General features: G+C 42.7%; 1 protein-coding gene across 2 annotated transcripts; it reads left to right on the top strand.

The window, feature by feature from the left end:
- The first annotated feature begins 23,949 nt into the window (after positions 1–23,949).
- On the top strand, positions 23,950–141,039 carry MICAL3 (microtubule associated monooxygenase, calponin and LIM domain containing 3). 2 transcript variants are annotated; one of them, XM_054386390.1, is made up of 43 exons: positions 23,950–24,213; positions 30,049–30,256; positions 31,561–31,677; positions 32,361–32,462; positions 33,293–33,448; positions 34,270–34,370; positions 35,375–35,632; positions 36,410–36,525; positions 38,444–38,570; positions 39,228–39,321; positions 40,985–41,132; positions 42,635–42,831; positions 43,817–43,929; positions 44,393–44,455; positions 45,797–45,970; positions 47,075–47,167; positions 52,335–52,430; positions 54,974–55,030; positions 57,014–57,118; positions 60,141–60,248; positions 62,875–62,982; positions 63,645–63,831; positions 67,364–67,452; positions 68,351–68,438; positions 90,494–90,689; positions 97,096–97,322; positions 98,438–98,527; positions 101,688–101,825; positions 103,933–103,995; positions 107,677–107,781; positions 108,394–108,525; positions 109,083–109,168; positions 111,314–113,189; positions 114,094–114,188; positions 115,842–115,889; positions 117,704–117,754; positions 119,537–119,644; positions 120,375–120,468; positions 124,868–124,918; positions 136,469–136,534; positions 138,820–138,919; positions 140,681–140,754; positions 140,839–141,039. In XM_054386390.1, the coding sequence occupies exons 1-43, from the start codon at positions 23,950–23,952 to the stop codon at positions 141,021–141,023; spliced, it is 6,954 nt and encodes a 2,317-aa protein (XP_054242365.1). In that variant the 3' UTR covers positions 141,024–141,039. The 2 variants fall into 2 exon arrangements, with proteins under 2 accessions (XP_054242365.1, XP_054242366.1); XM_054386391.1 differs by lacking the exon at positions 115,842–115,889.
- Positions 141,040–143,632: the final 2,593 nt, after the last annotated feature.

The following is a 143,632-nucleotide window of genomic DNA, read 5'->3' as shown; positions in this document are numbered from 1 at the left end:
TGGCTCTACCACCTCCCTGGGCAGCACATTCCAATGCCTGACCACTCTTTCCATGAAATTTTTTTTCCTACTGTCCAGTCTAGCCCTGTCCTGTTGCAGCTTGAGCCCATCCCCTCTTGTTTTATCACTAATTACCTGTGAGAAGAGATCAGCACCAACTGGTCAGGAAGAAAGGGAAACAAATACTTTTCAGTGCTAATGTGAAATGAATATCCTGAATAAACACATTAAAGCAAAGCATGTGTCTGTGTGCATGGGCATCCTGGGTGCATCTACTGTCAGTTATTGCCTCTAACTATGCATTAACAGGAAGGTTGTGTGGCTAGGTTTCTGACCACAGAAGTGGTGGTGTTCCTTGCTGCAGTATCTTTAAGTACTTAATAACATGGAGTGATATGGTTTAATAAGCCCAGCAAAACCACAGGACTGGAAGAGAAAGCTGTAAAATGCAGGAACTGGTTCTAATGAACCAGCATCTTGTCTTTGACCTTTTTGAAAGCAGAAATGTCTGCTGGCACTTCTGTTTTGGGTGCAGATACTGAATTTTCTCTTTATCATATTTGACTTTTTAAGTGCTCAGTTGTAAGAAATGTGCACTTCGGTGATCTGAATAGATTTTGCAAATCAGAATGAAAGTATATAAAAATATTTTAAAAATGCTTAACAGACTGTGTTCCTTGTTCTAGCCTTGCACTGCTATAAATGTAGGAAAAGCATAACATTTGGCTTTTCATAGATACATTTACAGGGTTCAGCATAGCTCACTTGCTGGTGATGGGTAACAGAGCTTTCACTCTGGACTCTCTAGTGTCATTCCAGTGCAGTTATTGGTGACAGAAATAGTCTGTGAAGAGTGTCCTCAAATTTACAAAGCTAGCAGCTGATTTTTGAAGGTTTATCTGTCCCTATCCTAGAAACTTTACTGTTCTTGGCAATCTGAGACTCTGAATAGAATCATGCTTCTTTCTAGAAGGGTTTCTACCTCACTGCAGGATTTCAAAACAACCAAATAGAAAAAGAAAAAAAGAAAAAAGTTGTGGCTTTACCTCTCATTCTGTTTGTGGCAGATTCAAGCTTCAAAGTAACTAAAATCTTCTTGGTTCCCTTACTTCAAAACTGAGCATCATATCATAATGATCTCTAGAGCAGTACTAGATATGCCAAGATATGTTTAACTGTTTGGATGAGGTTTTAAATGCTTTTAATAAAGCCTAAACAAATCTGCACTCCTTGTTTCTTTAAACAGGGAACTAGAGAGCTCAAAGAAGCACTGGAGTGCTTAATTAATTTGAACTCAACAATGGTAGGTTTTAAAATCAGACATTTCTATTCCTTCCAAAATCTTAATGCTGTATTCAAAGGTTAGTGGTTGAAATGAGCCTTGAAGAGTTGAATTCTAAGGATTGTAGGAGCAGGAATGTGCTTAATAATTTGCAGAATCCTATTATGTCTCTTTGAGATGTGGTTTGTATTTACTACTTGAGGAGCCAGGTCACTAAAGAAAAAAGAATTCACATAAAATCTGTAGTAGTTGGTAATTCCTGTCTTTAAAGGAGAGCAAGCTTGTTTTTAGAAATCAAGCTTTGCAATAGGACTGACTTTGTATGCAGAGGAGGAAGGCTATGCATGCATGATATACAGAAGAAACTGGCTACGTTTCTACAAGCAGTAACTGCTTTCCTTAGCCTCAAGACTTGCAATTTTGTGCCATAACATGGGTTTTGTCTCAAAACTGTTTCTTGGGCTACTTTCTTCCACGCTGCTGCATAAATTCCTGAGTGTATGGACAAGCCTTTTCTAAGTCTAGACTAAGGTTCCTTTCCCTGGAGAAGCCTCAGTGCTGCTTTCCCTGGTTTCCAGGGCATTTGAGTGGACATAGTTGTTTTCTAAATACACAGACACACACAATTATCTTTTTTTTCAAAGAATCAAAAGTTCTTTTTAATATAGACCCCTGACTGGAGGATGTCAGTGTTATAAGAAGACTATTTGGGTGGCACAGCAGAAGGAAGTATGTTTGGTATCACCCAGCATCTGTTGCCTCAAATAACCATTGCCCAGGACTTGTCTGTACAATCAGACTTGGCATTTGTGTGGCTTGTGATTAGTTTCAGGTCAGTCAATGGAAACAGTCTTGCCCAGTCTTTCCTAGACCTTGGCTCTTTAAAGGTGCTGAGATGATTAACTTCACTTTTAGACTGCTGGCTGGAACATACTTCCAGCTTTGGCCTGATAATCTTCTCAAATCCTATTGGCAGACCCTCCCGTTGGAGGATGAGGAAGGGAAGAAGGACCATGGGCATGAGAGAACTAACATGATAGAGGTTCTCCAGTCCAACATGTGTAATAGATTTCCACTTAACAAGGCTTGTTTTTTTTTTTTTTTTTTCTCTGGACCAACTGTTTGTAAGGTTGACCTACTCTTCTGGTTTCTTTACCTGCCTTCCCCTGTAAGTGATCCTTCTTTCCTAGCCACATCACTTGTTTTCCCAAATACTTGTAAGTAGCCACCATGAACTAACATGAGAAGCAATTACTCATTCTGGAGGTGACCCTTAATGAGCGAGCTCTTCCTATGTCAGAATTAAAACTATAACCCTGCAAGAACCAACATCTTTGACTGCACTAAAGCTGAACCGTAAGGCATTGGATTTTACAGACATCCAGTGGCTTAAATCTTTTGATGCATTACAAAGCATCTAAACTGGCTTTGTAAAGGCAAAGATGAAGCATTTTTCAAGTGAAACATTTTATTTTCCTCTCTACAGGGTTGTTACCTTTCCTCCACAGCTCTGTAACACTGACAGCCCAGGATAAGAGAATAATCGATAATAAATTCCTCCCCCTGCCCCTCTCCCTTTTTTCTCTGCAGGGTGGAGAGAGAGAAGAAAGGAAAAAAAAAAGGGGTAGGGAAAAAGCGAAAGAAAAAAATAGTGAAAGAAATATTCTGAAGTCGGTTTGGAAGTAGGAGTAATTTTTTTTTCTTTTTTCACAAAAGGGAAAGGAAAAAAGAAATAATTTTTTACATATATATATATCAGTAATGGGGGGGGGGGGGGTTCACAGAGGTGAGGGATGAGGGTAAGTGGGAAAAAATATATATAAAACCAAGCTTGGATGGCCTTGTGTTCCCCTGGATGTCGGTGGATTCAGTCGACAGAGAGAGAGAGAGAGAAAGGGCCCCAGCCACGTGGTCCGGTGCAGGAGACAGTGACAGCAACAGCAGCAGGAAGTCCTCTTGAGCAGATGAGGCAGGAAAAAGGGAAGAGCAGCAAGATATCCACCCTTTTTATAGGCTTACTGGACAGGAAGGGGAAGTGGAATAGACCACCTCTGAGTCAGGGGACCACCTTCTCCCAGCAGGGGAGGGGCCAAGCCCTCCCCAGATTAAATTTCTTTTGTCCACCTGGGGCTGGGTTCTTCTCAGCCCCATCCAGGATGGGTGTGCCCCAGCACAGTCCACCCCTTCTATTTCACTTCCACTTTCCTGTCACAGTTTCTTTATCCAGTCGTGAGTTGTGGTATTAGAGTTCATGTTGTGAGTCCCTCTTTATCCCGGCTGTGTCTCTCTCTCTCAGGGCAGTCTCTCTTTATCCTGGCTGTGTCTCTCTCTCTCAGGGCAGTCTCTCTTTATCCCGGCTGTGTGTCTCTCTCTCAGGTGCCAGTTGATGCAGGTGGTGCTTGAGCTGGGCAGGAACGTGGAGAAGAATAAAGAGAACAGGAGACCGTCTTCACCTCTGAAGGGGAGTCAGGAACAGTCTATTGCTGTATGGGAAGCAGGCGCAGGTATAGGCGAGATGATGCAGAAGTCCTTTTGAGCTGATGCTTGTGTGCAGTGGGTTCATGCTGGATCCTGGACGCCAGGTTGTTATCAAACTAGGAGAGAAAACTTACAACAACTTATAACTATTATACAGTGATTACATTACATTAATTGGTGTTACCTTCGGAGGCTATACCTTTTCAGCCAACGTCACGTTTCATTGTGGCACACACTGAATATCCCCAGTCTCTAGCATGACCCAGTATGTGTGACCAGGCCCCTCAGCAGAGACCACCCCTCGGGTTGGTTTGCCCCCACCAACAGCAGGGAAAACCCATACTGATTTTCCTAGTAGGTTTTTCTCATTGATCACAGGAACTCCATCTCCATCTACTGTTTGCAGCAGGTTCGACTGGGCAGGACCAGCTCGGTTTACAGACCCTCTGCTATTGACTAACCAAGTGGCCTGAGCTAGGTGTCTTTCCCAGTTCCTAAAGGTTCCACCCCGCATGGCTTTTAGGGTGGTCTTCAACAAGCCATTGTAGCATTCAACCTTCCCTGCAGCTGGTGCATGGTATGGGATATGGTAAATCCATTCAATCCCATGTTCCTTTGCCCAGTCCCTTGTGAGATGGTTCTTGAAGTGGGTTCCATTGTCCAACTCGATCCTCTCTGGGGTGCCGTGTCTCCACAGGACGTGTCTCTCCAGGCCCAGGATGGTGTTGCGGGCAGTGGCATGAGGTACTGGGTAGGTTTCCAGCCACCCTGTACTTGCCTCCACCATGGTCAGTATGTACTGCTTGCCACTGTGAGATCGAGGAAGGGTGATGTAGTTCATCTGCCAGGCCTCTCCGTACTTATACTTTGACCATCTCCCCCCATACCATAAAGGCTTCATGCGCTTAGCCTGCTTTATGGCAGCACAGATGTCACACTCATGAATAACCTGGGAGATGGCTTCCATGGATATGTCCACTGACCTGTCCCGAGCCCACCGGTATGTGGCATCTCTCCCTTGGTGACCTGAAGTGTCATGGGCCCAGCGAGCTAGGAATAGCTCACCCTTGTGTTCCCAGTCCAAGTCTATCTGGGAGATTTTAGCAGCCAGATCTGCTTGGTGGTTGTGCTGGTGTTCCTCAGTGGCTCTGCTTTTGGGAATGTGTGCATCGATGTGCCGTACCTTTATTGGCAGCTTGTCCAGATGGGCAGCAATGTCTTGCCACAGGTCTGCAGCCCAGATAGCCTTTCCTTTCCTCTGCCATCCGTTCTTCTTCCATTCCTTCAGCCACCCCCATAAGGCATTTGCCACCATCCAGGAGTCAGTGTAGAGGTAAAGCACCGGCCAGTTCTCCCGTTTTGCTATATCCAGGGCCAGCTGGACAGCTTTTACCTCTGCATACTGACTGGATTCGCCTTCTCCATCCCTTGCTTCTGCCACTTGCCTTGTTGGGCTCCAGACAGCTGCCTTCCATCTCCGCTTGCTCCCTACAAGACGGCAAGATCCATCTGTGAATAGAGCATAGCCCTTTTCATTATCAGAGAGGTCATTATATGGGGGAGCTTCCTCAGCACGGGTCACTGTCTTCTCTGGTGGCATCCCAAAGTCAGCACCCTCTGGCCAGTTGGTGATCACTTCTACTATGCCAGGGCGTTCAAAGTTCCCCATTCGAGCTTGCTGAGTTATCAGGGCCATCCATTTACTCCAGGTGGCATCTGTGGCATGATGTGGGGTTGAGCTCCTCCCTTTAAACATCCAAGTCAGGACTGGAAGCCTTGGAGCTAAAAGGAGTGGTGACTCGGTCCCAATTACCTCAGAAGCAGCTCGGACTCCCTCATAGGCAGCTAGGATCTCCTTTTCTGTTGCAGTGTAGTTGGCCTCAGAACCTTTGTACCCCTTACTCCAGAAATCTAGGGGCCTGCCCCTTGTCTCACCAGGAGCTTTCTGCCACAAACTCCATGTAGGGCCACTCTCACCAGCCGCAGTATACAGCACATTCTTGATCTCTGGCCCAGTTCGAACAGGTCCCAGAGCCATAGCATGGACCACTTCTCGTTTTATCTGGTCAAATGCTACCTGTTGCTCAGATCCCCACACAAAACTATTTTTCTTCCGTGTTACATGGAAGAGGGGTTTCACTATTTGACTATACCCGGGAACGTGCATTTTCCAGAAGCCCACAAGCCCCAAGAAGGATTGTGTCTCTTTCTTACTAGTGGGTTGCACCATAGTGGCTACCTTATTCACCACATCCTGAGGGATGTGGTGACGGCCATCTTGCCATCGAACTCCCAGAAACTGGATCTTTCTGGCAGGCCCTTTTACCTTGTTCCTCTTTATGGCAAAGCCAGCTTCCAACAGGATATCGATTATCCTCTTACCCTTCTGATAGACCTCCTCTGCTGTCTCACCCCATACAATGATGTCATCAATGAACTGCAGGTGCTCAGGGGCTCCACCCTTCTCCAGTGCAGTTTGGATCACTTCATGGCAGATGGTAAACTGTGTTTCCACCCCTGGGAGAGACAATTCCATTGATATTGGACACCTCTCCAGGTGAAAGCAAACTGTGGCCTACATTCTTCTGCAATGGGAATGGAGAAGAAAGCATTAGCAATGTCTATTGTGGCATACCACTTGGCCGCCTTCTATTCCAGTTCGTACTGGAGCTCCAACATGTCTGGCACAGCAGCACTCATCGGAGGAGTCACTTCATTCAGGCCATGGTAGTCCACAGTCAATCTCCATTCCCCGTTTGCCTTCCGCACTGGCCATATTGGGCTGTTGAAAGGTGAATGAGCTTTGCTGATTACCTTCTGGCTCTCCGGTCGTCGAATCAGTTAATGTATGGGGTGCAGAGAGTCTCGGTTGGTCCTGTATTGCCTGCGATGCACTATGCGATAAGCAATTGGTAACTTCAAATCCTGCACCTTATGGCTGCCAACTATGGAGGAGTCATCTGACAGCTCAGGCATGGCAGACAGCTGTTCCCTGTCTGCAGTCCCTACAGCTGCTACCCCAAATGCCCACTTGTGCGCCTTAGGGTCCTTAAAACATCCCTCCCGCAGAAAGTCAATGCCAAGAATGCAAGGTGCATCTGGACCAGTCACTATGGTGTGTTTTCCCCACTCATTCCCAGTCAGGCTTATCTCAGCCTGCAGTACAGTCAGATCTTGTGAGCCCCCTGTGACCCCTTGAATGGTTATGGGCTTGGTCCCTCTGTAGCTTGATGGTATTAGGGTGCATTGGGCCCTGTGTCCACCAGAGCTCGGTACTTCAGGGCTTCTGAAGTGCCAGGCCATTTCACAAACACATCTCAGTACACTCTGTTGTCCCTGACCTCCACCTGGCTGGAGGCAGGGCACCTCTAATGCTGGCGGCGATGCCCGCATTTGTCACAGGGCCCTGTGTTACTGGGAGAAGGGTCTCTTGAATGGGAGAAACCACCCTGGGAAACTGGGGCTGCCCTTCTCCTGGGCAAGTTATTCCCATTGGGGCCACCTTGCAGTTCCCGTACTCTGGCCCAGAGTGCAGAGGTGGGTTGGCCATCCCAGTGGTTCATGTTTTCCCTATGGTCACAGAGAGCTCTCTACAGAGCCACCCTTGACATCCCCTGATTAGCTTGGGGTGATCTCCTAGGGGGAGGAGAATGACGTTTATTCCTGATGGCTGAAATATGGATCCATTCTGATGGAGAAGGTGAAGGGGGAAAAAAGGTGTCATCCCCTTCTCTCCGTTCAGGCTTGGAGGCCTTAATCTCTGATGATGTCTTTAGTCATAGCCTCTATGGCTGGGATTATGGGCCTGTGACTGACACTGTCCTCATATTCCCTCAGGTCACTAGCAAACTCACCCACAGTTTTAGGACTTCCATCCTGTCCAGTCAGAAGCATCCCTCCTAGTGTGTGTACATATCTTTGAGGGGCACCCTGGGTGAGTTTCTTTACTAAGGACCGTTTCATGGACACCTGATCTGGGTCCAAGGGGAGCTGGCCATTTCCATAGATGATCTCCAGCACAGCTATCTGTCTCAGGTACCAAATGCCCTGTTCCATAGCCGTCCATTTAATTGGGGCCCAAGGCAAATCCTCTCTGGTAGGGTACCTGCACTTTATAGCATTAGTAATCCAGGCCCAGAGAGTGTGGTTCCATCGAGTTTTGCTAATTCTTTATCCAGACTGGCATCATGAGACAGGGAGCCTAGAAGCTTTGCCTCCCTCTTATCTAGATCTACAGTTTCTGCACCCTCATCCCAACATTTTAGGGTTCAGTTTAGTATTGTCTCACCCTCTCTCCGTGCGTAGTCCAGACGAGTTTGCCTTAATTCTTTTCTGGGCAGAGATGTGATAGTTATGATCTCCTGATCTGAGTCCTCTCCATCTGCTGGTGGGTTCTGAGATGTGCTGGGTCCTGCTGAGGTGCCTTCTTCACCATCCGTATTTGGAGCTGATTTTTGCATCTTTCTCCTGCATGTGGTAACTGGTGCTAGGGAAACTACAGGTGGAGGAGCATCAGGGGTTATGTGTGAAGCTGTTGGTGGTGGATCAAACCCGCGGGGCTGGGTCTCAGGTTTGGCCAGCCTCCATCTGGCTGGACAGCATTCACAGCAGCCAGACCCCTCCCTCCTGTTTTCATAAACATTATCACAGTGCCTGCAGTGCTTACAGCTCTCCACCTTTGGGCCATTAAGGCTTACAAAAGAACTCCCTAAACCGATTGTCCCTCCACAGATAGCTCTTAATGGGTTGGGGCACCCCCTTCCCCACACGGCCAGAGCGAGTATGATTATCAAGATTACATTTAAGCCTACAGAACATATTTTTACATAGTCCCATTCTCCTTCAGCAATATTTTTATCCACACGTTTAGTTTCATAATAGGTTTCAGAGAAATTCTTTGTCAGAAAAATTTGAGAAGTGCCCACTGCCAGTAAGATTGATGGAATTCAAAAGGTACATGCAAAACTGCATTGGCAGAGTTTTTATCCAGTCAAGCAGCATCTCTATAATTAAACAAAGCACATGGTAAGTCAGTAGTTTATACACATGCGTCCAAAAGATCCAGCCAACAGCCCATCCAAAAACTTGAACCATAAGAATCTGTAAAATTACCACCTCTACTTCCAAACCCTTCTTTCCCAGTCAGGTGTTATTTTCAAGCAAAAGAAAAAATACTATTTCCCAAGCCCCACGTTGGGCGCCAAAAGAAATATTGTGGTAGTTTGAGCTCTGAGTTTAGGAGCTCAAATGATAATAGATATAAATTCCTCCCCCTGCCCCTCTCCCTTTTTTCTCGGCAGGGTGGAGAGAGAGAAGAAAGGAAAAAAAAAAAGGGGTAGAGAAAAAGGGAAAGAAAAAAAAAATCGTGAAAGAAATATTCTGAAGTTGGTTTGGAAGTAGGAGGAGTAAATTTTTTTTCTTTTTTCACAAAAGGGAAAGGAAAAAAGAAATAATTTTTTACATATATATATATCTATCTATATATATCAGTAACAGGGGGGGGTTCACAGAGGTGAGGGATGAGGGTAAGTGGGAAAAAATATATATAAAACCAAGCTTGGATGGCCTTGTGTTCCCCTGGATGTCTGTGGATTCAGTTGAGAGAGAGAGAAAGGGCCCCAGCCACGTGGTCCGGTGCAGAAGACAGTGACAGCAACAGCAGCAGGAAGTCCTCTTGAGCAGATGAGGCAGGAAAAAGGGAAGAGCAGCAAGATATCCACCCTTTTTATAGGCTTGCTGGACAGGAAGGGGAAGTGGAATAGACCACCTCTGAGTCAGGGGACCACCTTCTCCCAGCAGGGGAGGGGCCAAGCCCTCCCCAGATTAAATTTCTCTTGTCCACCTGGGGCTGGATTCTTCTCAGCCCCATCCAGGACGGGTGTGCCCCAGCACACTCTTCTGTGTCATTGTTCTGATTCTTCCTTTAAGACTGCTAAAACTATTTGTGTGGAACAGCAAGAAAAAGTATGTTTGGTATCACCCAGCATCTGTTTTTTACTGCAAATTCAAATGTCATCAAGCTTGACCAGTAAGAACTGTTTTCAAGGAGAGAGGACGTAGTTCAGTTGAACCCTTGGGTGTTAGGTATTGCCTTTGTTTAGAGAGTAGACTGTGAAGTAGAGTTCACAGGTACAATCATATCTGCTAGAGAGTAGCTTTATGTGTTGTGTTCATAGGCTAAGCTTGGTCTTGTTTAATGTTCTATGAAGTCTGGGAATAAACACTTTTTTTTTTTCCTTTTTGAGGTAAGGAGGAAATGTCAAGACCCTATGAGTTTCAAGAATATAGAGGCAAAAGAGGCTTGCTGCTTTTGGCTTTCTTGACTTTGCCTTTTAGAGTGATGTGTGCTGGGACTTGAGTATCTATTCTCCTTTGTATTCCTTGGTTACATAAAAATTAATCTGGCTGGAGTTTAAATATGCAGGTCTGCCTGCTGCAAGGGATATTGTTAGGTTTAAAGTGTCCTTGTTGACTCCATCCTTGCAGAGATGGTCAAAACTTGACTGGGCACAGTCTTGAGTAACCTATTCTAGCTGACTCTGCTTTGAGCAGTGGGATCAAATTAGGCAACCTCTGAGGTCCTTTCCACCTTAATTACTCTGTGGTTCTGTGACTCACAATTTTTTTCATCTGACCTACTCCTCAAGTAAGAGTTTTAAACAAGATAGATTGTTGTATTTTGCTAATCAAGAGCCAAATCAACCTGCCTAACCATGAAGAGAAAAGGAAACATGGATGCATTTCTCTCAGGAATGATCCTACCCTTTCTACAGTCAAATATCCTGATCCCTGTTGTTGAAAGTAGCCTATGTAGGACAGACTAGTTTGGTGGTTTTTCCATGCACATATGTTGTTTTTCCTTGAATGGATTTGAACTTGTGTTCAGAGAAGGCAGTTGGAAGAGGAACAGGCTGGAAATTTATTTATACTGCATCCTGTCTGGAAAAAAGACTGCAGAGCAAGTGAGGCATCCAACCTGGGCACTCTAGACACAAGAGTGTTTGAGCTTTTCTGTGAAAGGAAGGATGCTCTTGTTCACTTCTTGCAGTCATTTGTCATCAAAGGATGATACTTGTCTGGTGGTCACATTCAAAGCTTGTTTGGCTAACCTGAGGTAGGACTAAACCAGCTGTTGGCACAAGCTGGCATGTGATATTTAATTATTAGATGAAAAACAAACCCAGGTTAGATAATGGGTTGAGTTTATTTGCAAATGTTTTGCATCCACATCTACCTTGCTGCAAGTAGCTGTTCTGTCTTGTCAGCTTCTCTCTCAGGTGCCCTACTGTGCTTTAAATTCTTCCAGGGAAAATAGTATCTAACAGCAAGGTCATTGTCCATTTTGATTAGGTGTTACCTTGCTATTAATTTACTTAGAGTGATCTTAATGTGGTGTAACCAATAAATAGCTCTGTGCTAAAAGTGAACTGCCTTGTCTCTTGGAGTGGAGTCATACGAGTCTAATGCATGCAGAGGCAGTGCTTGCTATGTTGAGTACATGGAGAAGGGTGTGAATACCACTGGTGTTCTCTCCAGTGTGCCTGGAGAATTACTGAAATACCTAAATGTTGAGTAACCTTAGGGTTATACCCTGCAGTCTATATGGAGATGAGTTCTGAGACCCTCCATAAAATACACTGGCAGCCTGTTTCCTCTAAGGGTAGCAAATATAATCTACACAGGGGCATTTGGAAGCAATTTAGCAGGTAGCAATCCAAACTACAGAAGGGACCACCTCTTGTGTCCAGTGAATAATAGTGAATGCAGAGGGATTAAAAATTATTAAAAAACCCCAACCCCACACCTCAAGTATTGTGTTCAGTTCTGCGCCCCTCACTACAAGAGAGGGATTGAACTTCTGGAGCTTGTCCAGAGCAGGGCAATGAGGCTGCTGAAGGTCCTGGCCGATGACAGGGAGCCGGGGGTGTTCAGTCTGGAGAAGAGGAGGCTGAGGGGAGACCTCATTGCTTTCTACAGCTACCTGCAGGGACGTTGGAATGAGGAGGAGGCAGCTTCTTCTCCATGGTGGGAAATGATAGGACCAGAGAAAATGGTTTCAAGCTGTGGTAGGGGAGGTTTAGGATGAAGGTTTTGAGATGTTTCTTCATAGAGAGGGTTCTCAGCCATTGGAATGGTCTGCCCGGGGCAGTGCTGGAGTCCCCATCCCTGGAGGTGTTTAAGCAGTGTGTGGAGCTGGTGCTTAGGGGCATGGTTTAGTGTTGCCCCTTCAGTGTGGGGTGGAAGGTTGGACTGGATGAGCTTTGAGGTCTCTTCCACCTGAGTGTTTTCTGTGATTCTGTGATATGCTTGCCAAGGATGTATCTTCAAGTTTCTTTACATCTAGATATTGTAAACCTGCTGATGTTTTGTTTTCTGTTTCTCTTAAGATATTAGTATGTCTCAGTCTACGACTGTTTATAAATTTGCCATCAGCAAATGGACTGGAGGAATAGACAAGTATAAATATTGATCTTTCTGTTAAACTTGGGAACCTACTGATTGGATTAGCAGCTGTGTTACTGTCAGATCTGAGGAGTTAGCCAGGGGACTAATGGAACTGAAGTTCATGTTATATAGCACGTATGGGAAAGAGAAAACCAAGGTCAGGTCAGGGCAGTCCTGAATCAACTACACTGTGTTTTAAATGTTTTTAAGAGAAGTTCTAAGACATGTGAAATAGTTTTTCTTCTGGGCAGTATAATACATGCTCAGAGCACAACAACAGTACTTACCTCTTAGATTCTCTGAAGTAATTTGGTGAACTGATTATACCTGTGTAGCTTGTAGTCATTTTACATTCCTTTATTAGCTATGGGGACACAGATGGGGCATAAATTGCCTGAAGCTTTTCTTAGAATAGCATATCTATGCCTTTGGGGAAAAACAACATTCACATTTTATTTTGCCAAAGTAAGCAACATACATCAGTGTACCAGCAGTTCTTAGTATGCTGCTTCTGCAGCCTGGTGCACTACCAAAAGCGTAGTTTCCTTGAACTTATATGAACTGCTTTCCTGTCTCTCCAAACAACCATTCTGTTAACTCCACTGTTTCTTTCAGCCCTATTCATGTAAGCAGAATTCTGGAAGTCTGTTCCTTCCTTCAGCTTTCAAGGCTCTAATGCTTTAAAATAGAGGAAGAAGCAAAATTTCATCCATCCTGGGAAGGAAACACAGTTTCAAATGGCTAGAGTCACCTAGTAGGAGAAAGTAAGCATTTGGGTTTCACAGGTGCCTTCCAATGTAATCAGGATCAAATTCTCTACATTTCTCAGTCTTTAAACTGGAGAAATCCAAGCCACCTTCATAGCAGCATATACTTCTGTTAGCATAGACTAATGGTAAATACTTGAATACTGAATTGTTTAATATCAGTCAGCAACTGGAGGGAGGGTGGCTCCCAGATGTTGAAGGCCCCAGGTTGTGGTCTCTGCAGAGAAATGTACAGTTAATGCTGTGATCTGCTGTGCAGGAGCACAGGAAAGCATCTACTGTCATGCTATGGTGCTGCCACCACTGCTGGTCATTCCTGGTTTACAGAGCTATGCTGGGCTACCAGTCCATTCAGGCTGACTGAGCCTGAAACCAACAGTTGAAGGAAGTTGAAGAAAGCATTTCTTAATTTCAGTGTTTCTCTTCCTACTGAGAGCTAGCAGCAACTTGTTGGTATTATCACTGAGAAAGTCAGAAGTTAACTTTAGTCTCTTGCCTCTTCTTTCTGTGGTTAAAAGCATTTTGATAAAGGAACGTTCTAGCTAGTGCTCCAATATCAGACGCAGGATGATGTTATGAAATAAGGGATTATGGAAATTTTTCACTTTTAGCCCAGGGACTGAATCATCTGCCAGTGGAAATCCTGAAATGCCCTAAGAGACAAATTCCAGCCTGCAAGCAGCGTAGCTGCAAAGCAGCGCATGAGGGCTATTGAGCTGCGCTGGACAGAAGCTCTCTCTGTGTAGTAGTAGCTCTGTGTTCACTGAAAGCTTTGACTAATAAAGAGGTGCCTGTAGATGTCTTGCACAAGTTGAGTGTAGGTCTCTGTGTGGGGGGTGCTCTTAAGTCTGCTCTAAGGGACTGCTCCTGTGCTCTGGTAGAGCAGATTTCTCTGCTGGATAGCTGGGAGGTGCAGTTAAGGATATCTGCTTCAGACCCCCAGATACCCTTGCATAGTAGTGGCCTCTATCCAAATGAGGATGGAATTTAAAAGACTAGACAGAGAAGTCCTTGAGGATGAAAGGCAAGTAGAGAAGCTTTTATATGCGCCCGCTCCTAGGAACAAATTCTGCTGAGTGGCATCCTCACCCTTTGAGTGGATTAAATCTCTGACTAATTCATACCAAGTCTTTTCATGTCCCCACCAGTGCAGCTGTGTTTGAGCAGAGTAGTAACATCTGCCACTGAAGTGATGACTGCCATCTCGCTTCAGCAACTGCTTGCCAAAGCCTCAGGGAGAGGAGAGTAAATCACAAAACCACCTCCACCTCTTTCCTCTGCAACTGATTTCCTAACAGAATTTCATGTGCTTTGAGGTGTTGAGCTTGGCATTGTCTTTGAGAGAGGCATCTCCTGTCCCTTTGGCCACAGGAGGGGAATTGCTCTCTGGCCAATTGAAACTGTTGCAGCATTTACCAAGAGTCAAATGTCCAGCCAAGTCGGGAACTTTCTGCCTGGTTACTATGATGTAACAGATATGAGTAAATGATATTAACTCATGGACAGAGCTGCAAGTTTGATGTCACAAGTTTTGGTTTTGCCATCCTCTGCCTACAATCCGGATCATCTTTCAAGGTTTTGGTGTATTTTGTAGCATGAGAGAATGTAACCTCTCTGTTCCACCTGTTTGTCGTAGTTTAGCCAAAGCACTAAACAGATGAGTTGCTTACAATACATTGCTGTCACCTCATAAAAGGTTTCCTTGTACTAATAAGGAAAACGAAGGATGGGAAACATTAGACACACATGGCCATGCCTGGGCTGGGGATACAGAGTGCTGGAGATACTAACAGTGACAAGTCAAGGCATGTGGCAGATGCTGAGGTGCTGGTCCTCGTCTGCAGATGAGTCCTTGAGAGATGAATTCCTTGTTGGACCTTTCTGGTTAAAGGGAATGGAAGTGGCAGTTCTGGCCCCCTGAGTTTAAGGTCCAGTTTCTTTAGTGTTTCTTGAGCTCTCTGTGTGTGTTTTACCTGGTAATTATAAAGGCTAAGACAACCCAGTGTTACAGCATGATCCCAGCCCTTCCTGGACTTTTCCTAGAATAAAACTTAGCGTTTGTTTTGTTTTCAACAGCCTCTAAATCAAGTGGCTTGTGGGTTCAGGAAATCTTTGACTGTTCCATTCAAAATGTCTGTTTATGTAGGTTTTTTTTTGGTCCCCAAAAGTGTCTTGAAATATCTGCATTAGAAAACTAAAAATCAAATCTTGTAAATCCCTCTACTTTGCATATTTAGTCTTCCTCCACAAAGATGGGATATACATCTATTAAATCTGCTTTGTGCAGTGGATTCAATTTGTGATGCCAGAGCTATCTGAGTGTGTGTGGAGGGTGGAATTATGAATCTTTTAATCCTGTTTTCTAACACCCTTCTCTACCACCACTTCCTTTGAGGAAGTGCCTGCCTCTTTTTCCACACTTGAAACAGCTGAGAGTTGGAAGCAGCACAAATAAAATTTGCTGTTCCAAGTATATTTTTAATGCTTGTAACTGGAATATTTGGGTTTTTTTGTGAGTCTGGTAAAACCACTGAGGAGTGAACCTTAGAGTTAAAAGCAGCACTGGAACAGGCTGCTCAGGCCAGGATGTGGAGTCTCCCTCTCTGGAGGTATTCAAAACCCATTTGGATGTGTTCCTGTGTGACCTACCGTAAGTAATCCTGCTCTGGCAGGGGGCTTGGACTGGATGAGGTTTTGAGAGGTCCCTTCCAACCCCTAAGATTCTGTGAAAATACATGCTGGCACAAATGACCAGCCTCTGAGTTTGCTTCTGAGGTTTCTCTTAATGACCCAAAGAAAGATGACTTTGTTAAGTTTAGCCTAGTTTGGACCCCGTCATTCCATGTCACTTGTGTAAGCTGGAATTGGGTAATAAAAGCCAGAAATTGGAGCACATAAATGGAGAAAAGTGCATGCAATAGAATCACAGAATTGTCAGGCTTGGAAGGGACCTCAAGGATCATCTAATTCCAGCCCCCCTGCCATGGGCAGGAACGCCTCACACTGGATCAGATTGCTCAGAACCCCATCCAGCCTGGCATTAAAAACCTTCAGGGACGGGGCTTCTGCCACCTGCCTGGGCAACCTGTTTCAGTGTCAGAAGGCAAGCACATGGTAATTAGATGGCAGAGCATTTGTCTGTCGGGTTTCACAAGCCATTTTACCTGCTCTTGTAAAGAACTAATTTCCACCCTCCTCCCCCACCCCCCTTTCTGTTACTTGCAGATGGTATGATTGTATCTGTCCCTTTGTCCCTGTTGATTATATCTTCTGCACAAAATTCTGTGATCATTGCAGTCTCTGTTTTGATACCAGGATCTGACAGACAGAAGCCTTCACTTAAATACATTTAAAAAACTGTGTTCGTTTCAGTTTCATTAGTTGCTTTTATGAGATTTCTTCTTTTTAAAAGCAATATAGGCTCTATTTGTTTTCTTACTGTTGTGGAATGCTTTGGGGTGACCAGTGTACTGGCAGAACTTGAAGGTCTCAGAGAGCTCACTGGACTGCAGAGGTTGTTAGTGTGGTTTGTGGCCTTCAGCCTTTGTTCTACTCAAAATTTATAATTGGGTCAAAACAGTGTTCTTGTTCTCTAATCTTCAGGAAAGCATTTTTGAACCTCCTTTTTTGTTGGCATAGCATGGTGGCTCAGAAAGATGAATCAATCCACGCTTCATATGATGTCAAAAGCTGCTGTGTCCTACTGTGCTGAATCAAAAGTTTGGTTGATCCCTATTTAAAGTCACAGAAATAGTTTCATAAAAGTGTCATTATAGTAATTTCTTAGAAGCCTTTTTTTTTTTTTTGTGTATAGATGCTTACCTCAGGTTATTGAATAGTGGTTGAAGAACTCTAGGGAAGTCCAGCTTGTAAAACTTGGTGGCAACTAACTTTAGGATGTTTTTTTGTTTTGAAATGCAAAAGCAGGAACAGCTTCAAAGCACTTCACGTGAGGGAATGACTTTTTCAACCTTCTTGCCCTGTTAAGTGGTGAAGTGAGAATGCTCCACACACTTCAGCCTGGTAGTGAAGTCACCTTCCCCTTGTATGAAGTGATGTACACTAACCTCAGAAGTCAGAGGTCTTGCTCATAAGAAGATATCTCTGGTCTGACAGCCTCCAGGTGTGGGCTGTTGTCATTATGGGGAAGGCCTGCAGACTGAGGGCTCTCTGTATTACAACAGCTGGATTTGCATTTTGAGGACTTGTATTTTCTCAGGAGGGTTTGTGGGAGATGCATGGATTTCAGCACCCAGATCACAGGATGTCAGGGGTTGGAAGGGACTCAGATCATTGAGTCCAACCCCCCTGCCAGAGCAGGACCATACAATCTAGCTCAGGTCACACAGGAAGGCATCCAGATGGACCTTGAAAGTCTGCAGAGAAGGAGACTCCACAACCTCTCTGGGCAGCCTGTTCCAGTGCTCTGTGACCCTTACAGTAAAGAAGTTCCCCCTTGTGTTGAGGTGGAACCTCCTGTGCTGCAGCTCACATCCATTGCTCCTTGTCCTATCACAGGGAGCAACTGAGCAGAGCCTCTCCCTTACCTTCTGACCCCCAGCCCTCAGATATTTATAAACATTTATTAAATCCCCTCTCAGTCTTCTCTTTTCCAGACTAAAAAGCCCCAGGTCCCTTAGCCTCACCTGACAAGGCAGTGCTCCAGTCTCCCTATCATCCTCGTAGCCCTTTGCTGGACCCTCTCCAGCAGATCCCTGTCCCTCCTAAACTGGGGAGCCCAAAACTGAATGCAGTACTCAAGATGAGGTCTCACCTTTGCTGTCATACATCATTGGATTTGGAGAGGCTTGTAGTGCAGAATATTGCTTGTGTGATTCACTGTGCTTATGACCACACTCCAAAAACTTTGTTGGGAGAGTTTTAATCTAGTTGAATTCTACCATTGGAATCAAAGCACATTTACTTTGAGAAATTATCTTTTGCTGTGCATGGGGAGAATACCAGGTGGTTCTTCACAGCACTGTGGCAGTTCCAAGAGTGTCCCCAGCTTCCCAAACACACAGCTGGTGAGTTGGTGCTACGTGAGAAGGATTACTGCATTGGTTACTGGACACCCAGTGCGACCATTTGTGCAAAGAGGGATTTGACTGCTCTATGGCTGTATCAGGCATTTAAGCTAGTAGTTCTTGAAATTTCTCTTACAATGTGACAGCTATCCAGATGGACCACTATTATTTTCTTACATTATAAAGGGGCAGCTACCTCTTCCTTGGTATCATTTCCTTTTTTTTGTGTGTGTGTTTCATTTTTGTTCTAAGATGGTACATGACCTGTTCCTTGGTCTGTTTCTTTATGTTGGTGTCTGTCCAGTGCAGGGACTCTGCTGTGATCAGAGTGTCGTGTATGGCAGAGTGGCAGGTTTGTTGAATTTTTGTGGCTAAAAAGCTGTATTTTATAGGTCTAGTATTTTCAGAACTGTGGCACTTAAGAAACGGTTAGTAATAAAAAACATACACGTTTTTCTTCAGTACCTTGCTAGAATTTAGGAAGCAAAATATCATCTGTAACTGCTTCTGCATTTGTATGTTTCCATCTTCTTAGATACAAGATGCATTTCTTTTTCAAGTAATTACTGGATTGAGCTTTTCCTAATGTGAGAATTCCATTAACTGTTCCTATATGTGCTTTGACCTTCACAGAATCACATGAGCTTCAACAAGGCCAAATGCCAGGTCCTGTGCTTGGGTCACAACAACCCCAAGCAATGCTACAGGCTTGGGGCAGTGTGGCTGGAAAGCTGTCTGGCAGAAAGGGACCTGATTATGAGCCAGCAGTGTGCCCAGGTGTCCAAGGAAGCCAATGGCATCCTGGCTGGGATTAGAAATGCTGTGACCAGCAGGAGCAGGAAGGGGATTGTCCCCTGGTACTCAGCTCTGGTGAGGCCACACCTTGAGCATTATATCTGCTTTTGGGCACCTGAATCCAAGAGAGATGTGGAGGTGCTGGAGCCAGTGCAGAGGAGGGCAAGGAAGCTGTGAAGGGCCTGGAGAATAAATCTTATGGAGAGCAATTGAATGAGCTGGGGATGGTTAGTTTGAAAAAGAGGAGGCTGAGGGGAGACCTCATGGCTCTCTAAAACTACCTGAAAGGATGTTGTGGAGAGGTTGGTGCTGGTCTCTTCTCATAGGTAATTAGTGAGAGAACAAGAAGGAACACCCTCCATCTGCAGCAGAGCAGGGTTAGACTGGACAGTAGGAAGAATCTGTTCACAGCAAGACTGGTCAGGCATTGAAATGTGCTGCCCAGGGAGGTGGTGGAGTCACCAACCCTAGATGTATTTAAAGGTCATTTAAATGTAGTGCTTGGGGATATGGTTTAGGGGTGAACCTTGTAGAGTAGGGTTCTAGGTTGGACTTGGTGATCCTGAGGATCTTTTCTAACCTGAATGTTTCTGTGATTCTGTGAAAATCAGGTTTGATAAGCACATTGAAACATGAACATCTTTGTCAGCCTTATTTGCTTGAGTGTTGAATTTGATGAATGGGAGCAGATCTAAAAACCATCTTAAAACACACTCTGAATACTACTGATGTTCTTTTTTTCCATCTGGTATAAGAGGGAAGCTGCAAACAATGGCATCCATGCCTTTGTCCTCCTGCTTTCACATTCTTTCTGTGGAAAATACAGAGTTGCAGTAACTGCCAGTTTTGTCTTTAGCTCTTCTTGACAAAACTGTTCTCTTTTTGCCATCTGTTCCCCACTCTAAGCAGTGCCCTAAAGCTGCAATTTTTGATACCCATGATCTCTTAAATTCATGAACATATTGTAGCCAAGTCCATTGCTTTAGATCTGGGTGAAAGTCAAATCAAATCATGGATGTGAAAACAGAGCTCTCCAATTGTTGGAATAAAGACTTCTTTTAGTGTTGTTTCCTAAAGAAGGGAGGTTTACAGGCTTGAGCCATTTGTCCATCTGCTTTTGAGTTCATCCTTAATCACTTTTGAACAATTGCATCCAGATTTGAAGTGGAGTAAAAATCTGAAAGGTAATTGTTTTCCTACAGGAAAATGGGAGCCTTGGTAGAGGAGAGAGACAAAAATAGGTGTCCCCACTGTCTGCAGCATAAGATTAACAGTAATCTGTGCCTAATCTTTTGCTAGCCAAGTTGCAAGTGTGTACTGGCAGCCGAGGTACTGCAGTAACCTCAGAGTTTCCAGAGCGTGTTACTGAGTCGTGCTGAGGCACCATGAAAGGGAGACAAGATCACAGAGAATATTGCTGGGGAACTGGAAACTTGAAAAGGGTGAAATCAAGGGAAATTGGGGTGATTTGAGCTATCAGTAGTTTTGGGTTTGATGGACCGGCTTGCTTTCAGATTTCTTACTGTTCTACAGTTGATCTCTGACTTCTCAGAAATTCTGTCACGGGTGCATCTGTGGTGTTTGCCTGGCTGGGAAGTAGCCAAAATGTAAGAAAGCATTTACATTGTGCTCAGAGAAACTCAGCATTCTGAAGTGGAGCTGGGCAGTTACATTAGCAAATGTTTTGTTCACTCAAAATGCTGGTTTAAGCTAGACAGAACAAGCTGTGAATTTAGATTTAATTAACTCAGTAGTTTCCATATGGGAAAAAATGGAGAAGAATGCTGGAAAATGCATTCCCATATTGTATTTTTTCAGGTTCAAATAATTAATTGAAAGAGCACTTAAAATCAGGATGGAAAATGTGGGGAAGATGTCTCTTATTATGGGGATTTATTTGCCTGGAATATAGGAGCTTTGCATTTGCAACACTTTCTGCAGGAGCTTGAATTTGTACCACCAAATTCATTCTGTCTTGCATTTGGCAGAAGTAGGGCACTGAACCTCTTCTCTTGTGTGCATTTGGTAAAATATTCATGTCCCTGCCTCTGTGGTGACTGGGAAGGAGCCAGCACCTGGAATTATTAATGGGCAATGCCTCTCTTTGCATTGGTTTCTTCTGTCCTGAGCAAGTGCTGGAGATCCAGAGCATACTTGCAGTCATGAGTCAGTAACAACCTCATGCTATTATTGTAAATAGCAACACGAGCACTGTTCTTGCATGCTTTTTTCACAGGCTTTGTCTTTCTCTCCCAGCACTCCAGCCAAGGAATTTACAGAACTTCTGAGTCAGCAATCAGCTGCCTCGAGACAAAACATGCTGCAGGCTTGCAGAGCAGCCAGCACGGCGTACAAATGCCCTGGAAACCTGGCAATTAATTCTTGTCTGCCCTTGCTTTCTTCCTGTAGTTTCCATGCTCTCTGACGTGTCGCTTGTGGATTCCAAGGGCTTTGGGCGTTTACATCAAGAATGCAGAGTTCCAGGGAGTGACTTAGTGTGATGACTGAAGCCTCTGTTTGACCTGTGGGCATAAATTACTTCATAGGCTGTGTGAAACGGGATGTCGGCAGCACTGCCGTGTTGCTGTGCTGCTCCTGCTGTGCGGTGCACAGTGAGTGACCTGCTTTTGCAGGTTTGTCTCTTGGCTTGGCAAACCTTGAACACAAAGCAGTAAGTTCCTAGCATGTAAGTAGGTTGGATTTTAACTCTGGGATCTGTCTGAGCAGTGCAGAACCAGTGCCACTTGGCTCCTCTGGCGAAAAAGTGGAAGGGAAGCAAGAGGAAGAAATGAAATGTGTGTATCTGGATCTATCAGTAGCTGGCTGCGGATTAACAGACTTGAATTGTCACTCCACTTAATTTAGGTTATAAAGCTTTTACTGCTTTTTCTTAGAAAGTCTCAGTCCCTTGAAGCACTCTCGTAAAGTGAGCATTGGGTGGTAGAATGGGGTGCAAGAGATGGGGGAAATGCAACACTAAGTAGTATTTGGCCTGAGAGGTTGTGTTGGTTAATGAGGCATAGGACTCTAGACTGTAGAACACTACACTGGAAATGTTAAAAAAAAAGCCTGGATGAGGCACTTAGTGCCATGGTTTAGTTGATTAGGTGGTGTTGGGTGAGAGGTTGGACTTGATGATCTCAAAGGTCTTTTCCAACCTGGTTAATTCTGTGGTTTATTGTGTCTGTATTCTGCATGCACTGCAATTACTCCTTCAATGCAAGAGATGTTTTGTTGGAGATTTTTATTATGTTCTTGAGAACAGAAGAGGAGGCACGAGGTTAAAGTGCAGTGTCTTAAGACTGCTGCAGTAGTGAAGTTGGTTTCCCTGAGGTGTGAGCCTGGAGCACATTTCCACCTTTACAACTGTGAAGTTAAGATGAAAAAATAAGAAAAGCAGTTAGTTCCATCCTGCTTAGTGAGCAGTACGCTATGGATGTGGCATTGCTGTTAGCCAGTTAAAAAAACAGCTTCATGTGTGCTGAATCCTCTAAGGCATTTGTCCAAATAAAGTCAGGACTGGAGCCTCCTGTATAACCCATTGTGATGTGGTGGCTTCTGGAGGAAGTTTTATTTTGGTTTTTTGATAACAAACAGTTTGTGGCTCCATGTAAAGGTTTGCAGGTCTCCTGTGTTACTTCTAACCATAAGCAATAAATACTACATTAGGATGAAATACAGGAGTGCCCAAATAAACTGTTGCAGAGCTGTCATACAGAAGGGGAAGAGGCATGAGCTGTAATGTTTGACTTGGCTTCCTGTCCACTGGAAGCAGGAAAAGATCTGGTGAGATTCTAAAAGGTTTTATCAGAGTTACCATATTTCTCTTTTTACCTTAATATCCTTTGCAGGAAAACAAAGGACAAAAAAGTACCTCAGAAAGGGCTTTGCTTCTATAGTGCCCACATATGTTCCCATGCCGCCCTCCTATCTGAAGACAAACAGAACTGTTCTTTCTTGGAGAGCAGAGCAATCTTTTATATGTACATACTTAGTATTATGTATAAAAGGAAGAAGGAGATGTATTATATAGAGAAGAAAAAGAGGAGGAGGAGGAGAAAATACTTTTAAAACAAAATCTGTTATTTGTGATCTGAGTAATTAATTCTGCAAGTCTGGAGATTGCTTCTGAAGGACCTCAGAGAGCCCCTGTTAGCATATTGAATCTGCTGAGGACCTAACATTTTGTAGGGAGCTGCATATCAGAAGTCGCAAACTGCAGAACAGAGAAACTACTGAGAGAATCTTAACAAGCCTTGTGCATCAGGCACATTTCACTCTTAAGCTGCTTACTTACTGACAGGAATAAATGCCTAGACTCTAGGTAAGACAAATGTTCATGCTGCTTAACACAAGTCAAGCATTTTTTGTTTTTTCAGTCTTGACATCTTTTCTTAAACATTTCATTGCTATTAGCAGATTTAACTTCTTAATAATACTTGCACCAGCACTGTAAAAAGCACTGTTTCCAAGGACTATGGAAAAATCAGCTTGTGTTATTGTTATGCCAACCTCTTCATTTACCATCAGTCCTTGTAGACTGAAGGAGCCCAAAGTTGTTTTACTGGTGGAATTCCAACTTCTAGAGTGCTTCGTGGTAGTAGTTTTTAAGACCAGCACATAACCATTGCTGTGATGTTAACTCAGTGATCTGGTTATCCTAGGAACTGTTACATTAGTACATCTGTTCTAAAAGCTTTTTCTGCTTCCAAAAATATCATGTAACAGCCACCAGTTCACTTGTAACTTCTCTGCTGTTCAAGTGAACGGAGTTGTGATAAAACTTTCTAGGAACTGGCTCTGGTTATTTTGTGATTTAAAAGAGATGAGGTGTCCCGTTGTTGGGATTAAGCATTGGAAGACTCAGCTTCAGTCAGCTTGGGCAGGAATCCTCAGGATATTGATCAACTGATTTCCTTAGGACTGATGTGTTATTAATTATTGAGAATCTGGGTGCTCAGTTCAGCAGGCTCAGACAAAATTTTGACAAGGAAAAAATTAAAAAAGAGCAAAGAGTTACATTTTATTCTTTTCATTTTACAGGTTAATAATGTTTGTAAGCCAGAGGTGAAGGTGGATCAGCAGAGCAACATCTGGAAATCTGGCAGACTGGAAGAGAACAGCTGCCCCTCAGGGCAGCTGCAAGGCTTGAAACATGGAGGAAAGCAAGAATGAGAAGGTGAACCAGGCTCATGTTCTCTTCGACAGATTTGTCCAGGCTTCAACCTGCAAGGGGACTCTCAAGGCTTTCCAAGAGCTCTGTGACTATCTAGAACTAAAGCCTAAGGACTATCGTTCGTTCTATCACAAACTCAAGTCTAAGCTCAATTACTGGAAAGCCAAAGCCTTGTGGGCCAAATTGGATAAAAGAGGCAGCCATAAGGACTACAAAAAGGGGAAAGCGTGCGCCAACACGAAGGTAAGAGATGGATTTATGGTGCTCAAGACAACTACTACCCAGTTTGTCTCTGGAATACACAGTAACAATGTTTGAATGTAGAAAGATGTTTCCTTGGAGCTTCCTCCAGGAGCGTTCTCACACATCCTACCTCTAACATAGTTAGATTTTTTAGCAGTTGACTCTCAATGAAAACTTACCTTTTGTCACTTCCAAATTTGACTGCCTATATCTGATTAGGGGAAGCTAGATGGATATCCTTGGAAATGACCAGAGTATTAGAATGGTCCAGGGCAGAAGGGACCTCCAAAGGTCATCTAGTCTGACCTCCCTGCAGTCAGCAGGGACATGCCCAACTACATCAGGCTGCCCAGGGCTTCACTGAGCCTCACCTTGAATATCTCCAGGGAAGGAGCCTCAACCTACCCTGGGCAACGAGTTCCAGTGTTCTGCTACCCTCATGGTAAAGAACGTATTCCTAACATCTATTCTAAATCTGCTCTTCTCTAGTTTGAAGCCATTGCCCCTGGTTCTGTCCCTGCAGGCCTTTGAAAACAGTCTCTCTCCATCCTTCTTGTATCCCCCTTCAGGTACTGAAAGGCTGCTTTAGGTCTCCCTGGAACCTTCTCTTCTCCAGGCTGAACACCCCCAGCTCCCTCAGCCTGTCCTTGTAGCAGAGGTGGTCCCAACCCCCTGATCTTGTAATTTATTCAGGAGAAGCAGCTTACAAGTTTTCATGTTTTACATTTTTATGGCATCAATACTATAGATGGCTTAGAAAATGTTGGTAAGCCTTTACTCTTGGTAGACTTTTTTTAATAGTTTTTATTAGACAGCAACAGGCATGTGAAATTTGCTAGACATAAAATGTGCATGTTTGGAAATTTCCAAATTGTGTTGAAAAATGCTCATGTCTCTCTCAAGAAAAAAGAACTTTCCTGCTAGTTTGGCAAAATGTTATATTTACCATTATTTAGAAAGTAATAATTTGTGTTCCAAGTTCAAAGAAACAAAAATGCTATGGAAATACATACTTTTCAAAGATTGCTTTTAAAAGACTGGTATGTGTGGTATTTACTCTAGGAATTCCTGCTTTCACACACACCCCCCTCCCACCCAACCTGATTATTCTTTTTAGCCAGAATAATTGTGAACTGATATTTGTGCTGCACCACTGCACAGTACAGCATGAGCTTGTGTTACTGAAAGCACTTCTTTATCTCCTTCATCAAAATATAAATGGAATTTGTTTTTCTTAATAGGGGGCATTAATGACTAATTCCTCAGTAGAGAACTGAGGGGGACATATATCTTGTTTAGGTTATGTCAGTCATTTCAGATCACAGAATCATAGAGTTGTTCTGGGTGGAAAAGATCTCTAAGATTGAGTCCAGTCATCACCCTACCACCACCATGTCCATTAAACTATGTCTCCAAGTTCCATGTCTACACATGTTTTGAACATCTTGAGGGATAGTGACTCCACCACCTCCCTGTGTGGGCAGCCTGTCCCAATGCCTGACAGCACTTCTAGTGAAGAAATTTTTCCTAATACACGATTTAAACCTCCCCTGGCACAATTTTAGGCAATTTCCCCTTGTTCTTGATACCAGGGAAGAAGAGCCTGAACCCCACCTCACTACAACCTCCTTTCAGATAGTTGCAGAGAGCCATGAGGTCTCACCTCAGCCTTCTCTTCTCTGGACTTAACAATCCCAGTTTCCTCAGATGCTCCTCATAAGAGTCGTTCTCCAGACCCTTCACTGGCTTCACTGCCCTCTTCTGGACATGCTCCAGCAACTTGATGTCTTTGGTAGTGAGGGGCAGTTTAAATAGTAGTAGTTTAATTGTAGTGAGGGTACCGAAGTTTAAGTCATGACTAGGCAATAGAAAATTAAGTTAACTCCTTGTTTGTTTATTCTGTTTTGCTTTCCTGTGGCCATTTGCACAGTGGAATTTGTAATTAATTGCCACAATAGCTCTTGGAAGAATGACTAATGGACCAAAGTGTCTCATTAAGAATGTTTTCCTCATATTTTAGAATTGATACCACAGATAACAGGAGCCATATAGATTAACTTGAAAACAACAAATAAAACAATTGGGCACTGTTGGTAATCACAAGAGTCCATCCACTGTTAAGGTTTACACCTCTTGGGCAGCATAAGAAAGGGGAGGGTTTTAAGGGAAGATAAATGTTCATGTGTATATTTAGTAATAAACCTTTCAAGCACTGGGGATATGGTGGTGAAAAATTCAGAATTGTTTTTCTGAAAATTCAGCTGCACTTTGTCATTCATTGGAGTCAGGAATTGCTCTGTGGATGAAACACGATGAGTAGAACCAAGATAGGGTCCCTTCCAAACCAAAGCATTCTATGATTCTGCACTGGGAGTGATGTTTGTCCTAGGAGTTTGCTAGAGATTTTTTGTAGTCCAAAAGAGGAGCCTGTTTCATGCACCAAAGCCAAGCTAGAGAGAGTATAGGATGGAACTGGAGAAGTGGGGTCAAGAGAGTGATTGTAGAACTGGCAAGCAGTGATCTTGGTGGTGGGATAGACAGAGAGGCTCTGGGGGTCATGCATGTCTGTCCCTTATTTAAGGATGAAAGAGAAACCTCAGAACTTGCTGGTGTTGGTGTGAAGGACCAGAGGGGGTGGGAGGAGGAAATGATTGCTGTGGGCATGTCAGTAATCATGCTGAACTGCTCTTTGCTAGAGGAACAAGAGGGCTTATTCCGTGGCAGCTCTATATGGGTGACAAGGAGAAGAAAGAGTAAAGGAAAAGAGGAAGGGGAGTGGAGGCAAGCCAGAGAGTAATTTGCCAAGCTGCTGATGAGATGCTGTATGGAAACACAAGCTAAAAGAGTAGATAGTGAACAAATAAAAAGTGCCACCCTACGTGTGTCCCAACCTAGAGTGCAGATTCACAGTTTGGTAGCTGAGAGAAAATGAAATGTAGCTAATTTGTTGTTGTTACTGTGTTTTAAAGAATATATATCTGTGATGAAAAATTGGTTTTGTATGTCTTCACATACAAACTTTGAAAATTTGAATGCAAAGAAATTATAAATGCATGTGTGCTTTTTGTATTTTTCTTATCTGTTTCTGTTAGTTACTCGTTTGCTGTCCTAACAGTATCTGTTACTGTTTATATGCAATGCCTAAGAGATAATCAAAACTATTCAAAGTAGAAGTCTTACGAGAACTGAATTGTAGCTGATCTCTTTCACTTATGTTTTATATTTCTAATGTTTAACATAATTTGCAAGCAGCTGATTAAAACCCACCAAAATTGAAGTGAGCCTGTGAAGAGGATAGAATTTAGAATGAAGATTAAGCTTTTACCCATGTTATCAGAACACAAGTCACTAATTCCTTTAGCAAGCTCAGCTTCTTTGTACTGGAACGTTTTGTAGTTCTCATCCTCTGTAGAGCAGTTCTTTGCCCATTAAAAAATAAGTCATGGATGAAGTGTGACTGGAGTTGGGCAGTTAGTGCATCACATGGCCGGTGTCCAGGTTGACCAGAATTCAGATAATCAGTGCTCATGAAAGCAGGACTTGGATGTGGTGGGCTGTTCAGATGTAAATAGTTACAAACACTGCTCTCTTTTTATTGGCTGTAAAGAGAATAGAAGATTTCAGTTTGCATTTCATCTTCCATTGCCATGGTGTTGTTACCGCAAACATAATGTAATCTGTCTGAAAGATCTCGAGCAAGAAGTGTTTCTGAGGAGTGAGACAGCTTGAGTGCATGGAGTTGCAGCAGTTGTCTGAGGTCATTGAGGGGAAGGGAATCAGGAACAACAATAGCTGCCTTTATTTACTTGGCTGTACTCAGCATCTCATAATTATTGCTGCCTGTGAGTATCAGAAGATACGTTTCTACAGGAGAGCTGAAACTGGAAGCATTGGAGGTAGAAATGAGAGCAGAATCTTCTGTTCCTAGAACTCACTTTGTTTCATAACAATGAACAAGAGGGAACAGTCTCAAGCTGCAATTGGGTAGGTTTAGACTGGACATTAGGAAGAATTTTTTCCCAGCAAGAGTGGTCAGGCATTGGAATGTGCTGCCCAGGGAGGTGGTGGAGTCCCCAACCCTGTATATGTTTAAAGGTGGTTGGGATGTGTTGCTTGGGGATATGGTTTAGCAATGAACCTTGTAGAGTAGGGTTCTGGGTTGGACTTGGTGATCCTGAGGGGCTTTTCCAACCTGAATGTTTCTGTGATTCTGTGAATGGAATTTAATAGTTTTATGATGGTAAAAAATAAAGGCAACTTTGACCATGAGTTACTTGAAGTGTCATATATTTTACATCCAGAACATCTAGAGAATCCAACCTTTTGAGAAAGTTTTAGCATACTTCACAATTCCATAGAAAGCTTTGTTGTCCAGCCATAAGGGTGTGTAAGAATATGGAAAATACTCATGTGACAGCAGGAGTCACTGCTGTGGCAAAGTCCTTATTCTCTGGGTCTGGACTGTACTCACTAGAAAACAAAGTACAGAAAGTGATATGCCAAAACGTTCTCTGTGCCACCTTCCTGTGAATGCCCATCCTTACCCTGGCTTTCTTTGGGGACTGCAGTTTCTGTGGGGAAGAAGTAGCGATTGACTGCCTTGGCTTTTTAATCTTAAATGATCTTGCTGCATCATTTGTTTCTCCAAGTACTTCCAACACTAAACATGAAGCAATTTTACGTTGAGTTGTTTATTATCCTCTGATAGTCTTTTTGAGTGGAATGGAAAAAGATATGAGAAGAGGAAAGACCTTTGATATGAAGAAATCTTGGGAAGAGCAACTGAAGGAGCTGGGGCTGTTAAGTTTGAAAACAGGAGGCTGAGTGGAGACCTCATCACTTCCTACAACTACCTGAAAGGATGTTGTGGAGAGGTTGGTGCTGGTCTCTTCTCACAGGTAATTGGTGATAGAACAAGAGGGAATGACCCCAAGCTGTAGCAGGGCAGGGTTAGACTGGACAGTAGGATGAAGTTTTTCCCAGCAAGAGTGGTCAGGTATTGGAATGTGCTGCCCAGGGAGGTGGTGGAGTGCCCAGTCCTGGATGTGTTTAAAGGTGGTTTGCTTGGGGATATGGTTTGGGTGTGAACCTTGTAGAGTAGGGTTCTGGATTGGACTTGGTGATCCTAAGGGTCTTTTCCAACCTGAATGTTTCTGTGGTATGACAAAAGATAGGATGGAGAAAATCAACCAACTGATAAATGTTTAGTCACACAAAGTTTGCATTTACATGATGTTTACTTTCTTGAGGCTTCCTCTGCTGCCATAGGAGAAGCAGCATAGGCACATCAGAGTGCTCTGATTTGACCCTTGTGCTGCTGTGAATGACAAGGTTTATAAAAATGTTAGCATCTCATGTGTGTATTTGCTGTAGCCATTGCTGTTCTACTCACTGATGAGTTGGAATTTCTGATGTTACTGGAGATTTTTTCTCAAGAAAGGAAAATTTGTGTTGTCTTTTCCTTTTAAGAAAAAATTAATTGGATGGAGTGGCAGAGGGAGAAGCCTTCAAATGTTGTCCCCTAGGCGCTTATACAGCTTGGAGCATATACCTTGGCAGCTATTCATAGAACAAAGGTTGCAAACAGCCAGTTTGCTTGTCTGGGTCTCCAGACTTTTCACTGCTCTGTGATATTCTTTCTTTTCAGGTTGCAGTTATAGCTTTAAGGTGTTGGTGGCAGAACATGGCAGAGAAGACCAGAAAGACTGCTCTGAGATTTCAGCTTGTTGCAGATAAAGAACACTTACTCCTAAAGGCTGCAGGATGATTGGAAGCTGTGCTGAAAAATGTTTCCTCTTAGGGCTGTGAAGTCACTTTGTGCTGTTTGTTTTGCAGTGTCTGATAATTGGGGCTGGACCCTGTGGCCTTCGTACAGCCATTGACCTGTCGTTCCTGGGAGCCAAGGTGGTGGTGATAGAGAAGAGGGATGCCTTCTCCCGCAATAACGTCCTGCACCTCTGGCCATTCACCATACACGACCTGAGGGGGCTCGGCGCCAAGAAGTTCTACGGCAAGTTCTGTGCAGGATCCATAGACCATATCAGTAAGTACAGCTGCTGCTGGACACTGCAGCTCTGGTGTGATCTTGGAGGTCCCTTACAACCCTGACAATTCTGTGATTCTCTTCTTCACAGGGGAAATGCAGGTGAAGGTGTGGGGTACTTTGCTAAAATTCAGCCTGCGCTGATCACTGCTTTCATGTCCTTTTGGGGCAGATCAGCATTACCTCTGCACCATGCCTTTTAGGCTAGACCCAGATCAGAAAGAAATGCATTGTCCTGAGGTTATCACAAAAACTGGTATCCTCCTCCGATCCTCCTCCTATCCTCCTCCTATCCCTTTCCAGGCCATATCTTTGCCATATCTTTTTGCTACACATTTAAGTTTCAACCTTTTGTTTTCAAGTGGATAATTTTCTTGGTTTTGCTGTTACGTTCTTGCAGCTGCTACTTTATTCTCTTTCTCCTGATTGTTGCAAGTGACTTGTAGTAAACAATTACTGAATGCTTTTGAATGTTCTTTGAAAATATTGATCTGGAAAAAGGAGGGTGAAGTTTTTGGGAGGGTGAAGATTCTTTCAAGAATGCTGCTACCCTATGAATAAGTTTTGGTTAAATTGAGGTTTACATATTCAAGTAGAGAATAGTTTTGATGATTCTCAAATTCTGAGCAGTCAGTCTCCTTTGAAGGCTGAACACTTTGAATCTGGAGTTATTTTTAAAATTTTTTCTTTTTCCAAAACCTTACAGGATGTGGCACAGCCAGGCCTTGCCCACCAGTCTGTGTTCTCCACTGGGCCTAAGTGGGAAGCATAAAGTGGCACAAACTTAGTAGATAGAATTTAGGTTCTTGTCCAAAGATACCTGCCTTCAAATGAATAGAGCTTGCTCACTGTCTTTGTCATATCCACTACCTGTGTTAACTGAAGAGGAAAGAGTTGGTGAGGAATTTTACTTGGTTTGGCTAAGCTGGAGTTGCCTTCACAGAGGTGTTAGGATGAAGCTACAGTTCAGTATTATGGCTAGGCTGCCATCTGTGACAGAAGTGCTCTCCTCCTTCCCTCTTCTGCAGTGCATGTTCCCTTATTGCTGATTTGTGGACTGAAACACAATAAAAGTGTTCTATCTGTTCTTTGAAAAGGGCTGGATTTTCAGCTGTATGGAAATTCCTTGGGGTTCCATGACATTGCACACCAGTGCACCCTGGATGGAGTGCTAGGAACACAGTGGGGAAAAAGTGGCACTGGCCTATAAAATCAATTTATCAGTAATATCAAACAGAGACACATGGGCACTTGTGCTGCTTTTTTTTTTTTTTCTTATTTCTGTCTTCTTTGCTTTTTTGCAGGTATCCGTCAGCTCCAACTTATCCTTTTAAAGGTGGCCTTGATCTTGGGAATAGAGATCCATGTCAATGTGGAATTTCAGGGGCTTGTTTACCCTCCAGAGGATCAGGAGAATGAAAGCAAGTAGTATTGAAATGGGTAGTAGAGAAAGGGGAAGTTGTGGTAGGATACAGACTCCTACTCCTTAACCCTGCTTGTGACTCCTTTCCTCATGATCCATTAATTAAGAGTAATTTTTAATCCACTTTTGCTTGAATTTTTAGTAGGATTTGTTTTTTCTAGTGACAAATCCAAATTAGTTACTCTATGAAACTAAATCACCTGAAGTGCTACACAGAAATAGACCAAGACACAGCAGATGGCAATTGTCTCTGAAACATTTAAGCTATTGCACTTAGAAGGTAGCTTTTTAAAACTACTCCTTTCCTTGCATTCACTAAGGATCTTTATATCAGTGAATGCTCCTTGCTGCATTTCTTGTATCTTTGTGAAACCTGTGCTCTGATTGACATGGGAGATGGTGGTTAACTTGGCTTTTGCCATCCTATTAATTGATTAGCTGGTAGAGAAGCTATAGTGATCCTTAAAGGTAATAGCTGCCGGCGTTTTACCAGAGTTGTCTCTGCCTCTGGTTGACACAGAGTGGCTGTGCAAGTCAGCAATAGCCCTGTCAACCATATAGCTCTGCTGTGTCTTTACTGACAGTGTGAGGAAGGGTTTATAGATAGTAAGAAGTGGGTTTATGTATCCATAACCTTATGAGCACTGTTTATATAATCATTAACTTGGAGTTTATCAACAGGAATAGGTTGGCGTGCATTGGTCCACCCAAAAACCCATCCAGTATCTGAATATGAGTTTGAAGTAATCATTGGAGGGGATGGCAGGAGGAACACCTTAGAAGGTAATGGAGTCCATAATTTGCTTTCAACTAGAATTTATTCTTAAATTAGTTGAAACAAAAAGGGCCTGAAACATCCCAATCAAAATCTGGAAAGACATTGGTGAAAGGGGAGATTAAAAGTCCATGTAAGAATCCATTTGTATCAAAGACAGTGTGGATCATTTTTCCTCTTCCTGTCCACTAGCAATGCAATTTTAGTGCTTTAAAGCATGGATATTTTTCCTGCATTTTTTTCTTTAGTACTGGTATAGCTGTTTTGGGAGTAGGAATTGTTGAATACTGACATTGTTCAATACCCTCTAGAATGGATCCAAGCTAGAGGAGGGGAGATTTAGGTTAGATGCTAGGAAGAAATTCTTCACCATGAGGGTGGTGAGACACTGAAACAGGTTGCCCAGGGAGGTGGTGGCAGCCCCATCCCTGGAGGTTTTTAAGGCCAGGCTGGATGTGGCCCTGGGCAACCTGATCTAGTTGCCCATGATCTACCATGATTAGCCTGATCTAGTCCCCCCATGGAAGGGGGCAGGCAAATGGATGATCCTTGAGGTCCCTTCCAACACTGACAATTCTGTGTAGTAGGGAATTCTATCTTAATATTTGTAGTGCAAGTTGTAGTGTTTGGAAAAGAGGAAGGAAAGAGAGGGGAGTTTTCCCCTAAACAAGAGCTTTTATTTTTCTGATGAAGCAGTTGTTGCTTTCTCTGTGGAGGAGTGTGTAATTCATCAGATGAGTTCTGTCTTTATTTTGTGAGGGCACCTGTTGATGGCACCCTGGCCCTTCTCTGAAGGTGTGCTCTGTTTTTCACTGTTGCTGCTTTACCCTTCGGTTAGGGTTTCGTCGGAAGGAGTTCCGCGGAAAGCTGGCAATTGCTATCACAGCAAACTTCATCAATCGCAACACCACAGCTGAAGCCAAAGTAGAAGAGATCAGCGGGGTGGCCTTCATATTCAACCAGAAGTTCTTCCAGGATCTACGAGAAGCCACAGGTTGGCTACCAACTGAGAGATTTCCAGTGAAAAAGCTTTCTCTATTATTGCAACTTTGTAACTCAGATATCCTGTTCAATCAACAACTGAACATCCTGTGCAGGGGGGTCAGTCACTGCTGTCTCTGAAATCAGACTTTGGCAGTTATTCCATACATGTGTACAAAGCAGATGTGAATCATTCAGATGTGTCTTTTTTTTTTTTTCCTTTTTTTCTTCCCAGAAGTGGAGAGCTTATTTGCTTGAAGGTTTTCAGGACATCTGAGTCCTAAATAGAAAAACAATCTGAATCCTGAGTTCAGTTTCCTGTACTCCACATCTGAATACAAACCTTTGAGTGACGATAAATATTTTTTGGATTCAAACTAGAGAAGAGCAGATTTAGACTGGATGTTAGGAACAAGTTGTTTGCCTTGAGGGTAGTGGAACACTGGAACAGGTTGCCCAGGGAGGTAATTGAGGCCACATCCCTGGAGATATTCAAGGTGTGAGGCTCGACAGCTCTCTGCAACCTGATCTAGTTGAGGATGCCCCTGCTGACTGCATAGGGTGTTGGATTGGATGACCTTTGGAGGTCCCTTCCAACCCAAACCATTATATGATTTTTAAGGGAGGTAGCTATATGCAGATGAGCTGTGCTGTTTGTGGTTTTGTGGAGGATTCAGCTTTTCAAGTCATCAAAAGCAAGGGAGAAAGCTTCTTGGTGCTTCTCTCTAAGGCTTTTTAAATTACAGTTTCAATTTACTTTCTTCCAATAGAACTTGTGTTGTGCTTAATGTGTAACTTGTTCCTTCTCTACCATGTCTTTTGTTCTATCACAAGGTATTGACTTGGAGAACATTGTCTACTACAAAGATGATACGCACTACTTCGTCATGACTGCCAAAAAACAGAGCTTGCTGGAGAAAGGAGTGATACGGCATGTGGGTATTGGCTGTTCCTGGCTTCTCTGGAAACTCAGATTGTCTTGGACACTTTGCTCTTGGTCTGCTGAAAGAAAGGAGCCACACTCTTCTTCCAGTGTGTCATGTTTTTATGCAGGTGTATTTTAGAATGCAAATATGCATGGCTGATGCCCTTCTGAGGTGTTTTGAGCCATCAGAAGAGTGTTACATGACCTGTCCTCTCCCTCATCAGGGATTGAAGAAACTGTTGGCAGTTTACTTATATCTTGTTCTAACAGAAGCTGATGTCAAAGTAGTTAAACCACAAATTAATAAGTCAAGATTAGGTCTTGTGCCTTTTGTCTGAAGAGTGTGTGAAGAGAAGTGCTCAGAAGTTTCTTAACCCTTTCACAGTCAGAAATGCTAGCACTGGTTACTGTTTCCAATAAAAGGTTTACTAATTTTCTCTTGGTATTATAAACACAGGTAGGAAAGAAAGGAAAAAAAAAAAAACCTGTTTCAGTGGATTTGCAGGAATTTGAATGCCAGAGAAGGGCAACAAAGTTGGTGTGGGGTCTGGAGCACAAGCCCTATGAGGAGTGGCTGAGGGAACTGGAGGTGTTTAGCCTGGAGAAGAGGAGGTTCAGGGGAACCTTATTGCTCTCTACAACTACCTGAAAGGAAGTTGTAGACAGGTGGAGGTTGGTCTCTTCTCCCAGGCAACGAGCAGCAGAACAAGAGGACACAGTCTCAAGTTGTGCAGGGAGAAGTTTAGGTTTGCTCTTAGAAAGAAGTTCTTCACAGACAGAGAGATTTGCCATTGGAATGGGCTGCTCAGGGATGTGGTGGGGTCGACGTCCCTGGAGCTGTTTAAGAGGAGACTGGATGAGGCACTTAGTGCCAAGGTCTAGTTGATTAGATAGGGTTGAGTGATCGGTTGGACTTGATGATCTTGGAGGTCTCTTCCTACCTGCTTGATTCTGTATGTAGGGGTCTTAAAAGAAATGTGTGGGTTTAGCTGTTTGACTTTTCCTTTTTGGCAGGATTATGCTGACACGGAGTTGTTACTGTCACGGGAGAACGTGGACCAGGAGGCTCTGCTCAACTATGCCAGAGAAGCAGCTGACTTTTCCACTAATCAGCAACTGCCATCACTGGACTTTGCCATCAATCACTATGGCCAGCCTGACGTGGCCATGTTTGACTTCACCTGCATGTACGCATCGGAAAACGCAGCCCTAGTGCGAGAGCAGAACGGCCACCAGTTACTCGTGGCACTGGTTGGGGACAGTCTTCTAGAGGTTTGTGTTTTAAACTTACCATGTGTAAACAGTAATCTGAAGCACAAGGACAAGCCATTGCACCCATCACTGAATGATGTGCTGCCTGTAAGAGAGTTACCATAAAGGAAAGCTGCTGTTTGTTGTATGATTGAGTAGGAGGTTTGAACTGTTGGGAAAAAGAGAGATTTCTTTTTTTTAGAATCATAGAATGGTCTGGGTTGGAAGGGACCTCCAAAGGTCATCTAGTCCAACTCCCTCTGCAGTAAGCAGGGACATCCTCCACTAGATCAGGTTGACCAGAGCCCTGTTGAGCATCACCTTGAATATCTCCAGGGATGGGGCCCCAATCACCTCCCTGGGAAAAACCTGTTCCAGTGTTGCAGAGTGGTGATGATCTTTCTTAAGAAAACGTATGCAGAGATTTTTCTCAAATTGTTTGTCCCATCTGCTTCTTATTGGGACAGTTAGACTCTGTGCAAAACCTACTGTTGGTCTGTAAATAATTAGCATTTTGTAGTTGGTTAAGAAGTGCAGTCTTGAAGCTGTTAAGACACCCCAGGCTATGAATTGCTTTTGGGAGTAGAGGAATATTGGATTTGGGGCCATTCATGAGCAATTCACCATACATCTATTTTCCTCTAGCTCAGTGGGAGCAGAGCTTTAAGCTAATTACTGAACTATAATTTCCCAGCAGATTACCAGCTGGAGATGATATTTGTCTAAGATTTTGCCTAATTTATGCTTTTCCTGTCTTTGCTTTTTTTTTTTTTTTTTTTTGGTAAACTATAATATTAGCCATTTTGGCCAATGGGAACTGGAATAGCCAGAGGATTTTTGGCTGCAATGGACTCTGCTTGGATGGTACGCAGTTGGTCACTTGGAGCTAGTCCTCTGGAAGTTCTTGCAGAGAGGTAATAGAGAGATTCAATGCACTTTCAGTTCTGATCTAATCTTTCCATGTCTCATCATTCATTCTAGTTTCTTTTAATGCCTGTATATACACAGAACAGGAGATACAGATTGTCCTTGATTTTAGAGGATGCTTGTGGTTACAATTCAGCTGAAGAAAACATTTATTTTTTTTATTTTATTTTATTTATTTCAAGAAGGCTGGAAGAGACCTCAAAAATCGAGTCCAACCTGTCACCCTAAACCTCATGACTATCTAAACCATGGCACCAAGTGCCACGTCCAATCCCCTCTTGAACACCTCCAGGGATGGTGACTCCACCACCTTCCTGGGCAGCCCATTCACTAAAGTATGTTTATAGAAGAATAAGAAGTGCTGTATCTGTTCTCAGTCCTAGTTTTAAAAGCACATTAGACAAGAGTCTTTTTTTTGGTGCTCATTGGTATTACATGGAGAGCATCAGCCTGACTTACTGTCAGCAGCCTTGCCACAGCAATCCAGGTGAAAAGGTGATGTGCTTTTAATGCCACCAGCCTTGCCATAGCAAGCCAGGTGAAAAGGTGATGTGCTTTTAATGCACCAAATACAAAAGTTCTTGGCATCCTCTATTAGCTTGTAAATATCTCACATGGTTTTCTTTTAAGGAAGCTGTGACTTGCTTTTATTTCATGTTCTCCTGAACTGTTCATTTTGTTTCATACAATCCAAACAACATCTTATGTTCCTTTGGTGTATTAAGTTCTTGATGCTTTTATCATGTTTGACTGGGATTTTTTGGTGACTCAAAGGGACCTATCTCTTAGAGATGAGATCTTGGGTAATAAAAAAATAGAGTAAATAAAAGCAACAGCTAGTAGACCTTAAGCAACTGCGGCTTCAGACCATCAGGGATGATAGTATAATTTCAAAAAATGTATTAACGGCACAATAGACGTTTGCAATTCCATTTCTTTTCAATTAAAAAAAGCCTAAGGATAATGTTGCAGTTGGAGCCAAGCTTCCATCACCTTTCCATTAGTTATATGCAGATGCAAGTAAGATACTCCCGGAGCCTTCTTTTCTGTATGCTGAGCAAACTCAGCTCCCTTGGCCTTTTCCTCAGAGGGCATGTGCTCCAGTCCCCTTGGTGGCACTCCTTCTAAGTCACTTCAGTGTCTTAATCACAAAATCACAGAATGTTAGGGGTTGGAAAGGAGCTCAAAAGCTCATCCAGTCCAACCTCTCTGCCAGAGCAGGATCATCTAGAGCAGATCACACAGGAATGCATCCAGGCAGGTTTTGAATGTCTCCAGGGGAGGAGACTCCACAACCCCTCTGGGCAGCCTGTTCCACTGTTCTGTCACTCTCACAGGGAAAACATTTTCCTCCTGTTTCCATGGAACTTCCTATGCCTCAACTTCCACCATTGCCCCTTGTGCTGTCATTGGGCATCATCCAACAGAGCCTGGCTCCAGCCTCTGGGCACTCACCCTGTACATCTTTATAAACATGAATGAGGTCAGGCCTTAGTCTCCTCCTCTCCAAGTTAAAGAGCCCTCAGTCTCTTCTCATAAGGAAGACGTTCCACTCCCTTAACAGTTACACTAAATTTATTGTTGTATTCCCTCCTTTTGACTTCTGGGGTTGTATTAAATTGCAGATTTTAATACACCTACATGGAATCTTAGCTATTCCATATCTGCAGTGATTAGCTTTCTGCTCTGAATGCTTATCTCTCAACAATTTGCTTAGCAGTATTAGCAGTGAAGCATCACTTAAAAACAAAATCAACAACAACAGGAAGCAAGCAAACCCAAACCAAACACAATCACAAAACCCCCAAACCACTACAAAGCCTAAACCAAACAAGCCAGGAATAACAAAACCCCAAACTTGTTTGTTTGTTTTCCTTACTTTGTTTTGGTTTTTGTTTCCCCAAGGGAAAGCATTTACAGGCTGCTGCCTCAGACCACCCCTGAGAATGTGAGTAAAAACTTCAGCCATTACAGCATTGATCCTGCCACCCGGTACCCCAACATCAACGTCAACTTCTTGAGGCCACAGCAGGTAACTGGACAAATGGTGCTTCTGAGTGCTTGGAACGTGCATTGCCTTTCCTTGGGTGAAGCCATGCTAAGGTTCTTGGGTGCAGATAGTGACCTGATGTAGCAGTACGCTGTGGAAGCAGTGAAATACATCACAGAAACATTTTGGTTGAAAGAGACCTTTAAGATCATGGAGTTCAACCCAGCAGTGCCAGGTGACCACTAAACCATGTCCCTCAGCACCACATCTACATGACTTTTAAAGTCCTCGGGGATGGGGACTCTGCCTGTGCAGCCTGTTCCAATCCTTCACAGCAAGAAGTAGTGAGGAAGAGGAGTTCATTCTGTACACAGAGATACATCAGTCAAGAGTGGACCTCTGTAGTTGAACAAATTCCTTTTTAGGAACTTTTGATTTTGCTGGTTTTAACCATGCTGCAGTCCAGTGCAGCGCTCTGCCATGATTTGGTGTCCACTGAGCAGCAGTAGTCAGCCCAACTGTTCAGCACTGGTGACCTGATCCTTGTTTCTCTGAGGTCCTTCAGCTAGAGATTTCTGCTATATAAGCATACTTGTTTTCCTTCCTGCATCTTGGGATGTCTCCTTATCAGTTCTCTTTCTGTGTGGATTTTGGGTGAAAGGCATGCTGGTCATTTTTAATTTTCTGGTGTCGTTTTAGGTACGCCACTTGTATAACACAGGAGACTTGAAAGATATTCACCTGGAAATAGAGAACTTTGTGAACTCCAGGACACCAAAGCTGACTCGAAATGGTAGGTCCGGCTGCTCTTCCATTCCTCTTGGTATTCTGGAACCATAGAGCAGCAAGGCTATAGAGTGTTATTTAAGTAGACTGACTCTCTTGGTTTAGAAAATATATCCAGCAATTGCTTTATCGAGAGTCCAGTGTTTTTCCTATTTTTCAAGTTTCAATTACCATGCAAATACATTTGTTTGCCTAATTGCCTTTGCTTTATATTTGTTGTAGTGTGGTGTGAAAGCACCCTGCTGGACTGTGTAGCAGACTGACTGACTTTGTTTTTAGTACTGACTCTCAATCATTTCTGTGTCCCCAATGGAAGTGTTTAGAATAATCATTATTTTGCTTTCTTACATCCAGTTGTGATTTATTTACATTGTTTTACTTTTCTGCTCAAGCTCTGTGAAAAGAAATTAAAGGCATAGCCTTAAAACCATGACAATAATGCTGCTACGTTTCTAAGCATATCTGCCTCTACAAGCATTTATTTTCACCTCCTTTAGAATCATAGAATTGTCAGGTTTGGAAGGGAACTCAAGGATCATCCAGTTCTAACCCGCCTGCCATGGGCAGGGACAACACTAGATCAGGTTGCCCAGAGCCACATCCAGCCTGCCATTGAAAACCTTCAGGGTTGAGGCTTCCACGACCTGCTTGGGCAACCTGTTCCAGTGTCTCACCACCCTCATGGTGAAGAAATTCTTCCTAACATCCAATCTGAATCTGCATTTGCTCCATTCCCCCTGCTCCTATCACTACCTGACACTCTTAAAAGTCCCTCACCCTCCCTTTATTCTATAGCAGTGTCTTTACTTAGAGTGCAGAAGCCTAGCTTGAAATTTACTCTTAACAGCAAGGTCAGAATTCTTACAAAAATAACAGAAGGTATTTCTTTGCAGCCTCTGCTGTTCATGCTTTCCTTTATTTAATCTTATCTCTTAGTTTAACTAAATGTAACCTCACTTGGCTTCCATTATTCTTAAAGCTAGATGCCTCATGATAAGCATTTCAGTGCCCTGAGGGATATGTTGAACTTTTTCCTTTTTTACACCTTGCCTTTGGATGTCCAAATAGCATTCGGGGACTCTTGGAATGGGGCTTTGCTGCCAATCTTTGCCTTTGCTGCTGCATAGCTGTGTAGTCTTTTGATTTGTTCTTTGCCCTGCAACCATGTCCCTGTAGGCTGTAATCTCATCAGATCTTGCAGCAAGGCAAAGTCAAAACAGGTCATTGCTTTGAAAGGAAAGCTTTCAAGAGAAAGGAAAAAGTTGCAGAAGTACGTTTGTAGTTCTTCCATTAGCAATAGTATATCTGGGCTTTAGAGAGAGCTCTGTGCTACTCTAAGTTCTTTTGATCATATTTAACGAGACTTTGCAACTGTTTTACAGTTCCTGGGGCACCTTAACAAGAGCTAGGGTGAAAAGCCTGGCAAGTTGTAACATAGGTAATGACTATTTAGCAAATTAAAAATCCTTTCTTGCATCTAAAATGAGGGTCTTTTAAAAAGAAGACTTTTCTGCTGTTTTGCCTGCTATAGAAGGAGGTTGTTGTTTCCATGAAGATTTTATTTGTTGGTTCCTGTGTTTTATGTTGCATTTAGAATTAGTGAAAGAGACTGTGCATTTCTACTTCAAAACATACTTTTCTTTGTGTGTGTTTTTTTTAACTTCCTACAGAGTCTGTGGCTCGCTCTAGTAAATTGCTCAGCTGGTGCCAGAGGCAGACGGATGGATATGCTGGTGTTAATGTGACAGATCTCACCATGTCATGGAAAAGTGGCCTAGCTTTGTGTGCCATTATCCACAGATACCGTCCAGACCTAATGTGAGTAACTGGCGGTCTGGAGTAAATTAGAGGGGCAGAGGGGTAGTGGCATTTGGAACTGACACTGTGGAGACTGAGGCAATACATTTGTAACTTATGCAGAAATGGATTGAATTGACTTCCATTACACTTGATTAGAAGTTAATGTACAGTGATTCACCAGCAGAGTGGAAGGGCATAGTAGCCTGATGAATATGAAGATGCATGTGTTGTCGTTTTCTCTTCCGGATGATTTGAGAGAATTAAGCTTCAAATTGATAGTAAGTGGAAAGCATTATTGACTGAAAGCCTTTATTCTCTGTGAAGTTAATCAGGAATAGTTATCATAGGATCATAGAATGGTGTGGGTTGGAAAGGACCTCCAAAGCTCATCCAGTCCAACCTGCTCTGCAGTCAGCAGGGACATCTTCAACTAGATCAGGTTGCTCAGAGCCCTGTCCAGCCTCATCCTCAGTATCTCCAGGGAGTGGCCCCAACCACCTCCCTGGGCAACCTGTTCCAGTGTTCCACTACCCTCATGGTAGAGAACTTGTTCCTAACATCCAATCCAAATCTGCCCTTCTCTAGTTTGAAGCTATTCATAGCTTCCATTAAATTTCTTGTGAATGAGTCTCTGCATATCCCTTTAAAAAGAGTTACTGTTACACAGAAGATTTATAAAGACTACCAGGCTGCTCTTTTCAGAATTAGTGAGCTACACTCTTAACAGAGATGCTTCCTACTGTTTGTGAGCTGAAGTGCTGATTTGGACCAATAAGAGAGGCATCCTTACTTGTTACATTGGGTAAAACAGTGCCAGATTCTAGAAGGAGTCCTTCAGTTGAAATCCGAAATGGCTTCAACTTGCCAAAGGCACATTAGAAAAAGCAAATGCTAAAGCTGTATTTAATGACATAATGTAATGCAAAGCATGCTGAAAAGCACATAGTTATTCATTTCCATGTGCACTGAATTGCTTCTCTATCAGTGTGTTTGAGTTAACCTGAGCTACTCTGTTTAATAGCTGTATAGCTTGTGGAGAGTTCAAACAGCTTTTTAAAGGGTTTCTGTAACTCTACAAGCTGTAGCTTTTTATATAGTTTTTATACAAGCTTTGAAAAAAGCCAGCAGAACTAAAATATGAATCAGGCAAGGAAAAAAGGGAATGAAGCTGGAGGCTTGCTTTAATTCTAAGCACGCAAGATTTTACATAGGGCAAAACAGAGGTGGAATTGAAGATAAAGTTCAGAGGAGAAGGAAGTTTTTAAGAAGAAAAATCTGGGTTTGGAGGAGCAGCAAGAAGAGAAAAAAAGAATTTGTGTGACGCAAAGTTTGCCATAATTACTATCAACTTGCCAGTAACCTTTTTGTACTGCAAAATAAATTTGAGAGATGCTTGAAGAAAAAATCCCACAAACCAAACTAAAAACCTCCCAAACCAATTGGAAGATGGAATCATGAGTTTTCAGGAGACTGGTTTATTTTATATGATTCAGTGCATGCTTTCTTTCTCCTCTTTGCAGAGACTTTGATTCTTTAGATGAGCATAATGTGGAGAAGAATAACCAGCTAGCCTTTGACATTGCTGAAAAAGAGTTTGGAATATCTCCCATTATGACTGGAAAGGAAATGGCATCTGTTGGAGAGCCAGATAAACTGTCGATGGTGATGTACCTCACACAGTTCTATGAGATGTTCAAAGACACCATCCCCTCTAGTGGTAAGGAGTTTGGGCCACCTCTGTCAAATGTAAAGACAGCTTCAGGGTGCATGTGTGTGCTTTAGGTATCTGTCATGCTGCTTCTGCATGAGCTTTTGCAAGTCACTTGCTAGGTTTACATTACAAAAAGTTGACTTGTTACTGGTGCTGGTAAAGACCATCTTAGCATCATCAGAAGCAAAGAAAAAAGGAATTTATGCAAAATAACATTCTCAAAATTACTCCCTTAGAAGTTCTAAACTCGCTTTAGCACAACCAGATAATCTCCTAACAACTGCAAGAGAGCAGAAAAGTTATCTGTCTTAGCTAAAGTGAGATGATGGTTTTGAGATAGTGTTTAGTAGATAATTTTCACAACACTGGCCAAGTTTTCTATCTATTTACCATGCATAAACATTGATACTAACTTCAGACCAATGAGGAATGAGAGGTCTTTGACTGAACTGAAGGATGTAGTTGTCTAATGCAAATCAGTGTGGCCCACCTTTAAATATTGATGATATTGTTACAGCTGATCCTTGACTTAAGATCATCAGTAATAAAATCTGTCATTGTGAGGGGGGAAAAATAGTGTGTTTGATAGCCTTTCAAAAATACAGAGTATCAGATATTATTTACAACCCCCTGAACTCTTAATAATTCTGATGATCATGATGCTCTTCAAATATGAATGTAAATAGAATAAATGATGACAGTATTTCTTCTGAGTGGTTGTAAACCCTGGAAGGAGAATTACAGAATCACAGAATGTTAGGGGTTGGAAGGGATCATCTAGTCCAATCCCCCTACCAGAGGAAAAATGAGAAAGCAGAGTAGCTTAGGAGAAAGGTATCAATTCTGTACAAAACAATTTTAGAATTTAAGGAAAAAAGTGTTCAGCTAAAAAAATAAATCAGGGAGTCCTTCAGTTGTGTGTGTATATATATAATAATAGCAGCACAGAAAATAATTCTTGGCATTCCCTTGTACCTGTTTCTGCTAACAGATAGTCTGGACCTGAATGCAGAGGAAAAATCTGCCCTAATTGCCAGCACCAAATCACCTATCTCCTTCCTCAGTAAACTGGGACAGAGCATCTCTCGGAAGCGCACTCCAAAGGTAACCCTACCACAGGCTTGGTAGCACTGGTGTCTAAGGAGGTGGTGCAAGTGTCAGTGTGTTTACAAGGGACCATGTGGCCATCAGCTCTGGGTAGAGGATAATTCATGACATTTGTAACTGCAGAATTCCAGCCATGCTGTTGAGTTTTGATATATTCCAGTCTAAAAATCCTAGCCTTGTGGCAGCATTTGGGGATATGTTTTTGTATAGGAATGAAATAGGTGACTTGATTTCCAGTTAGTTGAAGATGTCTGAAGACTATCTAGTTTTGAAGGTAAGAATCCCCTAAGGATTAACAGGAAAAAAAACCCTGTTCTTAAACAAATGGAGAATGAGTCCAGAAGATTAATCAGTTGTGTTGCAAAGCTTGCTTAAGTACACTGATGAGATCTATTTCAGGCCAGAAAGGTACATGAATCCTTATCTTTATTGGTTTTTTACCTCCTCCTTCCATTTTCAGGACAAAAAAGAAAAGGAACTGGATGGTGCAGGCAAGAGGAGAAAAACCAGCCAGTCTGAGGATGTGAGTATTACAGTGAGGAAGGTGTCAGGGAGGAAAACACAGGGTGGGTTCCTTATTCCTGTTTTGGCCTTTTACTTTTCTGTATCAGGCAGGGTTTATATATGATTTTTTTTCTTATAGACAGAAGTTAGTTTTTCAGAGGTTACACTTTGTATGCATAGTGCAAGTGTTTTACTGATGCTTGTGAAAGAACAGTACACAGCAAATGAAGTGTTGCAGTTTGCTCACATTCTGTTCATATTGATGATCACTTTGGTTGGATGAGGACACTAAAACTTACTTGTGAAGTCTTGCAGTATAGACAGAGGCTTCACTTGTATTTAAACTTAAGCATTGTTTAGTGCCATAAGCAGCCATTTCTAGAATGCCCCACAAGGCAGCCCTTCAGCTGAAATGTTTAGTCACGGGATCAGAGGATGTTAGGGGTTTGAAGTGACCTCTGGAGATCTTCCAGTCCACCCCTCCTGCCAGAGCAGGACCATCGCATCCAGCACAGGAACACATCCAGACAGGGTTGGAAAGTCTCCAGAGGAGACTTCACAACCTCTCTGGGGAGCCTGTTCCAGTGCTCTGTGACTCTTACAGTAAAGAAGTTCTTCCCCCTGTTGAGGTGGAACTTCCTGTGGTATAGTTTCTGTCCATTGCCTCTTGTCCTATCCCAGGGCACAAGTGAGCAAAGGCTGACCCTTCCTGACCCCCAGCCCTCAGATATTGATAGACATTGATTAGATCCTCTCTGTCGTCTTCTCTCCAGATGAAACAGCCCCAGGTCTTTCCTCCTAAGGCAGTGCTTCAGTCCCTTCAGCATCCTTGTAGCCCTCTGTTGGACTCTCTCCAGCAGATCCCTGTCCCTCTTGATCTGGGGAGCCCAGAACTGGATCTAGTATTCCAGGTGGTGCCTCCCCAGGGCAGAGTAGAGAGGAGAACCGCCCCGGATCTGCTGGACACACTCTTCTTAATGCACCCCAGGATCCCATTGGTCTTCTTGGCCACAAAGGCACATTGCTGTCCCATGGAGAGCTAATAAGTCAAATGAGTACATGCGAGTTAAAATGTACTGCTTTGGATTGTCAGTGAAGGTTTGAAGATGAGGCCTTAGCTCTGTGTCAGGGAAGTGTTTAACTGGGCTCTTTGGCAGGTGAGTGTGTCAAAGAAGGCTGAAAAGATAAGTGCAGGTTAGCAGAACTTTTGATGATGTGCCAGAGGAAACAAAAATGTGAATTTAAGTGTAGACTATAATAGATTTGGGGTTTGCAGTTAGAAATCTATCATATTGAAGGAGTAGAGATGAAGAGGTGATCTGGTTATCTCCTGTTAAAGTTGGATATCACTTCTTGTTAGGAGGACATCCCCCGAAGCTACAGAGAAGAGAGGCCCACACTGGTGAGTGCTCTGACAGAAAGGAGAATTGATGCTGCCATTGGGAATCAGAACAAAGTCAAGTCTATGGCAACCCAGCTCCTGGCCAAGTTTGAGGAGAATGCACCAGTGCAGTCCTCCAGCTTGCGAAGACAGGTAGGAGATGGGTAATGAAGCCCTTCATTTGGGAATTCTGGAGGAAAACAGTGAATAATAACATGCATTCTTCCTGACTGGATGCTAGTGGTGCTTCTCTACTTCAAAGGCTCTCCTAGAGAAGAGTGAAGCTTACTCAAAAGAGAAAACAGAAAATTTAGGAATGTGGGGTGGAGAAGAACTTGCTAATAAAATTCTGTTTCTCTCTTGTTGTTACTACATCATGTCACTTCTTTCCCAAACATTTTGCCAGCATTTGGGTTTCTTCCATAAATGCTGTTGAACAGTTTTCCAGGAATGTTCCACTGGTAATGTTTAAAAATGACCATTTCATTTCTGAGTTGAACCTTTTTGCATGCCAAGTTACATTTGTTTGTTGTTGTGGCCTGTAATTAGGTCTTGTGTGTATAAGTGAAGTAGGTGTTTCCTTGCAATCAGGATATTTGTGTCACTCCAGGTGAGGCTTCCTGATGACTGCTGCTTATTCAGGATGGTGTCTGAACTACTGCAGCTGCAGGGTAGTTATCTTTCAAGTTAGACTGAGTCACATTAATGCTAGCAGTGCCATGTTGGCAATGTAAGGCTCTATGGTTTAAGTGCCTGAGTCCTTGTTCTCCTGCACAGTCTGTCTTCACAGCTTGTGCCAAGCTCTGTACTGCCATGGCCAGGTTGTGAGTGGGACCTGAGCAGTCTGCTTTAAAGCTAGGTCAAATATGTCTATGCTATACTGCACATCAGTGTTAGTAGTAGTGGAACATAATCTCAGTGATGTTTATCCCACTCTTTACCAACCAAATGTTTCCTCAGCCACTACATATAGGCTGGAATAACCAGGCTGGTTTAGAGAAGGAATGAAAATAAAGGGGAAGGTCCAAAAATATGCCTAGATTCCCATTTTATGATGTGGATTTTCTTTTCCTTTGGTGTTTTTTCTTTTTCTTTTTTTTATATTTTATTTGCCAAATTAATTCTTCCCTACCCTATTTTTTTTCCTTAAATGTTTGTCTGTATTATTCTGTGTCCCATTCCTTTGGCTTTCTTTGTGTTTCTTCTACTATTTTATCTTTCCTCCTTGGTCCCATTGTCCCTACAACCTGCATGCAGCAACCTGTCCTGCCTTATCAAGAACGTGTTCACAACCAACCCTCCAGCAGACGAGAGCAGGGCCGTCTTGCTCCCATACCCCAGTGGAAACAGGTAAAGGAACTGATTATGAATATGATGCATTCCCTGTACCCAACACCAACTAGCATTGTTCTGGTTTTAAAACAATCCTTTTCCAATACCTTGTGTGAATCCAATATTTGAAATAATTTAACTCTCAATTAATAAAATCAGCATCTCCCTTTGGTAATGCTGCATAGTTTAATGTAGTTTTCCCTGCTGTCATATGCTAGTTTCAATTTTCTAGGGCTTCAGGAGATGTTCTAGCATACATCTTGCCTACAGAATTCCTAGATTGCAATTATGTAAGGAATTATCATAACCATTGAGGTAAAAGTTGTGTTATTCTATCTGTGGTTGATCATCAGTTCTGCTGTTCACAGGTGGAATCTTGTGTTCTGCAGTTACAGGAGACTTCACTGTGGTTCCCTTTCCAACTTCTGTGTTCTGTACCAACTTCTCAAGTTTATTGTATTGCAGATTTCTGTATGACTGTGAATTAAGTAAATTTTAGGTTTGATGTCACAGAGGGATTCAGAATAGCAGAAAACTCAGGAGCTATCAAATGTTATTTTGTGTATTTTGGCCCGTTGTCCTTGCTGGTGTTTTCTTTCAGCTGTGTGCTTTCAAAAGCTGAGGCTTGTGACAGACTATCTTCTCAGGCAATAGGGATACTTATCTCACTGGCTTCCTCTGCTTCTACAGTTTCCCTGTGCACATGGTGCCCTCATGTTTCTCAGAGTACTGAGAGATGTTTTTCTGGCAACCATAATTTGTAGGAAAAAATCTGCCTCTTTCTGATTGCAGTTGAGTCAGAACATGTTTGGTAACCAAGAGGAAGAAGGTGACCTTACTTCAGGAATTCACTGTTCTGCATGATTGTGGATTCATGGTGATCTTCATATTGGAGGCATTCAACATAATGCTGCATGTAATGACTAGTACCTTGATCTCAAAAGACTTCTATCTAAGGAAGAACCATCAAGCCAGGGGAATTATTGTCAGTGGTGTTGTCAGGAGGGTCTTAATGTCAGCATTATGTTTTAGGTTTCCTGACTCAGTTGATTGTTCTACCTTCTGTCTCATTAAAATAATCTTTATAGGCTAACAAGCACTTTCAGATGGATACATATCATCCATGATTAAGGTAATTTCATTTTTCAAGACTGCTTGCCAAGGTAAAGGGGGACAACCCACAGAACTGATGCAGAAGAGCATCACGTGGCTGTACAATATTGTCAGTTGGTGAGCACTGCTGATGTTACCTCACAAAAAACCCACAATACTGGATTGCATTGGTTGTCTTTGCCCATTCAAGAGGACGAAGATTTGGAAAGATCACAGCCCTGCAGCCTTCAGACTTCTACTTACACCTCCTGTTGGAACTTCACGTAGGCTTTACAATTAAGCCTTTATGGTGAAACACAGAAGTTCTTATTGTCATGCTTTTGTAATTGTTCAGAAAAAAGGACAAACAAAAGGGAGAGGAAAAAAAAAATCATCTGGTCTCCCTCAGCATTGGTAGCATCTCCATATAAAGAGCAGTGCAGGGCAGATTTCTTGTACTTTCAGAGGACTTATATTGGTTTACTAAACATTGACACTGATTGCTTTGTGTGGATGATTTCCCTTTCAAGATTACAGCTGGAGATGATCTTTCCTTGATAAGCTTTACTTTGTCAGCGGATTGGTTCTTCAGTCCAAACTTCATGCTGAATTTGCAGAGCTTTTCATCTGACCAAAGACATGGAGGAGACCAATACTGGATCTCAAGAACACAAAATCTACAGGATACAGTAGGATCAAAAACCTAATTGATAAAACCCCTATTACAAAGGTTGCTTAATACTTGCTTGAGGAAATCAAGAACAGTGGTTACCTTTGTTGAAAGGCCATGAGTGTAGATAGAAACATTTATTCTCAACTGATCAGATATCAGCTGAGGCAGGAAGTCGTCCACTGAGCTAAGCAGCCAGCTTTGTCAAGCTCAGACTGAAATCCATTCTGCAGGAGGCTTTTGCTGAAGCAGTGTTCCAGCTGGTGGCTGAGATGCCTAATTGTAGTTGCTTAGGCATGCAGAATCTGATAGTTGTGTGACTGAACCTTTCTACAGGACTGAATTGGCTTCCTACAGTTACATTGGGCACTAGCTACAAATCTGTGGGCCACAGATTACCATAAATGGAGCTGGTGCTAGGTGCCACTGCATGTTATTGGAGGTGCTGTAGAGGATGGATATTGTTTCTGGCAAGCTCTTTAGGGAGGATGTATGTTTACTAGAAGGAGCTGTTGGTGAAGTAATGGGAAAGGGTTCTTTTGGCATAGGTGTCAGAGTTTGAGCAGAAACTTCTGTCAGTGACTGTGTGTAAGATGTATCATGTAGTGAATACCCTCTACTGATGAGAGGCCTTTGAAGAGGAGCAGAGCAGTTCCTAAGGAAACAAGGTGGTGATGTGTTTTTGAGGGAACCATGGGTAGCCTAATGTTCTTGACAGGAGGCTGAATGAACTTGAGATCTTCAGGGGTCCTTGGGAGCAGGGCAGTTTTGCATCTTGTGGTTGATTGGTTTTGTCCTACATCTTGGAAGCTGTGTGGAAGGGGAAAGAGTGCTGCCAAAACATAAAAGTGGTTGCAGGGGAGAAACCAGTTTCAAAGGATGTACTCTGGGTTGGACCCTTAGTTTTGATGAAAAATTTGTCTGCCAGATGAACTTCCTTAGCTGGACTTGCTTATCAGTTTAAGTCTTAGAGAATTGCTTTGCCCTGGATTTAAGAGAGTTAAGAGGCCAGGAGTTTCAAGGAGCTCGTAAGGCAGAATGTCTGTTGTACAGCTGGGGTAGGGGTAGCTTGCGAAGACAATTCCTAGTAAGAGTGGAGTCCTGGCAGAATGTGCTATGATTGTTGCTTTCATCACAAGACTTTAATGCTATTTCTCTCAGAAAGGCAAAAACCTTCAAAAGATCAAGCAGGTTATAAACTTTACTGGTCTGCTAATTGCAGCATTCTGTGGCCTGCACTGTCCTCATTAATCAGGTTGCAAAAATGTCCTATGAGCTACAAGTGTGTCCTGTGTCAAAATCAGGTCTGTGCTGTTATGAGCACCTCAGCAGCAGCCAGGAATGTCTGAAGGTCCCGTTATGTGTACATGCACAGTGGAGATGTTTAATGTTTTATGGGTTGTTTTTTGTGATGTGGCAGTTCATCTCCTCAAATGAACACCAGCTTGTACAAAAATATCTTCCATGGTGTGCTCCCTTGCTTTCCAAGCCATTTTGGCTGCTTTCAGGAAAGACCATGAAGCTACTGCAAACCTGTATGGTCAGTCCAGAAGAGGATCTGACTGGGAACGATATGGGAGATGAGCTTTTTAAACTGAATTTTGTCCTGGCTTTCCAGTCTCTTCAGTTTATGGCCTTCAGAAGTTTTCTGACACAGTTTCATAGGTCTCCTAACAGCAACAAGGTATGTGTGTGATAGCTGAACTTAAATCCCTAATGTGTACAATGATGCTTGGAAGATGGGGATCCCATATCTTTTGCTGCACATCTTTTCTGTTGCTGAAGATCTGATGCTTGTTCTTTTGAGATGGTTCCCTGAAACATGATAAAGGTGCAGCAGTACAAACTCTTCCCAGTAACGCTGCTGGAACTCTTTTTGAAGATACACAATGACTGACTGAGAGGGCCACAGTCACCAGGAGCTGAAATCTCAACAGGAGAGGACTTAAACCAATGATGTCTCCAAATACTATTTTTCCTACTTAATTTCTTATATAAATCTGTTGTTGTAGCTTTCCTCTAGCCATCTTTATCTTTGCATGCTTGGAAATGCATCCTACTGGAGGACTGAACATGTGCTTCATATACAATGTTATATTCTGAGCTTTGCCCTGAAAAAAATAACCAAGTTTGTGAAAATGTTGAAATTCCAAATGCAGACTCGGTCCTGGTCAGGCAAAAATCCACGAAGAGCTGCACTGGTTAGAAATGTTATCATCCTTTCAGCTAGAAATTAGTGATTTCATAGCTGAGCCTTTTGAAGCAGCATGGAAATGTTCCTCATCCATGCAAAGTCATGTGCTTTAGTTTAAGCTGCTTGTAAGCATCTGTTTGAAGTAGAAGAGTTGATTTATTTATTTTTAAGGGAAGAAAACATCCCTACAGATGTTAGTGCCAGCTCAGCTGTAAGGGCAGTAATGAACATCTGTATTATCTTTAAACAGCATGCTGTGTCTTTGAAGGCTGTCTAACAGTGGCTTTGGATACACACCTTGTTGTGGTTGGGTGTTTTGGTGGGTGTGTGGTTTTGGGGTTTTGGTTTGGTTTGGTTTGGGTTTTTTTTGAGCTGGGATTTTTTTGTTGTTGTTCTGGTTTGTTTTGTATGGGATGTAAACGGTTTCCAGGTGTGCTCTCGTGAGAATACAAAAGAAAAGGGAAAAGTTGGGAAGAAGCTATATTAATAATCAAGGAGTGGTGGGGAAAAGCCTTTGCAGAACTCGGAGCTACAAGACTAGAAAGGCATTTTTGCTGGCATATTAAAATGAGGCAGGTGTGTGTGTTGGGTACTATCCAGATTACTGGATAGAGCTGCATTTGGCTATAAAACAAATGTATTTTTCTGGTGGAACATAGTACACTTTAACTTGCCTGAGATGGTTTAGTATCTGTAAGCTAGAGGAGAGATCTGAGAGATCTGTTCTCAGTGTTCTGAGAACAGAACACTGTAACTGGAGTTGTATTGCTAATGAGCTGCAAGCAAGAGCAATTAGGCCATCAGGGTGGATATTTTTAAACATGGCAAGGCACAATAGTAAGTAATCTTTCATCAAGCAAAGGAGCAGTTCAATTGCTATAGAGGGTTCTAAGTTGCATCTTGGATTGTACTAATAAGACCTTTGGGTTAATTGATGGTTGCCAGAAGTACTTGCTCATTGGCTGCCCCTAGAAGTATCTCTCAAGTAGACATGTGGTTGTGTAGGGATGGGTGCAAACCTTAGGTCCTTCAGCTCCAGGTAAAATGTGGCCTTAGGTCCTTTGTGAGAGGTGTGAGCTTAAGCTTGCAGTCTCTCATTCCATGTGTTCCAGCCTGTCTCACCGAATCCAGTGGTAATGTTCTCTCTTTGCTACCATTATTATGATTTTTTTCCTTCTTTTTTTCTGTTTAAAAAAAAAAAACAAAAACAAACACCAAAAAAACCAAAGATGAGGACTAAGGGACGTTCTCGGACCTGCCCCAAAAAAGTGATCATGCTCTCTTCTTCCACTCCACCTTCCTCTCCACCGTATCCCAGGCAGCAGGTGATTCCCTCTGCATGCTCTGTCCCTCTCTCTCTCCATCACTGCTTGTACAAGTGCCGGGTCAGTTACTAGAGATCCCATTCACAGACATATTTCCTGTTTTCAAATGGTGACAAGGCTTCTTCAGCCCCTTAGATTAGAAACATAGGTTGGCATTAGCTTGCCAGAAGCTTGGAGAGTCTCTGCTGGAGACTGATATGTTACTGTAGAGTAATTAGTAATTACAGCAGCCTTTCTCAGTTTTGAGTTGCAGCAAAATAGAAATTAAATGTTTGGAGTAATGTAGGGAAAGAAAAAACAACTTCTCTTCATCTCCACTCTGTTTAAACAGATGTGACTGAAAATTTGCCCTTGTATCCATTACTTTCTTTTGGTATTACTTGTATGGATTGGTTTGCTTTGAGTGTTTTAGTGGCTTGCACGTGCCCACTGTGTTCCTTCTGTTTCCCCCATACCCATCCTGTTGTCTCAAAAGAGTCTGTGTTTGATCTGTCTGAGTTTGAATTGTGAGCATTAAGAGCTGCTCTGATGCAGTGTACAAATGTGCATCCAGATGTTATTGCACCTGTATTTGTTGTCCTTCTGGTTAAATATTACCTGAAATCCTTCAGTAGTTGTCCTGTATGTGGTCATCATGCTTCTTTGTGTTGTATCCTTGAATTTTTGTTTCATTTTCCTACTGTAGAAATAAATTCTACTCTTCCCCAATCAATCCTGAACAAATCTTGAGGTGATAAAAAGGCAGCTGCAATTCTATAAACCACTTGTACAGTTCTTTTTTAGTGTTACCTTCTCCATAGGCACAAAATATTTCATTGAATAATTCTATGCCTATAGACTCTGCAAAGGCATGTTACCTTTTAGCAGAGTGGATAAGACTTATTCTTGGGCATAAAGTTTGAGGATCTGAGGGCTGGAGCTCCCCTCCTATGAGGACAGGCCAAGAGAGTTAGGGTTGTTCAGTCTGGAGAAGAGAAGGCTCCAAGGAGACCTTCTTGTGGCCTTCCAGTATCTGAAGGGGGCTGACAAGAAAGCTGGGGAGGGACTTTTTTAGTGTGTCAGGGAGTGACAGCAGTAGGGGGAATGGGGGAATGGATCCAAGCTAGAGGAAGGGAGATTTAGATTAGATGTTAGGAAGTTGTTCCCCATGAGGGTGGTGAGACACTGGAACAGGTTTCCCAGGGAGGTGGTGGAAGCCTCATCCCTGGATGTTTATAATGCCAGGCTGGATGTGGCTCTGAGCAACCTGATGTGTAGTGTGAGGTGTCCCTGCCCTGTGGGTTTGGAACTGGATGATCCTTGAGGTCCCTTCCAACCCTGACAATTCTAATGATTCTGTGATTTGGTTATTACCATCCTCCCTCAGACTGCAGTTACATGTTACAGTTAACCTGGACTCATTATTATGGTCAACCTCCAGAGCACACAGTTTCTGCTGCCTCTCTACTATTTGCACTTACATGGTAGGACAGATCTGCTTACTGATCTGATTTAAATCTGGCCTACAAATAAAAGTAATTTTCTGGCACATTATAGACAGAATGTGATGCAAGGAAGGATACAGGAATGGGCATCTAGGTAAAATGGGTAGTGGGAGTCCTTCTCATTTGCAAACCCCATGTTTAGATTGAATTGAGTGTGATGTTATTAGATAATGGCAGCTATCTGACTTCCTCTTGGAAACATCCCTTTAAAAACGTGGTCAGATACATTTTATGAGAGATGAGATGTTTTCCCCAAGCTTACAGACAGAGAAACTAAGGCAGTTAGATACTGAGCTTTACTTCTTAATCTATGGCATGGGATTCATTTTCTATACAGAGAAATTTGCTTTCAGTCACTAAGGACCCCTTAGCTCTATATTTTCCTGCCCTAGATTTTCTTAAGTGTTTGTTTGTCCTTTTTGATTGCCTAGCTCAGTCATGAAAGGCAGTTACTGCTGAATCCAAGTGTGCTCTGACCATTTTCTATGTTGTGTCCTGTTGGAAGCTTTTTCATGTCTTGTTTCTCATTTTTTTTTTCAAATGTTTATTTCCTCCTTTGAAGTCTTGAGCAATTTTTACTCCCTCTGCTGCAGGACTAGTTTGTTAGACTCAGTCGAAAGGTCTGCTTTTGGAAATGTTCTTTTTCCACAAGAATGATTTCTTTACCCAAAATTGCCTTGGCTGAACTCTCATAGCTCGTCACACGGATCTGTTCTTGCTATGCTTATGTCTTCTAAAACCTGTACCTCTGCACTTCTAATGCATTCATTTTCCATTTCCTTTCTTTGATCTAACCACACAGTAGGAGTTACATTGAGTGTCTGACCACCTTGATTGTACTAATTTCTTTACATTGTGGTGCTATATTGTATATTACCTAATACAAAGATATGTTTTTAACAATTTCCTATAGAAACCAAATTATTGTCAAGTTTAGAATATTCTTAATAAGCTGCTCTGCTATCATTATGGCCTCTTTTCTGCCTGCATCCTAAGAAAAATCATCTGAAGTGTGTTTGGTCTATGATTGTTATTAAGCTCATGATTTGTCGTCTGCAGAGAAACAGGGAACCTGGTGGTGACTATCATGGGGAGCAGAGTCCCAGGCAGGAAAGGGTAAAGAGCATGAACAAATGGCATGGATGCTGATGACACAAGGCTTTGGTGGATGTGTGCAGTACAAGGAGCAAATGTACTGGGTAGTGAAACACACTTATCCTAATGCTGCTGTTAACACGCTGGCATTGCTGGGAGTCAGGGAGGAGGGATTATTTCTGTGTGATACCCACATAAATGCATAACCAGCCTTCAGCAGCAGTTTGCTATATGCTTTGATTTTGTCATTAGATGTAGCACTTAAGCTCTTCCCATTCTCCTTTCTCTCTTACACCTCTTTAGTGAAGCATGATGTGGCTGTTGCAGAACAAGGAGAGTTATGTTTTGTGCCAATTCATGCAAACATGGTTGCATTGTTCTCACTGCTTGCTTTCTGGGTGGTTAAACAACTGGCATTCCATCCTGCCTCCTACAGGCCAAAGGAAAAGGAAAAATGATGAGGCATAATTTAGTATGGAGATTTTGAAGCCTTCTTAACAATGAAATATTCAACAGTCTTTCTGAATGGCTCAGTATTATACTGAACTATGGGAAAATCAAAAGACAGGCACTCAAAAGAATTGGTTGATTCCAATTCATATTGACAAATTAGTTGACATTCCAGTAAACGTTTTGAATTAAGTCATAACTGCTAGCCAGTTATAAAACTGTTGTAACTTTCAGAATGTGTTCTAACAAAAGACTGTTGTGGGCTGAATGTTTTCTGACAGGCAGTAGAGAATGAATAAGTGTGTGTCTGCAGTGACACAGAAGCCCACAGCTTTAGAATAGGCCCTAGTTTTAGTGAAAATGATCTAGTAGGAAGGAGTAGGTGGAACTGAAAGCAGAGGAAAGTAGGGAGTATTATTAATGCATCTGAATGGGGAAAGTGTTTCTCAGAAATTGGGTGTGAACCCACTGTTCTGTGTTACTTTGGAGGGCAGTTAGCAATGTGTGGCAGCACCCTGGCATGCTGGACAAATCAAGCCTGAGGTTTCTTCATGCACGTGTTTCTAGTTCTTGGTCCCCATTTAATTCTGAACCCAGCAAATAAATCAGCTAAAGGCTGTGTGATATGTCGTGTGATGCTTTTGTCCTATACAGCAGGCCACAGGCTGTGTCTTTTCCTATTCGTGTCAGTAAGTGCAGCACACAACAGTTTGACATGAACGGCCAGAATAGCAGAGGTGTCAAATATTGTGCCTGGGATGTGCTGAGATGGCAGTGCAGTAAGAACAAGTAGGACAGTGAAGTTGCATAAGTAAAACTGGCAGCTTCCATCGTTAGTTTGATTTTGCTGTGCTTCGCTTTTGCTGTGCTTCAAACATGCAGGCTCATTAACCATCCCCTCCTTGGTAAGTACAGTAGTCACTTTTCATATACCAACATCTTTAAGCAAACAAAGGCATTCTTCAGGTGAGCTGAAGTACATTATCCTAAAATCATGTGTTTCTGTGCACAAAATGTGAGAAGCACAAGCAGGGACTGGTTTAGATACGTAGAGGAAATCCTTCAGAATCAAGAACTCTGGTGCAATAACATGGCAAATAGGCTCCTTTGTGCATGTTAAAGCTCAGGGGGTGGGGGATGTTTGATGTTGGGTGGTGTTTGTTTTTTTGGTCAGGGGTGGTTTTGGGGTGGAGTTTTTTGTTTGGTTCTTTTTTGTTGTTCCCCCCCCCCCCCTTTTCTTTTGTTTGGGTCTTTTTAGCTGGCAATGTCAGAGAGGCAGGCCATGTGCTTGTTTTGATTTTGGCTGCAACAGTCCTAGATGGGAGAGAGTTCTGAATAAGGAATAATACAACTATTTGTTCTTGGCCTTGAGGGTCAAAACTTAGCACCTGACTGGAAGAACAGAGATTTGGAATAAAAACAGTCCTCACGTGGAAGCTCCTTACTGTTCTGCATGTGAATTTCATACCTTTTGCCTGGCGTTTTGGTGGGTGTGGTTTGTTTTTTTTTTTTTTTTTGATGATTTGTTTACTTCCTCCTTTCCCCATCTCACAGAGATCTCCTCGTTTATTTTCTGATGACCAAGTGCCTGATAATGTTGAGCAAAGGGCATGTCAGCTGGGTGCCCTCCCGGAGTCCAGACCCGCAGTGAGGCATCAGGTGACTACAGCCCTGCTTATTTGGTGTCCTGGATCAGTGTGGGATTCTGTGTACTGGTGACACCTGGAATCAGAGGGATAGAAAAATTTCCCCAAAATACAGTGACCACTGTTGTACAGTCATGAGGTTAAAAAACCACTGTCAAGTCTATTTTGTGCAGCATTTTTATCCTACTAGCCAGTTCTTAACTGTCTCCTTGTTTGATGGACGACACTGATTCTGTTTCTCAAAATACAATATAAACTTTAAGGTGCAAAGCAGCCTCCAAGCTGCAGAGCACACATTGGAAACCAGCTGGACTGCTGGAGATGAGGTTTCCTCACAGTGATTGTTTACCACTCAGTTGCTCAAAACCTTTTACATACTTCTAGAAACAAGAACACTTGCATTTTCCAAGCACAATTCCTGGCTCTGAAGTACTACTTTTGTGCCTGTACTTCCTGTGTACTTTTTTCCAATGGTAGAGTTGGCAGCCTGTGCATATATTTTTAATTCTAGTGTACACTTTAGGTTTGGTTTATGTACTTAATTTTCTCAGCAGTGTTGAGCCTTTGGCACGTGGAAGCATGCCAGTTTGGTCAGTGGTATCTTCAGTTTCTAGTTGCTTGCCCCATCCCTGTTTTCAGTTATCCTCCACAGCATTTGGCAGAATGAAGTGTGCTTTTGGAAAACACCAGCTACACAAGTAATTGTTTTTCATAACTTATTGTTATGATTTAACCATCCAAAATCAAGCTGCCTTCTTGGGCTGGAAGATAAAATAGCCCAAGAACTTTTGCTGGTGCACATAACTCCCAAGCCCATACCAAAAGGAAATTTATAGCTTCTTGGTCACTTTTCATTGCTGTTCTTTGGAGATGTCAGTGATGAAGTCAGTGAAGCTATTCTCTAGGAAGGAAGAGTGAACCTTTGGCTAGATTTGAGAGACAGAAGAAACCATGAAGAACTGAATAAGTATCTTTTAAATAGATTAGCACCTATTTGTTATTTGTTAGCACAGCTGAAGATCACAGAATCACTGAAATGTCAAAGTTGGAAGGGACCTCAGGGATCATCCGGTTCCAACCCCCCTGCCATGGGCAGGGACACCTCACGCTAGATTAGGTTGCTCATAGCCACATCCAGCCTGGCTGCAAAAACCTCCAAGGATGAGAATTCTATCACCTCCCTGGGCAACCTGTTCCAGTGTCTCACCACCCTTATGGTGAAGATCTTCTTCCTAATGTCTAATCTAAACCTTCCCTTTGCTAGCTTGGATCCATTCCCCCTACTCCTATCACTACCAGGTACCCTAGAATGTGCCTCACCAGCATTCTCATAGGCCCCCTTCAGATACTGGAAGGCCACAATAAGGTCTCCTGGAGCCTTTTCTTCTCCAAACTGAACAACCCAACTCTGTCAGGCTGTCCTCATAGCAGAGGTGCTCCACCCTCTGATCATCCTCGTGGCCCTTCTCTGGATGTGTTCCAGAGATTTTAAGCATGATCCAAGGACAGCATGCTCATGTGCATTTCTTTACTCAGTTGAAATGATGATAGAGAGATAAAGTTCTAGACCAAAGTATTTTGCTGCTTGACAGCTACCTTTTTTTGCTGACTAGCATTTTTGAACTCCCCTTGGAGGGTGGAAAAGATTAACAGCATTGAAGTGGAAAGAGGACAATTATTCTGTAGACTGGTTTCTATATAGAGTGGAATTAAGGAGTGGAAATGGAGAACAAAAAGTAGAGGAAAGGAAAGTGAGTAGGGTGGAGTGGAAAGAGGAAAGCTGTTGGAATGCTGTAGGCAGTGATGGGTTATGATGTAGGATTTGAAAGAAGAAAACAGAACGGATTAGGAAGAGAAGGCTTAGCAAAGTAAGACATTTTCAGAAAAGAGATTTGATTAAATGATGATGATCTTAAGTAAAGAAAATTTGTGTATAAAGTAAACAACTCTTTTTCTTAAATTGTGAAAGCCAAGCTGTGAAAGCCAACCTCTTCTGCCATTTGTCCACTAGATTTGATCTTGAGGCTAGCCTGTTTTAAATGGCTAGAAACATCTATTTCCATGTGTCATGCAGTTACATGATCTGCATTTCCCCCCTTTAGAAATAAAACTATAATTTACTTGTAAAAGAGAGTCAAATATTTAACATTTGCATAATTTTTCTTTCCAGGCTGTTAATTTCTAGGAATTCACAGTTTCTTCAGGAGCTCTTTGTCTGATACTTCCAGCTATTGTTTTCAGGTTTTTTTTTTTTGTTCTCCCCTGTGTGAAGTATTTCCTAGGAACTAGGCATAATGAGCCACAGACACAAGAGTGGTTTGTTGGAAGACTAAATTTTTAGTTCTCTTGTGAGGAACCAGTTTCAGGACGATGCAAATTCTCATTTTGGGATTTATGGTTTGCCATTTTCAGATTGTTTATTGTTTTATTCTTTTTCGTGTGGTGCTTCCCATCTACTTATAGAAATTTGAAGTTGGAAATTTGCTGCTAATTACTGCCATTTTATACAGGTTAATTTCTTTCTCTTCTGTCCCCAAGGAGAGCAGGCTTTTAGTTTACGCAGTTAAAATGTAGAAGAGGTCTCACATGGAATGCAATATGATCTTAGTGCCTTGGGCCAGTAATACAGAACAGTGGGAGATACAGGAGGAGCAGAGGAAATTGGTTTGGGATCTTTGCCAATGGCTTGGTTGGGTTACAGGAGGTTGGATATGTGTGGAAGTAGGTAACTGCTTCCAAATGGTCCTAAATAACTCAAAACTTAATAAAGAACAAATTAAGAGTAGCTTACTCTGACTCACTAGGGAGAAAGTGAAGATACATTGGACATTTTTCTCCAGGTTTTACTACAAGAGTCTCTAAGAGTTAGATAATGGTTGGGCTCCCTCTTAAAGGCCTTTTCCAACTGAAACAATGCTATGATTTTAAGAAAATTTTTTTGGATGGTGGGCAGAGGAGCCTGTGGCTTTCTTATTTTGTACTCTTCTTCCTGTAGCCATGTGTGATTGTTGTGATTCTCGTATTTTATTTTATAGCCTGAGACTGAACCGTCTCGCCGATTCTTTGTTGACCAGTGGGAGCTCTCTCTTAGCCTCCGTTCTTCTAATCGCCCTTCTTCACCTTCAGCTGACTCTCTCCGACAGGTAGCATTAGCCTGAATGCTGCAAGGTGCACTCAGCTGTGTCTGCTTGCTGCACCCTGGTCCCACCAGCCTAGGACACACCACAAGACGTGGCTAGGCTTGCAATGCTTCACCTGCAGAATGCAATGTCTGTGCATATTCTTGCACAAGTGAGGAGACGGTGGGAGGCATAGCTTTGGTTGTTGTCAGGCGTTAAAGCAGTTTGAATCCAAAAACGTTGAATGCTCGGTGTGAATGAAAAGCTTGTGGTACATTTCACTCTCAAATCAGGAGTTCTGAGCAGTGAGAGTCCTTCTGGCTTTGCAGTAAGGCTTTTCTTGTTTAGCTTGCTGCTTTTGTTGAGGTCTTGGGCCAAACTTACAGAATGCGTTTGTGCAGATGTGCTTCATAAACAGTGTGAAATAAGTACTTTGGCTTTCTGAAAAATCACTGGGAATTTAAACTAGTTGCAGTTGTCATAGGTAAACAACAGGATCTTGATTTTACTGCAGCTGGAGTGGGTTCTTTGCCTGCTCTTGAAAATGTTGAAGAATTTTACAACATTCGAGGGCTTTTGCCAACGGGAGGAAACAAAACGCTTCATTTAAAACCCAATATTAGGCCAGATGTGATGTGTAGGAGGGGGGAAAAAAGCGAAACACACACAGAACCTCAAATCCAAAATTCAGCAATTACATTTTCCCCACCAACTAGTCTATAATATTGAGAGTTAAGATTAGCATAATCTCTTTTTAAGCATGGAGCTTCATATGTGCTGAGACAAATGTGAAGATCCTCAAGCATCTGCAGTTAAGGTTGGATGAAGTTTTCAAGTCAAAACTTGTTCAGTGAAAAGCTAGATCAGCTAAAAGAAAGGTTTTTCCTTTCTGTTCAAGCTGGAAAAGCTTGAACAGTCTTTAAAACTTAAAAAGTCTCAAAGGTTTCTGGTCTTTTGAAGGAAAGTAGAAAGCTCTTGGACAAATGATTATTATTGCCAATTAAAGATTAATGCTGAAGGAAATACTGCCAGTGGATACCATTTAAAAGGTAGTATTTGCAAAGATACATATGACATTAAATGGTGACTGCAGATACCTGTGTACACACTAGCTGAGGAAGAATATGGAAGCTGGAAAATGCTGAAAGACAAATTGTGTTTTCTTGCTTATATAAATATTATGAGTGCTCTGCATTTTAGGGTGGAATCAGTGGGAAGGTGCAAGTTTTTTCTGGGTAGAAATAAACTCTCCTTACTGCAAGGGCACGGATCCTAAGGAATTAGGACTTCAGCAATCATAGCAGTAATCTCTGATGGCTGAGCACTCCATTTCAACATTTTTTTCTCCCCCCTCCCCCACCCCACCCCAAGAAGTATCCATTCTGTAGTGAACTTCAGTTTTTGTGATGCTTTCTGATGGTCTCTAAACATGTGAAGGCCACAAACATTCCTAACAGGCTAATAACCACATGTATGAAATTTATGCTATCTTATTAATTGTGGGAAATAATTAGTGTGCTTCAAACAAGTTCTGCTATATGAGCAAAGAGAGTTTTGAGATGCAGCTTTAGTCCTTTCCTTCAGAAAACTGTTATCTATTTAACACATGCCAGAAACTGCAGTGTCTCTGATCTTTCATTTGCTGAGGAAACTCCTGGTAGAAACACTTATGCTTTTTTTTTTTGTCTGGAAAAGGAAAATTGCTTGATGTGCTCCTTGCTGCTCTGGGTGAAATATGTAACATTTGCAGTGTGATTTGAGCTAACATGGATGCAACCACATAATTTTCCTAACCATGTAATTACTGCCAATGATTGTATTTCCTGTGAGAAACACTTTGTCCACTCCTGAAGTGACTGAACTTGGTTTGCAAACACACCTTAGATGGTACAAAATGAAACAACCAGCCTGCCTAGATTTTGTGGAGTGCTGGAGGGTGTATAGATACCCAAAGTTCTAGAGTCAGTCAATAGCCATGATGGAGAAAAGCCACGTTCACAGTTGAACAAGTATGTGTCCCAGATGTATGCAAGTATGGCTTTATTGTGTTAGATGAGACTCTTGCCACCTTTTCCCATATAAATCTTTCTGTGTTTTTAGCACTGGAAAAGTTCAGTTTTGAATCACTGAGTTCCTTAGATGAGGATTTCTCCCTGCTCTGTGAATGGTCTGTAAAAGACTTCCTCCCAGTTGCTGAGTGCATTAGTATGTTGTTGTGAACAGCGTGCTGCGTTAGTCCATGTAACATGTCTTCTAGAGGATCTTTGTTTCTGATGCCAGTGTTACCTGGAACCTAAGATCTTAACCTATAATTGACCATGCCTAAGAAGTGCCTGTGCTTGGGTTTCCAGGTGCAAAATCCCCCACGAGTGAAAATCAGATCTGTTTGATTCGTGTAGAGGACTTGGTGACTGCAAAACACAAGCTGCTTTCTTGGTTCTCCTTGATTCTGAGTGCACTGGTGATTTCTGATGGCACTAGCTTTACTGTAACTACTTGTCACATCAGATTGTCCACTGTCTTGGCATGATTTGACCTCTCTGCACCTTTTCACCACCTAACCTGTTATCATATCAGTCATTTTTAAATTTGATTTCTTTTATTTTTTCCTTTCTCACTTCGCTATTGTTTTATTCCATCCACCTGATAGAAGTATATAAAGATGTACACAGGCGGAGTGAGCTCATTGGCTGAGCAGATAGCCAATCAGCTTCAAAGGAAAGAGCAGCCCAAAACCCTTCTAGACAAGAAGGAACTGGTAAGATGATGTACAGCAGATGATGTGTGTTTGTGATTAGATGTGCTGTAGAGATGAAGTCTTGTGAGTGTCCAGTTGTTGCTGCCACTGGTGGCATCTGTCATAGCTTTGTGCAAGATTTCATTTCCTTTTCTCCATCCACCCTCATTCTTCTCCTTGTTTTCCTGCAACATGTTTTAATCTAACCTCAGCATCCAAGGATTGTACATAAACAAAGTACAATCCTTGTTACATTTAGGAAGATGTGTTTGGTCCATAGGGGCTAATTCTGCATTATTGCTTTCTGGAGGAGGTACTGATTTTTGTAATGTAGGACTAAGAATTGCTATTTGAGGGATTTCTAACAGTCTTGGCTTTCCATTATGTGCCTCCTTTAGTCATGTATTTCAAGGTCATCATTAATACAACTGGTGTCCACTTTTCAGAGCTTATTTTATTCCTGTCGTATGTAGGCATGGCATCCTAGGACCTTCTTCCCTGGACAATAAGGTTAGCTTTTTGATGGCCTGGTTAAAACTATGAATCGTGTCCAGCAACTGCAGCATCCATGTGTGAAAGAATCACAGCATCCAGATGCTCCTGTAGCCACCTAAAGAAAGAGAAAAATGTAACTGTGCAAAGGCTGGACACACACAAATTTAAATGTGCCTGTTTCTGACTAGGGCTCACTCAAGAAGGAGTTCCCCCAAAACCTGGGGGGCAGTGATGTCTGCTACTTCTGCCGCAAGCGAGTCTACGTGATGGAAAGGCTGAGTGCTGAGGGGAAGTTCTTCCACCGCAGCTGCTTCAAGTGCGAATATTGTGCGACAACTCTGCGCCTGTCGTCTTACGCCTATGACATTGAAGATGGTAAGAGGCATTGTCTTCTTGGCAGAATTCCCTCAGCTGTCCTGGAAGTCCATCTCCTGATTTAGAAAGAGTGACTTCTATTCCCAAAATATTAATTTCTCAAACTGTGGGAACTGTCTGGATTTCCTGTGACCAGGTCAGCAAAATGACTGAGCTTATAGGAATTAATTTAGCATAGAATCAGAGAATGGAGGTCTGTTCCGGCCTGAACTAAAGGTCATCTAGTCCAACCTCCCTGCACTGAGCAGGGACATCCTCAACTAGGGCAACCCCTGTCGAGCCTCGCCTTGAATGTCTCCAGGGATGGGGCCCCAACCACTTCCCTGGGCAACCTGTTCCAGTATTCCACCACCCCTATAGTAAAGAACTTCTTCCTGATAGCCAATCTAAATCTGCTCTTCTCTGGTTTGAAGCTATTGCCCCTCAAACTATATCACTTCAGGCTTTTGTAAACAGTCTCTCCCCATCCTTCCTGTGGGCCCCCTTCAGGTACTGGAAGGTTGTTATTAGGTCTCCCTGGAGCCTCCTCTTTTCCAGGCTGGACAACGTCAGCTCCCTCAGCCTGTCCTCATAGCAGAGCTGCTCCAACCCCCTGATCATTTTCGTGGTCCTTCTCTGGACCCACTCCATCAGGTCCAGGTCCTTCCATGTCCTTCTTTTAATACTGTCGAGCAAGGAACCTCCTTAGTACTTAATAACACTTAGGAGAAGGTAATACATTGGAAACAAATGCGCTCAGCTTTTTCTTCTTGAAGACATCACAGCATCACAGTTGTTCGGCTCTGCATTTATTTTAGGTGTACTAAAACAGGATCTTTGTAATCAGGGGCTGTGACAGTAGCTCATAACAAACACAAGTTGTGTTTATGTAGTTCAAATTAGAACATTGAAGTTGAATAGAGGTAGGTCAATGTTATAGAGAAAGCTTTGTTGAAGTAGTTACTGAAGATTCAGTAGTGACTCTTGTTTTCTGTATCTGATGGACTGAGGAGGAAGGAATATGATTACAAAACTTGCTGCTGATTCCTTAACAGAATTTAGCATGCTAAGAACGGAGGGGAAGCATCAGACATACGTAACAAATCTGAGAAACCAGCAGCAGATGAAACTCAACTTATTAACAAAGTGTGCACCCTGAGAACAATAATTTGAAATCACACATCACTTGTGAAAAGTAATCTTGTCAGTGTAGCTGTGTTGCATTCTCAGTTGAGCAGAGATTGACAGCAATTTCATGTTTTCTGAAGAAGAATTATGAGATAGTATCTCAGATGAGCCTTTATTTATATCACCTTTATTTTCCTGTGTGGCTGTCATTTATCTTTCCTCTTAGCTCAGTAGAAGAATATATGTAAAATGATGTAAAGCTAGTAAGAGATTAGATGGAAAGGATTCTACTCCAGATAGGATGGTGTAGAAAGAGGTGATCATTTCGCCACTCACCAAGGCAAAGATGAAGTAACAATTATAAACTGATATGCCACAGGATGTCTCTTCTCAGTGATGTCCTGTGATAGGATGAGGGGCAATGGATAAAAACTGGAACACAGGAAGCTCCATCTCAACATGAGGAAAAACTTCTTTATTGTGATGGTGATGGAGCACTGGAGCAGGCTGCCCAGAGAGGTTGTGGAGTCGTCTTCTCTGGAGACTTTTCAATACCCATCTGGATACATTCCTATGTGACCTGTCTTAGGTCATACTGCCTTGGCAGGAGGGTTGGACTTGATCTCTGGAGGTCCCTTCAAACTTCTACCATTCCATGATTCTAGGATGGAACTCCAGAATATTCTACTGCAAATCAAAATGTAATAAAATTGGTAGCTATCTACTACCAGCTAGGAAGAATATTTTTGCATATACTTCGTAGAGTAATGATCATGGAGACACCATCTGGGCTTAAGGAGCACAAAGAACCAAAATTGTGTATTTATGATGCATTATATAATGGCTTTAATAGACTTGCTCAGTCATTAAGAGTTGAGGAAACTTACAATCATCAGGTCAGCCTATGAGTAAGGAATACAACCTCATTATTACTTGGCCAGAAGGTCAGCAGACTTGGCATGTGAGTTTAAAGGGGCCAATGATAATTTTGAGATCAGCATCTTCATCACTAATCAAAGTTGGGGAAAAGCATTTTTTCTCTTTTTTAGCACTGATGTTATTTTGCCATTCACAAGTGGCTGAACATCTGACTCTATGTTTAGCAATAACAGACTAAGCTTCTTCCTCAGCTGTATGTCTGAAACAGTTTTTGCCACCGGATTTAGTGATTTGCTCTGCAAGCAAGTTTATGCATGCAGTTATGGCCAGATAGTTCTCAGTGAAGCAAACACAAAGCTCAGAGTTTCAGCACAATTTGTAGCATTGATTCTGAAGTGTTATTAGATGCCTAATAGTTGTGTATATGTATAAAGCAGATAGGACACTACATGTTTCTGTTAGACCCTATCTAATCTATGTCATTGTGAAAATTTAGCTTATATCTCGTTCTGGCCTTGCTTTGAGATGAAAAAATAACACAGCTACATCCTCATTGTTGCTATTCATCTAGCTCTTTGGACTGATGAGCATCCTGCAGTGTTCTGCAGCCAGTGTCTGGGTTTTAGCCTTCAATGTCTGAGAATTTTTACACACAGTTTTTCTGTTGTTGCTCTTTTCCAGACAGTTTGGAAAAAGTAAATATTAAGACTTTTTTTTTTTTAAGCAAAGACTTATCAAAAGATAGGGTTTTCCATCACAAAACAAACTGCTGTGCAGAAACTGGAGAAAGAGGCAAAGGTCAGAATATAGACTGGAAATGCATTAGCAAAGTGGTAAGAATAGGGTAGCAGTAGGGGATTCTATGGGCTGCATACAGCAGGCAGGATACCCTGATAAAGGTACACTGGAGGATCATTATGAGCCATCAGTTTGCTGCTATTAGCACTTGCATTGTCTTTGCATTACTAGTGCTGATTTGGCTTCCTGATAGCCTTCAAACGCTGCTGAAAACCCATCTAGAATTCTGGGGTGTTACTTAAGTCAGCAGTATCACAAAAGATCTTAATTGTGAGAAAGAGTCCTTAGCTGATGGTCCTTTCCATAAGCAGCCACTGTGCATTTGCAGAGCTAGTTCTGTGGGAGTTAACACTGTCCTCTCTCACTTTCCTCTGCTGGTTGTATTCATTCTTGCTTTTTCCAAAAGTGCTTCTGCCAGCTTTTCATGTGATGATTTCTTTGTTCCTCACACACTGCCGCATTGTTAGCATGTGATGCCACACAAGCCTCACAGCTTTGCTTTGGTGTTTGCTAGGATTTTAAGCTAAATGGCTGTCAGGCACCCAATGGAAAGGAGGCTAACTAGGAGGGGGAGAGGGGAGGGCTGGAGTTAAAACTTCAGATAGCATTTGTCTCCATGTGTGTAGTGAAGAAACTAGAGGAAGCGATGGAAATGGCAGCAGAAAATAAGTTGCAGGGAGATGGATGTTCATCTAGTGCTAAACTGCTGTGTTCTCACTGCTGACCACCATTTGTGTCTCATCTGCAGGCAAATTCTACTGTAAGCCTCACTACTGTTACCGACTCTCTGGTTGTGCTCAAAGGAAGAGGCCAGCAGTGGGTCCTCTGTCAGGAAAGGTAACTTGTTTTCATCTAACATGTCATTGTAACAGGCTTTGATTATTAATACTGAAAAATCAAATGTGCTGGGCTTGTTTCAGAAAGTAGGAAAATTCAGAATGTGTCCAGCTGCTTTGTCATGAGAGCTTGTGGTTCTAGAAATCTCATTTAAAAGCAGTTCATTTTAATTTCCACTTCATGCTTCTTACTATAAAATACTGTCCCCTTCAGAACAGCACTTTGATTTATTTTCTTGTCAGCTGTAACATTCAGTCCATGCAAAGACTAGATAAATAATGGTACCAGTTTTGGGTTTGCTTTGTTTCTCTGTGGTTTTTTTTTTTCTTAAGATGAAACAAATTCTTTGCTTGTCCTTTGAAACATGCACAGGCTATGAAGAAAACCTGCCTTAATTTTTGAGGGTTTTCTGTGTGTTAATGGGAACCTGCATGAAAAGAAAGGCTATCCTTTTTCCTGTAGCATTGCAATGGAAGCATTGCAATGTAGTAGTGGTGGTGCTTGTTTTGCTACCTGGTTCTCAAGTTTTGCTAGTCCACACTGAAGCTATGCTCTTCCTTTTTCGAAGCATAAAGGCTACATCCCAGTATTTGTACTGTGCTTCCTGCCAAAAATAAAGACTGAAAATGATACTTATTTTTCAGATGAGCAGACTTCAGGGATCTTACTTACTTTGGCTTTCTTGGATATCCAGCTTGTTTTCCAGAGCTTTAATAAAGCCATAAATTAAGAAGGAGCATACTTGGTTCAGACACTTGATGTGTTAATTGAGAGAGGGATGTCTACCTGGTTCAGTGTGTTCGGTACATAGAGCCTCACACTGGAGAGAGAAAGAAAAAAACAGAAGTATTTCTGATGCATTTCCAATTTTTAACCTCTTTTCCTGACATTCCTACAGGACAGCAAAGGAGCTGTGCAGGACGCCATGGCAAGTGATGGAAGTGGACGGGCAAATACCATCCCCACCTCAGCAGAGAGGGCTGCAGGTAGCTCCGCTTCCTTCTTTGGCAGGGTGGTGCAGTTCTCTCTCAGCCTCTTTGACAGAGTTAGGCTGGCAAGCCAGCGCCTGCACAGCACAGTTTCCTCCATCGGGCACCAGGTAGCCCAGAACCCTTTGGACTCCTTTTTCATGTGTCAGCTGATGGCTTTTGGGGTTCCCTTTCTCTATGTCCAGTCAGAAGTTCTGGTGCAGATCCTAGGGGAATTCTGTGGGCAGCCTGCTGACCAGTAAGAATCCATGTGACGCAGCTCGGAGCTTTGTAACTCGTGTGGTATTTTTTTTTTCAGGGTGCTGTGTGAATTTTGTGCGTTACGTGAAAGTTTCAATATATTATTTTGCACTGTGGCTTTGGGGCCTAGATCTCAGTTCTCAGTTCTTTCAAGGATATTGTCTGAAAGAATTCTAGGAAAACACAGATGCTCAGTTTGAGGATCTTCTCTGAGTGGGCCCAGGTAAAGAGCCCTGTAAGTTACACAGGAGAGCGTTCCTGAAGTGAAAATTTGTTCTGATGCACTGGAACAGTTCACAAACTGGATTTCTGTGTTTGCCTGAATTCTGGGTGTGGTTTCTCATTCTTCCAAGCTTCTCTTCATTGATCTGGTACTTGAACGGGAAAGATCCCATTACCTCTGGACTGTGTGTCCTTTGGAATTCTGTATGTCTACCAGCTAATGGGATCAAATTCCTTAAACCCCTTGAATTTCGTGGTGCTGGCAGGTCATGGTGCTTCTCCCTCACTGCCAGAATCTGTGCTGCTCCTGGCCATGGCTCTGGGAATGGGGAGTTGAATGAGTGTCTTACTGTGAAGTAGTTTTGCCTTTTAACTTGAAATTCTAATTCCTTCTAACATGGGAGAAGTGTCTGTGCTACAAATGCTTATTTGTCCAGCCCCCTGGTGCTCAGTGATGTCAGAAAAAGAAATCTGATTTCTAATATTTGTTCCAGGACACGATGGATAGACTAAATCAGCTGCTTTTAGAGAGAAAAACATAGTTAGAGCAACACTTTGAGAACAGAATGTTTTCACAGTGCCAGTTGAGAGAAGATATTAATGATATGCAGGCAAATAAAAATCATGGGTTTGCTTGACTCCTGATTTCTTATTCTTACAAGTGTTCCTGAGATTGTAGCTGTATGCAATCTGACAGAAATTTATTCCTAGTATGCACAGGTGATTCTTGAAGTGTAGTTAATTCCATGGTTTGATCTTTTGTTTGTGTGGAATTTCCCTATGGTAAAAAAGGAGGAAAGGGAAAAAGGCATGTAAGAAGGGCATTTCCAAATGCTATGGACAGAGGGGTTAACTACAGCAGTTTTTTGTAGAACTGAAGAAAAGTAATTCTTGGAGCATAGGGTATCTGATACAAGAATAAGGTGATTTATGGAGTGAAGCTATTGGTGATGAGAAGTGGAAGAGTTTAGCTATATATAAATTAGTTTCCGCCAGCAATTGCTTTAATAAAGTCTCCTTCCTCTGCTTTAGCCCAAGGTACATCAGCTCAGCTGGTCAGGCTAGGGCATCTTGAAGGCTCTGGGGCATTCTTGTGTGTATATGACAGAAGTACATTTAATGTAGAAGAGTGAGCAGTGGCTCTGCCATTCTTCCCTCTCTGACAGGAAAAAGCCATTAGTGGATGAGATTTTGTTTTCTTTGTGAATTAAGTATACCTTGAAGTTGCAGGCTTGAACAAGGGTTAGGAAGCAGGAGGAAGCTAAATGCAATGTGCTTCAAAAGCAAGCCAGTGTCATTAAAGGCAGGTCAGTTCTCTGGTAGCATTAGCAGTCATGTCCTGTAGGTACCTACCTGTACTCCTCTTCTTGCTGGGTAGGTAGATCAGGAAACATGTCAAGTGTTTACAGTTAGGTATGGTCTGAAAAGACAAACCTAACTCTTGAATTGTCAAACTTGCTAATAACAATGGAAGATTAGGATACTTAATCCTGAATAATCAAAGGATTGCATCTCTTGATGTTGAGCTATCTGCATGTGTGCTTTCTTGCAGTCGTTAAATTGCCTAAGGAAACTATAAGTAGAGTGGGCAAGCACCACGAGCAAAATCCTGTTTGAAATGGGGATAGAGATGAAGCTCTGTTTCTAAGGCTTCATCAGGTAGACTCATCTAATACAGGTCATACATCTGAAAAACATTTGACCTCCCTTAAGGCAAGTGTCACCAAATGAAATTTTGCAGTAGCAATTTCAGACCCTGAGGCCCAAGCCAGTCCCTCAGTAGTGAGGCAGATCTTGATGTGAAGTGTAAGTTGCCTCTAAAGTGATTAATTAAAAAGTGTAGCATGCACAAGTTTGATGTTTGGAGATGTAAAGATAGCTTAGAAGGCAAAAGGAAGGTCTACAGCAAGAAAATCAATGAAAGCAGATACAAGACAAACCCCCTGGTATACCTCTGAGATAAATGTAGCCCTTGAGTTGCCCAAAGTGCTTGTTCAGTGAGATTTGTGACTCATGCAAAGCCTGCCTTTTAGCTGCCACGGAATCCCAAATGGATGTAAATTGCCTGGGGTCTCCCCCTACTCTCACTGTCTCTTTCACAGTACCACCAAATCTGACCTATTTTTTTAAATTTTATCCAACCTAATGCTTAAAATCTGTTCAACCACAAAATAACTTTCAGCACATTTGTCAGCTGAGGTAAGATTGGTCACAGCAAGCACTTTCTTGTGATGTGGTACTAACCTGATTGGCATGTATTAACTTTGCTAAAGATGACTCCCTCACTGAGTGGCCACAGCATTTATTGTGTTTTGTCTGTCCCTTGTATTGTAACAACGATAGCTGCAAGGCCCAATCTGTAGTAGGCAAGTTGAGATTTATTTATTTTTTAGCAGCCAACAAGAATCCCTTTTCTTGGGAAGGTTTTGCCAGGAAGCCTGCGTGGCATTTTGTGGTAGTTACCATGGAGGTTATGGTCAAACTGGCTCTTGCCAGCTGCTTCGGTTTGGGAAGTGGCAATAAGCTTTTGAGCTTATGGCAATAAGCTCTCCAGGGAAGGGAAGTTGGGGAAAGCTGTTGCTGTGCTTTTGGTCCTGCTGTACTGTGGCATGCTTGCTGTGGTTTCTGTAACCTTTTCTGTACCCTGTCTTCTTGGTTTTCTCTGTTTTCTGCATTTACCTTTGTGCCAAAACTGCTGCTAATGCCAAGAGAGGGGGAAAAAAACCCTCCAAATTTTGCTTTCCAGCTGTCTCTCCCTCTGATAACCTGTAACTGCTGTGTCTTGGATTTTTTTTGTTTTTTTTTTTTTTTTTTAATATTATTTACAGTACTTTATATGGGTTTGTTGTGCTTTTAATCCAAATGCTGTTCTTCTTGTTCTAAAGGTCTGGAAGAACATATTTCTCAACGTTGAGCTCTTTCTTGACAGATGGACTTGGAACAGTCTTTATCCCTATCAGCATTTTGATAATGCTCCATGGGGTGGCTTTAGCCAGTGAAGTTTTATTGTAAGGTGTTTCCCACCTCACACCAAATGTTTCTGTCCCTATCAGCAATAGGGAGTTCATAAAGGAAAGACCTGCTAGGGAAACTCATACTTCAACATGTACAGCAATAAAAGGCAAGTAATGAGGTCTTTGCAGGGCTTACTTGACCTGTGAAAGATTTAAGAAGCCAAATACGAGCCTTAGTATGCAAAACTGAAAAAATGGAATACAGATTAGAGGCACTGAGTCTCCTGCTTCAAAAATCACAAAAATGTATATTGTATGATAGTGGTATGCAATGTAAAAAGGTAAAAATTTTCCTGTGGATGTGCCTTACGTGTTTTCAGGGAGCTGTGTGCTGAAAAAAGTCCTTCACAGTAGGCTCTTAAACAAGTAATCTGTGTATAGCAAGCAAAGCTGCACTTTACATGAGGAAGTTCTTTTGCTGACTTTGGGAAACTAGAAAAGGGAGGCTGCTTCCTCGAAGTAGCATGTCCTGGAAAGGAAATTATCTGAGCCAAATTCTTGAGAGGATCTTAACTGCCTGTGAAATGTCGAATCTTTGTGAATGCATCCAACAGAATTTGCAAACAGTTCTACTTCTGTGTCTAACAAGGTACAAATAAATTTTATATACATTTCTGTCTCGATGGAAGCTGCTTGTTCACAGCCCTGATTCTGCATATACTGATCATGTGAAAATGATTCAGCTCCAAGCAGTACTTGAGCAAACACATCTTCACTTCCACTTGTTTCTTTCTTTTCATTATCATTCACATTTGGGTTTTGCTCTTGTTTTAATTTGGCCTGTTTTCAACATTACATTACTGAAGACAGCAGCAACCTCCTTCTGTGACAATCATGTTCTCTTTCACTTCAAACCACTGAACTGTGCATTTACAAAATACTTCCATGTCCCATCCTCCTGCCATTTGAGCCTCCAAAATAAACCTTCAGAAAAGATAATTCCTCTGCTGCTGTGCCTTGAATACTGTCTGTTCTGTTTGGAGGAGCCCTGGTGGTGTGTGTTGCAGGACACAGCACATGATACTGAACCCTTTCCTGGGGTTTCATAAACCTCCAAAGAGATCTGATGCAAGATTTATTTTCTCTCCATTGGTACATTTAAAATACAAACTTAAGAACCAGACCCTGTATTTTTGGAAGCTGAGGATAGTGTGTGGGTTGCCTGATTTAGGACCTAGGTTCAGTGCCCAGTGAATCATTGCTTAATAGCAAGTCAGGAATCCCTGTTAGGATAAGTGCTTGACTGTTCCCAGTCCATCATGTTCCTTGTCAAGTGTTCTTATCAGGATTTGGGTGACTTTGGCATAAAGGAATGCAGAATGCTAAAGGTCCAGCAATTTGAAGCCCAGAAAGTTTGGAAAGGCAAAGGTTATTTGTTCTAAAGAGTGCATCTAAAGATGCAGCTGACCTGATAGTTTCAGTGAAAAATCCTGAGGAAGGATGTACAAAATAGCCATGTGCTGAGCTGGATCCTGCTAAGAACACTTTTCCTTGGGAGTAGCTGGGCTCCCGATTCCCCCTTTCTCTAAAGCTTTCAGACCTGTAGAGTTGTGCCACTGGAATATTTGTTTATTGTTTGTATGTGTATATCCTGAAGGGTGATATGAATTTTTCTGGGCACTTGAAGAGCTTCATTGAATGGTTTGATATCTTAGAAAAAACGGTATCAAGTTTGTGTGAAGGAGTTTGGATTCTTTTGTAATTGCAGAATTAAAACATCTGGCGTTTTGGAAATGTGGAATCCAAGAAATGACCATTTTGAGATCGTATTCCCTCAGAGAAAGTGAGGGAATGTGCATAAAATAAGCTTGGTGAGAGGAAATGCTGAAGTGAGGTGATTAGTGCTCAGAAAGGCTTCATGTCTCCATTGTATAGCCTCTTTGAAGATTTTGATTTATGTGGGTATTCTATAACCTGTTCTGTTGTAGGTGTGTGTGTGTCTTGGAATTCTGTAACATGTGGTTTTCCTGTTGCTGTGAAATCAAGACATTATTTGTTCAACTGTGTGAAATGTTGAAGGGAATAAATTCCAAACAAACTTCAGGTTTCTGAGTTTTTCTTTTTCCTCTCCCTTCACTGGTTCCAGGTGAAGGATGCTGTGAGGGATGTGGAGTTGGGGGAGAGTGGAATGAATAGATCTGGCAAGCTCAAACGCAAAAGATATTTTGGGGAGCTCCATGGCACCTGCTTACTGTCAGTACAAAGAACTATATTTCAGACTTCTTCGGTTCTGTTGTTTGTTTTGTTGTTTCTTGTTTTTTGTTTTTTAATTGGGCTATGTTGTGGTTTGCTGAGTGCAGGGTGTGCACTGCAAAGCCAGCATGACCTGCTGCTGGAGAAAGTGTGCTAAGGACCCCAGTACTAAATATTCTTTCTCATTGGCAAAGCTGGCTTTGGACAGATATGCTTTCAATGTTGTGGCTTCACTAATTTTGGTTGATTTAGGAGGTGATTTTGTGTGCCTTGCTGCAGGCCAGAGGTCTTTGTCACCCTCTGTAGGCAAGGCAGCAATACCCATGTGTGAGGGGAGAGGAGGAACATGGGTGAGTGCAAGTCAGCACTCAGCAGCAGGGAAGCATAGCGTTGCACCTGGTGTGACAGGTAAGCATCCTGGCAGGATTTGGTTCCTCTTGTTGGTATGGTAGCAGCTATGGCAATGGTATGTTTTGCTGTGATGGAAAGGCAAAAGGGGAAGCGTGGAGCCTTGTAGCCAAATCCTGTCTTACATTCTCACTAGAAAGTTTTCTTCTCTCAGGAGGATCACACAGGAGGAGATGACCTCCCTTCCTCCAGGCTGCTAAGAGACTTCTGTGATGCTCTAACCATGACAAACAGACACAACTCAATCATTGTTACAAGCTGCATTTTCCTGTTCTCAAAGATAGATTGCTGTAGTCTGTGTTAGGGACTCATTTTGTGTCTTCTCGTGCATGCTTATCATGCTTCCTACTGCACCATGGGCAGCTAAGAACTTGTAGCAGCAGATGACATTTGGCAGTCTGATTGTGAACAAAATGTTCTTTTGGGTTTATTTGGCAGAATTAGTTATGCCTAAATGGCAACTCACAGAACTGCAGCTGCAAAACAATTCTGTTACACTTAAGACTTCCATCTTTGGAGGAGAGTACTCATTTTATGCCTTTGTAGTTGCCTTTTATCTTTCTTTACTGTGACCACCAGGCTTGATTTTGAGGCTGAAATGGGCCTTCAGTTCAGAGATGGAGCTATCAGCATTCAGTGTGAAACTTCCTGTGGTGGTGTGTGAATTAGAAATGTCATTCTGATGCACAGCTCCAACAGCCTTCACTGTTCTTCATCAGGAATGCTACATAAAAGTTCTTTAGACATCAAATGTTTGCTTCATGAATTAAAAAACAAAACAAAACAAAAAGAACCCCCACCACAAACAACAACAGCAACAACATCGGCAACAAAAAACCCCAAGAACAAATCTGAAACAAACAAAACAAACCATCCCCTGCCACCAAAAAAAAAACTAACCCTGAAACAAAAGCCCCCAACAGACAAAAACCCCAAGCAAACTGCAAGATTGAGGGGAGATTCTGTCCTGGGCTCATCCCCTGCAGAGGTGAAATCAGTCCTTCTTGCTGTACAAGTTTAGCAAATACTGTTTTCAGCTAAAGCTTGGAGCAACCAAGAATTTCTGTGATGTGAGAGCTCCCAGGCACTCTCACCCCATTCTCTTTGAAGTCCACACAGATACTTCATATTTCTGTGTCTGTGGCTCTTCTGGTGTTCTTATGAATGCTTCTGGGAAGACTTGAGACCTGTATCCTGCCCCACTGCATGAAAGGAGTGCTGCCAGGGAAACTCTTTCTGTGGCCCTGACACTCAAAAGTAACTCTTTGTTGAAAGCATCCCAGATGTAGTTTGTGAAACAAAGCTGAACCTTTTCCAAGCATTTTCCCCTTCACTGACACCCTTGCTTCTTGCTTCCATTCCAAATTAACAATACCTTAAAATTATTTACACTAGAGGAAACCTTATCCTGTCAATAACCCCCCGAATAACACACTTCTTCAAATATCTTTCTTTTTAACTGTTGTGGTGCAAAGAGCATGACTTCAAAATGAGGCAAAAAAGGATGATTTGGGCCAGGCCATGTTCTTGTTGTGTGTTTCTTTGCCTAGAGATCTGTAAAGAGAATACATTGGGATTTTCTTCTGTATATGCTATCATGGGGTCTGGAATTGGACAGAGTTGTCCTTCTTTAGGACCTGTAGAACTTGGTCAATAGATTAAATTTTCTCTTCATCTTAGAGAAAATGAGGTAATGTACTTTGTTTGCAGTTAAAATCCTCAAAAAAAAATTTTCCACAGAAAATCTTACAGGGCTGCTAATGTCCAAGTATTTATCCCAAAACTGAAATTGAAGAAGTGAAGTTCACTATACAAATATTAATACATCAAACATAATTTTTAAACAACAAATTATCATTGTTATGTGATTAAATCACTAAAACATTGAGGTACTGAGCAAATGACAAATGCACTGTCGATGTTTTGTTTCCTCCAAAACCAGATGACTTCCACTGAAGATGGACTCAGTTGGCTCTTACATGGGTTTGGAAACATCACTCTTAAGATTTGAGCTTTTGAGACCCCTAAGATGTTTTCCACTATGTATGCCAAAACATTTTGCTTCATCAGATCACAGGCTCACAGGATGTTAGGAGTTGGAAGGGACCTCTGGAGATCTTCCAGTCCAACCCCCCTGCCAGAGCAGGACCACAGAATCCAGGTGCACAGTGCAGGTCGCACAGGAATGCATCCAGATGGGTCTTGAAAGTCTCCAGAGAAGGAGACTCCACAACTTCTCTGGGCAGCCTCTTCCAGTGCTCTGTGATCCTCACAGTGAAGAAGTTCCTCCTCATGTTGAGGTGGAACCTCTTGTGCTGTAGTTTATATCCATTGCCCTTCATCCTGTCCCAGGGCACAAGTGAGCAGAGGCTGTCCCTGTCCCTCCCTTCCTGACCCCCAGCCCTCAGCTATTGATAGACATTGGTTAGATCCCCTCTCAATCTCCTCTCCAGACTGAACAGCCCCAGGGCTCTCAGCCTTTCCTCATCAGGCAGTGCTCCAGTCCCTTCAGCATCCTTGTGGCCCTTCGTTGGACTCTGATAGCTTGTTGGTGCAGACCATCTCCTTTGTCACACTGATTGCTACAGTAGTATAAGAAGTCTGCTGTTTACAAGTTGTTTTACCTATTACACATATTACACTTCTTACTCTTTTTCTACCATAGCAGATAAACTGTTTTGTACATATTTTTCCCTCTAATGTTCTGTATCAATGATGAGAAGTAACTGTAAGCTACCTCTAAAATACTAAAAGGAATGAATAAACCTCTGTTCACCTCCAGACCAATTAAACTAAGCCAGGCGTAGTCTCGGCTCCTGCTTGTGATCAGCAGCATAATCTATTAAAGTGTGTATTTGGTAATGCATGTTAAAATACCAACAAGAAATAATCTGAAGGGAAGGAATAGACACACCCAAGTCACCACTGTACCTATTCTCCTCCTTCTTTGAAGTATATATATGGAGGAAGGTGGGGTAGCGGTTGCTGAGCTCATCTTGGGGATGTAGAGGTTAGTTTAGACTTTCTAAACAGAACTGGGCAGATGCTCTCTAAAAATGAGGTGGCACTTCTAGGCTCTGTGTAGTTGCTTACATCTTCTCTCAAAAATGTGTGTTTAGTCTGACATTTCTCATGTTTGCTGTCATCCCACAGGCTGTGTTTTCTTTTTTAGGAAAAGTTCATAACTGTCCTTTCTGTTGTTACAGAAGTTTATCTGATGGCTTGCGGGGAGAAATGTTTATAAATAGATGTTTTTTTTTTTTTTTTAACCCAAGAGATGTTTCAAATACTTTCAGGCTTGGGTAACTCAGTGATTTAAAACATCAGAACTGATGTGCAACTTATCTTTAATCAGTAATGTGTCTTTTGGAAGCTTTCGTCTTGAGAGAGTCCAACAGAGGGCTACAAGGATGCCGAAGGGACTGGAGCACTGCCTGATGAGGAAAGGCTGAGAGACCTGGGGCCTGGTTAGTCTGGAGAAGACTGAGAGGGGATCTGATTAATGTCTATCAATATCTGAGGGCTGGGGGTCAGGAAGGGAGGGACAGGGACAGCCTCTGCTCACTTGTGCCCTGGGATAGGACAAGGGGCAATGGATGGAAACTGCAGCAGAGGAGGTTCGACCTCAACATGAGGAGGAACTTCTTGACTGGAAGGGTCCCAGAGCACTTGAACAGGCTGCCCAGAGAGGTTGTGGAGTCTCCTTCTCTGGAGACTTTGTAGCCCTCTCTGGATGTGTTCCTGTGTGACCTGTGCTGGATTCTGTGGTCCTGCTCTGGCAGGGGGGTTGAACTGGAAGATCTCCAGAGGTCCCTTCCAGCCCCTAACATCCTGCATGTGATTTGGAGCAGACTTTGAACATACCTAGCTACATACCTATATACACGAATTTACTTAGTTTTCAAAAGAATCCCACTAAGTTGTAAAGTGCTGGATTGCTTGAAATATTCACTTGCTTTCCATGTGGAACATGTGGAATAGATGTAGGTAACAGTCAAGTATGCAACAGAACGAAGGAGCCAGATGTTGATTCTTTTGCAGTATAGAGAGGTTTTGCTTGGGCCAAGTATTCCCCACTCTATTTTCTTGTAACTGGCTGCCTCAGGTTTCAGTCTGTTCCATTGGCAGCACCTCATAATCTTGACATCAATTATAGAAACTAAGTAAGGACATGGTTAGTATTTAGTAAATTATGGAAATCTATAGTATGTTGCAACAGAAGAGAGAGTGGTTATTAGCTCAGTAGCTGAAAGATTTTAATTTGAAAGCTCTGTTCTCAATCTGTTTAGAGTTTGAAGAGGAAACTGAAAACATTTCATATTCCACACTTAAAAAAATTATGGTAGAATTTTGAGTTCCTGAGTAGTTGTTCTTTAGTGATCAAAACATTGTCCAGTGTCCCAGATAGACTTGGAAGTACCAGTTACCTGTAGGTAATATTTGTATTGGTAGATTCCTCTCTTACTTTGAGATGGAAATGTCCTTGATTCAGCTTTGTGTTGTTTGTACACTGGGAATTGCTTGTCTGATCCCTCCTGGTGAGGTGAGAGGTTCTGGAAGGCTGCTCATTATGAGTGGCAAGAAATAGATGCTGCAATGAATAAACTGTCTTAGGTAGTAGAGATGATGGTAGAGGCTGTCTTTCTAACAGCATAAAAGTAGTTCCAGTTTGGATTATGACTGAACTCTCAAATTCCAATTTAATAAAACAAAGAAAGTACTTCTCTTAAAGGAGAAAAATTCTTAAGCCAAAATCCAGTATAGCCTTTCCTTCCTTTCTTTTCTCTCCCTTCCTGTCCCTGGATGTGCCTCATTCCAGGTGGTTTTCTGAGGTAACATACCTTTAATAGCTTCCAGGACAAAATTTACTCCTGCAAAGTCATGTTATCTTTAGTCAGATTATCCTTTAGTGCTCTTCATCCTTCCCACACAGCTTCTTTCAGGAAATGGAAATGAGGACAGGCAGCACAGGGTAGAGTTGCTCAAAATACTGGAGAGAGCTCAGATATGTTAGGTGATGCCAGCAAAATGGGAAATGATAGGTGACATGTTAATGCTACAATATTCCTAAATAATCAAATACAGTAACTTAATATAAATGGATGTGGAGATTTTTATCTCTCTAGTGCAGGAAGCCTGTTTGAATTTTCACAGAAAGAACTGTCAGGGTTGGAAGGGACCTCAAGGATCATCCAGTTCCAATGCCCCTGCCAAGGGGCACCTCACAATAGATCGAGTTGCCTGGCCCTGGAAACTTCCAGGGATGGGGGGCTACTACCTCTTTGGGTAACCTGTTCCAGAGTCTCACCACCCTGATGGTGAAGAACTTCTTCCTAATGTCTAATCTAAATCTCCCCTTCTCTAGCTTGCATCCATTCCCACCTGACACCCTAAGAGTCCCTCACCAGTTTTCTTGTAGGCCCCCTTCAGATACTGGAATTTGTCCAAATGTTAAGATTTTCTGCCAGGAAAGATGCAATAAGGAGAAGCAATCTTAGCAGTGTTTCCTGGGCCTTGCAGTAGGTGACCTAATAGCTCCTTTCCCCTCTTTCTTTGCTCAACCCACAAGCTATAACACTGGACTCCTTCCAGGAGTCAAAAGTAGCTGTTTTCCTGGGTAATTCTGTACCTCTGCTGCAATGAAGACAACTGTGCTGTAATTGTTAGGCTGTGTGCTGAACATTTAACTTCCATCACCTGGTGCACTTCCTCTCAAACATAACTTTCTAGTATAAGTTGCAGATGAATTTTTGTTTTCAAGTCCCAAGTATAAATTACAGGTGAATTTGAAATAGATTATTTATGTAAGCTTCTGGTTGCTCCTACTAAAACCAAAAGAAAGGTCAGCTCATTCAAGCTGACAGCTGTTTTTGAGGCCTTGTCCTTACTGATGCTGGAAGAAGCAACTTTTTATCAGTGTCTCTTGTGATGATTCTTAAAGTGTATTTTAACCAAAAAAGTGTGGAGGTGAAGGAAAACATTGCCACACCCATAAGATAAACATGTAAGTTAGCAATTTCCTTCAGGAGTCAGTCCAATTCACTTTCATTTTTATGGAGAGAAGGACCTTCCACAGCTGTTAACAATATTTGAGATATGAAGAATTTAATTCTAGCTTGAGGTCATGGGATGTGTGCAGGAGGACTTACATCTTAGTTTGTTTCTGAGGTATCTGTTTCAGAATCCTTTTGGATATTTTAATCTGTCAGTTATTCCTATACACATTATAATGGTTAGGAGGGATCTTGGGGGCCTGTTTGCTTCTCTTTGCATAGGGAACCAGGAATCTTACAGTCTTGTTTTGTTTTGTTTTTTCCTTCTTGATTCCTGCTATTGAATCGAGTGATGCTGTGGTCAGCAGTGGGAGTAGTGTTGGTTCTTTGATTCTCTTCTGGGTACTTCTGCATAAGGAGACATGTAGATAAAACACCTTTCTGTACAGCTTATTCTCTCCATTTCAATGTTGAGGCCCCTCACTTGCTGGGAAGAATTGCTAGGTTGACAGTTTGAGTCCTGAGTCTTGATATGACAGTGGAGGTCCCAACCATGCTGGTTGCCCAGTGGCAAAACCCTTTTTCGTTTGGGAAGCTAGAAAGAGATGAAACATGTCCGGAGAAGGGCCACAAGGATGAGCAGGGGGCTGGAGCTGCTATCCTATGGATACAGACTGAGAGAGTTGGGGTTGTACAGTCTGGAGAAGAGAAGGCTCTGAGGAGACCTTCTTGTGGCCTTGCAGTATCTGAAGGGGGCACAGGAAAGCTGGGGAGGTACTTTTTAGGGTGTCAGGGAGTGACAGGACTGGGGGGAATGGAACAAACTAGAAATGGGTAGATTCAGATTGGATGTTGGGAAGAAATTCCTCACCATTAGGGTGGTGAGACACTGGAAGAGGTTGTCCAGGGAGGTGGTGGGAGCCTCATCCCTGGAGGTTTTTAAGGCCAGGCTGGACGTGGCTCTGGGCAGCCTGATGAGGTGTCCCTGCCCATGTCAGGGAGGTTGGAACCAGATGATCTTGTGGTCCCTTCCAACCCTGACAATTCTATGATTCTAAGAGCTTCTCTTCTGCTCTGTCTGTTCCTTAATTCCCTAGGTTTTAACTGTCAGTTTAAGGACAGTTGTATTGATTAAATCCAACTTGCATAAGACAGTTCACATAGGTACAATTCCCATATCAAATTCCAAGAGCTTTGACTCAGTAGAACATATCTTCTAGACAGCATAATTACTTACTGTTTGTTATCCTTATGTTAGAATTTCTGTGGGACCTCCTTCAGGTTTGAGCTCCTTTTGAATCCTGTGCATGGACACTCTCAACATCTTGCATGTGAATAGACTTTTTTTTTCAAACCGCTTTTGTATTTAGCAGAATGTGTTGTGGATCACCAGAAAATGCAGGATTTGATGACCATGTAATACAACTGAGTAATTCAGGCTTCCTGAGGGCTTGGGAGTACCCTAATAAGATAGTAAGAAAGAAGATTGAGGCATTATATCAGTATACCATTGACATTTGATGACTGTCAAGTATTTAGGGTCAAATAGATTCATTCTTGCTTCTGTTTGGGCAGGTGTTACCCCTTTTAGCTCATCTAAATTCAGGGGATCCTGCCAGGACATGTGCAGCTCTGCAGTATGTGATGTGAGGCTGTGAGAACAAGCAGGAACGAGAATTCCATTTCCAGACCTGCTGGTGGTCTTCCAGTGATTTTTTTTTTTTTTTTTTTTTGTTGGAGATGTTTCTTACAAGATAAACTTTTAAAAGTGGGCAAATCAATATTTGAAACCTCAAAGAACTTCCTGACCCTTAAAAAATTCGTTTCATTTAACTTGGTTTTGCAGTTCAATGTTACCATCTACGTGTTTTATGTATCTCTTCCTGTGCAGGACAAAAATCAGCAGTAGCTGGATACTGGGTTTGGAGAGGATTAAGGCAAGGATTTCTGGCTGCATCTCAGAAGAAATCAGTTGCTTTTATTAGATGGAATGTCCTAAATGACTTACTGTTTTAATATGTGCAGCATCCAACATCAGGCCTCAGTATTAAGACTTTTTTTATGTTGCTGAGTGCAGTCAGTATCTCATAGGAGGTGCTCAGCCTGCTTATGTGAACCATGTAATAATCGTGCTTAAAATCCATCATAGTTTAGTCCCTTTCTTACTTTAAAGTGTTTTGTCTTGATTTACAGTGAAGCTGAGAGGGAAAGAATTAGAAATGGGCATTCTGGATCTTGTCTCTGGCACTGCCATTGGACTGGTGTGAGGCTGCCTTCCTGGTATTTAGTCTCTGTGTCTGGACTTGTGCAGTGCCTCTACAGTACTTCCAAAATAGGTTTGTTTTAATGTGGTAGTACTCGTAACACATTTTGAGGACCTTGGATGCAAAGTGGAGTTGGAATACTAAGAGGCAGTTAATGGAATTGAAGCGGGTGAGGGTGGTGAAGCTTCTGAGGAAAAAATTGCAACTCGGTTTGACATTAACACAAAGGAAAAATGGGAAGTCTAAAAATGCTGCTGGATCTTATTTGCTGCCTTCTTTATACCTCAGTGATAATCTTTGCTGAACTCCAAGCACCCTTCAGAAACCTCACCCCAAAAGATATTTCTTGGTAATTAATAGCAATGGAATCTGAGGACTTCCAGCATTTCAGAGCACACTATGTCACTTTAGAACTTTTCTCAGGGAGTTTAAATCTTCCATCTCTACTTTGTCCTATGCTGCTGTCAATCAGAGCTGTTGTATCTGACATAGCTGTGTTCCCAAACACTTGTGTCGAGGTGGAAGCAATTGAAGAGTTTAGGAAACACAGAATCATAGAAGTGTCAGGGTTGGAAGGGACCTCAAGGATCATCCAGTTCCAACCTCCCTGCCATAGCCAGGAACACCTCACATTACATCAGGTTGCCCAGAGCCACATCCAGCCTGGCCTTCAAAACCTCCAGGGATGAGGCTTCCACCACCTCCCTGGGAAACCTGTTCCAGTGTCTCACCACCTTCATGGTGAAGGACTTCTTCCTAATATTTAATCTAAATCTCCCCTCCTCTAGCTTGGATCCATTCCCCCCAGTCCTGTCACTCCCTGACACCCTAAAAAGTCCCTCCCCCAGCTTTCTTGTAGCCCCCTTCAGATACTGGAAGGTCACAAGAAGGACTCCTCAGAGCTTTCTCTTCTCCAAACTGAACAACCCCAACTCTTACTCTGTCTCCATAGGATAGGAGCTCCAGCCCTCTGATCATCCTTGTGGCCCTTCTCTGGACACATTCCAGCACCTCCAGATCCTTCCTGTAATAGAGGCTCCAGAACTGGACACAGTGCTCCAGGTGGGGTTTCAGCAGAGTGGAGCAGAGGGGGAGAATCACCTCCCTCATCCTGCTGGCTACTTCACTTGATGGAGTCCAGGCTCTGCTTGGCTTTGTGGGATGCAAGTGTACACTGCTGGCACAGCACCCTGAAGTCCTTTTCTTCAGGGCTGCTCTGGAGCCAGTCACTGAACCACTGTACCTGTTTGTTTTCCCATGAGTGAAACAGGTACAGTGTTTCACATTCTTATAGAAGAACAATATTTGAGAAATCCTTTCAGCAGGAAGATCTGCATTCTGGATCAATTCCTTCCTCCTTTTTGCATATGTTTCACAGTAGACTCCTGTATCTGAATTGCTAAAACTCCCCAAGTCTGCAAAATACCCACATTTCACGAGGTCATAATGAATTTGGAGAGGTTGCAGTCTTAACAGATTGGCCCAAGAAAAGGAAGTCTAAAGGGTACTTCAAGATTAATGAAAAATAAATTCTAGTGGAATAGGCAGTTTGCCTTTGGGAAGAATTTGGTATTCTGAGATTCTCAGTGTTCTGCAAGTGCCATGTCAGGGAGTAACCTTGGCAAGATGTCATCTAGCTCAGGGGAATAATCCATAGATTTTGCAGAACAGAGCAGCACTGGGGGGAAATCCAGATGGGATCCTCTCTCAAGATGAGCTTATCAAGCCGTCCAGTAATTGCCTGAGTTGTTGGAATAGGATACATGCATGCAGGCGCGCAAGGAGCTATTCAGTGTAGGAATGTTATCTCTGATCATACAATTATCTGTACAGGAGAGAGGCAGTGTCAAGGCTGAGACAAAGGAGTCTGGCAGCTTTGATGCAACAGCAAAGCAGGCTGACCTCTTAAGAAAAACACTTCCCTTAGGTGATCTGTGCAATGTTCATGCCCCACTGACTTTTCCTGAGAGTCAGGTTTTAAAATGTGTCCTGTTTGGAATGTTTGTGAGTTTGCAGCAGATTTCTTGATCTACTGAGAAAGCTGCTCTTTGCTTTAAGGTACCTCCTGTTTCTATCTACTAACAGCTTGCCTTTTTTTTTTTTTTTTTTTTTTTGCCTTTTTTTTCTTGCAAATGGAGCCTCATCTGCCCCTTCTTTCTCAATTGAGACTGAGATACTGAGTGCAATTTACAATACAATCTGGGGAATACAACACAGTGATTTGAGAGGCACTTTTACCCTTCAGAGAAACACTAGAGAGTAAGCTTTAATGTCTACCAGCACTGCATTGGAACAGATCTTGCTCATGCATACAGCACCATGTGTATATGAAGGGAGTGAGGGTAGGAAAGCTTTACCTTTCTTTGTCTCTTTTCAAAGTTTCTCATGAACTTTAGAGCATAATATGAGCAAGTTGTTTGTCTTCTGATCATGTTAACACTACTTGTATCTCACACTTTCATCCTTTAAGTTTGTGAGCTTTAAGACTTTTCCTTTTGACAGTGAATGACTTTGTGGTGCAGAAAGTTGGCTGTCAGCATTTGCTAACAGGTGTGACAATGGTTTTGCAGCTAGCAAGGTAGTTCTTCACAGCACCTTTCAGAAACAAAGCCAATAGACCAAGTAGACCAAATGCTCTGTATAGAGCAAACTCCTGTAAATTCCTTGCTGAAACTGGGAATGGGCTGAATTTCTGCATTGTGTTCTCCAACAGAGAGCTGTTTTCTTTGCAAAGTGGAGGATATGGCCAAACCTGTAGCTCAAGTATATGGATATATAAATTAATCAGAGAAAGTGCTGGGAATGTCCTTCCTATGTCTTTGAGATTGACTCTCTGTGCCTCAAAAGCTTAGAGGACATCTTGACTGTATCCTTTTGCATCAAAGCTTAGGCAGATTTTTCTACCTTTTCACTTGTTTTTTTAACTCCATTTCATTGAGTCATTTACTCCTACTTACTGTTTGTGCTGTGACAGAATTGGTTTGATTCTCTATGTACCAGTTATACTGAGCCTTCATGTGAGAAGGGTGGTGATGGGTTTGTATTTGGAAAAACACACCTGACATATTCTATATGTTCACAAAACATATCTAAACAGATGTCAGGTTGATTTTATTTTTTTTTTTTAGTCCTTTTTTACTGTAGAGTGCTGCCAGTCATTCCCCCTACCCTAGATCACAGTCTCACAGTATATCAGAGGTTGGAAGAGACCTCAAGAGGTCATCAGGTCCAACCCCCCTGCCAGAGCAGGATCACTTAGGATAGTCTGCACAGGAATGCATCCAGGTGGGTTTTGAAAGTCTCCAGAGAAGGAGACTCCACAACCTCCCTGGGGAGCCTATTCCAGGGCTCTGTCACCCTCACTGTAAAGAAGTTTCTTCTCATGTTGAGCTGAAATCTGCTCTGTTCAAGTTTGTATCCATTGTTCCTTGTCTTAGTACTGTGAACCACCAAAAAGAGCCTGACCCCCTCCACTTGACACCCACCCCTCAGCTATTGATAGACATTGATCAGATCCCCTCTCAGCCTTCTCTTCTCCAGACTAAACAGCCCCAGGACTCTCAGTCTCTCTTCACAGGGGAGATGCTCAAGTCCCATAACAATCCTCATGGCTCTGGAGAACTTGCTGTCCACCAGCACTCCAAGGTCTTTCTCTGTGGAGCTGCTTTCCAGCAGGGCAGCCTCTAACCTGTCCTGTTGTTATTCCTCCCCACATGCAGGACCTTGCGCTTGTCCTTATTAAACTCCTTGAGGTTTGCCTGCACCCAGCTCTCAGCCTGTCCAGGTCACGTTGGATACCAGCACAGCCTGGCAGGTGTCAGCCACCCCCAGTTTGGTATCATCAGAACTTGCTGAGGGTATTCTCAATGCCCTCAGCCAGATTCTTGATAAAGATATTGAACAAAACTGGACCAAATACCCATCCCTGGGGGACACCAGTGGCCACAGGCCTCCAAGCTGACTCTGTGCCACTGCTGCCAACCCTCTGAACTCTTGTGGAGCCAGTTTTCAATCCACCTCACTAACAGCCATCTATGCCACATCTCCTGAGCTTTTCTAGGAGGGTGTTATGGGAGACAGTACCAAAAGCTTTACTGAAGTCAAGATACATGACAGCCACTGCTCTGCCCTCATCTACCCACCTGGTCATAACTTCATAGAAGGCTATCAGGTTAGTTAGACAGGATCTCCCCTTGCAGCACTGAAAGAAGCATTACTTTAAAAAAATTAGTATTTATTTATTTAATATTTCATTTAATTTCATTTAATTATATGGGAAGGATTTTATTCTTTTGTGGGTTTGGCTTTAGTTTGAAAAGACTGACCAAAAACCCCACAGGACTTTTAGAAAATGAGAGCAGTGAAATGCTATCAGCTGGATAAAAAGTTCTTTTTATTTTCATCATTTTATTTCTGCCTGTGGACTTTGCAGCTGTGTCAGGATATGCATCAGAAGAGAGGAAGTTAAAAACAGCTTGTGAAAGGATACTTCTGTTGAAGTGGCTGAGCCTATCTGATGGCTCTGTTGTGTATCAAGAGTTCCAAAGAGTTTGAAAGACTTCCTTTAAGATTATTTTAGTGTATTCCTTCTTTGCTTTCCCTCACCTTGTTGGCCTGGTGTTACCCAGAACCCTTTGGGTTTTGTCACTATCAGCTAGAAGTGGCAGAGCAATATTCTAGGTCAGCTCCCTTGTTACTGTGAACTTAGGGTTGGGGAATGCAACGCGGATTACAGAAATAGATTTGGCTGAGGTGGTATCACCCATCCAGAGAGAATGAATTGAAATGTGAATCCCAGCTGAAAAGGCAAGTCCAGTTCCACTAGGCTTTGAAAACACTAACACCACATTAGTCTTAGCAGCAGGAAATGGGAGAGACTACACTATCTCTGGAAAAGCAAGGTCGTGTTGCTGCCTGCCACCTGAGCAAGCTGCTGTGGCTTGTGCTGCAGTTCCAGTTGAGTGCACAGCAGTCACTTGCCCACATCATAAAAGGATTCAATAATACTGTGGAAAAGAGGAAAAACACTCCTGGCAGTTGTCTTTGAGATGCCCTTTCTGGAAAGGGCTTAGAAATAAATGCCACTAATTATGGCAAGGCCCATGGATTTTGGGAGTAATTGCTCTGGGGGGAAAAAAAAAAGCTGTTAGGAATAAACTGAGAAACTCCAAGGGATGGAGAAAGAAAACAAAAACTGTCTTGGAGGTCAAAATATGTGAGGGTAAAATAAATGTTGCCAAAGCTATGCTGGGTTAGAACTTAAAAAGGAAAGGAGAGCAAACAGCTGTATTCCTTAAGGGAAATTCCTTATTCCTGAGGGAATGCAGAAGTGGGGATGGGAATGATGTAAGATGCAGTTTTATGTGTAGTCAGGCATCAAATGAATGCTTGGCTGTCAGTGGAGACAATGGCTTTGGCCATGAGAGCAGAAGGCAGTGTGCAGCAAGATTTGGAAATGGAAATAAACCAAATGAAACTGCATGCAAAATTTAAATATTTGTAATGAATTGAAATAACATTTGACCAAATAATCTTTGTCTCCAAAGAGCAGAAGAATTTTACAAGGAAACTGTGAGCTTTGTGGCAACAATTTGTAATGAAACCAAGGTGTGCTGATGCATGTAGACTGTCTAATTGAGAGTAATGTTGTGTGACACTGGCTGGCAGAAGTATGACCTGCAGATAAAGAGGAGGCAAAAAAAATCCAAGAATCATAGGACAGCTTAGGCTGGAAGAGACCTCAGAGATCGTCTAATACAACCTCCCTGCCCCCACCCCACTCTACCTAAACAGTAGAGAAAACACTTCCTTTGAAGGAGTAACTAAAGACTGAACTTCTGTAAGTTCAGTCCTTTGACTTTATGAAGGTAAGTGATACAAACTGTGACATGGATTCCCCAAAGACTGTGCTGGGCTAGCTGAACAGCATTTATCTACAGGGTAACTGATTAGTTCTATGAGGGAAATGCAGTGTGCTGGAGCAGTCTGGGCTTCAGGAAAGCAACTGAAAGCTGCCATGTGAAAATAATGATTTAAACTGGATAAAATGAGGAAACAGTACATGAAATGTCAAGTATCTGAGAAGTTGACCTCAATGAGAGATTAAAAGGTTTTATTGAAAAAGGAAGTAGTGGGTTGGGTGTCACTACACAGTGAGGAGTTTCACAAAAAAAATTACAGAATCATAGAATGGTCTGGGTTGGAAGGGACCTCCAGAGGTCATCCAGTCCAACCCCCTCTGCTCTTAGCAGGGGCATCCTCAACTAGATCAGGTTGTCCAGTGCCCTGTCAAGCCTCACCTTGAATACTTCCAGGGATGGGGCCCCAACCACCTCCCTGGGCAACCTGTTCCAGAGTTCCACTACTCTCATGGTGCAGAACTTGTTCCTAAACATCCAGGGACTGATTTTTGTAATCCTTTTACTAAGGTTAGTGGCACAAAAAATATATCTGCTAATGAAATTCATTGCTGAGGCAAGGTTTCAAACCCTTCTCGATGCAAAGGAGGCTAAGCATCTCATACCCTGAGAGCTGCAAAATGTCACAGACTATGATATTAAAAATAGAAATGTAATAATAGAAAGTACAAGGTCATGCACGAAGAAAGTGATGAGAATTTTGGCTACCATCAAGGTGCTTATCAGTTGGAAGTAATGAAGGAGAAAGATCTGACTATCAGTCAGTAAATAAAAGCCACCAGTGTTATGTGAGGTATAAAGAGCCAAGCGTGTTCTCAGTGTGTGTCAGATGAGAGTTTTCTGGCAGGGTTGTACCTTAGGCTGATAAAGCCTCAGCTGGAAAACTCTGCTCAATTCTCATCACCCAGGTTCTGGAAAGATTAATCCAAACTGAAACAGGTGCAGAGATGTAGGGGATGATCAGCACACCAGGGAGCTTATCTCGTGAGAGGAAGGCTTGGCTGGTTTAGCAGAGTGAAACAGAAGCTAGCAAAGGTTGGGCTCTGTTGGTAGGAAGTTGGGTAAGGGTGGCATAGTATTTAAGCTAAAATACTAGAATTTTAGAAAGAGATGCATGAATGCAGGTTAGACTTTAATTCATTGAATGCCACAGCGTCAATGAAGGTCCTGTATATTTTTTTTCCAGCTGGTTCATGTGTCCTTCCCGTTTTCCGGGACTGATGGGATTTGTGTTTGCAAACATCTCACCTAGATTTTCCCCTGTGCTTCACTTACTCACAAACATGATTGAAACACAAGTTAATTTCAGTCCATAAAAAGTTTTAGAACTTGCTGCAAGTAGGCGTTTTTTCATTCTCTGCCTCCCTTACCTTTAAGTAGTGAAAGTACTTTCCTGTTCCCTGACTCTGCAGACTGACTCTTAACAATTGTAACACGTAGCAGGGTTGCCCTATAGCATTCGTAGAATATAGCCAGTCTGCAGCTAGGCTGTCCCCTACACAAGCTTCTTTGCAGCTGTAATGTCCTTATTTCATCTTTCCACTAGCACACATAACATTGTTTTTTAGCAACTGTTGGCCAAACCCACTAAGATTCCCTTTTGCAGTGTGGCTCCCGAGCACATTCTGCCAGTAGTGGCGAACAGGATAATGACCTAAGGTATTCTCTTGCTTTATTTACCTCCCTCTGCCTCATGCCCTTCTATTCCCAATTGCTCATTTTTTAATTTTTTTTTTTTTATAAAAACCCATACAGTTCTGATTGTTGCATTTATTGTTTATTCACTGGCTTACTCTTTAGGTTCTAATGCGAATGGACTGGAGGAGCCCAGCCTCGCCAAGCGGCTGCGTGGCACGCCAGAGCGAATTGAGCTGGAGAACTACCGACTGTCGCTGCAGCGGGAGGAGGAACTGGAGGAGGTTCCTGAGGAGACACTTGCAGAGCATAATCTGAGCAGTGTGTTAGACAAAGGAACAGAAGAGGATGTGCCCAGCAGGTGAGCACACATTACCTGTAGGCTTTGTTTTGTACCTATCGTAACAGACTTTTTGCCTCGTTTTCCTTTAGCTTTTGAAAACCTATGATTTACCAGATTGGCCATTTCTAAGTTGGTAAAAATGTTTTGCTTATGTACCCAGGTATTTTATCTTGTGGTGCACAGTAATAAAACAAGGAACAATGGATACAGACTTGAGCATAGAAGGTTTCACCTCAATGTGAGGAGAAACTTCTTTACAGTGAGGGTGACAAAGCCCTGGATCAGGCTGTCCAGAGACCTTGTGGAGTCTCCTTCTCTTGGAGACTTTCCAACCCCCCCTGGATGCATTCCTGTTCAGACTGCCCTGGGTGATCCTGCTTTGGCAGGGGGGTTGGACTGGATGATCTCTGGAGGTCCCTTCCAATTTCTAACATTCTGTGATTTCTGTTCTTGTAAGTAGCAGTTTAGAAGACACCTGTGGTACCATAACACCATAAAACTCAATCCTAATTTGGAAGGAAGTTGATTTGATTTGATTTTTAAATTATATCAAATTGTAATGTGTCTTTTGAGCAGACAGAATGTGGATTCACAGTGGAGGGGGGTCCAAAGTTAACTTCTCTCCTGTATGCTTTCCATTACAATTCAAAACCACTTTTGACACATGTAATCCTGACTGAATGCTGATGCAGTGCCTTAGAGATTGATTTAGAATCATAGAATTGTCAGGGTTGGAAAGGACATCAAGAATCATCCAGTTCCAACCCCCCTGCCATGAGCAGGGACATTTCACACTACATCAGGTTGCTCAGAGCCACATCGAGCCTGGCCTTCAAAACCTCCAGGGATTAGGCTTCCACCACCTCCCTGGGCAACCTGTTCCAGTGTCTCACCACCCTCATGGGGAAGAACTTCTTTGTAACATCCCATTTGAATCTCCCTGCTTCTAGTTTTGCTCCATTCCCCCCAGTCCTGTCACTCCCTGACACCCTTCCCAGCTTTCTTGTGGGCTGCCTTCAGGTACTGGAAGACCACAGAAGGTCTCCTCAGAGCCTTCTCTTCTCCAGACGGGAGAACCCCAACTCTCTCAGTCTGTCTCCGTAGAATAGGAGCTCCAGCCCTCTGATCATCCTTGTGGCCCTTCTCTGGACACCTTCCACCACATCCAGATCTTTCTTGTAATAGGGGCTCCAGAACTGGGTGCAGTATTCCAGGTGGGGTCTCAGCAGAGTGGAGCAGAGGTGGAGAATCATTTAAGTCAGTAGTTGCTTGGGAAATATGTTGTGCCTTCACAAGTTTCCCTTTCTACAAAATGATGTGTAAGCATAGCAGGATCCGAGTGCATGCAGGTAGAGCTACTGGAAGTAGCTCACAAAATCATTGAGAGATAATACTTGAAGAATGCTTTTGAATTTTATAGTCATAATATCACAGTACCTTAGAGGTTTGAAGGAACCTCCAGAGATTGAGTCCAACCCTCTGCCAAAAGCAGGATCACCGATGCACAGAAATGCATCCATGTGCGGTTGGAAAGTCTCCAGAGAAGGAGACTCCACAACTCCCCTGGGGAGCCTGCTCCAGGGCTCTGTCACCCTCAGTGTAAAGAAGTTTCTCTTCATGTGGAGGTGAAACCTTCCATGTTCAAGTTTGTACATGTTGGTCCTTGCCTTATTGCACACCACCAGAAAGAGCTTGGTCCCCTCCACTTGACACCCACCCCTCAGCTATTGATAGACATTGATCAGATCCCCTCTCAGTCTTCTCTTCTCCAGACTAATCAGCCCCAGGGCTCTCAGTCTCTCTTCCCAGCGGCGATGCTCAAGTCCCCTAAGCATCCTCATGGCTCTCTGTTAGACTCTCTCCAGCAGGTCTCTGTCTCTCTTGAACTGGGGAGCCCAAAACTGGACACAGTATTGCAGGTGTGGTCTCACCAGTCAAACACACTTTTTGCAGAATTTCAATCTCTTAATATGGTGTCTAATCATCTACTTTTCTCTGCAGTAAAAAGAACTCTTAACTTTTCAGCTCTTAGTCTGTCTAGTAGTCAACTTGAAACAAACTCAGAAAATGCTGTTTGCAGTTTCCTGAGACAGAGATCCTAGAAACGTATCTTATGTGTGTGCATTGCCTACAGCTATAGGGCAGCAAGAGAAAGTCCTTACTACATTTATATGTGTTAAAGAGAATTGGATTGGTGTGGTGAATGCAGTAGTAAAGATGTTCCCTGAAATGCTTATGGGATTGATGTAGTACAGAATCTGTCATTATCAGAGTCTGAACTCAGCCTTGACAGTGTGTACATTACACTCACGAAGAGTGGCTTTCCTGTAAGTGTCTGGCAATTAATATTTTGTACAGATGTTTTTTCTGAAGCCTAAATAATACTTTTTGATCAATTCCTTAGCATACTAATTTCTTTAGAAGATACTGTTTTGCCTTTTTACATAATTGAGATTTTTATTTAGTCCTCCCATTGAATAATTTCAGGTCTGTTTGTGGGAGGTGCAAACTGTTTGCTTCATCATCCTTCCTTTTGCTCCCTGCTGAGGTCTGGAAGTTACATCAGCTGGGACAACATAGGCATTAATGATACTGAGGGGTTTTCAGTTTTTTATGTTTCTAGCTGTAAACCAGAATTTGCTAGTATAGAGCATTTCTATTATTAAATGGCCAATGGCTTCCAAGAGAGAAGAGTTATTTGAAGTGGAGTTTTGGCATTTTGCATGAAGCTATTGGTCACCTCCAAGAGATGTTTTATGAGGTTGTGGTGATAGAGGGCAGTACATTATCAAGTGAATGAGTTTGATTTTGGGTTTTGTTTTTTTGGTGGGCTGTTACCTTTAACTCCCTTTGTTCTACATACATCCCTGTAACCTGTATTAGACTGAGTATTTCTGTATGCAAAAAGCAGTGTTTAGTGGCTAACTCATGCTCCATGATAGAGAGGAAAGAGAAAATGCATCCAATTCCCTCTTAATTTGACCTGGCAAGATTTCTGTCCCAAATTCTAATGTGGCAAGCTATTTATTGAGAGATTTTTCTAGACCATGTAGCTATCAGGTATCCTTTGTTCAGCTCTAACTACTCTGTGATACATCACAGGAAGACTGAATTAGAAAAAGAAAGGGGGGTGGTGAGTTTGACCACTTTTTTCAGCAACAAAAGAAAAAAGTTTCTCTTTGCAACAAGCCAAGCCAAGCCTTGATTTGATCATCTTCACTCTCTTGGTGCAGCACCACAGGGTTAGGAGCAGGCAGAGGAGGTGGGGAACTCATTGTTCCCTCTATGTCTTACAGAGCACTGGATTTGGCTTCAAGGTTCACTGAAGCATTAGCTCTACATCAAGTAGGGACCATGCATTTTAGTGCACAGCTTTCCATCACACATGCACTTAGAAGCATGCACACTGCAAACAGTATTCAAAGTACATCTTTTCAAGCTTCAGCAAGAAAAAATATAAAATTATTTAAGCATCCAAACCCTGAGTGCACAGTTTTGAGGGACAGAAAACCTTTTAGATGCCTTATTTGTCACCTTTAGCTTGCAGTAATTCCCAGTTTTGAAGGAAGGCCACATGGCAAGGGAAGAGAACAGGTTAATTTCCACACCTTAGGTTTTGATTCCTCTCCTCTGCACTAAATCTGTGTAGGTATGCTGTTAATGAGATATGCAGCTGCTAATACAGATTCTATAGAGCAGCCTACTTGGGTCTTTGATCTCTGTTTTATAGGGGGAGAAAAAAGTTTTAGTGATTGAATTAATTCCTGTGGCATAGGCTTGCCATTTGAAAGGAACGCCTACTATACCAGGCCATCTCACTGCTATCTTTCAGTTCCTCATTTCTCAGTATTCAAAGGTCAAACAAAACCCAAGTTATAAATAAAGCCCAAAGGCAGTAAAGTGAGCCATGTGGTGAGGAATGTGTGTCGTCAATATTCCATGCGATAAGCTGGCTGCTGGAAGAGCAGCAGCTCATCCCATTCAGCACTCAAGGCAACAGTTGGAGCAGCAGGAAACCTAATTGACAGCTCACACAAACCTCAGCATGCAGCACCTGTCAGGTTTATTTCCACACCAAAGGGTGGGAGAGTTAATCAGGGAGGAGGGGTACAGCACATTATATCTCTGTGACAATATCTGTGTAAAGCCTTCAGAATAAGTTTCCTTCTGGAATATGCACCCAGCCTCTGGCATGCCACAGTGTTTGTATTCAGTGTTTAGCATGGGAAAACCAGGCAACCTGTTAAAAATAAGTGTTTGGTTTATGCTATGAAAGTCGGGTTGGAGTTTGAGCAAAATAATGTTCTGTATATGCAGAACAGTGAGGAGAAGTTAAGAGCCTATGGGCAGAAGCACACAATGATGGGAACATGAACAAAAGTGGTTTCTCTCTCAGACAAGTAGATGAATAAAATTATGTAAATATGATATTTTTGTGTAATGTTAGACTAACTGAAGTTCTTCACCTGAGTATCTGAGTTTATCTGCAGCATTATAGAGTGATACTCTGTAATTTTTTTTTTTTTAAGCTGTCAGTTTGTCACATTTTGTGGTAAAACCTGGGAATGGCAAATAGGATCACAACTGTGCAAGTTACACTTTGTAGACTTACACAAGACTTAATTGTTTTCAACTTGTTGGTTTTTCCTCTCGTTGTCTGTGTGGAATGGCTTCTGCTTTAAACTACAGTGATAGTTTTCTAAGGAATCACCAAGCTTCAGTCATTCACAAGCAGATGAATTTGGGCCTTTTAAGATTTCACAGAAAATCACAGAATAGGTCTGGTTGGAAGAGACCTGCAAGGTCATCCAGTCCAACGTTTGACCCAGCACTGCAGGTCGAACACTAAACCATGTCCCTAAGCTCCAGCTTCACACACTGTGCAAACACCTCCAGGGATGGTGACTCCAGCACTGCCCTGGGCAGACCATTCTAATGTTTGAGAACCCTCTCTGGAAAGAAATATTGCCTAGCATCCAGCCTGAACCTCCCCTGGTGCAGCTTGAAACCATTTCCTCTGGTCCTGTCTCTTGCTACCAAGGAGTAGAGGCTGTCCCCTCCTCACTCCAACCTCCATTCAGATAGTTGCAGAGAGCAATGAGGTCTCCCCTCAGCCTCCTCCTCTCCAGACTGAACACCCCCAGCTCCCTCAGCCCCTCCTTGTAGGCTGTGTGCTCCAGACCCTTCTCCAGCCTTGTTGTCCTTCTCTGAACATGCTCCAGAACCTCAATGTCTTTCTTGTAGTGGTGTGGCCTCACCAGTGCTGAGCACAGGGGGATAATCACCTCCCTGTCCCTGCTGGCCACAGTGTTTCTAATCCAAGCCAGGATGCCTTTGGCATGTTGCTTTTATAAATGCAGTTCTTTTATGACAATTATCTAGTAAGGAAAAAGAAAGGAAGAGGACGCTTTCCCCCTGCAGATGTGTTCTGTCAATGTTCTGTCATTGGCATTAATTTTCCAGTGCCAAACAGCTGTCTTTCTCTGTGGTACCTCTAGGTAGTCCAGCATGTAAGAGTGAGCTGGATAGAATGCATGGGCCCCTGTTCTTGCTCTGTTCTGCTTATCACAGAATCACAGAATGTTAGGGGCTGGAAGGGACCTCTAAAGATCATCTAGTCCAACCTCCCTGCAGGAGCAGGATCACCTAGAGTAGATCACACAGGAATGCAGATGAACTGTCAGAATTAAACAGAGATGTTTAGTAAAAGCACTAATGATTTACTGCTTTGCATATTTTAAACTGTGTGAATACTAAGCTCATTATTGTAATTATCCTTGCACTGCTTCCTACAGTTTCTTGCAGCTGTATACACAGTGTGCTTAATTAGACACCCATTATAGTTCTGTCTGATGGAGGGGAGTGAGGAATTTTGTAGTGGGTTTTGTTTTGGTTTGGTTTTTTTTGGTTTGGTTTTGCAGCTTTCCTTAGCTCACCTTTGGCCTGATAGTTGTGTTGTGTGTTCTTTCCACTCCCAAAGCCATCTGTGGTTCACCCCCAGCAAATGCCAAAACCATCTTAGCTGCCCCAAATGCTAGCAGTAGCTGTGACCTTCTGCATTCTGACACTGCTAGGAACTCTTGCACTTGTTTATCCAAAGCAAGATGAGGAAAGTAGTTTCTTTCTGCTGATTTCAGGTTACAGTTACAAACTGTAACAGTGCTGCCCAAATATTTGGATCTGGCTTTACAAGCACTTTTCTGCTACTTCACCATCTTTTAAAAAACAAAACAGAGCAAGGCCCATCCCTTGCAGCCCAGGTGTGATGCTGTCACTGAATACCTATGCAATACTGACAGCAGATACTTAGTGTTATGGTTTCCATTGTACATTTTGGGCTTGTATGTATTGAAACGACTTGTCACTGATCTCAGGCTGATCTTAGGAAACTAACTGTTTATCTTTTTTCCTAAATGCTTTGCAGTAGTTCAGAGTCTGAGATGGAGGAGGAAGATGAGGAGGAAGAAGATGAACTACTGCTGCCTCAGCAACCCCCTTCAGACTTGGGCGGTGTGCCGTGGAAAGAGGCTGTGCGTATCCATGCCCTCCTGAAGGGAAAGAGTGAAGAAGAGATTGAGGCTGAGGAAAATCATGAGATTGAGGATGATGATGAGGAATATGAAGAGGAGGAAGACGAGGAGTCAAGTGAAGGTTAGATGGATTGCTTTGTCCTTCCTTTTTCCTAGACAGCAGGGAAAACTGAGATGAGTATTTGCCATGCAGGGTAAGAAAGATTTGCCGTGGAAAACTTTTCTTCTTTCACTTCTTTACTGCTTTGATTTTTGAGGGAGTTACTCTCAAGGAAAGCATTAGGTGGATCATTCTGGATAGAGAGGACCTTTGCCCACAGGGCAGTTACAGCACTAGTACCAACACAATATGCCTCCCGTAGCTCCTGCCAACATGTGCAATTCACAGCTTTGTGATGTTGTGTTGTTTTATCGTTTGGGGTTTTTTTTCCTGAGAATTGGGGTTGAATGTGCCCTTTGTTCTTTAGCAGCAAGCCCTGGAAGCATTTGGAAGGCAGTTGTTTCACTTTGCAGAGTGCCTCACTAAGGGGTAGTGCCCTGTAACTGTCATCAGAGCATCCCAGGAGCAGCTGTTTGTACCTCACCTTAGTTAAAAGATGACCTTGAGAAACTAGGGAGTTTAGTTGGTTCCTATTTTACCCCTGAGGCATTTCTGTGAAAAAAAAAAAAACGTTAAGGCAAGGCTCCTTCCCCTGTGTTTGTCTCAGTCATCAAAATGCAGAGCTTGTGCTAACAATAGACATGTTCCAGTGTTTCACCACCATGCCAGATTTTTTGCTGATCTTGTCTTTGTCTTTGTGCTCATGTTTCTGTTTTGTGAAGACTAGCAGACTCCAAAGGTCTTTTTCATAAAGGTCTTTGGCTGCCTAATGCAAGCAGAGATCCATTTTTTGGAGTCTTAGTGGCACTGTTGTTGATGAGCTCTGCAGGCTGGTTGGCTACTTTTTCAACGTAGGAGCTGTATCTCTGTAAGTGAGGTCTGTGGAATTCAAGACTGCTTTTTAAATATGGTGATGTGCAGGTCGTGTGTTTAGTCTGCTCAGCCATGGTGTTCTTGGATGCACTTTTTCATTCAAGCAGTTTTGTCACCCACTTTGAATGCAGCAGGAGTATGGGGAGTTTCCAGACAGTCTCTCTCTCTGATCCTGTCCTTTCTCTCTCTCTTTCTCTCTCTCCATCGCTTGTGTGTGGGCTTGTCTGGTGTTTTATGTGGATGTGTGCCTCCCTCTGCTGTAGAGGGGGAGTATTGCCCTTGGGAGAAAGAGCTGCAGCAAGGCCTCTGGCTTCAACATCTCTCAAATGAAGAGGACACGGGTACATTTAAAGGTACCCATACACAACCTTCACTTCCAGTTCCCCCAAGGAGTGGGGAATGTTTTAAAGAGCAGGTCCCACGTGAGAAGTTTCTGTGTTTTATTTGATTTCTTTACCAGCTCCCTAAAAACTGATTTCAGTAGCTGTTACCTTGATCTCCATGTCCAAGTGCCATAGATCATGTCTGATGTTGCCACTGGTTTTAGGAAAAAGATAAAGCTGCTAAGTACTTCAGGAAAGGTCTAGAAAGCCTGGACCATTTGCTACTGTAATGTGCATAAACAGTGACCCCCACATATTTAAGGGTTTCCTATTTGTTCCATACACACAGACTAATTGCACCTGTGCAGTGAGACGCATCAGAAATACTGCTTCTAGATGCCTGTGTTAGCAAACTTGCATTTTAGTTGCTATGCTTTGTGTGTGTCTGTGGGAGAAGCTAATCAAGCTTTGACAATCTCTCAAGATTTTTTCAGTCACATAATGGGCATAAAATTAATCTGACATTCCAGTCTAACCAGTTGTGTTATTTTCCATGTTACAGTCCCTTGCAGTTTATTTCTGATGGTTGGGGTTGGTTGTTCTTTTTTTTTGTTGTTGTTGTTTTTTTTTTTTTTTAAGTACTTGGTCCTAATAGCTTATTAATCCCTTATTCCCTGAATGTGGTTCAGAATACATAAGAGGAAAATCCACAGGCCTTCCTGGATGTAGGGGGGGCATATGCAGTTATCAAACTGCACATTTTCCAGCTTATGTTTTAATAACTGTAGCTTGGCTTCTGGCTTTGTTTTTTTGTTATTTTTGTGGGGGGTTTTTTGTTTTGTTTTTAAAAAAGAGGTGTTACAATTTTTTCTGGTTTACCTTTCTGATGGTAAGAATGAGAAGTATTAGTAAGATGGCTGAAGAGCATAACTATAGAGGTTCCCCCACTGCAGTTTCTGATAAGCTTCAGACCTTGGCCTCTAAGGAGGTGATTTGTGGGGAGCTTCTCATTCCATTAAAGTTGAACATTGAGACTGCCCACTGCTTATGAAGTGCTGGTAGGTGCTACCATGGAACTAGAGGAAAAAGCTCCCTTTCCGAATGTAAATGCAATTCATATCCATCTTCCAGCAAAGCTTAGCAGGCAGCCTTAATGGAAGGCTACACCAGGGGTCATTTGAAATTGTCAAGCATTTAGACCTAGAGGAAACATGAATCTTGCCTTCTAGCCCTGCATCAGTCACAGAATGGTGGAATTGTTAGGGTTGGAAGGGACCTCAAGGATCATCTAGTTCCATGCCCGCCCCCCCCCCCCCCCCAAGTCCTTCAAGGCTGACTGTGCTGCTGCTTATTTGCTAGAAAATGTGAGAAGGACCCAAGTCCTAATCAGGACAGGTTCATGCCTCTCATAGAGACTTGGAGTAACTGAAGCTGTGGATGTTATGCTGGTCTAAATCCCAGAGAAATCTGTTTTAAAGCATGCAGATCATGTGGGACCTGCTCTTTCCAAGCCTTGCTGTGTGACTATATACTTCTCAGCCATTGCTGGCAAACCTAAACCGTTTAACACAAAATTGTGTGGCGGTGCAAATGCTAACCCTACTCATCTTGGGGCCTGCATGTGAGTGCTTTGGTACAGAGTGAAAAAAGCCCAGGTTCCTGTTCCTGCAGGATGTGGTTGTGCTAATTGATAGAAAACCTCTCTGTTGAAGTGAGAGAGACATAAAGCTGCTAAATATTTGGCTAAATTGTGAGTCCCTCTCTGCATTTGAGTTTGTGCGTCTGAACCCTTTTCCCCTTTAATAACCAGCTGGTCATTCTGCTCTTCCTGCAGCCCCTTCTGTCTGTTTCTTCTGTAGTTTTAATGCCAAATCACACACACAGTGATTTCTGAAACGGAAGTCCCCAACACCTGGTCAGTGTTGGAAAACATGGCAGAGGGGAGTGGAACTTTGTTAAAATGAGACAGCAGGAAAGAGTGAGTGCAGCCTCTAAAGGCTGCTGCTGTTTCTTGTTTCCTTCAAGCACTGGTGCACCATATGAAAATCTAACTGCTTTTGCAGTTCTAAACTGCTGAAACAATATTTTGCCCCACTCATTAGTAATCCAGCTGTTGTGAAAATTTATTTCCAACTTTGTAAAGTAAGTGGGCATTTTCCTTTCAGGATGAGTCATTTGCTTGTGAAGACCACTCCTGCAGGTGATAACATCTGTCCCCCATAAAATGAGTTGTTTTATTATGAGTAAATAAAATCTGAGGTATAGTCCCAGAGGAGACAGCAATAGAGACAAGGTCTATGAGTGTAATACTCAACTCAAGGCAGATTCTTCCAAGGTGGGTATGCTGCAGCGCTTTAAATGTCCATTGCTCCCTTTGACACTCCATAAGCAGCTGAGCTTTCTGTAGGCAGGTAATTGAGGATTAATGTAATTTCTCTTAAATTAATTTCTGCAAGAGAAAGTCCCTTTGAGGGAAGTGGGAGGGCTGTTAAGTCATAGTGAAAGTGCTGTTATTCTTCAGAAAATACCCCATGAACAAATCAGTTCACAGGAATAGGAGTTAAAGCAGTGTAAGTGCTAAAGTGTGCACCCATATATGTAAGTGCGAAACTGTGCACACAGCTTGGAGATCCATCATGTAATTTAATTCACAAAGAAAGATGCACCCAGAGTAGAAAGGAGTGCTTAACACCATAGGTAAGGAATGGAAGACCTTTAGTTTTGGTGCATCAAACTGCAGTGCAGATTGTCCCTTGCCTTTAACAGCAAGATGTCTTTGACAATAATCGTGTCGAGGAGGCGGAAGGAGGTGGAAATTTCTCATCAATTGGTATTTCCATACCACATACTGCTGGACACCCAGAGAAGGTCTTTCATTTCAGCAAAGCTGCTTGCAATAGAGATGACCTCTACTGATGGTTTTAGTAGCATTTCTCTGCCTTGGAATGGCATTCTTCAGCTTGGATGGGAAGAGTGAGGAGTGCTGTATGTGTATCTGCGTGCACACACAGCGCTGAGCTTTTTCTGTCTGCCTTGCAAACTGATCTTAGCCAATAATATTATCTTTTCTTTTTCTTATTCCCCCTCCTATGGTATGTTACCTTTCCTTTTCATTGTTCTCCCATCCTTTCCTCCCTGTCCTTCACACACCCTGCCTACAACCTGGTATTCCATGCCCTCCTCCTACTAGCTGGAAACCTTAGGCTGCAGCAGATTGTAAATCCGGTTGATCCTCTGGAGATCCTGGCAGATGTGCACTGGACACACATCCGTGAAAAAGAGGAGGAGGAAAAAATGGTTCCAACCTCAAAGTCCTCCACCTCTAGAGGTAATCTCTCCCAAGCCCTTCATCAATTCCTGGATCACCATTGCAGCTGTTTAACTCTGTTGTTTCTGTGCCCTTCAAAAGCAGTGTACTTCATCAGGGGCAGCAGTTCCTGCAAGGAACCACTTTCAAGTTGCACTGAAATTACACTTGGTTAAACATTTTGCTTTTCAGATCAGTGTCTACTTAAAATGACTGCTTTCTCAGCTTCCTAGTGATGTGGCTTCTGACCTGTTTGTCTGTCTGCTTTGACTCTTGCAGTTTTCGTCACACACATGATAATGCTGGCAATCAGCCCTTGGTAACCGACTTTAGTAGTAGGATCTGTGGTGCTCTTTGTGGCAGTGAGGTCTCTGTGCCTCTTTAGGGAGAGCTGAAGGGCTGTGTTGTGTAGCTGTTACAGCACAGATTGAACAGCATCAGCTTCTGTACTGAGATATTTCTCTGTTGCTCCTTTTCAACATGTGTAATTGCTTCTGGTCTTAGTAGGGAGTGATGGAGTTCAAAGGGCTTTGACTCCCTGTGTTTAAGATTTGACAGTGCGTCTATTTTTGAAGTGAGGTGTCACCTTTGAGATGCCAGTTGCTTAGAGGAAAGCTTTGGAGGGAGAAAATGGCAATAGTCTAGCTCTCTTGTAAGCACCTTCCAGCAGTTCATGCTGACTTTATTCTAGACTTTATTACAGTGTGTCTTAAGGTAAGTGCTGTCATAGCTGCCTTCCCTATACAGAAGCCTAGGCTTTATAAAATTGAGCCATGCAGTTTGAGTAATGGTCTTCTCTCAGAGTTCATAACCATTGTGCCAGACTCGTGTAGAAGGTAAGTATTCTTTTACAGCCAATGTGAAATTAACTTAATGACTGAGCTTTATTAAAAAAGCCTAGGGCTTTATCTCATGTTGCTTGATCATATTCCACTCCAGATAATTATTTTTTCCTCATAGTTCTAGTACTGGGGTTTGTTTTAATCCTGGTCCAACTTGGTATGCAGTTCCAGATGAGTTTGGCTATGCTGATCACAGCAGTGTGTAGAATGCACCGGGATTTTCTAGTGCTCTCTACAAATGAGTATTTCCTTCCCTCTGCAACCACAGAAATAGGCTGTGTTCAACAATCTGTATCATTCAGTGTTGTGGGAGTAATTGCTTAATGTTTAAAAACTAAGTAAAAATTGTGAACACAGTTTCTTAAGCTTACTGCAATGGAAGTTACTTTAGGTTCTGCTTGAGGGTCTGTATCACTACAGTTTCCAAATATTTTAATTTGTATTTCATAATTTCTGCTTTTTCATAGTGTATCGGTACATCTGCCAGCACAAGATGATCCTTCCAAAATTGACTTTGTGGTCTTTCCAACTTAATTTGGCATGGAAGGCATTGTTTCCTTCCCTCCTCCTAAAACTGAGCCAAACTAGGAGGATCTTGAGCACTAGATTAGATGCTTCAATTATTTTGTCATACAGTGCTGGTGTGGGCAAGCATATCAGCAGTTTTGGGTTTTTATAGGGCTGCCATCAGTGTGTACTTTAGGATATGCTGCAAGTTTTCAGTCTCAGTTCAACCTGAGATAAGATTTGTTCTTGGCTGAGCTGTATTCTGTGATAGGAGGTGTACTGCAGAGCCTGTCAGTAGCAGCAGCAGTAGGGTTTGATGTGAAAGCCTGGGACAGCGTGACGGTAGACAGAAGCCCTTCTCACTGTCCTTCTGGTGGACTTCATTGTCTGCTGGCATCTGCACCTGGGCAGCACAAGTTCTGGGATGCCTGTTAGATTGCCCCTCTCTTATTGCTCAGCTGTTTCCTCTCTTAGTTGACCTCCTGTAGAGTTGCAAGTGGAGCACAGCAGCAGTAACCTGCTGCTCAGACGCAGTGTTCTTTCTTCCTGTGCCATCTTTATTTCCCCTAACATCACAGATCCCAAGGGAAGGTTAAGCCCCTGACATTTGTCTCTCAGCTTGATTTTAAATCCCAAGCCTGGGATCTCCTGTTTAACATCTCGTAGGTTTTTATTCTGTGTTTGCTACTGAAAAATTTTCCCTGTGTCACTCTTGTGTTCTAGCCTGTCCTCGATGGTCTAATTTCAATTTCTTACAATGTATTGTTTTTTAAATTCAGCGTCCGACCTTCCCTCCATACGCCATGAGGCGGTACAGGCGTGGCTGGAGACGGTCCCTGGAGGTAGTTTGGTGATGTTCTATGTATTCCAATGCGCAATAACCCTGCCCGTCTCTCTTCCATGCCTTCAGCAGCTGAGCTGGTACTTTAACCCGGGAACTTATGGCCCTGTCGCTACTGCATGCCTGGCCCTGGAGGGAGGAAGGGGGAGTGTGCATGCACGCCTTGCCCAGACAGCCCCTTCCTGCATGACTCCACCTTTGTTGTGACCCTTCTTGAAGGCAGGCCAAATAGAGAGGTTATCTTGGGTGTAATAAAGCAGGAGGAGGCATCTAGCTGAGCGCTTCCATTTGCTTTGTAAACTGAAGATGGGAGCAGTTATTCTTCCCCTAGCTCCTTGACCCTGGGGCTGTCTTGCAGTCAAACAATTGGTGCAGAGGGTGCTTAAAGCAGTTGCAGTTCTTTATGGCAGTTGCAGGCTCTTGTCTGGTGAAGAAAAGAAGAGAGAAGAGTATGGCTGAAGCTGGCATCTCTAGCAATAGTGATGCCTGTCATGTCTCCTTTGGCTTGGGATTGACTTTATTTAGAAAAGCCTCAGGAAAGTTGAAGGATGGTCAAGCTCAGTTGGTTTGCTTTGGTTTTTTTACATGGACCTCTAAGCTCTGTTACAAAACCAATGAGATGAAGATTCTGGGGATAGGGCAAGGAAGTAAATTTGTGTATAGCAGTGAGTGTATCTGAAGCAGTGGAACAGCAGTAGTTTGTGGCTAGGTAGTTGATCTTCAGCTCAGTTGTTTTGGCACAGCAGAATATCTAGCTTGCTTAGAAAACTTTGCTTCTGCTGCTGCTTTGGCCAGGCAGCAGTGTCTACAAGATGTTTGCACACAATGCAGTCTGCTCACAGCTGCTAGCTGATACCAACCCAAGTGCTTAGCCCAGTTTCTGGCTGTCGTGGTGTGTAGCTTCTGAGTTGTTGTGTGACAGCTTTTGGCCTCTTGCTTCTTACCCTAACTGCATATATGTATATGCACAGTATATGTATGATATATCCAGCCACCTGCAAGTTCTCTGTGTCCCTCAAAATGAGATCTACCCTTGCACCAAGTTGTTACTTACCTATGCATCTGTAATTTTCTGTGGAGTTTTGTGTACCAACCTACTGAAGAGTTAATTTTGTTCCCTCTCTCCAATACTTGCTATGAGTGTCATAGAATCCTAGAACTGTTTGGTTTGGAAGAGGCCTTCCACATCATCCACTCCAACCATTAACCCAGCACTACCATGTCACCACTAAATCATGTCCCTCAGCACTACATTTATACATCTTCTCAGTTCATGGTTTCTGGATCTGATGACACACATATACATGGTGGTATCAGATATTCCTAACAACAAAGTTAACATTTAGTGCAAGTTTTGATTAATCCTACTCATATTTGCTGCTACCATAAAGCCATCCCATGACATTATTATTTCCAGATACATGTAAGCTACTGCATACCTAAGCAACAATCAGACTGGGATGCAGGTTGGTTTTGCTCAGTGGCACTGCCCCTGTGGGCACTCCAGCCTTTGCCATAGGATTGAGTCTCCTGCACTTCACACCTGTAAGATTCTGGATTTTCTAAGCCTCTAAAGTAAGGGAGGGCCAATGCCTTACCACACCTAAGTGTAACTGACTTTTCACAGCAGCTGACAGAAAAGAAAACCAGCCTCTATATTTGTCTGTCTTAATACTCCAGAAGGAAAAAGCATGGAAAAAGATTAAATTCTCAAGTTGGAGGAAGAAGACAACAAACCACCCATGCAGGCTGTGTTTGGAAACAAAAACCTGCATTAGAGAGAGGCTGCACGACCTCAGTGTTAGGAAGTGTTGGTTTGTTTTCAAGGTTGTCTTAACTAGCAATGTTAGTATATAAGTGGTTCCAAAAGATGCATTGTCACTAGTAAACAAAAAGGATCAGGGCCTACTCCCTGACTCAGGAGAGGCTGGAATACACCTCAAAAGCTCGTCCAGTCCAACCCCCCTGCCAGAGCAGGATCACCTAGAGCAGATCACACAAGAACACATCCAGGTGGCTTTTGAACGTTTCCAGAGAAAGAGATTTCACAATCCCCCTGGGCAGCCTGTTCCAGTGTTCTGTCACTCTGACAGAAAAAACTTTTTCCTCCTGTTTCCATGGAACTTCCTGTGCCTCAACTTCCACCACTGCCCCTTGTGCTGTCATTGGGCATCACCCAGCAGAGCCTGGCTCCAGCCTCTGGGCACTCACCCTGCACATGTTTATAAACATGAACGAGGTCACCCCTTGTGCTCCTCTTCTTCAAGCTAAAGAGCCCCAGCACCCTCAATCTGTCCTCGTAAGGAAAGTGGCACAGCATCATTCAGTCCCATGGCTAAACTTCTGTGTCATCCAGAATCGGGGGACTGTCTGAACTGCCTGTAGGAAGCAGCCCGTAGCCCTACTGTGGGGACTAACTGCTGGGAGTCACACCAGGAGCCCTCCAAAGAGATGACAGTAGGGCACTGTATGCATTCAGTTCTGGAGACTTGCACCACTTAATTTACTGACACAGGTGCAAGCAAAAAGGTTATAAATCTCTTTGTTCTCGTTGTTGTAGGACCATATCCTATGTGTCTAATTAGCAAAGGATGTGGATAATAATAGATGCTGATCGTGTATGCATTTGCAATAGGTTATACAACAGAGTGAAATGTCTGCATGTTATTGAACATGAACTGATGCTAACTTGCTGCACAAATCTAAAACATAGTTGACTGACTGCTGTGGAATAAAACCTGGAAGTGCTCACTTCTGTTTTTTTTTTCTTTTTTATGTTTGAAATGTTTCATGAAAATGCTGAAGAGAAACCCCTAATTAAGCAAATCGTCCCTAGAGATAGGACAAGGTGTCATAAGGCTTTGGGGGTTTTAAAAAGTATCATTTAATAATGAAATGTAGAGCCCACGGTTTGTCCAATTTCTCCTGTAATGAAATTCTGTAACAGTAGCAATGTCTAATGCCCTTTTCAGAGGTATAAATCCATGAATCTTTTCTTTATTTTGACCCAGCAAATTAAATTATGGTCTGTAACAGAAAAGAGTTTTGAATATCTCTTAAAAATATCTCCATTAATTTGTGCCCTAGCTACTTGTACACATATCCATTCTCTTAGACTCTTTAACCAAAGATTCCTGTAGCTGCACAGAGTTAAACAGTTTCCAAGTGTAATAATGATCAATACCAAAGCTGGACTCTGTGTGACTTACACCCTCAAAAGCCTGTTTCAATTTCAAGATGAACAATTGTGGTACATTGTGAGATTTCAGTTTTCACCTAATACACAGATGCCGTAAGGTGGTGGTAACTGTTCTGGTGTGGTAAGGAAAACCCCAAATCTTTATGAAGGAATCATAAACTTCATTCTGGTTTGGTGTCTGCCCAGTCCCCTTCTTGTTTAGCTTTTCACAAGGCTCAGAAAAGCCCTGGCTATTTTCATTTCAAATGCTTTGGTGGCTCCCCAGAGGCAGGCACTCCTTGATTGTTTGGAGCCTGGAATTATCTTCTCATGTAGATGTCTTTCCAGGTGGCACATTTCAGGATTTCTTGTTTTGGCAGTAACAAATAAGTGTCTCCAATGTAAACTGTTGTTCAGCTCAATGTGGAACCTTTTCACTGTATGGTCTTGGGGGGAGGGGTGTGTTTGTTTTTTCTTTTTTCTCAATATTTTAATATATTCTAGCTCCATGTGAGGATAATGATGTGGAGGATGAGCTGCACACCGAGCCTGCAGACACAGAAGGGCAGGCAGGTGAAGAGGGAGACACGGGTGCAGAGCTGGATGATGGTAGGGTACCGCCATGCATCAGTCAAATCTGTGGTGTGAACAGAAATGGATTGGCAGAAAGTACTTTCTGTGAGGGTGCTTAAACTTGGTCTTACTTTCAGTGATGTAGGAATTTGTTTCAACTAGTTAAGAGGAAGCGAGGAGTAAAGGACAAAAGGAAACAGAAGAACCTCAGTGCCATGGGTTGTAGAATAAATTTCTTGTGTCCTGTCACCATCTGCTAACTTGTCCATATTCAGTATTAATCCTGCTGAATAACAGAAATAGAAGGAAATTTGTGATGCCAAATATCTTCCCTTGCCTAGTAAAAAATGAACTGCATAAGTCTGAAAACATTACCAATTTTCTGGAAATTTTTTCAAGCTATTACTTCAATTACTAATTTATTTCTACTAATAGTCCATCATTTACTGCTTAAATTACTCTAATTAGCACACACACAAAAAAGGAATGAAACGCTTAGGCGTTCCGCTTATGAAAGTTCTTAGGACCATGTGAATAGAAAGAAAGGGTTATGAAAGGTTTCTAATTAAAAAGCAGATGTCCTAATGGAACTGTATCCAAGCTCTCTTGGTTTTGTTTTTCTTTCCCCCTTGCCCCATCCATGATCAGATGACATCCCATCTGATGCAGAAGCAGAGTTTCGCTTACATCAGGGTGGCGCAGAAGAACCAGAATTAAAAGTCTCTGAAGATGAAGATCATGAAGAAGGAGCAGAACATTCTTCTTGCAGTGTGGCAGAAGGTAGTAACAGTTTTCTCATCAGCTATATCTCATTGCACTTAAGAAAGTATGTGCAATTACAATTAGATTGAAGAGGAGGGTTTCAATGAACATCTCTTGGATTTGAACCAAGAACCTATCTAACTGCTTTTTCTTGGAAGAGCTTTTATGTGTAAAGTTTGTACCATTTTGGAATATTGAAAAATTTTTGTCTATGGTCTAGATATTTGTCCAGCTTCTTTACTGTAAGGGTCATAGAGCACTGGAACAGGCTGCCCAGAGAGGTTATGGAATCTCCTTCTCTGGAGACTTTCCAGCCCTGTCTGGATGTGTTCCTGTGTGACCTGCGCTAGATTCCATGGTCCTGCTCTGGCAGGGGGGTTGAACTGGAACATCTCCAGAGGTCCCTTCCCACCCCTAACATCCTGTGACCCTGTAATTTGTAAGAAGTTGAGAAATTTATCACTACTTCTTGTGTGTAAGCTTGTCACTACTTATTGTGTGTAACAACAACAGGAGAAAAAAAAATATTACTGGTCTCTTTCATGTGATTTTGGAATCATTTTTGCTTTGCCTAGATCTGTGCAAGCCATCCATCCCTGACCAGTCATCCAGTGTCCTTCCTCTGTCTCCAGTCGATAGTCCCAAAGCAAAACAAGCAGAGGTAAGAAAGGGAATCTTTGATGTTTTCTGCTTACTGTGCCTGTAGTTGAACGGAACTGTTTGTTAGATAATCTGATGAGGATTGACAGCGGTGGTCTGTCCTCCTTTCCTGTCTCTATAATTTAAATTGATCTTCTTGAAATCTGACTGAATTTACATTTTATAAAATAATTTACTACCTTTCTTTCCAATCTTTAGAGTATAGTGGTTCTGTCACAGTCCCACGAGTTCCCATCACAAAAGCTCCAAAAGAGTTATGCAGACTATTTAATTCCAACGTGCAGGTAACACATGGGGGGAGCCCAAAGCAAGGAGTTCCCCATTTATCCTGCTTTGATTTATCTTTTCTGTACCAAAAGCAGGTTCTGTAGAATTGCAATTCAAGATGACATTGCTTTTATTTAGTAGTAACCAAAGCAGTGCTTATTTATTTCAGAGTAACCACATAGTTCATCTTAAGGAAGTGAAACCTGTCAATAATGTGCTGTCACGTTGTCACCATGGAGTCTGCTGTGGTGTTGAAGAGTTTAGTACTGGTGTGTAAGAGGAGGAAGAACAGGACCCTTAAAAGGCTCATTTCAAATTTTTCCTTCCCAAATGTGTGTTTGTTAAGGAATTACTGAAAGATTAAACTTTGACCTAGAAAGTTTTGTCATAAGCCAATTTACTTTTAGAATGGACACGTTCTAAAGGTTAAGGGTTAAGACTGGTTTGCTGACAGCAATTGCTGATAATGCTGTCTATTAAAATCAAGGTGGGTATTTTTCATCTAAAGATTCTGTTAGTGCCTGTTTTAGTTTAAAGAGACAGACAGATTGCTCTCCTACCCCTTCCAAAAGGGGCAAAAAAAATAATGCTCACTCAAAAAGGATTGGGTAGTACTGGCACAGTTAAATGGAAATGCTATTTACAGCTATATATAAGAGCACAAAGCATATAAAATACAAAAATCCATAGTCTGGATTTAAAACAGAAGCTCAGTAAGCCAAAGCTTTACACAAACTTCCCTTCAAACCAGGCTAACAAACCTCAGCCTTCATGCACCTCCCTACCAAGCCTGTCTAACCTCCATTGCATACCTTTGTGATGCAGCAAGAATTCAACTTGGCAGCTCTGGACCCCAATTAGGCTGCTCCAGGCCTAATTGGCAGCATTGCCAAGCCTGATACCAGGCATCCCCTGCAGGAGGTAAGAGCCTGCATGTCCTCCCAGGAAGAGAGAGGGAGGGGAAAAAGGGAAGAAAACTGATTTTGCAACCACTTTTATAAGGATGCAGGACTTACGGGGAAGGAAATACACCTTCAGTTCCACCTCCTGGACACTGTGGACCCCCTGGAGGTCTGTAACTTTGTGGTTTCTTAAAGACACTCCAGCCTCTGAACTACCACATCACCTAACTGCAATACTTGAGACCTGGGTATTTAATATGTCATACAAGCACAGAGATGGAGAGGTTCATGCGCTATTGGCCATGTGTCAGTTAAATCAAGCTGTTTGCATTCAAAAAGGAGCTGGTGCAAAAGATGTCATTGGAAAGAATAGTACTAGCCCTCTACAAAGAGGCCACTGCCAAGGGCTTAAATTGTAAAACAACATAATGTGCTGCTGAGCATTATGGTCGTTTGGATGCAGGAAATGAAAATCAAGACCTCTCACACCATTAAGGGTCAAGGGAGTTGAAACCTAATTTCCTCTTAACAGAGCAAGCACCCCTTGCTTTCAGAAAGCACTACGGTAGGTGCTAGCCAGCAGAGAAGGAGAGTGTTCATGAGAGCTGGAGAAGCTTGCACCAGATCTGCCTGAGATAAGGAACCACCACAATACAGAGTTGGAGTTTTGAAGGGAGAGCAGCAAAAGGTAGAAACAGATTTCTGGAACTTAGTTCAGTGGCTTTTCTTCCAAAAATTCAATTTGCTTTGTCGTCATCTACAAAGGATGACTTATGTGATGGGGCAGGACAGCAAACCATACCATATGAGAAACCCTTAGTGATGTTCCAAGACTACAAATGGGATGCCACCTGGGGTGTTTTTGTATTTCAATGCCTGGGTGGTTTCCTTATTGCTAACTTAGTGTAGAGGAGAAGAAAAGAGCAGATTTCTACCCTACCAGTGACTATAATATTTGTCTTTGTCTTTCTTTGTAGGATGTAAAAGATCCCCTGGCAGAAGTTTCCCATGCAATAAAGTCTCCTGAGGCACGCTTTTTTCCTGAGCCTTTCATTCCTGAAGAGGGACCAAAGGATGAAATCCCGAAAGACAGGAAAGTTAAGAGCCCTTTGGTGCCACCATCTCCAGTGTTATCCCAGCCAGTTGCATCACCAGAAGCCATTGCACCTACATCACTGGCAGAGTCTCAGCCCAGGGCACCATCATTGGCTTCATCCCCAACATCTACTCAAATGCCTATCTGTTCCCAGCCTTTGCCTTCTGCTGAAACCTCTATTCCATCCCCAGTGGAGCCTCCAGTATGTTTCCAACCTGTCCCAGCCTTAACATCAACTCCTTTAGCCAAGCTGGTCCTTAGGGGCCAAGATAGTGAGGTGGAAAAACTGGGGAGCCCTACTACTGCAGAGGAAGCCCTGAAACGGAGTAACCTCGTGGAAGAGTTCTGGATGAAGAGCGCTGAAATCCGCAGGAGCTTAGGGCTCACCCCAGTGGACAGAAACAAACGCCCAGAGACGAACTTCACTGTATCTGCCCTTGAGACAACTCCTCTGAAGGCTTTTAACAGTGAGAACGTTGCAGGGGATGAAAGGATCCATCTTGTGAAACCCCAGCCCGCCCCAAGGAGACAGGCACTGTCCAGGTTAGAAAACGAGCAGATCTCTCTGCTCACTCCAAAATCTCCATCAGAAAAAGAGCTAAAGATTTCCACTGACGTAAGGAGAGATGTCTCCAGCAGTTCTGGACTAGGCCTTCAGGAGAGCTCATCTAACATGAGAACTATGGCTAGCCAGAGCTTCAACACTTCTGATTCTACCATGCTTACTCCTCCATCAAGCCCACCCCCACCACCTCCTCAGGGTGAAGAACCAGCCACTTTGCGTAGAAAGAGGTATCAGGCACTCTGGCACAATGAGGTTGAAGCCAGGTCACCTCCAACCCCAGCATCAACACCTCCTGTTCTCCCACGCCATGAACCAATATCCGCTGACAAAGAGGCAGCCCAGGCCAAAAAAGACGATGTCCGGAAGTCTTTTGCGGAGAGTGTGGATGAGATTCCGTTTGCTGATGATGTAGAAGACACATATGACGACAGGACAGAGGACTCAAGCCTTCATGAGAAGTTCTTTACACCTCCTACAAGCAGGCCAAGGCCAGAGAAAGCCCTTCTTTTGCCATTGGTCAAAGAAAACGGTGGCCCACCCTTGATGGAAGGAGGGGTTAACCAAAAGAAGAGGGCATTGCCTGAAATTTCTGCAGAGGCCAAGGAGCTTGCTGAAGAGAGAATGAGAGCCAGAGAGAAGTCTGTCAAGAGCCAAGCACTGCGTGATGCCATGGCTAAACAGTTGTGCAAGATGAGAGATATGGAGATGGCTGCAGCTGCTGCTGCTGGGACCACAAGGGCAAGAAAGGCATCTTCTATGCCCTTGAAGACCAAAGAGTTGTTTTATGACTCTCCAAAGCATCTGGCCTTGAAATTAGCAGAGGGATCCACACGAAAGCATGATGCTGCTAGCGAGAAATTCTCCACTCCTCCTGCTGAGGTGGCTGGACCTGAAGGGTCTGTCACCTCTTCAGAAGGCTCCAGTGGGAAGAGTAAGAAAAGAACTTCTCTTTTCTCTCCTCGTAAGAACAAAAAGGATAAGAAATCAAAAAATGACAGCAGGCTTTCTGACAAATCTAGTGGTGGAACAGAGGAATCAACAAAGCCTAGGTCACTATGGAAATCTGTTTTCTCTGGGTATAAGAAAGACAAGAAGAAAAAGACCGATGAGAAATCCTGCCCAAGTACTCCATCCAGTAGTGCCACTGTGGATTCTGGCAAGCACAAAGCTTCTCCATTGATTACTGCTGCAGGTATAGTAGATAAGAGGCTCTGCACAGGGTACCTCTCCTACAGCTGGGCATCCTTCAAAGTAAGCTGGGCTTACTTTGGCATGCAGCTACTGTGCTGAATGCTACTGCTCCCTACTGTCAAATGGGGCAGATCAAGGGAAGCGCTAGCAACTAGAATTGTGTCTTTTCGTGTTGACAAAATTACCTGATATGCTGCTTAAAAAAATGGAGCTTAAATAAAAGTTTCCTTCTTGATATATACAAGGCACATCTGCTTCTGCCCTGAACCGATTTGAGCAATAATCAGTGCTTGTTGGAATCAATTGCCTGTGGCATTTTATCTCTGTCTTACATCTGATCCTGATGGTTTCCTGGCCTGGGCTCTTCTCTTTCAGCCTGCCTCTGTGACTGCTGAAGACTGCAGAGATGCAGTCACTTCTTAGTGATCTGGCAACTGTCTGCTGATCTCTGAAGTGGGCACTCTGTGGCCTCATGTCAATCTCTCCTATGCCATCAGGTGCAAGTGGAGATGTTTAATGGCAGCTTGTGATGCAGTAAAGGAGTTAGCTATAAATGTGCTCCAAAGCATTACATTTCTCTGGCCTTGTACAAATAGCCAACGTAGTGCTGGCTGCTGCTGGCCAAGTGCTGTGTCTGTTGTAAGAGCATCACTGCAGGACAGGAGGATCAGAAACTTTTTTCCACAGCCTTTTTAGAAAGTGATGCTCTTTAGAATGTAGCTACTAAGTAATATTGATCATTTTGTGAAGCACTCTGTCATTGCAGGCAAAGCAGCTGAGATTGGCATAGAAACTTAAATAATTTTGAAGCTCAATCACACAACTTACTGATGAGTTCTGAGATGTTTACCAGAAAGAACAGTTACCACTTCTGTAACTCCTCCTTTTTGTTCCTGGCTCCTCAGATTTGCAGCTCCGTCAACACCTGAGTTTCTCGGAGGACTCTGACCTCTCCAGTGATGATATTCTGGAACGCTCCTCCCAGAAATCCAAGCGAGAGGTAGGCAGATGGGAAATCCATTTTAGTTGGATCTAGCATCTTGCAGACCACAGACTCAGAACCACATCAGAGACTTGCACCATTAATTCTGTTGTTCTTACTGTTTCTTCCATGAAACAGGCTTTCCTGTTCTGCCTAAAATAAGTCAATTTTGTAACTGCAAGGAAATCCCCACTGTTAGTATATGAAATATCTGTTGTCTCAACATGGCAGCAGTCAGAATAGTGGATCTGATTTTGTTGCTGTTGTGAGCATGCCAATGATCTACAGAAAACAGACATTCCATGTCAGAAGAGTAAACTTCACTGGCTTCGAAGTTTATTGCAAAAAGATAACACTGGGATCTTCCCCCTTTTTGTGAGGCTCCAGTTTTAGGATATGATTTTACCAGCCTCTTTGAAGTTGTAGAATTCCAAGAAAACTATAGACAGAAATGTACTTTTCCATACATCAAGAACGTAGTCAAGACAGCTCATTAAACTCAGCTAAGAGGGAAGCTGCAGGCTGCGGTTTTGCAATTCAGAAAGGTTTGCTTATTTTTGCTGGGAGAAGAGAATGTATACAATCTGAATTAGTACCTTCTCTTCTTGGAGAAAAGATGAACCCCCAGCTGTTTTTTCCATTTGGGTCCTGTTTTCTTTGAGGACTTAGAATCCTAGAATCATTGGGGTTGGAAAAGACCTTTTAGGGTCCTTGAGTCATTGTTGAGTGTTTCCACATGTCTGTACGTGTAGGTAACAGCCTTGAAGCTGAAATACATCATAGTGAGTTCCTGTGAAATGCCACTGTATAAGGCTTGGTCTTAGGCTGATGTTCCTGTTCTAGTGTGGTCTGGTATGAAGGCTGCTTCTTCTGAGAGCTCTTTCTTGTGGCTGACCAATCTTCCCCAGACAGTGCTACAATGTCATATTGTAAGCCACAAACAGCTTCCTAGGCAAAATGGTTTCACTTTAAGTGGTACTTTAATGATGTTACTGAGGAAGAAAGAGGAGACACCAGTGAGTCCAAGTATGGTGGGAGTCAAATACCAAAGTAGGTTGCTTACAAACAATTTATTTTTATTTTAGGATGCCACTATTAATGCAAAAATAAGTGAAAAATGTAAGGAACTGCTCAATTATAGTGATGATGGAATACCCACCTTTCATTCCTGAGAGCTTGTAAGCTCTGCTAGACAGAGTTTGCAAGGTCTGGAGGAAAAAGTAGAGACTTCATTGACCCTCCAGAACACTCAGGCCCTTCTGGTACTGAAGACTGAAAAATGTGTTCCCCTCTCCGTCCCTAGTGGAGCCTGGTTCACTTCAAAAAAACAAAAGCTTGGGAAGAAGAGAGCATCTGAGAGGGTATTGTGACAGACACGGTGGTCTCTGCCTCCTGTCTCAAATCTGTCATCCAGCATGCACAAACCAGTCTCAAATGGCAGGGTCTAGTTGGTACCAGAAAATGCTTTCAATGTCTGTTTAGTGGAATGAATGAATTTAAAGCTGGTGGAAGGAGTTGCTGAAGTAAGTAGGAGTTTTTCTGTATTTCCTTACCTCTCTTTTAATCTCTCCCTCTAATTGATCTAGATCTCTTCTAAGAGGAAGTTTGTTTTGGTTTTGGTTTTATTCCCTTTTTTCTCTCTCCTTCCATTCCTCCTTGCATGCCCTCAAGGCATTTCATGAGAAATTCTGCATTTTCCAAGAGATGCAGAAGAATGAGGTACCTGTGTCTAGCAGAGGACAGGGGGTTCAGATAAGAGTTACAGAGTTACTGTTTTGCCTTGCAAGCTCCCTCATGAGGCAGCAGGGCCTCAGTACAGTCCATGCTTGTCTTCAGACTTTGGTGTGCCTTGAAGCCCCCACCCCCCCTATTTTTTTATCTCCCTATGCTGAGCTGCTTTGATTTTAAAATGACTTTTGCAGAAAAAAAGATCTCCTCACTAAGCATTGGAGGGCATAGGTGGCAGTGGGAGATGCCTGGAATCCTGACACTGAAAATGTCACCAGCTCTGCCAAGGGTATGGTGGTAGAGTCTCATTTTCTCTCCTTTGCTGTTGTTGAAGTTACATTAAGAGTTTCTTTGCTCAGCATCTGCCTATTTTATAAATAATAGTTTTGAGAATTAATTTATTTAGAGGAAACAATTCTGAGAATTCAGATTTGTTGCATCCAGTCTAAGGATGAAGAACATGCATGCAAACACTGGAATGTCTTGCTGTCAAAAGAAATGCAGTGGGACTTCCAAGACTGACAAAGCTGGGCTTGTACTGATTGGGAGTGGGGGTTATGTTTTTTATAAGTTACCCAATGTCTGATACTTATGGGGAAGAAGTGACTTCCTGCCTGACACAGCTTTTATGTGAACCCCTTCTCTAAACTGAAATTCTGCTTGTGCTACTCTTTTTTGGTAATTGTAATGAGCTCTCTTCCCAGACAGCTCGCTCTGTTTAGCCTGTTCTTTGTGTTCAGCAGTGAATTAACTCAGTGGTGTTTAATGTGGTGTCCTTCAGGAGAAGCATCTTGCTGTAAAGCATTGCCTAATTTAAATGCCCTGTGGGTCTCGTGTTCATAGGTGTGTGTCACTGTGTGTGTTTGTCATTGTTCCTGTACAGTTGTGCTTTTGTGAGCAGATGTAACTTTTACTAGGGCAGGTAGCTTGCTTTTTACTCAAGTTTGCCTCCTTATTGAAGTTGCTCTAAGGCTTGTCATTTGTGACTGTTTTTAGTTAACTGGATGTGAAAATGCAAAATGCTGGCTGGTCACCCAGAATGACACAACATGACGCACAAGAAATTTAGCTCCCTTAGAAACTCTAAGCTCTTTACTTGCCTTATTTCCAGATACAGGGAGGCATAAAATGTCCTTGTATAGAGGAGGTAGCAATTTCTTCTACCTATAGCTCCTCAAATTCTCTGGAGGAGAATGTTTTTAGACATGGAGATACCATTACCATAGGACACACAACCCACTCTGAGCCCATCTGGTGTTTCTCCTGTCACAAAGCAGAGAGGAAGATTTATGATGTTAGTTAAATGTAAATGATCATTTCTATGAAGTAGAGATAATTTATAACCATGAAATAAACACAACTCCTAGGAGAGTTTGTAGGTCAGATTGTAAGCAGATAGTTGTTTGGCAGCGTAGTATGACTGGCTGAACAAGTTCAGACAAAACATGGCCCAGCACAGCCAGATACTAAGCCAAAAGTTTGTACTTGCTCAGAGGACTTTAAAAACATAGGTAGATAAAGGCCAAATCATTTCCATGTTGACTGTATCCTCAAAGAGTCTGCCAAAGCTGATTGCCTTCAGGAGAGTGCTAGAAGCTTGATTTTTGCAGGCAGAAGTTCCATTGTGCTTCATCATTCTGGGTCACATTTGGCATTTGCACAATTTGATGTTTCATTTACAAACAGCTTTGTTTTATTACTGTGCATCTGTTTCTAATGTTGAACTGATTTTGCTTCATTTTGTACATTTTGTTTTGTTTTGTTGTTTCTTTTTTTTTTCCTCTTTACCATTTCCCCCTTTAAAGTCGATTTATGTACCACACGCCTTGGCATTCAAGAGATCATATTCGTCAAAGGTAGTGTCTCCATTCCCACTAGTTGGCCATTGTTGCATTGCATGTCCCTAAATTAACCTATTGAATCCATAGCTACCCCATCACATGTGCACTAACATCAACATCATTGACTGTGCATGCCTGAGATGTTAGCAGACACGGGCAGCCAATTCTTTGTAGAGGTCATCTACCAAAAATGCATTGAGCTCCAAATCCACCATCTGGTTAGAATGCATGCAATTAGCAGTGCTCAGCAGTGCACTACTCTGCAGAGTCATGGGGATGATCTTTGAGCTTCAGAACCAGTTGGTTTTTGAGGCAATTCAATATGTGTGTGTGTATTCTTCTTTTAACACTTGGAATGTGCACAAGGTGAATCATGACGCTTCAGTCAGCAGCCTTCAACACTGTGGAGTTCACTGAAGTCCTGGCGAAACTCTGTCGAGCTCAAGTCAAGACAGAAGTTGCATTTCTATTTCAGGAATGTTGCTGCTTTCTGAAATTCTTATTGTCCTGCCTTCACAGTTGCAGCAGTGTTAGATGGGATAGGAAAGTCACACCCTCTGTCACTTAAGCTTCAGATTTAGGTAGCATTGGATTTTGTGATTTAAGAAAAAAAAAATAGAGGGAAGTGTTAACTTCTTGGAGTTGTAATGATGGTGCTTGCTAACCACCTATCTCAGGGGTTTTTAATAGAGCTGTGATCCTGCCTTAAACTCTCTTCATTGAGAACAATTAAACAGAGGGAGACTGAGCAATGTGGCAATACCACAGCTAGATAAAGCAAACTTCATCCTGATCCATCCTAATGCTTTGTCCTTAAAGTTGACTGTCCATGGAGAAGATCCCTTTCCAGAAGTAGAAGACATCTATTTGCAGCTGTCCCTTAAAGCTTACACTTATGTGTATGGGAAGAGTGTTCTTCAGTGTACTTCACTTCATGCAGTTGTGGAATTTCATAAAAGTCTATGAGAGGAAGCCCTCCTAGACTGCAATGCAACCAACTCGTGTACCTGATGAGATACCGAATCCCATTGCAGTAGTTCAAAAATCAGTAAGTCTTTCTGACATTAGAGAAAAGGAGGAAATACCTTTCTATTTCTGTAAGCATAGCCTTTCTCCTTTTGGATGACTTCTGGTGTTTTAGCTGTAGTTCAGAGTTGTTTATCTTGTTTTATACCAGCCAGCCTTGTGCGATCTCCCCTGAGATGGGATTTCCTGCCTCACACCAGAAAGTCATTCTGCTTTCAGATGTCTCTGTCTACTTGAGTCATAGAAAAGTTGCACAAGTTTACACTGGTAGTCATTGCTCATTTTACTGGTGGAACTCCAGCTATGGATGCTCCTGCTCCAGAACAAAACAGGGAGAGGGGAATATAACTACACTAGGCTATAATAATTTCTTAGCTTACACTGCTGTAACTGCCTTTACCCTCTTTCAAAATGAAATCAAGGTGGCCCCTCTATAAGGTACTCACTGATTCAACTAAAACCATTTGACTAAATCTCTTGAAAAATAAAATAAAAATTGATTTGGTCTTTGGCAGCGGAAGGCAGGAGTGAGACATTATATAAAATCACAGCTTTGCTGTTGGCTTACAAGCTTCCTCACTTCTTATCCGAACCTGAAATCGTTGCTCACTGCACTGTGAACACCTTTGCCTACAGAAGCTTGGCTTCTGACACAGCCATGGCAAAGACAGAACACCTCCCTTCTGAGATTTTGGAAGAGAAAGTGGTCATCCCTCCCACCATACGTGTGGCCATGCAGATAAAATCTGGTCCTATTTTTCTGTCCTGTAGAGGGCCTACACAGAAGAGGAGCTGAATGCCAAGCTGACCCGGCGAGTGCAGAAAGCTGCCCGCAGACAAGCCAAGCAAGAGGAGCTAAAGAGGTTACACAGAGCTCAGGTAGCGTCTCAGAGTCTTCTTGTCATGGCATACAGTTAACTCTATCTGAAAGCACCATGATCTTTAAGTGTGTCAGAAGACAATTCAGAGATGGAACTTCACTCATTTCTACATGACTGTCCCTGCTCCTTCTTTCAAATCCAATATAATGTTGCAAACATGGGAACAGTGGCTGAAACCTATCATGATAGTTTTACAGGGAGAAAAATAATGACCATCACACCTTTCAGCTGGAGAGGAGTGAAGCATCATGCAGTGAATGGAGTGCTCATAGTCTGATAATACCTGATGAAGGTTCACCTACCATTGCTTTCTTAGATTGTGCTGCTGGGTTGAGGTGTTACCAAATTAACCATTAATTATTAGAGAGTCTGTTGGGAAAGTGCTGGAATCATCTGTAGGGGATGGGATTTGTTTAAATCTCAAGGTAGGGGCTCAGCTGACTGTATAGCATCACCTTTCACTTCAGTGTTTAGAAAGGTGATTTGAGTTGTAGCCAAAAAGTCAGTATCTCAAGGGGTTTGCAAAGTTAAGGATCGGGATGCAATGGGTTGGAGAGGGCATTATCACTAGGGTGACTGTGATGACAGCTTTTGAAGCAGGTTATTGTTGAATACAAGCACTCACTTTTGAAAAGTATGATTTGACTAAAGTCACAGTGCTGGGGGAGTGCAGCAGACAGCAGGAGAATGGCTGTTGGTGAGGTTCTGCTCCATTCTTCTCTGAACAGATCATCCAGCGGCAGCTTGAGCAAGTGGAAGAGAAGCAGAGGCAACTTGAGGAGAGAGGAGTTGCTGTGGAGAAGGCCCTTCGGGGAGAAGCAGGTATTCCTCACAACTTGGGTTGCTTTTATTGGTTGTTATATTTATTTATTTATTCATTTATTTTAAGTGCTTGTGCAGTAGTCCATAGCTGCTTGGATTTTAGAGGCAATTGGACTGTTACAGCCTAGAATCCAATGTGAATCTGTTTTCCTCTTTCTGCTGTCTTTTTGAGGCCTTGTTTTTCCTGTGTTTCTTCTAAATCTGGGACTTCCCTATTGGCAGAGACTTAGTTCGCTTGTCTTTACCTGAGGCTTAGGAGGTATTTCTCCCACTACCAATAATGGCTGTCTGACTGTTTCTTCATATTGCTGGATATTACAGCTAGAAAACTGAAAGGGTTTCCTAGCTGCATTTCACATAAAGCTGTCAGGGACCCCTGTTTGTATGATAAGGAAGTAATTGTGGAATTGTGTGTGCTTTCTCTATTGTGTTGGATTTTCCAAGGTAGTGCCCTTAAAAGGGACCATCACAGAACATCTTCCTCACTGCACAGCCCAGCACACTGGCTACTTGGTACAAAGCTGTGCAGAGCAGAAATGCACACATGCACTGAAAGGTATCCATCTCAGGCTGTTAAAGTAATGTTGTGTTACTGAAATGAAATTAAATGAGTGTGATCTGATCTGGCATGCATATGAGAGTAGTACTTGGTTCAGACAATGCTGATAGTAGTGTAATGGTTTGGAAAAAAAGAATCCTCAATTGTAAGGAGTCAAATAGCCAACAGGCAAATGCAGTGTGTATATACCTGGCCCAGGTATGTATCAGCATTGTATACCTAGTCACAAGAGTCAGAGATCAGAAGTGGTAAAAATAGAACAGGTTTTTAGGGAATGTTTTGGCTGCTTGGTTGGATTGAGAAGCCACTGTTAAGCCTGTGAAGATGGAACTTGGTTAAGCAGTGAAGGTTCACCAGAGTAAAAGTTTGTTGTGACTTCCTGCCAGTTACTACTCAGCCAGGATTAGGTACGTTGGATGCTCTGTAAGGGTGCACCAGAGCAGCAGGAGCGAGTGGTTACTAAAGCAAATAGGTTTGGAGGACTTAGTGGGTTTGTGTTCTGATTGGCTTTTTTCATTTGTGGGTTCAAGGAAACAGTCTTTTGCAAAAAGTCTTTCTTTGCAGTGGTGCCTCCTTCCTTGTGCTATGGATCTCTGTGTAGCCCCACTCTGCCGGTTACTGCACTTACTCAAACCACCTCTCATCTCATAATTGTCCTTTTCCATTTCCTTGTCTTCATCCTGAAGTCTGTTTTAATCACTCAGCTGCTAAATCACTGTCACACAAGATATGTTGGCACAAGTGGGAGATCTTATCAGCTGTGAGAACATTCTTTCACTGAAGAATGATAGAAGAATGCCTAAAAAATGTCCAGAGAGGGCAGAATATGACCAAGAGCAAGAATTGTTATTTTGTATGGAAGACTGCAGAGTTAAACCCCATTCTAACCACTCACTCCCAGCTCTCCCCAAATGGAAGCATTTGTGAATTTCCTTAAAACTTGAAATTTGGACTCTTTGAAATTGGACTCTTTGCTAAATGAATCTCTCTTCTTCAGGAAGTCTCTAGGGTATGCTTTTTTTATGGCAACATATTTCTATCAACAGATCATTCATTATGGTTACAGAAGCTTGACTAAAGAATTCACCAGCCTCGACTGGCTGCTGATTCAGGGGATTAAGAAGAAACACTTTCTGTTGTGGGGGGGAAAAAAAAAGGCATGTTCTAACCTGTATTGACTGAAACACAAAATGAGAAATTCATTCCAGGCTTCACCTCTCTAGCCACTCTTGCATGGACATTTGACATAAGTTTGCAATAAAATAACTGATTTTTTTTTCTTTCTAAAGTCTGTGGCATCACACTCCGTAAGTACAATTGGTTTCTGTCATTCAGCAGTCAGGAGGGCAGTATAATTTCCTTGTCATCTGCATTGCCTAAGATGCTGACCTAACAGTGACCACTGCGTTCAGCAAGTACTGCTGTGCAGAGGTGTGGAGTCAAGCTCTTGTCTCTCAGCAATGCCTCCCCTAATGAAACCATGCAAACAAAAGTTTGAAAGGGGGAAGTGCAGTGTATAAAGTGGTGGTGTCATCTGAAAAAGAAAAAAAAAGTCTCTTTTCCTTTAATAAGCTTGCACATGTGGAAGAAGTGAAGGGAGGGTGGGAAGTGTGCCTCCTGTGCTGTCCACAGCAATAGAGAAGGATTGCAGTGCAGGATCAAAGGAATAGTTGTCTATAGACAGCAACTGGTGTTCACAGTTCTAGGAGAACATCTGGGGCTCTCTAATGAGTGGCTTATTCAGCTTCCCTGTAGGGTAAGGAGAAATCACTCACTCACTTAGGCATTTAAATATGAAGGTTTAGATAATATTGATAGTAGTTTCCTACTACAAGATACTCAAAAATCTTGACAGAAGAAACAGAATGCTGTATTTGGTAGTGACTCCCTTCTTTTTCTGTTGTTGAAAAAGTTAGACAAGAGCACTGGAGCTATTTCTCTGTTATTTATCTTTTACCAAATTGCCTGTTATCTTTCCTCTGAGTGGAGAGTATCAAATTTGGCTTTGGTAGAGGTCTTCCATTAACATTAATTCCTTAGGTCTCTGACCTCTAGACCTCTTTCCATTTTTAGAAAAAAGTATTTTTCAGTTGGACAGGTAAGAACAAAACCCAGTACTGTAGGTGAGAGCCTGTTTACTTGTAAAAGATAAAGAAAATTATTCTCTCTGGTTTATATCATCTATAATAGGTTCTTGCCCAAGTGAATTGTACTGAGAAGACTGTCCAGAAATTCTTCCTAGCTGTAGGTACAGACAGCTCAATACTCCTTCTGGGAATTTCACTCGTAATCTGATTGTTGTCAAATTGGAGTATTTATATGATGATATTCAACTAATCTGACTCAAAAACAATTTGGAGGTCGTTGTCAACTTCAATTTTGACAAAATAATTGCACCTTCTTGCTTACCTACTTGTCTTTTTGTTTTCTAAATTGGCTCAGCCTCAGGCCAAGGCTCAGCTGATCTTTTATTCTTCTGAAAGCTGAATGTTCAATCTAACAGTTTCCAATTCAGAAAATGACCTTTTACCCTATGATTACTTAATTGCCTGAACATGTTATCTGTGATTATCTTTGGAAATCTCAGCCTTTGACAGGTGCTTTCATAGCAAGAATGAATGATTTGGAATGCAAGCTCTGTTTCAGGTGGAAAGTTTGTCCCATGCAGGTGGTCTAAGCTTTTGTCACCTCTTTTGTTTTTTCTTCCCTCATCCCCCACTTTTGTTTGCATTGTGGTATTTCACTGCGAAGGTAAAACAGGATAATCTCAATTAAGAATTTTCCCTTTTTTCTGCAGTGTCCCAGGAGATGTCCTGAATGGGATTGCTATTCATGTAACTACTTCCTCTTGTAGTGCATTCACCTATTTGGACATGCTTATGACTTTGGTTTCCTGTGTGGATTTTTCTTTTTTTTTCAATCACTTAACATGCCAAATTGGGAATTTCTAGAAGTGTTTTTCTCCTTTGTCTTTATTTAGTATAAACTTTGATTAGTGTTTTTTAAGAGCTGGGAAAATGTCTCCTACTGTCAGATAAATACTGGAAAATTTGAGAACCACTTCTTCACATCAAGTGAGTTCTATGCAGTAAGAAACAGTGCTCTTGGTACTCCCATCTGTCTGTTCTCCAAAGAAATGTTGCAGTGCTAGCTGGTGGTCTGTCCAGCAGACACCTTTCTGTTCCATACACTCTGTGCAGCTTCCTCTCAGCACAGCTCCTCCATCTTTCTACACCTCAAGTGTTTGTCACTCATGTCAGAGCTCAGTCAGCACCTTCCACCTGTGTGCTGTACACACACATCCTGCACTCACCTCCAACAAATCCAGCCTTGCACCTTTCCTGCAGCTCTTTTAAGAAGTCACACTCTTTCCTTCTAATATATTAGTCAGCATGAAAGCACCAAAATTAGTTCTGCTTTTCTCAGCAAGAACAGCAGAGACATCAGTGTCAGGTCCTGGTGCAGGCTGGAACAGGTGAAGCGTCTCTGTGGAGACTTCCTCAGTTTTTCCCTCAGAAGTCCTCACCTGCCTGCTGGTAATTTTCTCCTCATCCTCCCAATACATGGTTGTGATATATTTGTGTGTATACATATATGTGTACACACAGATCTACATATATATATGTGTGTATATATATATATATATATATATATATATATGCACACACAGAAAAAGAGACATATATATATATGTATGTGCCCACCTGTAGAGCTGCATGTTTCTTGTTTGCCTTTTTGTTTTGTTTCTGTCTGTCTTTTCCTCATACAGTGCTTTGATTGTGTGGGGCTAGGGTGGGTGTCTGATTCAATAACTCTGTCTTCACCAATTCCTTGTTGTAGACTATTGGGGAGAGTCTTATTACAGTGACCTCATCGACTTGCATCTGGGTGGTATGTATGGCTGAACCTCCTGCTGACACTAACCCTGCTGACACTCCTCCCCACCCCTCCCTTCACCTACTTCTCCCATCCTTGGCTCACAAACAAGAAGAAACAGCCCTTGCACATGATTTGCTATAGCAGAACCCCTTTTCCAGCTCAGGAAGAGGAAATTCTGGCATGTTCCCCAAACCATGTGTAAGGTTCCCTCTTGTATTTTCCACTGTACTGATTATATTTCAAAATTTATTTACTGTTTTCACTCCAGCCACCTTCCCTGCTAGCAGTTGAAGACCCTTCTGTTAGTTTTTTTTCTTCCCCTTTGCAATACATATATCATAGAATCATAACACAGAATGGCTTGAGTTCAAAAGAACCTTAAAGATTATCTAGTTCCAACCCCCTGCCACATGCAGGACACCTCCCACTAGACCAGGTTGCTTAAAGCCTCATTCATCCCTTCCAAGGATGAGGCATCCACAACTTCTCTGGCCAAACTATTTCAATGTCTCAGCACTCTCATAATAAAGAACTTGTTTCTAGTGCCTAATCTAAATCTACCCTGCTCTAGTTTAAAACCATTGCCTCTTGTCGTGTCAGAACAAGCCCTTATAAACAGCCCCACTCCAGCTTTCCTGTATAGGCCCCTTTCAGGTACTGGAAGGCTGCTATAAGGTCTCCCTTGAGCTTTTCGTTCTCCAGGCTGAACAAGCTTAGCTCCCTCAGCCTGTTCTTATAGGAGAGGTGCTCCAGCCCTCTTGACCCTCTTTATGGCCCTCTGCTGGACCTTCTCCAACAGCTCCATGTCCTTCTTGTGCTGGGGCCTCCAGAACTGGATGCAGTACTCCAGGTGGGGTCATGCCCCATTCTACCATTGATTCCTCTTCAGGAAAATATTTTAACATGAAGAGGACAGCAGAACTGACCTCATGAAAGCTAACAGCACTGGCAAAGACCTGTCATGCCATTGCCTCCTTTTTCCCCTCCTGAGGCTTGTTTGCCAGAGTGTGTATTGATGATCAGAAAAAAAAAAAGGAAAGATCCCTGAAGGAACTTAGGAAACACTTGTAGGTGACAGATACTTCTTGTTTTGTCCTATTTGAAGTCCAGCAGAGAATCTACTGTTAAGAGCTCATTTGTGCTGGAACATGCTGTAAAGAGTTTCCAGTCAGCCCAGTTAGCATCATTACATGGCTAGAAAGCTTCTTGCTATGTTTGGTTATTTTTTTTAATATCCCATTTAGTGCTAAACAATTATTGCAGTGTTTAGCTTTTTTTTTTTTTCCACTTAGCAATTATAATCTGGTCATTGCTCTGTACCATGGTTCTGCATTCCTTTATTGTTATTTCCTGATTCTTTCGGCAGGTAGATAACTTTTGAGTTGCAGATAGCATTTGTTTAGCATTTGCCCATTCTGAAAATCAAAATTCCCTTTGCTAGTTTAATCACCCTAAATCTGTTCTTATCAAATGAACAAATCTATCAGTAGATCCAAGAGAAAGCAAACTCTGCTGAGTTGCCACATCACTTGAGGGTTGCCTTGCAGTTGTCCTTCACAGTATGAAGTTGTTTGATCTAAGCTGTGTTTTTGTTGAGGGAGAGCATTACAATCCAGCTCTGCGGAGTGAAAGATCACATGCTCTAGGCCTGAGCCAGTACTCAACCACTGGAAGCCTTCCCCTGATTTCACTGCTCTATGTTTGATATTTCAAACATAATCTTGCCCAGGCTTTTAACTGTCATTTTTCCCTTCTCCTCCAGGAGGAGGATTGTCCCACATAGCATCTATCCACAGCTGTCAGGAATGACTCCAAAGCATCCTGGCAAATCAGGCTTTTATTGAAGAACAACCAAATTACGAATATCCTCCTAAGTCCAAGCTTCAAAATGGAAGACTTCTCCTTAGATCTAATTTGTTTCCTAGTTGCCTTGTGCTAATTTTGGTGTGCTGGTCCTCTGCCAGCCCTGTGCTTTACTCACTGTAGAATTCTGCCATTCTTTCCTGGGGTATCTTCTGCAGAGAGACTTTGAAACCTTCATCCTAGTTTTGTCCATCAGGGCTGGCCCATACATTTCTATGTGCATAGAGTAGGAGCTGTAAAAGGGTTGATGCTGAATTACACTTAACTGACCCTTATCCCTGTTTAATGCTATTTCCACTATACCTCCCCCTCCTCCTGCTTCTCCTCCTAATGCCTCTTTAGAGACAGCGGTCCCATCAAAATCACTAATAGTGGCTTTAAGAAAAGCAAAATAATCTTTACTTAAAGGGACACTGTCACTTAAATTATGTTGCTGAAAATCTTAATTGGAAATGGAATCTCCTGTTTAGCTTTTTGGCTGTTGGCATTTTCCTTTCTCTGAACTCAGTCACCCCAGAGTGGTCCTTTTTGATCTTCCATGACAAGCTGGTTTTATTTGTATGGTGACTCAGTCACTTGGGTTTCCAACACTCAGAGACAAACCAAGTTTCTGTTCATCTCAAGAGTACCTTTTTTGAAAGAAACTTGAAAAAAACCCAAACTCTACTGGGCAGTATCCCTTTAAATGCAGTGAGCTAGTATAGCTTGCCTGAAATATGTGGCTTTGTAGTATTATTTTGTTACTTCTTTAATTAGGTTTGCATTTGCTGTTGGGGCTGCCAGAACACTTTTGCCAGAAGGGATACATTTCTCTGATGATACTTGTCACTATTCAGTGGCAGGTTTAGAGCTCAGCTTCAAAACTGACCTGCTTGTGCAGGATGCTGCATCTGTGCGGAGTGCCATGAAAATCCCTGGAGCACCATCTGGCTGCGTGGTCCTGCTGAGCACTAGGAGCAGCTAGAATGGCTGTGTAGCTCTTCTGTTGGCAACTTGCATCTCTGAGGCATGGGCATGACTCTAGAATCACACTGCCAGGAGAATGACAAACAAAAAATGCCAAATACTTGGAAAAGTTCTCTGTAAATTGGTAATTGGTTTTGAATGTTTAGGGCATTGGTTTAATCTGGATTTTCTTTACACTAATGAGAGCTGCGTTTCATTTAGCTGCTACATCATGCAACAACTTTCTGCAAGGGCATTACATCATGCAACAACTTTCTGCAAGGGTGTGGTAATTTCTGACATCCTTGGCTAAGGTCCAGTTTGCAGGATTACAGATTGCTATTTTAACTACCCTCGTTGCTCTTCTCCGCTGCCATAATCCTCTCTTCCTGTTCTACGATGTCATGTACTGCTGCTGTAAAGCAGATGTTTCTTTTCACACTGCAGATGGTCACATTTCAATTCTGGGTAATTATTCCTGTGTGTATACCATGTGTGTGGTTACGTTAAAGGAACATTACAAGGGCTTCAAAGTCAGCTGAAAGTAAGATTTCCTGTTGCGTTCATATAGCAACAGATCTATAGCCTTTAGATGACCACAGAGAGCTCTGCCTCGTGAAATAATAACTGGTAGCAGCACTAGGTTGTCATCCTCTGAGTTAGAGCCTCATGGAGAGGAAGCGAGAAATGTCAGTGGGTTCACAGATGTTTGCTGGCAGCTGTGGAATGGGTGAGACTTGAAAATATGGATCCTGAGTCTGGCACTGGAAGGATGGAGTGCTCTGGTGGATGCACACTTTGTCCCTTTTATTTCCTCTTTCCAGACAGTCCTAGTCCTGTATTTTTCCATTGAAACCCTCTTACCCCACTCCCATTTTCATTCTCAGTCCCAATTCCTGCTTCTCAAGAATTTGATTTTAACCCTGCCTTTTTGACAAATCCTATTATTCTACCCTCCAGACCTTTGTTCCATCACGTTATCCGCTCCTAGTCTTTCCACCTCTCCACTGCTCTTCCCAATGACTCAGTCCACACAGTCTCAGTTTCTGCCTCTTGCCTTCTCCCAAAACTTTTGCTTCTCCCAAAAGTTTTGGGCTTTGCTTCCTCTTCTGCCCAGTGCTGTTTGTTTGGAAAATTGTAAGTCACATCATCTCCGTAAATCTTCCTTCTCCTTTCACCCCTTACTCCTTTTCCCCTCTCTTCCCTCTCTCTTCAGTAGTTTTCTTCTCAGTCTCTTTCCTTAATTAATTCCAGCCTCAGTTCCTCCTTACCCACCAGTTCCTTGTCCCAGTTTGCTCCTGGTCTGCCTGTGGAAAGTACCTCTGTTCCCTCTGTGTACAGACCAGCAGTTTCCTTTTCCTTGCACCCAGAAGGGAACCATTAATGAAGCAGCCCCATGCTGCTGCCTGGCTTTGCTCTTGGCTGGAGTATGCTGACACAGGCAAGAAGGATGTAAGAGAGGTAGTGTGTTTGATAGTGCTGGTTTCAGACAAACATTTTCCCTTCTTGACAAGAGTCTTATGAACGCCAGGGAAATGAAGAGAGGAAAATGTGCAATTGTGAGGCTTGGGATTTTTTTTTTTTTTACCTTGCATAAAGTAGCTTCCCTTTTTGGTAGCTCATTTAAAACACTTGAGCTGACTTGAACTGCACATCTCCTTCTGCCCTGCAGGGCTGGAATCTGATCCACTCAAGTGCAAACAGGCCTGTTCCTTGCAGTTGGCAAACACAGCTCTCCTGCAAGAGGAGTGGAGTTGGGAGATAAACATCACTATTGCAGTCTGCAGCTGCTTTTCACACTGAAGCCAATTGGTAACGTTTTTGTTGCTGTGAATTTAGACCAGGAAAGAGCACTTTGATAAGCAGAACTTCTTAGGGTACTTGGTACTGGAAGTGAGTGATTACCTTTTACCTGCTTCTTTCTGCACACCTCACAGCTGCACACAAAAGCTAACGGTCCTGGCAGACAGGCCCAGTGCAGGACTGTATGAATTCTGGCTGCCTTTTGAAGTGCCCTGAGATCTAGTAGAAGGAGAAAAGACTTCTGTGAAGTCATTTGTGTGTGGCCTGTGCTCCAACAATCACTTTCCCTAGTTTTCTTTCCTCTCTCCAGGGGTTTTTGTGTTTTACTTCTCCCCTCCCCCTCTTCAGCTGGATAAATCAAGGTGTGGCTCAGTTTAGGTGACAATTCACTGCTCTGTGAGTTTTCTTTCCAGTGACTGTGTTTTAGATTAGTTGTGACACACAGTGAGTAAACTGAAGTCAGACACACTGAGTGACTGGCATAGCTGTCAGAATCCTTGCCCTCAGCTTCATAATACCTGCAGCTGTGTGGATGCTGTTCTTCCGAAGGCTTTCTGTATCCTTGCTCTTTCACAGTGCTGCTGTTGAGCAGCTTCACCAAATAGGAAAGCTGAAATGCTATGTCTTTCAGTACTCAGATTTTCTGACCATGACTGATTTTTGAAGAGTGGGAAGGAGAAGGATATTTCCTGTGATCAGTGCCCAGTTTGTCTTACTGATCTCTCTTGGACCAATCTTTTCTTTTAACCACTGATATAAAATTGGAGCTCTGTGGTGGGTTGAAAATTCCACCCCCAACATTAGATTTGCCAGCCCAGCCCAGCTGGAAGCAAATGAAAGCTGTATTTACAAGCAAAACTACAATCTTCAATGAAATGCAATGAATATCTACAAAATATACAATATTTACCAATATTTACAGGTATTTACAATTAATAAACAGCACAAGAACACCCCTGGGCAAAACCAGGGGAGCTAATAGCTTCTCCCTCCCTGCACCCCCTGCTACCTCCTTGGACAGAAAGGAAAAAGAGAAAAGAGCAGAGGGTTATTTTATCAGACTTAGCCAAAACAATGCAGCCAAGGTCAAGCAGAAGCAAATTAGTCTCTCCCAGAGTGAGGAAGCCAAAAGAGAGAGAGACTGTTTACCAAACTAATTCTTATGGTAGATATCTTTCCAATGGGATTGTTTAGAATTATCATTATTTTCCTTTTTATACCCAGTGGTGATTTATTTACATTCTACCACTTTCTGTTCAAGATCTGTGGAAAATTTCAAAGGTACAGCCTAAAACTACCACAGAGCTCTTAGTCTGCCTTCTAAATGAGTGATAAAATTTGTTAGTAGAACAAGAATTTCTAAAGTGTTGTGTTCTTGTCTTGTGAGGTCAAGTGCCAGCGTAATGGTTCAGGAGAATCTGGATTAGCCTCAGAGCTGGATTTCCTGCCCAGTGTTGCTGGTTTCCAAACTGTCCTGGTTAGTCAGCAGTGTAGAAATCCAAGTCTTTGGAAGCAAAGCTTGCAAAGGATGCGATCCCATTGTGGTCTGTAGTGTATCTGTTCAAGTAATTTTGGTTGGCAGTGGCTCACCACTTCCCAGAAATCATCACAGTTCTCACACCACAGGACATGGGCAGATAGTTAAGGGGATCAGTGAGAGCTGTAGCTTGGGGATAATGATGTCTGCCACCCCACACTTCTTGCTATGCATTCTTCATCTTTATCAATCATTTTTATTACTGTGCTTTAGACTATGAAAAAGTGTAATGTAGCTACAGCAGAAAAGGCCAAAAGAAGCCTGAAGCACTTGCTCTTTACACAGGTGAATGAGAAGTAGCTTGTGTAGCAAAGCAGGCAGTGTAGCTTGTGTAGAAAAGGACAACATGCAGTGAACAGGTTGGTATGTTTTCATGGTGGCTATACAACACCTGTTCCTTCCTTTGAAGAGGCTTTGAAGCTGCAGTATTTAAAAGCCTGGCTTTCGATTTCCAGCACTGTAGCAAAGTCTGCAATCTCTGACAAACAACGTCTTTATTGTCATGGCTGCATGAAAGTTTTCCCAGAAGGATCTGGGAGTGGCTTCTTTTGACAGAAGCAGGAGAATTCCACTCACTTCATTGAAAGGATGTGGTAATCTGCAAAGCAGAGCTACCTCTCTAGGATGCTGTGTGTGCTCAGGAGCTGGGGCATGCTTCTTTCCTCAGCAAGCTGCAGCTCCTGGCTCTGTACTCATCACCCCAGGTGCCTTTCTGAATGCCTCTCCTTGTCAGCAGCTTAGGCTGCTGAATTCTGCTTTGAAGGCTTTGCATGCATTCAGAAAAGTTGGCCTGTGTCACAGAAAAGCAAAACTGATGGTTAACACAATCTGTGGCAGGTTTGCCTCCAACTTTGGGTTGGAAAAGTGATAATGTTCTGTCCAGAAGCTATAGTCACATCTCAAGAGTCTTGCTGACAGCACAGAGGGAACATCAGAAGTGAATGGTTACAGAAATGGTTCTTCTCTCGTTCTTCAGCTCCTTCCAAATGAACTGCTTCAGCAGAACAGTGAGTGGCTTGTGTTGCCACTGCCAGCAGGGCTCTTTCCATGCTCTGGATGAAGACCTGAGTTACCAGACCTGGCCTGGGTATTTTTGGTGTTGGTGGGAGACTTAAACAGAAAGGGGGTGTTTATTTTTTAAAATGTGGTTGACAAGAGAGTTCTTCCCATCCATCCAGGAATATTCTCTTGCAGTGATGGTCCTGTTTTTAACAGAATAAGACCCTGAGGCGGTGATTTCTGAAAGCAACAATACAATAATAATACTCTTTACTAGAGGATTAGTAATGGTTTTGGAAGAGATAAAAAGGCATGTAAGGATTTCCACATTGTAATCAGACATGTGATAAGTAGATATGACAGTTTTGAACACCCTATTGTAAAGCAGGGTGTTGTATAGGTCTCCTTTTTGACAGCACTTGAACGAGGAGCTCAGCCATTTCCCAGGATTGTCTTTCAGCATCCATAAATACACTGAGAGCTCTCACTGTGAAATTGCATTTTTTTGAACAATTAACTTGACAGGAATGTGAACGATCTGATGATAAATTCATGTGTAAAATGAATTAGCTGGATAAGGAAATGCTTTTCCCATTTATCAAGTGATCTTTTTCTTTTCCTGGTTCTCTGCTTCTGAAACAGGTAAGAGGCCTTTTCTTGAAAGATTTAATCTGTAGGGATAGTGAAATATGTGACATGGAATGCACTTAAAGGTGGCTTACTGTCAGTGAAAAATCTTTCCATTACAGGAAATCTGATAAAATAGTTTTTCTCTCAAAATCAGAAAGCTCCTGTTTCAGTCTGCTCAGAGTCTGTACCACACAGAATCGTAGGATTGTTTCATCTGGAACAGACCTCCAGGATCATTGAGTCCAACCATTGAGAGCTACCATTGCCATGGCCATTAAGCCATCAAGTGCCATGTCTGCATGTATTTTGAACACCTCCAGGGACAGTGACTCCACCACCTCCCTGGGCAGCCTGTTCCAATGCCTGACCACCCTTTCAGTGAAGAAATTTTTCCTAATATCCAATCTAAACCTTGCCTGTCTCAATTTGGGGCCCATTTCCTCTTGTTCTATCACTTTGATGCTAGGGAGAAGAGACCAACATCTCACTCCAACCTCCTTCCAGGAAGTTGTAGACAGCAATGAGGTCTCCCCTCAGCCTTCTCTTCTCCAGACTTAACAATCGCAGTTCCCTCAGGCACTCCTCATCAGATTTGTTCTGTAAACCCTTCACCAGCCTTGTTGCCCTTCTCTGGACACATTCCAGCACCTCAATGCCCTCCTTGCAGTGAGGAGCCCAAAACTGCACACAGTACTCAAGGTGTGGCCTCATTGGTGCTGAGTATGGGGGAACAATCACCTCTCTACTCCTGCTGGCCACACTATTCCTGATCCAGGCTGGGATGCTGTTGGCTGTCTTGGTAACCTGAGCACACTGCTGGCTCATGTTCAGCCAGCTGGCAACCAGCATCCTCCAGGTCCTTTTCTGCTGGACAACTTTCCAACCACTATCCCTCAAGCCTGTAGCTTTGCATGGGGTTGGTGTGACCCAAGTGCAGGGCTCAGCACTTGGCCTTGTTAACCCTTATACAGTTGACCTCAGCCCATTGATCCAGCCTGTCTGGATCCCTTTGCAGACCTTTTCCTACCCTCCAGCAGATCAATACTCCCACCCAATTTAGTGTCTGCAAACTTACTGAGGATGCACTCAATTTCTTCAGCCAGATCATTGGTAAAGATATTAAAGAAACCTGGCCCCAGTACTGAGCCCTGAGGGACACCACCAGTGTCTGGGTGCCAAGTGGATTTAAGTCCATGGCATGCCTTGATACTCTTATTAGCAAGGGGAGGAGGCAGTTTTCATGACTATCACCTTAGAGAGTTTTTCAAAAATATATTTAAAATTCCACTGCATGATATGTTTTAGAATACTTGTAACTTCAGATTATGGCACATTTTAGGGCTTTAGAGGATCATAGGAGGTAAGTTTTCAGCTTGTGCTTTCCTCTGTCCTGGCTGTTTAGGACCTCCAGTACCTAAGGAACACTTTTGAAATGCTTCTTAATCTCTTAGTCTGAACAGAAGTTGCTTCCAGGGCAACTGTAATGATCACATAATCTGTATTCACTGATGCACCTATAATTTATATCAGGAGTAGCTGCGGAGGATCTTAATATCACAGGTTATATTCATTATCTAACTGAAAAGCAATGTTCATGTTTCCAGCAGCAGGATTGTTATAGATAACATGGACTTTGCAACTTGATTTCAAGGACAAATTTCCTTAGTCAAGAGTGGGAGGATATTTCTGTTTAAAAATAGGAACACTATGAGCAAAGGAAGAGAACACCATTGCAAGGAGTGAGCTCCATGTTGCAGTCTTTGGTTGTTTAAGCCTGTGGCTTTTTACTGGAGAACAGATCTGGTATCTTCCCCTAGTATCAGACCATTTGCTCCCTGACCACAGCAGTTAATAACCATGTCACAACGAGATGAATGGCATTTACACTGACCAGCTATTTCTTTTCAGATCATATATGGCAAATTGGGAGCTCCTATGTACAGATATTAGCTGCATTTGAGTTATCATTTGAGTTCCTCAGCCCTGCTCCACAATTTTGAATGAGATCTCAAACTCTGAAAAACTGAAGCAGATTTTTCTGTATGATTAAATGTCTGTCTCCTAACGCCCTAAAACAGGGTTTAGATCATGTTAGAGTATTAAAACTTATATAGAAGAATTCATGCTGAGTAGGATAGGACATGAAATCAAAAATACAACAGGAGTCATGCACTAAATGCTCTGTTTTGTGTGGAAAGCTCATTCAAGTGCCTTTGTGGTTTGGTGTTTTCCTTGTTTGCTTTTGCTTTTGTAACCAATTCTGTGAAGTGTCAACAGTAAGAAAAAAAAACAAGCAAGCAAGCCCTAATATTTTTTAATTTTAAAGAAGCTGGACAATTCTGAACTAGAATTAAGGTTCTGGTGCTGTCAGCTGATGGTTGGTATGATGCTTTATTTGTAACTGTCATATGGCCAGGTGTGGCACCTCTCTTAATGTTGCCCCTTCCTGCTCCAGGACAGAGGTTTCTTGCTGTCTGAGAAAGCCACTGCTTAGCGGTGGGCTCTGAAGCCACTGTGCTCTCCCTCCTATTCCAGTGTGTCCTCGAGTGCTGGTCTAGTTCTGTGATGGTCCCTTCTAAAGCCTTCCCAGTGGTTTGCTGGTAGTCTAGTTCTGTAAAGCTTTCTGTGAACCACATACACCAAACTCTGCTGTGTTACTCTTACTGTGTTATTGTTGTGGAATTGATGCCTCTTCCCAGCACAGAGACTCCTCCTCCTGTGCCCTGAGAGTAGTACGTGTCCCGTTCTGCTAGCTTCAGGCTCATCACCTTCCTGCTGCATATGTCCTTCTGCAATTATTAGTGATGCTGGTTATTTCCTGCTGTTTATCTCTAATGTTAAGCACAGCTGAAAAGCAAATTCTCAGTGTTGAAACAGTGGAACCGTTTTTGAGATGAGAAAATGTTTGTCCTTCCCTGGTAACAGAGATGATGAAGATTCAATACAGCCACCACTACTAACAGGACACACAAACTTCAACATGCTTTGTGAAAGGAGAATGTCAAGGGAGAGCTTTAAATTTCCCATTTTAACTCTGCAAAGCCTAAAGGTGGTCATGGCCTCCCCAGAGCTTGGTGTGAATCACTTTTTACCTGTGTAAAAACTTCTTCCCCTCTAAGCACAACAGTCCAGTGGAGTACAGGTGTCCTCAGTGTGCTTGACACAGCAGATCCTAGCAGGCTGGTTCCATGTTAATCAGATTCTCCCTGTGCTGTTCCCTGTCTGAAGAGATGATTTTCTATTAAAAAGGAGAGTTTTATCATCAGTGGATACTGTCATGGTGTTAAGAGCATGGTCCTGAAAAAGCTTTAAGGTAGGGTGGATGCTTTACAGCTGTCTCATGCATGCAGGTGAGAGCTTTTTGTAACCCTGCTTGAAATTTGACATTTATCAGCAGGAGTTAAATATTAATCTGAGCTCATCCTGACATCATGTTCACAAACCTTTTGGTTAAAGACAACATGATTGGAAAATGTGTGCTAGGAAAAAGTGTAGTAACAATAACCTGGTATTTGTGCAGCTCAGCAAGAGTTCACCAGTACCTCAGCCTACCTCTTACCTGTTATCTGTGCTTGGCAGGGACATTATTCATCTGTAGACTGTATCCCTTGTTTCTGCTTCTCCATTTCTTGTATTTTTTTCTTTTCTTTTCTCCTTGTGTTTCCTTTCTTTCTCACTCTTATGCTTTTTGTCCTTTGCTTGTCTTTTATTTCACCCCTTTCCTCCACTTCCAACTTCCTTTTCCTCTCCTGCCTCTTCCTCTTCCTCGTTTGGTCCTATTGAAGTTGAGCCCAATGCCGGGACACCACGTCGTAGACCTCTCTCCTTCTGCCCTTGCTGTGCCCATGAAGGTAACGTAACCTCACACCTTCCCTCTTCTTCTTGACCACAGCTGGGTTGTTGTAGCAGCACTAGTCAGCTAGTGACCACAAGGACCCCAGCCCTGTCCCCAGCCCTTTTCTTGCTGTGTCCCCGAACCAACCTTCTCAGTAGCAGCCTGGTAAGCTGAGCTTCTCTGAGCCTATGACAAGTTACTAAAGGTACAGTATCCCTTTTGTGAGGGAAGCTGTAGAGACTGGGAGAGACATTGGGCAGCAGCAGTGGGAGCAGTAATGTCACACTCCCAAGTTTCTGTTTTCATTTAGTGGCTTCAATTTATCTGTTCTTCCTGAAAGATGTTTGGAAGGTGGGGGTAAGGGAAAATAATCTGCTTCCTTTTAACTGGTTTGTACAGATGAAAGGAATACTGTGTCTTTATAAGGACTGGGTTACAAAAACATCCTTGAACTTGAAAAACAAACCATAAGCTAGACCAGTTTTCCCTCATCAGTCTTGCTGAGTGTATTCTTTAACACTTCCAAGGAGAGTTTCCACTGCCAAGGCATGGGGGAAGGGGTTGTTTCCATGTGTTCGTGGTGTAATTTTGCTAACCACTTACTCTGCTTTCCATGGTGCTCCTCACATCAGTTGTCAGTGCTCCCTCTCCAATCCTCCCATTCTTCCTCTGCTCATTGGCTGTTTAAAAACACTTATGTATTTCATAGGTCAGTAGCATTGTGGCTTTGGCTTTTTTTTTTTTTTTTAAGAGACATTTGTTTTCTGTACATTCTGGCATTGGAAAGGATGGGGAGACTGCCCAGTGCTTTCATGGTGCCACAGCACTGGACATCTGCATGTTTGGTCTCCCTCTCCTGTTGCCACATGGGCATATTGTGCAGAGATGCTCAGAAAGGAATGCTTGGAACTGAGCAACACACTGGCATGAAGTCCACAGAGGCTCTTAAGGTGTACAGCTGAGTCTGGTATTCCCCGAGGGTCTGCTATTACAATTTTTCTGAGGCAGCTATTCTCAGCCTAAGCTGCAGTTCAGTAGGAGTTGTAGGATCTCCTTTGTTTAGCTGCAGTGCAGCACTTCTGAGATGCTAAGAATGGAGACAAGTAGTAATTTTAATTAGTCATTGATGTGGCATTTGTGAAGTGTTTTCCAGAGTTTGAATAGCAAGTTCGCTGCTTTTGGTTACTTTCAGTATCAAAATGACTGAGATTTTTTGTTCTTGATGTAGACAGCATGTATCCATAATAACAAACCTGGACAAGGTTGTTAGCTACTTTAGGATGCCCAGGTTAAGTGTGGTGCAAGCTGGTAGGATGCTGCAAGCCAAAAAATGCTGTTGAGCTCAATTTCTGGCTCTGCTTCTGCCTCCAATTCCACGCAGGTAGGAGCACTGCTGGTGTCCTTGATGGTGTCTGATGCAAGTCACAGTATTCACCCGCAGGTAGTTCAACATGAATCCAGTGGCCCAGACTAGGAGACTGCTAGGAGGAGCTTCCTGGTAAGCTCTTACATTTGGTAAAGAGCAACAGAAAGCTTGGGAACACCATTCTGCAGTTTGTTCCACACAGGTCTCGATAAGTAAGAGATTCATCAGTGGGCTACTGAGTAAGTTTAGGAGTTGGTTTTAAAATAACTGAAAGGCAAACTAAGAGTTCTGTACTAGGTGGCCAAGGCTCAAAGTATTTTTGTTCTGCTTTGATATTGGCAGATGTGTCTGAGGATTCTTTTTCTTTCCAGTGCTGAAGTGCAATACAGTAGAAGCAGTCTCTGTGTTCAGCATGCAGAAGGGATCTTCAAGTTGGATAGATACATGTGGCTAGACAGAATAGACAGAAAAGATTAATTTAGCTGTTGGAAAAAAGATAAGATGTTACTTTCTGGTTGGTAAAAGAAAGATGTGTGGCAACTGATCTGTTTATGATGAGCTGGCATGAAAATCCGTAAAGCTGATTCTAATGAAGGGAAAAGTGAAAGACATGCAGAAATCTGGGCTTTCTGCATTAAGAATGAGGAAGAAACAAGCAACCACAAAGAGAATCAGAAAGGAAAAAAATGAAAGCAAAAATCATGCACCAAAGAGAAGAGAACCCTTTTGGACATGATTTCCACTCTTCTGTGTGCTCTAGGCAAACTGAACGGACCCGGCTTGGGAGTGCTCTGGCAGCATCTTGCTTGGCTTTCTTTGCACATTTTGCCCCATTGTTTTTTTGTTTTTTTTTTTTTTTGCAGTTTGGGCTCGTAAGGACTGCAGGGGGTTACCTGAAAATTTACCGGGCTTGGTTTTGGTTTTTTTTTTGGCAGGCATGGGTAAGAAAGATGATCCCAAGCTGATGCAGGAGTGGTTCAAACTGGTGCAGGAGAAGAACGCCTTGGTTCGCTACGAGTCCGAACTGATGATATTGTGAGTGAATGTGCTAGAGCTTTGGAAGGGGAATGATGTCACAGATAGTACTGGGAGCCTGTCAGTGTTGTCTTCCCTATCATGCCAGGTGGTCAGCAGTTTCCTTAGGCTGATTTTTGGCTGAGCTATAAATCCAAGTACATTTCAGAAGAATAGTAGAAGGAATAACAGGAATAAGGTTGCCCAGGGAGGTGGTAGAAGGCCCATCCCTGAAAGTTTTCAAGGCCAGGGTGGGTGTAGCTCTGAACAACCTGATCTAGTGTGAGGTGACCCTGCCCATGGCAGGGGGGTTGGAACTGGATTATCCTTGAGGGCCCTTCCAACCCTGACAATTCTGTGATTCTATGAATGAAAGTTCCAACTATTTGTGCACATGCAGAAGTACAACTGTGTGTTTAAAGCACTAAACCCTTCCCCAGCTGTTGGCTAAAATACATCATCTTCAGACAAGTGTTTGCAGAAATAACCTGTGACTGCTGCTTTTGGTACTGTCCACAAGTATGTAATTCAGTCACCTCTGCCATGTGGCACTCCATTTGTAGTGGGACCCTAGTGTCTCTCCTCTGGCCTCTGATTTCTCATGCTGCAAATTCACTGAAATTCACAGAATCACAGAAAAATTCCAGTTGTAAGAAACCTCCAGCTCATCCAGTCCAACCTTTGACCCAGCACTGAGGGGTCAACATGAAAGCATTACAGAATATATCAGCTGACCCAGGCAGTGTGGAAGCTGATCACTTTAGTGCCCATATCAGGAAAGTCCAAAAGTGGTGCCTGCACTGAAAAGCCTGACATTGGTAAATGACTTTGTCTTTAGAGCAGGAAGTGGCAGGAGGTACACAAAGGTAAAGTATAATTTTGCAGTGATTGCAGATTTGTTTGTTGTGGTTTAGGTTTAATCCCATCCATAATCAATCCACACAGCTTTCTGTATCGCACTTCCGAGCCGAAGGACCTGAGATGCTGAAAGTACATTTAAATAGAGTGTCACAGAATTGGTTTTGGTTGGAAAAGATCTTCAAGGTCATCAAGTCCAACCATCAATCTAACACCACTACCATAGCTATTAAACCATGACCCAAAGTGCCATATATCTTAGGTGTTTTAAGAGCTGTTCCAAACCAGACTGGTAAAATGCCTAGGATCACAGGATCACACAGGCTTACAGGATGTTAGGGGTTGGAAGGGACCTTCGGAGATCACCAAGTCCAAGCCCCCTGCCAGAGCAGGACCATAAAATCCAGAACAAGTCGCCCAGGAACACAACCAGACAGGGCTGGAAAGTCTCCCTAGAAGGAGATTCCACAACCTCTCTGGGGAGCCTGTTCCAGTGATCTCTGACCCTAACAGTGAAGTTCCTCCTCATGTTGAGGTAGAGCCTCCTGTGCTGTAGTTTATATCCATTGCCCCTTGTTTTGTCACAGGGTGCAACAGAGGAGGGCCTGTCCCTTCTCTCTTCACCACCATCCCTCAGATATTTATAAACATTTACTAAATCCCCTCTCAGTCTTCTCCCCTCCAGACTAACCAGCCCCAGGTCTCTCAGCCTCTCCTCATAGGGCAGTGCTCCAGTCCCTCAATCATCCTGGTAGCCTTCTGTTGGACTTTCTGAAGTAGATCCTTGTTCCTCTTGAACTAGGGAGCCCAAAACTGGACATAGCAGATCTCTAGAGGGGGAGCAGAAATTGAGAATGGATATGGAGCAATGTGTGGAGTGTTTTAATATCCCCAGGACTTGGATTTCTAATTTTTCTCTTTCAGTGCTCGGGAGCTGGAACTGGAAGACAGACAGAGTCGATTACAGCAGGAGCTCCGAGAAAGGATGGCAGTAGAAGGTGAGAGCAAAAGGGAACATTTCACAGATGGTGTGAGAGTATTTCTAGCCTCGTGTATGCTGACAGGTCTTGGTATCTCTGCAGATCACCTGAAGACAGAGGAGGAGCTCTCAGAGGAGAAGAGGATCCTGAATGAAATGCTAGAAGTAGTGGAGCAGAGAGATTCTCTTGTGGCTCTCCTTGAGGAGCAGCGACTTCGAGAAAAAGAAGAAGACAAGGACCTGGAGGCAGTGATGCTTTCCAAAGGTTTTAGTTTGAACTGGTCTTGAGCATAACATGTTTACCTCTGTGGGTCTGTGTTGTCCAGTTGGCCTACCCTGAGTTCGCCAGAATTACCTGGATAGGAAGATGTTGAAGGGGATACCTCCGAAGGGTCCAACAGCATGCAGGGATTTGGTTTGAAGCACTCAGAAGCCTTTTAATAAGTGTGTTGGTTAAGTTTTACATGTCTGCAAGCCAAGGTGAAGATGGTGAGTTGAGACTGTGGAGTCTCGAGGTCCTATACGGTGGGCCATACTTTTGTGTGTGTGATATGAGGGAGAGGAATAATCCATGTGTAGGGAAGGAGGTTAAGGGATGAAGTACCCTTAACTAAACTGGATTTACGGCAGTCCATTCCTTTCCCATTTTTTACTACACCAGTTCTGATAAAAGGGAGGGAAGTGGCATCCCTCTCTGGAAAATCACAGTAGCCTGTAGCAGCCTGTATGGTGGAGTCAGCTGTCCAAGAGAGCTCCAGAAGCCCAGGGCAACATCTTCTTTGCTTTAGTCTTCCTCCCCACCAAAGAAACCTGCAGTTGATTGTTCTGCATGGATATGAAGATAGATGAGACAGAGAAGATACCACTCGTATGTGTGATGGAACTCTCCACCTCCTGGGTTTTAGAGAGGTTTGGACATCAGAAGATTCTCTTCCTGTCATAGCTTCCTAAATCATCTTATTGTGGGGGAAAAAAGGGGAGGAGAAGAGAGAGGGAAGAAGCCCCTCTGCTTTGCTACACACTGGAGAGACAGCTACTGCTGGCCTTAGTCTTCGTGGCCACAGCTCAGAGGCTGGTGGACGGCTTTGTTCTGTTTTTGTTGTGACTGTTTTGACACTGGAAAATACTGACTGTGGGACAGTGGTAAGTGTGTGCTGGGGCAGGGGTGTTACCAGGTGGCAGCCTGTGGCTGTTAGGCCCCTGAAAAAGAGAAACCCTTAAGTGACCGAACCACCATTAAGACTTTTCAGTGTTTTTATTATTTTCCTCTGTATTTTGTTTTTGCACATCAGAAACGAAGCTTAAGACCTGCCTGGGCCCTCAGACACTTTGACCCTTTTATGTCAATTAACTTATTTTTTAATACTTGAAAGAAGATTCATTTTTGTATCTTTTAGGAGAAGAAAAAAAGCAAAACAAAAAACAAAGGACGAGTGAGGGGTGTGTGTGCCTGCTGCATCCAACAACTTCCACTTCTAAATTACTGGACATTGTTACCTGTGGCTATTTATTAGTGTTGTTATTAATAATTTGATTGTTACAAGTATATCTGATCGTAGAAGGATCTTTATTAACTCTGTTAGAGAAACACTACTGTGGATTGGTCCCTGCTCACAGCAGGGGCTGCCTTCATGTACCCATGGATGCATCTTGTCCTAGGAGGTTTCTCCTTCGTGACAAAACCCTGCACACTTTTGGAGTTGTAACAATCTTATTTGTGTTTCTAGTGTACTTTTTTCTTCTGCATCCCATCTTCCTTCTTTTGGAGTAATAAAACTATAATTTATTTAAATTTTACATTTTTAATAACAAGGAAACCAAAACTGTGAGGTAGAACTATCCCCTTCTCTCTGAAAGAAGGGACCCTCACACTCCTGAGATACAGCTAGAGGGATTCCCATGAAAACAAAAAGAGCACATTTCCTTTCCTGCTGCATCTGTTGGAGGAAGCTCCCTCTAACTCAGCCAGTGAAGCTGCTGCTTTTCAGCCAGGAGGGTACTCATTGTATTCATAGGTTAACCCACGAGCAGGACATGCACTGAGCACCAGTCACTGTTTGACAGAGTCCCTGAGCACACTATGTCCTTACCTTGTCTCACAGAGCTGACACAGCACTGTGCATTGGGTGCACATCCCATCCTTAATGCCATGCTAAGGGGTTTTCATTCCTTGGGATGCTGACTGTGTTCTTTTCTCATTAAAGTACTAAGCCCTGATGTCTTTGAAAAAGCATCCCAAAGGTATTCCCACAACACACTCTTTGAGCTTGAACTTATGCTGGTGGTGCAAGGCAACCAGGCAGGGCTGAACATACTTTAATCTTTTGCCCCAGGATGGACATTATCTTGGTTTCTTGCTGTTGGCTCTTTACCTCCTTCAAAGAGGTCTTCCTCTAAGGCAGGGGTCTATGCTTTGAATTCACCTCTGACTCAGGAGCATCCCTCAGGCTGAGGAAGAATGGGTAGGACTGTTCTCCAGAGACTCTAAGTGATGCTGGTGATTAACTGTGTTTTTCCACTTCAAGCATTCCCCCTTTACCCCTGCTACTGTTTTCTGCTAAGGCATGACAAGTTATATCCTGATGCCCCTGAAACCAAGCAGACAGGCAGCTGCAGTGCTCCTTTGTACATCAAGTACCTGCTACACCAGCATCACTGAGCATTAGCTAAGCAACAGGATATCCAGCAAAGGGAATTGCCCCTTTGCCAGCTGTACACGTCCAGCTGGCAATAGTAGTTCATATAGTCTGCATCTGAGGCTCCAGCAGAAGCTGGAGAGGAGGAGGGAAGAAAGAGAGAAGCTAGATAGAGCTTATTGTAAGCTGGTGCACAGAGAATTGGACTCAGTCCATTTTACAGTGCACTGGGTGTATGGACCACATCTAACTTCTACCAAC

Source organism: Indicator indicator, chromosome 14, assembly GCF_027791375.1.
Source record: "Indicator indicator isolate 239-I01 chromosome 14, UM_Iind_1.1, whole genome shotgun sequence".
NCBI lineage: Eukaryota > Metazoa > Chordata > Aves > Piciformes > Indicatoridae > Indicator > Indicator indicator.
Note: the sequence above shows the minus strand (reverse complement) of the source record. Positions and strands in the feature narration are given on the sequence as shown.

Bases quoted from the DNA above. Each gene is read 5' to 3' on its own strand.
- MICAL3 (XM_054386390.1), top strand. From the start codon at position 23,950: ATGGAGGAAAGCAAGAATGAGAAGGTGAACCAGGCTCATGTTCTCTTC. The intron at 44,456-45,796 runs GTGAGTATTACA...ACTTCTTGTTAG, and splicing joins AAACCAGCCAGTCTGAGGAT to GAGGACATCCCCCGAAGCTA. The intron at 115,890-117,703 runs GTACCTGTGTCT...CCCCCTTTAAAG, and splicing joins AAGAGATGCAGAAGAATGAG to TCGATTTATGTACCACACGC.